Source organism: Malaclemys terrapin, chromosome 6 (assembly GCF_027887155.1).
Source record: "Malaclemys terrapin pileata isolate rMalTer1 chromosome 6, rMalTer1.hap1, whole genome shotgun sequence".
Taxonomy (NCBI): domain Eukaryota; kingdom Metazoa; phylum Chordata; order Testudines; family Emydidae; genus Malaclemys; species Malaclemys terrapin.
In genome coordinates this window covers 15541575-15663470 of record NC_071510.1, presented here as the reverse complement: position 1 = coordinate 15663470, position 121896 = coordinate 15541575, and the positions used below count along the sequence as shown (strand labels likewise).

The 121896-nt window shown below is 42.3% G+C and overlaps 2 protein-coding genes across 2 annotated transcripts; one reads left to right on the top strand and one right to left on the bottom strand.

Moving 5' to 3' along the window:
* The first annotated feature begins 2210 nt into the window (after positions 1 to 2210).
* GNG10 (G protein subunit gamma 10) lies at positions 2211 to 11996 on the top strand. The gene is made up of 3 exons (XM_054032696.1): positions 2211 to 2382; positions 8246 to 8377; positions 11027 to 11996. Exons 1-2 carry the CDS (start codon positions 2302 to 2304, stop codon positions 8369 to 8371), a joined length of 207 nt encoding a protein of 68 aa, XP_053888671.1. The 5' UTR covers positions 2211 to 2301; the 3' UTR covers positions 8372 to 8377; positions 11027 to 11996.
* Positions 11997 to 18396: 6400 nt separating this feature from the next.
* Positions 18397 to 117819, bottom strand: SHOC1 (shortage in chiasmata 1). Its single transcript, XM_054033164.1, has 29 exons — positions 117733 to 117819; positions 106083 to 106273; positions 81640 to 81747; positions 80338 to 80467; positions 79418 to 79512; positions 78123 to 78365; positions 72867 to 73319; positions 69063 to 69188; positions 67372 to 67548; positions 62830 to 62937; positions 59639 to 59826; positions 56450 to 56522; positions 54483 to 54549; positions 53685 to 53869; positions 52162 to 52267; positions 49444 to 49555; positions 48224 to 48345; positions 46644 to 46737; positions 45291 to 45422; positions 42066 to 42215; positions 40873 to 41374; positions 37216 to 38054; positions 32407 to 32637; positions 32099 to 32317; positions 30323 to 30398; positions 24142 to 24516; positions 21468 to 21619; positions 20283 to 20544; positions 18397 to 18770 (listed from the first exon to the last, which is right to left on the bottom strand). Exons 1-29 carry the CDS (start codon positions 117741 to 117743, stop codon positions 18670 to 18672), a joined length of 5628 nt encoding a protein of 1875 aa, XP_053889139.1. The 5' UTR covers positions 117744 to 117819; the 3' UTR covers positions 18397 to 18669.
* Between the last annotated feature and the right edge of the window lie 4077 nt (positions 117820 to 121896).

The following is a 121896-nucleotide window of genomic DNA, read 5'->3' as shown; positions in this document are numbered from 1 at the left end:
GACAGTGTGTGTTGGGGAAGAGTGAGTGTGTCGGCAGCATGCTGTCTCTTTAAGTTCAGACAGAGGCCAGAAGCAACCAGTCCTGAGGCAGGGGACCCCCCGCCCCCATCAGCCATTGCCTCCCTCCCTGGCTCTCCACAGAACAGCAGTCCTTCGCCCCCACAGCAGCAGCCTGCCTGCCTGCTGCTGCGCCGCGTTCCTATTGCCCAGGGGGAGCAGGATTTCAGGTTTATGATTTGCTGTTTTGAGACCACATGCTCAGCTGTCAGAATTTCCTAGAGCTTTGAAAGGGGAGGGGCGCATGCTTGCATAGCTGTATGCAGTGCAGCCAAGTTCAAAGCAGCGAGCAGAGCAGTCACGGTGGACATTGTGGGATACTGGGGGAGGCCAGTTATGGCAACATAGCGAAATGGCAGCGTCTACACTGACACTTTGTCGCTTTAACTTTGCCGCAAAAAGCTCTATGCCTCCCGTCAAGGTGGTTTTATTTTGTCGGCAAAACAATAGAGTTTTGGTGACAAAAGTAGCATTATAGTGCGTACACCTCCTCTGTTTTGTCAGCAAAATTTGCCTTTTGCCAACAAAACAGTGTATTGTAGGCCAGGCTTTAGGCTAGCTGTATACTAGAAACACTACAGCAGCACACCTGCAGCTGTGCCACTGTAGTGTAGACACTCACCATAGCAATAGAAGGGTTTCTTCTGTCCCTGTGGTACATCCACCTCCACGAGAGGTGGTACCTAGTTTGATGGAAGAATTCTTCTATTGCCCTAGTGGTATCTCCACTGCACCAGAGTTTAGTTTGACTTAATTACATTATACAGGGCATGACCTTTCTCTGTGTTGAGCAATGTAGTTAAGCTGGCCTCACTTTCTAGTGTAGACCAGCTGTAAGTCTCTGATCCTGGATTTGGATTTGTGTAGAGAGACCCTTTCACTTGACTTCAATGGGGTTCTGTACAGACACCGGTGTCTATGCATGTAGATCCAGGCCTAAAAATGGGTAGTAGTGTGGAATGGGATGCCTTTCAGGGGTTTGATTTTTCTTCATATATTGGGATAGTTTGCAACTTTTGAGCACTAGTACCTGCAAGAACTTTCAAGTTCTAGCTGCAGGTGACAATTTCTAACTGCTGTGTGGATAGGGTTTTTTATGATGTTTATTAATCTAAGACTTTGCACATTTGGAGTAGGGCCAATATTTATATTTTTGTTTAGCTGTTATCTGGAGAATGTAGCTAATTCTAATGGTCGCAGTACAACTGTTCTACACCAAAGATACATATTTAAGCCCAGATCCTGAAAAGATCCATGTAAGCAAACCTCTGTGAGGTCAATTCTACACAGTCAAAAAAAGTCTAATCCCAAACCCTGAAGCTAACTGAAAGACTCCTATTGACTTTAACCAGCTTTCAATCAATGGCAAAGATTCACATGTATGGCTGGATCCCTTTACAGGCCTAAGGATTGAAGCTGTAAGATCGTCAGGCCAGGGACCCTGTTTTCCTGATTTTATTTTAAACAGTTCCATGAACACCACTGGTGCATAACAAATAAGGAGAATGTTTTTTTACACTCATATTAATGAAAACATCCAAGTGCAACTGCAGCACATGAATGCAAAAGGCATCTTACAACACTGCTAACAAGCCACTGCTACATTGTTCTTCCAATAAACCCATTTAAGGCCGGGCCATTGTCCTCCTGCTTTTGCAGGCAGCTAGAACAAAGAGGAGCCTCCCATTTTGGGGGCATTGGTTAATGAAGGAAGCCTTTTGTTTTCCTTCCTCAAGAGCAGCCAGCATGTAACCATGACCAGGAGTCCGGATCTTTGGAAGACAGGCGGTTCGGCTGCAGCACAGAAAGTGGGCTGCCCAATCCATGCAATATTAGTCTGTATAATAACTTCGCAAGCCGGCTGCCGACACTCGCAAGGGCCCGCAGGTTGATAACGTTACACGGCCCAAAAAACCTTCCCCCTGCGTTTCCGGGGTGCAGTTACAACCCGAACTGCAGGGCGAGCGGGGACGCCCCGGGGCCAGGCGCAGCGCCGCGGGTTGCCACGCATGAGCTGGGGCACGCGTGGCTCCTCAGGATCGGGCCCTCCCTTTGCACCCTCGGCGCTGTGCCACGTCGCGGCTGCTTGGTGGCCTCTAGATGGTGCTCTGGGCAGCGCCTGCTCCTTGGGAGCTAGTGGCGGGGCCGGAGCGGGGCTGCCTCCTCCCCCTCTGAGCTCAGTTCCTGCTGCCCTGCGTCTCTCGGGGCTGCTGGGCTCGCCTGGGTGCCGAGCTCGCCGCCAGCATGTCTTCCAACGCTAGCCTGAGCAGCATGCAGCGGCTGGTGGAGCAGCTGAAGCTGGAGGCGGGGGTGGAGAGGATCAAGGTGAGAGCCCCAGGCAGGACGCTGCTGGCTCGCAAAGGGGGGGATGAGCTCGGCTCGGCTCTGGTGGCCCGCTGCGAAATCGGAGGGGAGTGGCAAGAAAAGTGGGCGAGCAGTGTGGCTCTGGTTGGGGTCAATGGGGGGGGAGGTTGAGTCCCCTTTTCGGAGGGGGGCAGCGCGAGGGTAAAGGCACTTGGCTGGGGGTCCAGCCACCACGCTACTAGCTCCGACCACCCAGTCTAGGGTGACCAGATGTCCCCCCATTAGGAGCTTTGTCTTATATAAGAAACTGTACCCTCCCTCCCCCCAGAAAAAAAAGTGTCCCGGTTTTTCACACTTGCTATCTGGTCACCCTGTGTCAATCTCAGACAGCAGCAGCCCATGCACCCAGAGGCGAGTGACTACTAAATCTGCAGAGATGGGGGTGGGCTGGGGAGAGCCCCTGATGGAAGCAGCTGTGGGGGATCGGAACCCAGGGGTGCTGTTGGTCTAGGCCGATGGTTCTAGGTTCCGTTCTGTAACAGGCTTGTCTGCTTTGGGCAGCACAAACTCAGCAGCTGCTCTGTTCTGCTGACCTGAGCATGTAGGGGAGAGAGATCAGTGCTCCCCAGCCTTGCTGCACTGCACGGATCAGTAGGTTGGGACAGGGCTGGAGTTTTGTGACCAGGCTTTCATTACCTGGCTGGGTCAAAAAAGGGTTTTCTTACAGTGATTGTAGGTTCTACAAGGCTGTCGGGGGGCTGGCTGCTTCTGGGCACAACTTGGTACCCAGGTGAGTGGGCTCATCTGGGGTGCGGGCCTTCTGATCTGGGATCCAGGGAAATACCTGCAGCTGTGGTGGCTTCTGTTTATGTTAGGAGGAGAATGTAGCAAACAGCTGGCATGGAAGTCTCATCAACCCAATGGCTGAGTAGCCCCCCAGGTCTGGGGTGGTTTGTAAGGGGAAAAAGCCATGAGTTGATTGTGTTTTTTTAACATTGGCTTATTTTCTGTTGTTCTATAGGGTTTGGTGTTAAATAAAATGAGCTGCCCCTTCCCGCGCCAGCTCAGTAGGACAGAAGTAGGCAAGGACTTGGCCCAGCCCCAGGCTGGTGGGAAGAGCAAACATGGAGAAGGCTATGGGGAGGAGAGGTGCTTCAGCAGTCTGTGCCGGTTGATGGGGTAGGGAGGGTTAACTTCCTTCAGTTTGAGATATTTTGATAAAGGACTGGGAGAGAGTGACTGAATGATGTACTTGGGGGACAGGTTCTGAGCCTTGGATGCAGCATGTGGGGTGCCTGCCAGTCCAACTCATCAGTGTGGCAGGAGAGCATTTCCCAGGAAAAAAGGCGATAATGAATAATATAGCAGAACCTCATTAATTCTTTTTGCTGATCCACAAACATGATGATCTAGACCCCAAACCTGCTGATCTCACCCACTTCCAATTAGACTTGAATAGAGAGGCTGTAATGAGGCCTGCCAATTCCTAGATGTGTGTATGTTTGTTTTTATCATTATTTCTTTTATAAAATCCTGCCAACAAAAAGCCTCGTTTTATAGCTGGTAATCCATGTTTAGAATTCCATGTTCCACAGTTGCTTTGATAAAGAAACTCTTTCTAGCTATGTGCAAAGTCCAACCCTGTTTCAGGCTGTAAAATAATGAAAGTAAAATTAATTTGCATTTAGTATTTTCCTCCTCTCTCATCACCCCAAGTGTGCACACAGCCTTACTCTGCCCAGTTCATAAAACACAGGCTTATCTTGAAATCAGATTTGAATACAGCTTCAATACTTTAAACTGTGGCCGTTTAGCTAGCTATTTTATAACTAGAAAAATCTAGTCTCTGCTCTTTCTCAATTTGTGCTCATCTGCTTCGCAGGGAAAGTGGCAAGCGCGTAACTCCCTGACCTGTACAATTACATGATGAAAGTAAGAGGATATTTTAACATCAACTCACCCTTCTCTCCAATACATTTACTAATAGAATCAAGAAGGCTCATCAGTAATTAAAACTAAACAATATTAGTTAAAATGACAAAGTACATTTAGGCCTGGTCTACACTGGGGGGGGGAGGGATCGATCTAAGATACGCAACTTCAGCTATGAGAATAAAATTGAATTAAAATTACTTACTTTGCATCCTCGCGGCGCTGGATCGACGGCCGCGGCTCCCCCGTCGATTTTGCTTCCGCCTCTCGCACTGCTGGAGTTCAGCAGTCGACGGGAGAGCGATTGGTGATCGATTTATTGCGTTTATACTACATGCGATAAATCGATCCCCGATCGATCGCTACCTGCTGATCCGGCGGGTAGTGTAGACGTACCCATAGACTGATTCAGTAACAGGGATTATAGTTTATCATTTGTTTGCTTGCATGTTCATTCATTACATTGGGGAGTCTGCAATGAATAGCCTGGTCAATGGTACAAATGTGCACAGTTCTTCTGTATTGTAGCAGTGCGGTATTGTCTATTACAGTTGAGGGTGCCTAATCATTTCCATTCCAATGTTCTGTTGTCAACTCTCGATAACATTCACCTGTCAGGCAGAAATGTCCACTCTTGCTCTTTGTTAGAAGGTGTTTGGTTTGTTTATTGGGGTCTCTGGTTTTATTTGTTGGACTTTAAGAAAAAAAGTCAGATAAAAAAATATCTCTTAGCAAGATAATTTGATCACAGAACAGTAAAATAGGCATAAAAAGAGGAAACACCAAGGAATAGAATAGAATGATGAAACAACATGCAGGTGGATTTTAAAAGATACCGAGGTGGACGCTGTGCGGGGGAAAAGAGAGCTCTCTTTTGGCCGTTCAGAGTATGTGATGAATTATCTGAGGGAAATCCACCCCCACGATTGCACGCTCTGGTAGGGTTTTTGCCCTTCTCTCCAGATGAGTGCCCAGGGAGCAAGACTTTCCCAGAGGAGGAGACTGGTCTGAAAGTGATACCTACTCACAGGGACATGCACAAGGGGGGCTGCTGGGCTGAGCGCAGTTACTGCCATATGCTGAAAGATGATCGATTAGGGAGTGAGAGGGGAAAACGTACATTTGGCTTGCATGGAGAGCGCACAAGCAATGATGACAGATGGCCCTGCTACTGAATGGTACTAACCTGTGCCACATAGACTGCTACTGCACAGCTGCCGCACGCAAGGTGTGCACCTCCTTCAGACATAGTTATCAACAGCAGTAGGATACATATGGCTCCTTGCTCATCGGCTGGCTGCAAAGTTTGCTCGTGTCAGCAAAGCTAGGCAGAAGAGGGCTGCAGAGTGGTGCTGAGCAACGTACAACATGGCATATCCTGGACACACTCTGCTAATTATTCCATAGCAGAGCACTGTGTATGTAGCCCTGCCCTTATCTTCTGCACTTTGGTATTGGCACAGGGCACTTAAATATACCAATTAGCTCTTCGGGTGCATGGTCACACAACAGAAAATGGTCCAGTTTTCAGGTTCCTCAGTAGCGACTGGTGCTGCGGTCCAGAGAATGGCGTGGCTCGGAAATGGTGAGGCCAGTCCCAGAAAGGGACCGAGAAAGAATAAGAAACCCTCCAGGCATTCCAGAAGGGGAGGCTCCATGGTCGGGGAGAATGGCAATCAGTCAGTCTACTTCTGCAGAGTTCCTTCTACCATTGCCTCTTGGGTGAGGCTGCCTCAAGCATCTCTGGTATCAGAGGGGTAGCCGTGTTTGTCTGAATCTGTAAAAAGCAACAGAGGGTCCTGTGGCACCTTTAAGACTAACAGAAGTATTGGGAGCATAAGCTTTCGTGGGTAAGAATCTCACTTCTTCAGATGACTTGCATCTGAAGAAGTGAGGTTCTTACCCACGAAAGCTTATGCTCCCAATACTTCTGTTAGTCTTAAAGGTGCCACAGGATCTTCTGTTCCTCAAGCATCTCTGAGGCTCTGAACACAGCATGGTGGGATGAGATACTCAGAAAAATTAATATTGGGGGGGGGGGGGGTGGCTGGCAGTGAATAGAACAGACCCCAAAAAGGGAACTGAGTAAGGGGGCAGAGAAAAGCCACACCATGTGCTTGGGAATGCTGATGGATCTGACAGTCTGAGAATGGCAGCAAGCTCACTAGGCCCTAGGGATGGATGGTCAGGGCTGTCCTTAGGCATATGTAGCATAGGTGGCTGTGTAGGGCACCTGTGGGGCTTAGTGTTCACCCTCCTGCCTGTTCTGACCCTTCCTGCAGGCACCCACCACAGCTGGCTGCTGCAGCCTGATGAGTCTTCCTCTGGAGGGGATCTAGTCCTTAAAAGTGAAAAAGCCTCCAGCCTGCCAGACCTATTAGCTCAACACTGAAACTGTTAAAGAGCCAATAATGAAACCATTTAACAGGCATTTGCCAACTCCCAGGTATTCCTGTCAGTTTCTGAATTTCTTGTCCAAAACAGTTGTGCATTACTGTAATAAAATTTGCTTTAAAAATACTTCATTAGCGTATAAATATGGAGATATACCTATCTCCTAGAACTGGAAAGGACCCTGAAAGGTCATCAAGCCCCTGCCTTCACTAGCAGGACCAAGTACTGATTTTGTCCCAGGTCCCTAAGTGGCTCTCTCAAGGATTGAACTCACAAACTGTGGGTTTAGCAGCCCAATGCTCAAACCACTGAGCTATCTGTCCCCCCTGTATGTTACTGAAGATTATAAATTCACATCTCTAAAAAATCCTTGCATAGATTTTTAGATGCACAATCTGAGTATTCATCTTTAGCCTTAAATGTTTGGATCTTCAGACATACAGTTTTTTAAATAAATCCTTCAAAAAACCACCCTTATCTAAAATACACATGCGAGCCCAGGCTGACGTCAGGCATGGGGCACCAGTTTAATAATACTGAATAGGGCCCCATAAATCCTAAGGACGGCCCTGTGGATGGTCCATTCATGGCAACGGGGACGTTGGGGTCACTGTCCCAATCCAGCAAGTAAACCCCTACAGTCCCCTCTTCTGGGAGCGCTGGGGCGCTGCACAGGGAGGGAGAGCTATATTTCCTGAGCTCAGAAAAAAGCCTGGTGTGTAGCTTCAGGTGAGGATGTCACACTTGGTGATTGGGGATTCCAGTTAGTGTTCTCCAATAGGGCCCTTTGGCTGACTAAAATCCTACCACGTTGGCAGACAGACACCCCATCCTTAAACGTTTCCTGGATCCACACTGCTGTCTGCATCCTCACCGTCTGATTCCTGAATCTCTCTCTGTCCAGCTCCAAAAGTTGCATATGCTAACCAGCTTGCTGTCTAAGAGAGGAGCATGGATGCTTCGGGCTCCTCAATACCTTCTGTCTCCTGAGCTTGCTTCAGACCTATCCGGCCACTCCACTTCAAGTGCCTATATCTAGATTTAGGAGATTAACTTTAGGCACCCAATCTTGATAATTTTGACCTAAATTAAATTTTTTAAGGGAGGTTCGAATTTTAAGCTCTTCACTCTGCCCTGCTGCTAGCCTATGTCTCGCCTGATTTGTCTTCTGTTATTTAGTGCATAAGCTCTTTGGGATGGGAATGATGTTTTCCATGGTGGGAAGCGCTGTGTACATTGCTATGTGGCTATTTTGTAATAAAGTACTCAAGAAAATTGAATTGCTCTGTGGCACAATGAAACCGAAATCCGTGGCACCAACATCTACATTCCACACGCTGCCGTGGCTGAGAATTGAAAATACTCATTGACGCTACGTCTGTCTTGTCAGAGCTGTGTGCGTTTGAATCTGCGTTATTTCACTTTTCGCTTTGGGAGCTGGCTTGGCTGCTTTCCTACTCTGTGATAATGGCTACTAAAAAGGAGCAACTATCTACTAGACGCCAGGGAATCAACTGATTTCCCCTGTGTATATGAGTGTTTCTTTTTCCTTGTACAGGTCTCTCAGGCAGCTGCAGAACTTCAGCAGTATTGTATGCAGAACGCCTGCAAAGATGCCCTGCTAATAGGAGTTCCTGCTGGGAGCAATCCTTTCCGGGAGCCTAGGTCCTGTGCTTTACTCTGAAGTCAGGTAGGGTAGCGACAGAAGTCGTATATGCTATCTGCTGTAAACCCCAAGCCCTAGAAATGACAAGTTTCCAGTGGGTTCTCTTCCTGTCTCTTACATACATACTAACAATACCTCTTCTGTAGCAAAGTGCTTACTTTTTTTCTACTCTGGCCCTCCAAATGGATTCCTAGTCCCTCTGGTCACTAGAGTTAAAACGTTTTTCTCCCTCCAGACGTCCCTCCTCTCTTCTTTTGCTTGTTGGCGGATACGGTGTCTGTAGCTATTTTTAAAATGAGTCTTCAGCAACAGCAGGATGTTGGGTGCGTAATCAGTTTGATACTCTGCACTTCAGATAAGACCCTTCTTCATTTTGGACTCTAGGAAGGGTTTAGAGATCAAAGGCAACAGGTGTTGATGGCACACTTCCAAGTTAGCTTTTATCTTCTCCCGCTGTAACTGTAGATTGTTTCTACTCAGCCGTGCTCTCAATCCCCATTCCTCCATTGGCGGTGACCAGTGAAAAGGCAGCTACCTCCACTTGAGAGTAGGAAACTGTCCCTCCAGAGGAGCATGGCGTACTACCCAAAATGGCCAGTAAGGGACCCAGTTCCCCTTCCCCCAAAGTTGAGTCATCTCCCTACGCTTGCATCTCCAGATGGCCTTCACATTACATTCACAGTGGTTTAGGAATGAATATTGTCTAGGAAGTGATTTCAGGGGGTGCTTTCTTCCAGCAGATATGGCATTCATGTAAGGTACCATTTTAGAAGATCAGTTATCTGGGGAAAGGAAGGAAATTTAGAGGAAGGATTGACTGTGCAGTAAACTTAATTATACATGGTTGATTCTGTTGACCCAATAATAGATCATCCAGTTTCTAATTAACTTAAGCACGGCATTTAACATGTTCAATGCCATTTGCAGTCTCTTACAATGCATTTCAAACATACCGTTTTTCCTGTTACTTCACACCCTTTAACTCTCTTCAGCTGTTGATGATCGACCTGGAAGTGCATCAGATGGAACTGCATTCTTGATTAGTGTCTTTGTTAACTAACGCAGTCCCAAAAGAGACTGCAGGCAGCTTGAAAGAAACAAATGAGGCTGCAGCATTTTAACTGATTTAAATAACTCTCCGCTTGTTACAACACTTTTTAGCTTGCATGTTATATTGCAGTTCACTTAGGCTGGGCCTACATTAGGCTTTTTCCCACCATTGTTACAGCTGGCGCAGCTCCATGAGAGACGGCAGCAACAGAGGGCCTAGTGTAGACTGGTAACCACTGTCATCGTTGACCTGCTCTGAGCAAGTCTAAACAATGTGGTTCACTCACCAGCAGCCACCTGAACGCTGTCTACACTAGTGTTCCCTGCATTGCCGGCACTGCTGGTAGTAACAGCGGGGAATATTAAGAAAAAAATTTGAGTGTAGACAAATCATTAGGGTCTGGTCCTGCAAAGGCATTCTCACCTATGTGTTTATTCCCATCCGTAGCCATATGGACAGCCCTGGTACTTCAAGGGTGTGAGTAGTTCTTTGCAGGATCAAGCCCCTAGGTCTTGCCTAAAAATCTTACATAGCACAGGCAGCATGTTTAATGTAGCAGCAGCCAATCCTCATAATTCTTTAAAAGAGACAAATAAGGTAATAACTCCTGGTAGGGAGGGTAAATAAATTACCACGACAGGAGGAATGATGAGAGTCCCATTTACTTGCGCTTTGTTAGAAGACACTGTCAACTTGAAATCTATTCCGTTTAATTGGTACTTTTGTCCCTCTGCCAAATTTTGAGGTTTTAAAAATCACATTTTCCTATGTTTTTTTTTAAATGTTTGTTTTCTCTTCTGGAGCTGTGTCAAAGTAAAAGCTCCTGCAGCCAATGGCTCATCGGGCTGACATGGTTTCATAGCCAGTGGTGTAGAAGGGAGTGGTGTGGCCAGCATCCTGTCTGACCATCTTTGGCTACTCTAACCCTATGGATCAGGCACCGTTTTGTAGGTGGGTGAACTGGAGGTGGCCTTTTAGTGTGAGACTGAGCAAGACTCAAACCTGCGACCTTCACCATTCAGCCAACCCACCTCTGGAGCTGTGTGAAAAAGGGGAAATTGACTGGGGGGAAAGGGCAATTGATGGCTCAAAATGCTGTCAAATGCACAAACAGAAAAAATATTTTCTCTCTTTTCTCTGTTACAATAATCTTAGGTGTCCCGGCAAATGTGATATTTAGGATGACGGTGACTCTTCCGTATTCTGTTCCTTTTATGAAGCTGCCATTCTAGTTGTGTATGTGTGTTTCTAGGACTTGACTCCATCTGAGTTAAGAAATAAAGTATCATATGGTTACATTGGCCTGTCAAGATGCAGGATTTTTCTCCTGTTTGAGGAATAAGAGCCGAGTAGATGATTTATTGCAAGCATTCCAGAAGTATTGGGTTTTATGTTTTTCTTCTTTTGCTAATAGACCGATATTTCATAGCACTTTTGCTACTGCTTTATGAGGATAAAATGGTGGGGACAAATTTTACAGTATTCCAGGAAGCTAGCACCCATCAATGGCACGTTTAACCTAACCCACAGTGAAGAGGCTTCTGTGTTACAGCTTGTGAGAAGAATTTATTAAAGAAGAAAGGCGAAGACAGCCTTTAATAAAACTCTTTTTCCTTTTGTAGGGAACGTCGGTGGAGAGTTCTCTTCAAGCACGAAATGAATAACAGCTGCCTTTCCTCCTCAAGAAAACACTATCTCTGTGCCCTACTTTTCCTGTGGCCAAAACAATCTCCTAGATATTTATCAATCTGTTCTGGTGTATCAGTAGTTGACTAGATCTTTTGCTAATACGTGTAAAGTATTTTATATGAGAAAGCACTCTTAATAACTGAGTTAACATTGTTTCCATAGTTACTACACAAGCTTATTTAATGATGAGGTTGTTTACATTTTAGAAAGGAAAAATATTTTAATTTTACCAAATAACGTTTTTCCCCCTTAATAATTGTGATGCCTGGATTAAGGATTTTTCTACACACTTAAATGACTTCTTCCTCTCACCCACACTTGGTATTCACATTTTCTAAACAGACACCCACTAAGTGCATGTTAAAATACACAAGAACCCAGTTTTAGTAAGAGAACAGTGTTGCCAAATGGAAAGGGTTTTTGTTTTGTTTTGTTTTTAAATTTTTAAGACTTGGGAGCTAACTCACACTGCTTTGCAGCTGCCTTTAAATCAGTATGTGATGTCTTTTATAGAAACTGCCTGACAGTATGTAGCACAGACTTGATTCTTACGACACATTCACTACAGAATGTCCAATTTGTTTACTGTCTTTCTTGTTTGTGCTTCTCAAGATATTGCTTGGTTGGAATTTTCTTAACATGTTTAAAATGTGATTCACAATAGTCACAGAACACTAGAAAAACATGAATGCAAAATGAGTTCACACTCAGAATGATCAAGGCTTGAACTACACAACTCATTAAGCCTCTATGAGTGTATAATGTTGTTGGTTGTGTGCCTTTGGTTTTTTACAGAGCACTTTTACAAGACACTGCTTATTTTTTTTAATAGTTTTTCATTTTGTTTACTCTCCAGTGTTTGTATTAATCTTTAGAAGCTTGGAAATAAAATTTCTTTCCCTACTGCCTTTGACTTTTGTTTTATTATAAGGAGGAAGAGACCTGTTTGTTCATATTTAGACATGGGAAGGAGGGCTCATGAATTACGTGGCATTTAGGGCTGCATAGGTTACTGCAGGAATCCAGAAAAGTTTGTCTCCTGTTAATAGAAAAGCAGTAGTTATAGATGTTTAACTTCTTTGTGTGAATAAGGGAAGGCATCATAACCCAACTTATAGGAAGAAATGTGCACGGAGCATTTCATATGAAAGGTGCGTATAATTCCTTAGAGTGAGATTTTCAAAGAGGACTAAGGGATTTGAACTCTCATTTCCAATTAATGTCACTGGGAACTGGGCATCCAAATCTCATAGGCAACTTGGAAAATCTCACCCTGAATCTTTCACAAATACCTTCATTCTGGGGAGGTACGGCAGAGGAGCGTACTAGTTTAGTGCCTATGTATATGCCCTGCCAATGTGAACACCTCCTTCCACAGGAAAGAATTTATGCCCTTCCTCGACATACTTCTTTCCACTCCCAGCCACCGTGCTCCTTTCTGTTCTTATCTATCTTAGGTCACCTGTACATCTCACAGTTATTAGGGTCCGTACCTCACAATGCTGCTGCAATGCAGGGAAATTCTGTGATCCCCATTGTGCAGACGGATATCTGAGGCCCAGAGGGAAAAAGTGACTTGCCCAAATTTAGGGAGCTTGTGACGGAGCAGGGCCATCCTTCCTTATCAGTGCCTCCCCTTTGTACGATACAACTCAATAGCCTGTAGAAAGATAGGAAATTTGCTCGTCCTCAGGTGTATTTCACCTGGGAAGTAAGCAAATTACCAATAACTTGGGTTTATCATTTAACTGTGACCATTCGACTTGGTTGAGGGTTGGTGGGGTTGGCTGCGAGGTGATGGGCTCAGACAAAAAGATGCAGTGTGGTGCCTGGAGGTAGGTGTTTTCTGCACGAGTGGGAGAAAAAATAGGGACAGAGTCATCAAGGATGGAGTTGGACAACATGGGTTGCCCAAAAAAATCACTAGTGAATTCTGTGTTAACATTCTGGGATTTTTTTTTAAATGCATCTCTTTTAGAAGCTAAAAGCATTTAATATTTCTTAATATTAAATGAATGGGGGAAATCTTCTTTTGTGAGTAATATTGCCTCTGTGTGTGCCTTTGTGGGTGGGAGAGAGAGAGAGCCAAAGACAAATAGTTTAACACTGGGTGTTGGGGTTTTTCCTTTTTATTTAAGATGTTGCAGCAGCTAGCTTTGTAATTCCCTTTTTTTCTGGACCAGCATAAAAGGAATACAAACAGCAAGTTACGCCCCCTTTGCACTTAGCCTGCTGAAGGCAGTGTATGCCTGTATCTGTTTTTAAAGTTATCTATTGTAGGTTCTCTGTCAATGTTCTGTACTGTCTAACTTTTCTTGTATGGGGGGGAGGGATAGCTCAGTGGTTTGAGCATTAGCCTGCTAAACCCAGGGTTGTGAGTTCAATCCTTAAGGGGGCCACTTAGGGATTTGGCACAAAATCAGTACTTGGTTCTACTAGTGAAGGCAGGGGGCTAGACTTGATGACCTGGTCCCTTCCAGTTCTAGGAGATAGGATATCTCCATTAATTTTTAATATATTTAATTTATGTTCACATTAAAGTTTGGTATGTGTGAAAGGACAAATACAGGCTAGGGAGTAGAAGCTGTATTTTTTCCCTCCCTGTGGTTATCTACGACAGTTTTTGCAGAGCTGTAGTCTTACACTGAAGCAACAGATTCCTGAGCTTAGCAGTTTGGGGGAGAGTTTTCAAAAACACTACCAAATCCATGATGCAAATAGAAAGAGAGTGGTTTGGTCAAGTGACCACAAAAATGGGCTAGAAATAGCGAATGGACTGCAATGTCTATTTAAATCCACCTCCTATTCTGGGTAAAGTAGGGGGGAGGTGGTTTGTTTGCAGTTCTACAGAAGATAATGATTTTGAATGTTGCATATGAAAGCTCTTTTCTAAACCCTCCTTTCCAGGCAACTTGCATAACAACAATTTCGGATCCTACTGTAAGTTAAAAGCTGCTGGTAGCATTGTCACTGTTGTGGCAGGACTTCTGCAAGGGGAAATCGTTCAGCATATTTACTTCTAGGAATTCTCACTTTAGAGCCAGGATCCCATTTTCCTCTTGAAAACAAAACTGCTGTCTCTGGTGATCTATTTATTTTGCTCAGATACAGAATATGCACTCGGTGAAAGCTTAAGGTCAAGATGATTTTTAACTGCAAGTATAAGCATTCTGCGACATTTGTTCCTCACGCCCAGTTATTACATTAAACTTTAAATGTTTTAGGGTCTGAAAAATTAAATCAAAGCCAGAGGCCACAAAACAAACTGACGTTCTGGAGCTGAAACACATTCCTCTGCAAACCATATATTGCTACACCCGTTCCTGCAGAAGAGAATTACATCCCACAGCTTGATCCATATGTCTCTCCAGTATTATAGCTGTTTTAACCACCAAGTGTTCACAGAGGTCAACTTTTCAGATGAAGAATGGGGGCCAGGTCTCTTCATCGTCTTCTACTGGAGCCAACAATGGCAGCTAGTGCCTCTGCGGGAAACCTCTCTCCTCACCCACAAATGTATTCTGAGGCCAGAAAGGTCTGTATTCTACAAGCTTCCTGTAGAATGCAGGGCAGAGAACTTCCCTCCTGATAATTCCTGTTTGAACTGGAACAGATTTTTTTAGAGAAACAACCAACCAACCTTGATTTAAAAATTGCCAGTGCTGGAGAATCCACCAGGAGGCACTCAAAATATTAGGAGAGTGATACTGGTGGGTGCTGATGGACGAAGGATAACTTTTTTAAGGAAAAAGCTTTCATTGCTGGCAGTTGGTTTACATTTTGATGATTCTTTCTAAATTGAAAACTGGGAGTAGCCTTGACAAGACAAGTAATAAAATGTCTGTTACATTTCACAGCTTAATCACTTGCTTTTTTGTCTATCTTCCTTTCATAATTTCATAATCCACTTAGATTGTAATTCCTTGGGACAGGGACCTCTCTCTTCCTTCTTACTTGTATAGCACTTGAGGGTACATTTGATGTTATAATTTCTTTACTATTTGTTTAGCAGTGACATTAGGCTGAGCGCTAAAGAGTCCTCAAAAATAAAGGCAGTCCTTGTTCCAAAGTGTCTTTAGTGTAGAAGACTGACAAGTGGAAGACCTGGCATAGTGGGACATGCAACAGTAGGAAAAAGGGAAAATTACGTACCTTATAATTCTGCCCTGGATGTCTTGCGGGATTCTGACTCTTGAGTTTCAAGCCTCCAGTGTGACCCTATCCCAGACTTCCGAAGGTAGACTTTTGGAGGATTGTGCCGCCCCATGTTGATAGGTAGAACATTTCAACCTTGCTGCGAAATGACTGAGGGACTAAAAACAAAATAAGATGTACTGGATTAGGGAAAGGTGTCTAATGTTTTACCCACAGGCATCTGTGCTGAGCCAGGTTTGCTTTGACCTCTTCATTAATATCTAGAAAAGGGAGTAAAAATTTAAATATAACTTGTTGGGAATATGAAAATGGGACTTTCTGGAAATACTAGAGGAAACAATAGAATGTGATCTAAAGATATTAGAAACCTGGACAGAAAAAAAATAGAAGAGTACAAAAATGGAGAAACTTGTAAGTTAATATGTTAGGGTAGGGAAGAGAATTTATGGTGGAGAACCTTGGAACACAAGTAATGCAAGAAATAATTTGTGGTACTAATATTAAACAGGCACATGTTCCCTCTCTAAGAATAATCATGGCACTAATATGTTTGCAAACAATCAGTCTGGGCCTGGAAAGCCCCATTTGACTGCAATGGACTTTGGATCAGGCCATCTGCTTGTATATCCCCTTACCTTATCCTTTGGCTGACTTATCTGCTTAGATGATAAGCTCTTTGGGACAGGAACTTGACCCTGTGCAGTGCCTAGCACAATGAGGCCCTGTTCTCAGTTGGTTAACAGGCACGACTGTAATACAAATAATACAAATACATGAATTTGTAATGTGATATGGCAGAAGAATGGCCAGTGCAAATGTGTAGAGGCAGTAACAATAGTGCCCCTTTCTATGGCTCTAGGCCACCGGCACCTGGAATACCGTGTTCATGCTGGGGTGCTTATTAGAGACAAATTGGAGGAAGTTGGGAAAAGAAAGATGCAGGACGTCAGAGTGATCATGACAGCCTACAAATACCTAAAGAGTGCAAACACTAAGGAGATACACTATCCTATATGATGTAAGTGGGCATTGCTAAGAGCAGTGATATGAAATTGAGAAAGGGAGCAGTTAGGCTGAATATGTTTTAGGCAGGGCAGGAAGAAAAGGTGAAAGTCCCATTGCTTGGGCCATTAAAAACTCAACTGAGTTCCCTATTCAATGAGCTCTAGAGTCTGTCTCTTTCCTCCTGTCCTCCCCCACCTCCAAGGAAGCGCAGGTGGTTGTTGCTACTTCTGAGCATCCTTACTACTCACAAAGACCCTGCTCCAGAAAAGGATTTAGGCACGTGCTTAGAGTTACAGGCATGTTTAAGTTGCTTTGCTGGATCAGGACACTGAAGGACTAGAGGAAACTGGTGGAGTGGGTGGAGCAGCGTAGCCTATAGTTTTGTTTGGCTTAAGAAACAGGCTAACTTAAGTAGAAGTTACGTTTTGGGCCCAAGCGTAGAGGAGTCTGGGAAATCGAAGTAGCCAGTGTGAGAAAAGTCAAAGATAAATTGGAGACAGAGTGTTATGGGAAAGTAAGAGTAAGCAAGGACATGAGCCAAGGTTATGGTATTGAGATGTTTTGGATATAACTATTTTGAGCAAGGCTTTAAAAGTGTTTTTGAGAACTAAATGTTTTATTAAAATGCTGTCTATATTGATGGAATGGGAAAGACTTTGGTGCAGATGTTAATTTAAATAATGTGTAATGTAAAAAGCCAATAAGAAATGATGGAAATGTAATTGTGGTAAAGGACAGTTTAATATTAATTAGTATTATGATGGGGTATAAAAAGAATAGTTTGGTTTAAACTGGAGAAAACTTCAGTTAACATCCACAGGGCATAGTTAGATCCCAGCCTGTACTTTACTCTGTTGTCAGCGGACTGATCACCCATTGATACATCATTTCATCATCTAGTGGCAGTTTAATTGCAGTACTGTGTAAGTAGTAATTGTATGCCTGTTTGCTTAACTAATCATAATTTTTAATAAAGTTTGGTTGTCATTTATAGTGTCACCAAGTCATCCTCTACTAAATAAATTTCCTGTGACCAACCTAGCGGCTCGACCCTGAAAACTAAGTTGTGGTTTTATTGCACCCTCATCTTTAACAACTTAATATTAAGTGGGAATATTTCAACCTAAAGGTTACAGCAGCAGCCTGCTGCAGCAATTTTTGTTGCCATCCAATATCTGGGGTAAGCACTGCCAGCAGCAGCCTCCGCTCAACGAGTTGTATAGGCCTTGGACTGGCTGCCTTTGAAGTGATGAGAGGCCTCAGGGGCCTTGTGGGAAATTTCTTTGGCGCGGTGTAGATCATTCCAAACATGGTTGCAGCTTGCTTACTTTTAAAACACAAACGTATGGCCTGATGCTCCATTCCAGTGATTCTGAAACAGAGGCACTAATTGGGAACAAACAGCCATGAGAAGAGCTTCTCCCTTATAATTCCATGGAAAATGTGGGGCTGGGACTCCAGGCTTGTCAACATGAGGAATTTTTTGCACTGCATTGTAGCTACACTGGGGTTAGTTCTCAGGTATGGATGTTCTGCACTGGTGGTAAGGGGGTGGGGGAGGATACTGGTGTTAATTACCTTGGTTTCAAGCCCTGCTTTACACTGATGCAAAAATGCCTAGACAAGCTCACTGGAGGGGTCAAGCAGGAGTGTGACTAGGCTGGAAGGAGGCAGGACCAGGGCATGGTTGGCTTCATCAGCATTCTCCCTGCTCAATTCTGTGAGATAGATGACCTGTCAGCACTCTCTTGCACTGCATCACTCTCCACATGTTGTCTTAAAGAGCCAGGGAAAGTGGGGAGAAGGGGCTGAGGCATTTTACAAAAATTGACTCTTCCCCAATATAGCATGTTTATCAGTCTGACAATTCTGTTCTTTTCTATAGTTTCAACCAATTTGCCTGGTACTGAAGGTAGGCTTATTGGCCCAGAATTGCCAGAATTACCTCTGGATCTTTTTTCCTGCAAGTTCAGAAGCCCAGCACCTTACCCGCACAAGCAAACCCAGATCCCCGCACTGAAATGATCAAGAAAACTCCAAGAGCTTCCAGGCCCTTATTTGCCTTTTTGTGTGTGTAAAGGACAATATGGTTTTTTAAAATTAATTCATGAGATATGGAAACAAATGATAAAAAGGCAGTATGTGAAAGTGGAAATCTTTTTATTTATCTTAATTTACATCTAAGAATAGACATTTTCCCTAGTAATTCTGCAGATTAAGTAACTAACTTGTTTGGTAAAATGTTAAAAAAAAAAAAAAAAACCTTTTAACAAACATGCAAAAAGTTAAACCCAATAACTTCTCAGTATATGAAAATGACCTGAGAATTGGGTCAGAAATAATTATATAATTTAAAATGGTTCCCTTGAAACAATTCACACATTTAAAAAGTGTCTGCAGTAAGACTACATTTAATTCAAAAGAATTTAAGACGAGTTTGCCCATCACTTCTTCCAGGGGCTTTTTCAAATGTTAGTCGCCTTTTTTTGAGCTGTGGTACTTGTGCAAAGCCTAAACCTATGAAAGAAAGTGGGGAAATCAGAAAGGAGTGATTAACTACAAAACAATGCCATAGTTGTGCAGACTTGGCAATGCATTTCTCAGTAGTAATAACAGGCCGTAGCTTTTCAAAGCATGCTACTGTACAAAGAATGACAGGATTGTAACCAGACTGAGATCTGTACAGATTACTATTTTTAGAATAAATTCCATTAATAGAAGTATCTGCACAAACATCTTGTGACTTTAAACTGAGAATTTAATTTACAGAAGCAATCTGTGATATACTTAAGGACTGCAAAACTTTGGCATGCTTTTAATGTTTCTTTCTATTAGATGAGTAATACATGACCTCTCCAATAAATGTGTAATTAGAAATTTTTCATCAGGGACACACTGTAAATGTTCTCAAGTAAGTAAAAAATGTCTACACTTAAAAATTACAAATAATTTAAAAAGCAAAATATTTGAAAATTTGTTCCTTAATCTTGCATAAATCCTTCATACAGGATTCTGTTTGTCCCTAGCAATACATAATATAGAAAAACATAAAACTTAGCTAGGAACTTCATCTGCTACAGAAGAAAAATAACTTGGTGCATTCACCCTAAGTGTTTTTAGATTTAATTAAAACTTTATCTTCCCACACTGATTTTTTAAGGCCTATTTTGACTTTGTAGAAGCTTCTGAAACATGGAAGTTGCATGAAATTTTTCTTTAATGGGGCCATGCTTTGTGAACATGCATGCACAAATGCCTTGTGCATGAGCTAATCTGTTTTATTTCTGCTCCTGAATAATGAATTAAAAATAACTTTTTTTGCAAGAGCCAAGACAAAACCACTGCTCATCTCCTCCTCTTGCTTTAGTAAAGCTTCATCATTTTATGTATGGATTTGTTATGACAGTTCTTGATATTACAGAAACCTGTTCAACTGGAGATCAGTGCTTTTCAGGACAGTGGGATACCTGGCAGCAGGTCATTGGTTCCTACAGAACTGGTTTACTAGAGTTAAAACTTTCTCTTCTGACTAGACAATTTCCTTTACAGTTACCGAAGTACTGCTAACCACCAAGCTGCACCTCAGACTTATCCCAGGGAGAGAGGGGTAGCAGCAGGTTTGTTTACAATTTCCTTATAATCACCTTAATTCCCAAAGGTTGAGAAATAAAAGCAGTGTACCACACTTCAAATAACGTTTCCTCTGTTCACTGCCAGCTTGCCTTAAGCAGCCCATGAAAGTTTTGTGAAATCTGAGTGCTAGTGGTCTTTCAATATTTTGTCAAAAGAAAAAACATGATTTAAAAAAACCAAAAACTATTCCCCATTAGAGTCCAAAATGCACATATTTAAAATGCTAGGAACTCCTGCTTGCATTAAAAATACCAATAATATTTTAGAATTTTCTAAAACTTAACTAATTAAAATCTGTTGATTTGAAAACTATTTTAAAGAAAATCTGTGACCTAGTCTTCCAGATATTCTGATTTTTAGTTTAATTAGAGATTAATGTGTGTGATTTTACCATACCTGTTAAAACATCTTTTTCTGTTAAGTTTGATAATGATGCACTGGGCCTTCTCTTTCCTGAAAACTCTCCAGCTATTTGGTGAAAATTCAAACTACTGTATTCATCTGGATTTGCAACTGAATCACAGAGTCTGAGGTCAGGTGCAAATGAATCCAATGCATGGCTGGATGGATATTCACTCCAAAGTGTCTCCTCAACCTGAGCTTCTGGACAGCTATATGCCAAGCCTCCAAATTCTCCTTGAAAATTCTTAGAGCTTTGCTGGAATGGAAAGTCATTAAAGGTTGCAAAGAAATCTTTTTTAGAGACAAGATACTGTGCATGTTTGGAATCAGAGTTATAATGCAGCCTGAGAGGTGGTCTTTGTACATCAAGTCAATTCTTCTTAATACCTTGATGCAGGGGTTCTCAAACATTTTTTGCCGGGACCCCCTTTGAAAATATTTCAGGCTGTGATGACCCCCTCCAATAAAGTGTTGACCTAACACCCTCCGCCCCAATACCATGCCACACTTACTTCTGCACTGCTGCTGGCAGCGGCGCTGCCTTCAAAGCTGGGCACCTAGACAGGAGCTGCCACTCTCCACTCGCTCAGCTCTGAAGGCAGCACAGAAGTAAGGGTGGCAATACGGTGACCCGCCCCCCCCCCCCCCCCCCCAGTAGGCTTGCAACACCCTTTGGCTCAGGACCTCCAGTTTGAGAAATGCTGCATTAGACAATACTCCCTCCTTCCCACAGAGACTGTATCTACTAGAGAGGCTTATAGTTCTCTATGTATATGCTGTACATCTTTGTGTTCCCTTCATGTATTAAAGTAGAGCCGAGACCCTACTACTGACTATATCAGGAGCAGAATCAGCCCCTTGATCCCTGAGAATTCACTATAACTGAGCACTTGAGGCTTCAAAATATAAAACAAACATATAGTACCTTCTAAAATAGTAAATGAGGATTTAACTGCATCTTTCTGAATGATCAGCTGTATCATTTTCTGAACAGTCATCTTAATTGAGCAATAAAGCTAGGTTTCATTTGCAATTTCACTTAAGTTAATTCAAGTATTATAAGGGAGCTGATTGATTTTGATCTTGTACTTTTTTGAAAATGCATCCTTCTTAATTCTTGTAAATGTCTAATACCTTAAGATTTCTTCAGATTGTTTTTACCAAGGACACTCTCTTTACCTTGAGAGCACGAAGCCCAGCTTTTTCAAACTGCTTTTCTCGGTCCTTGAATTCCTGACAGTTTAAGTCTGCTTCTGAGATCTGATCATACATTTTGGTATCCCTTGTCTTGTCTCGGAGTTTTTCTGGAGGATAATTAGTTTCCAGTCGGCCTGGCCACAAGTAACAGAATATATGATAATAATGTAAGATTTTCAGCTTGTTAAACTCACCCTAAATGCAGCAAAGTCAGTGGAGGAGGAAGTTAATATTTTATTTTAGTTGCTTAGTTAAGAGACAGGAGTGTTACATCTTCTCCAAAGCAAGCTGTTTGGATCATCTCGGTCCAGGCTCCTCCTTTACAGGGTCTTTTGAGGAGGGCAGTGATGACTTTGGGAGGTTGGGATACTCTTTTTTCTTTTGTGCTGTAAGGATTACCTGGCTATTGCCAGTAAGTGGTGAGTTTACTGTTAAATTAGATTTACTTTTAAGATTTCTGTTTTAAAAAATCATCAAGGACACTTGGGGCCTGATACAGAGCTCACTGAAGTCATTGGAAAGGCTTCTGTTGAGGTCAATGATCTTTGGATATGGACACTACAGCAGGGGTTCTCAACCTTTTTCCTTCTGAGGCCCCCCCAACATGCTATAAAAACTCCCTGGCCCACCTGTGCCACAATAACTCTTTTTTTGCATATAAAAGCCAGGGCCGGCGATAGGGGGTAGCAAGCAGGGCAATTGTCTGGGATCCCTGCCACAGGCGCACTGCAAAGCTACATTGCTCAAGCTTCAGCTTCAGCTCTGGGTGGTGGGGCTTCGGCTTTCTGCCCTGGGCCCCAGCGAGTCTAACGCTGGCCCTGCTTGGTGGACCCCCTGAAACCTAATCGCAGCCCCCAAGGGGACCCTGGACCCCTGGTTGAGAACCACTGCACTACAGCACCTTTCTACACTCTTGTACATTTAAATAAAGAACTATCTGTCCAGAACTAGAAATTCTTTAACTGATTCAAATTCGCTAAGGACTTTACAGCTTACATTTACATTTGCTGAATATATTATGCCTGTTAAATCAAGTTCTACCAAAGGAACTAATGAAAAAAGTCAGAAACAGAAGAGACACAGGATGTATCATCTTCATTGTGTATCTATCTTTTATACCCTGGAACCCATTTTAAATAACCATCCAAATGACAAGCCAAATAAAACTGACCTGGAAAACAGGGATATTTCAAAGACAGGAAGTTGCCCATTGAGGTGGTCTTTGGTACTTGTTTTAAATTAATTCTTGAAACTCCAATCAAATCAATTAATTGACTTCAGTAATTTTTGTATTGAAGTCACAGGGCTTGATTCACTCCCACCAGAGCAAGTCTGTCTATGGAACCCTGATAGCAGTGGGTATGCCAGGAGGGGAGTTGCAACAAGCTACATACAAAGTATGCAGGACCAGCTCAGAACGGATATGCACTGATTCCACACATCTTCCAGGGAGCCTCAGCTGTCTGGGCCTTCAGGCTGCCTTTCCTAGTGGAACTCCCAGAGTGAGGGCTGGCAGCACAATCACGTCTGCCTCCAACAACATGGCTAGCCCAGTAGGATAAACTGCAACCCCCTGGAATCTTGCACAGTGAATCAACTGAAGTCAACAGACTAACACACAGTCTTTCAAAGCTTTGCATAGCGCCCATTACCATAGTATCCAAGCACAGGGAGTAATCTGACCCTACTGTATATTCTTCATACATACAAACTGAAATACGAGCTCATCTAAATATGGATCACACACATACATAGAATCATAAGACTGGAAGAGACCTCAAGAGGTTATCTAGTCCAGTCCCCTGCACTCCTGGCAGGACTAGGTATTATCTAGACGATCCCTGACAGGTGTTTGTCTAACCTGCTCTTAAAAATCTCCAGTGATGGAGATTCCACAACGTCCCTAGTCAATTTCTTCCAGTCTTTAACCACCCTGACAGTTAGGAAGTTTTTCCTAATGTCCAACCTAAACCACCCTTGCTGCAATTTAAGCCCATTGCTTCTTGTACTATCCTCAGAGGTTAAGAAGGACAATTTTTCTCTCTCCTCCTTGTAACAACCTTTTATGTACTTGAAAATTGTTATGTCCTCCTCAGTCTTCTCCTTTCCAGACTAAACAAACAGATTAAACAAAGATTGACTAAACTTCACTCTTCCCTCATAGGTCATGTTTTCTAGACCTTTAATAATTTTTGTTGCTCTTCTCTGGACTTTCTCCAATTTGTCCACATCTTTTCTGAAATGTGGTGCCCAGAACTGGACACAATACTCCAGTTGAGGCCTAATCAGCGCAGAGTAGAGCGAAAAATTACTTCTCGTTGTCTTGCTCCAGTTTCAAAAGTTTTACTAAAGTCAAGATATACCTCGTCTACTGCTTCCCCCCTATCCACAGGGCTTGTTACCCTGTCAAAGAAAGCTATCAGGTTGATTTGACATGATTTGTTATTGACAAATCCATACTGACTGTTACTTATCACCTTATTATCTTCTAGATGTTTGTAAACTGATTGATTCATTATTTGCTCCATTATCTTTCTGGGTACAGAAGTTAAGCTGACAGGTCTGTAATTCCCTGGGTTGTCCTTATTTCCCTTTTTATAGATTGGTACTATATTCTCTGCTTCATATTTGTTCTTATAACCTTAACTTCACTGACCCTCTGACTGCGGCAGTTCCTCTTGTTTGGTTCTATTATTCTCTTGCACATAACACAGTAAGTTTTCGATCACAAACACCGCATCAATTATGGCACCAGGAGGACCTTGAATCTCTAATCTTGCTTTTCCACCAATCACTTCTTCCAATATGGATACACCGAAACGCTGCAGATGAGAAAGTTCTGCATGCTCTCTTTTGCTAAGGTTAAAAATGTGATTGTTTTCTATAACTATAAGGTGACTTTCCTGGACTTGCATTATGTCTTCAATCCATATTTTTGCTGCTTCCAGTTTTTCATAGCAGTTGCCAATAAGTTCAATGGCTGGTCCAGTTTTTTTATTCTGTATTTCAGCTTGTCTGTCGGAGCGTGACCCTGTAAGAAGTACAGTTTATACAAGTGCAATCAGTAGACTAAAAAGTTCACAAGTGCGGTGACAAATCTCTATATGCAGCCTTCAGACTCTGCAGCAGAAGGAATCTTACTGCCCTTCTGGTACGTTCAGAATGGGGATATTACGACAGGCACTAAGGGGTAGATTTTTAAAGATACAAATGGCAGTTGGGCATCTAAGTCTCATTAACTTTCAATTCTGCATTTGAAAATCTCCCCGTAAGAGCCTAATTCTCATTGATTTAAGTGGGACCAGGATTTGCCCCTAGTAATAATTAATAAATACAGTTTCAGTCCAGATGTATAAACATCATTCTATTTTGAAGTCAGATTAAATGATAGTTGTTCTTTGATCCATTAAAAAACGTGTTCATTTTCATGTTTCCCCACATTCCTCTAATGGGTGGTTTAAGCAGAAGTTGCTATTTCAGGAGATACTGGAGAAAATAAAATTAAATATTTACACAGACTGAAAATGTTCATGTTGCTTTTAAGTCTCTAGTGAGGACCGTTTTTGTGTTAAGAGAATACACTGTAGTTCTAGGGGGAAATGAAGGAGAGGACACTGTCCTATGTACAAAGAAGCCCTTTTATTAAATCCCTGTTGGTGTTTGGCTCTGGATAAATGAAGTACCTTTTGCATTTTAACTACATCTGTGTTCTCCCTGTTATTTTTTTAAATAGGATGTAAATCAGTGCTAAAATCAATGTGTTTCACTCACACTGGCTTCGGATTAGCTAGCTAGAATATGTTTTAAATGACAACAATCTCAGCTTGATATAAAGAGTCCCCTGATGGAAATGGTAACGGGCTGGAGTGCTGCCCACAATAATTTGAACATAGGAGACACAAGGCAAATACAAGTCCCCTGCCTACAAGGAGAGAAGGAATGTCACCCATGACACCATCCTCACCTTCCTTGAACTGAAATTCTACCCTTTGGCACCAGGGGTCCAATCACATGAAGTACTTTGTGCCATCAACTCCCACTGATTGCAGTTGGTAGCGATGGCCCTAACCAAAGGTTGAACAAAACTGTACTGCTAAATTAAAGTGTAACTAAAGACAGGGCACACTGCCTTCTGCAGGTGCAGGTTTTTACTGTGTTAATTAAATGTATACAACAAGCTCTGGAATGCTGTAGTAGTTAAAATGCACTCAGCCAGGGCCCCCCAAAGTGTTTTTTTTTTTAAAGTCAGGTGCACTAAACTTCTGGGCCTGGTTCTAGGAAAACTGAGAAAAACAACAACAACTTTCATCACCACCAGGCTGAATAGGGACAGCTGTGTTCATGTCCTCTCAGCAGCTGGCCTCTGATAAAGCTATGTATTATAACCTAGCCAGGTTCTCTCAAATCAACTAATGATGACGATTTTCACAGGGACCCCTTTCAGATTCATTAGAAACCACAACACAGGGAACAATTCAGCCCTGGATTATGTCTGCTTCCAACAGCATAACCCAGAGATATGTGCAGTAGGGGACACCTTCCTTCCCTCCTTCCCTCAGAGGTGGGGTGTCACAGGGGGTGAATCAAGCCCCACCATACCTAACAAAGGGTTCTGTTGGTCTTTCTCTTGATTTGAAATGTTTAAAGTTTATTTTTGTTCACTGGATCAGTGACAATTAACTAGGCTGAGGAGAGAACTGGTTAGATAATTTCATGGCCACTAACTAGACTTGTAGCCAGTATACACAAGGGTGATTAAACCTGGTGCTTCAGGGTCAGAAAGGAACTCCTCTTGCCCCAGAAAAGGCACTGCACAATTATTGGCGCCCAGAAGGGTCATCTTCCTCTGAAGCATCAACTACCCAAAGATTGGTAAGGGGAGCAAGGACCTGAGCCTGGTATGACAAATCCTGTTTGCATACGCTGGAAAAAAGGTGCCAAAGCACGACAGTTAGAACCTTCTATGTCAACAATTTATCATGCCCATTAGCTCCTTAAATACGAGGAACTGGGATGAGATGATTGATTAGAGAGAATTATTGATAACTGATAGTTTAGCTTCTTCCAGTCTGTATTCAGTTAAGAAATCCTCCTTTTGAGCTACCAAACCCTAAGATCAGTTCTATTCTCAGCACTCACACATAACTGAGCGGATCAAGAGTGACTACAGGGCTCTGGGAGCACGGGTGAAGGAGTTTGGAGCACAGGTGGTATTCTCTTCAATTCTTCCTGTTAAAGGTAGGGGCCCGGGCAGAGACAGATGCATCATGGAGGTGAATGCCTGGCTGCGAAGATGGTGTTGCCAGGAGGGCTTTGGCTTCCTAGACCACGGGATGCTATTCGAGGAAGGACTGCTAGGCAGAGATGGCGTTCACCTTTCGAGGAGAGGGAAGACCCTATTCGGACACAGACTGGCTAACCTAGTGAGGAGGGCTTTAAACTAGGTTCGACGGGGACAGGTGAGCAAAGCCCACAGGTAAGTGGGGAACATGGAGACCGGGGAAATGAGTCGGAAACAAGAGGGAGTGTGGGCTATATTGGCAGAGAGAAAGGAGAGTCAGGAAAAAACTGGGAGGAAAGATCAAACCAGTATCTTAGATGCCTATATACAAATGCGAGAAGTATGGGGAATAAGCAGGAAGAACTGGAAGTGCTAATAAATAAATACAACTATGACATTGTTGGAATCACTGAAACTTGGTGGGATAATACACATGATTGGAATGTTGGTGTGGATGGGTACAGCTTGCTCAGGAAGGATAGACAGGGGAAAAAGGGAGGAGGTGTTGCCTTATATATTAAAAATGTACACACTTGGACTGAGGTAGAGATGGACATAGGAGACGGAAGTGTTGAGAGTCTCTGGGTTAGGCTTAAAGGGGCAAAAAACAAGGGAGATGTCATGCTAGGCGTCTACTACAGGCCACCTAACCAGGTGGAAGAGGTGGATGAGGCTTTTTTCAAGCAACTAACAAAATCATCCAAAGCCCAAGATTTGGTGGTGATGGGGGACTTCAACTATCCGGATATATGTTGGGAAAATAACACAGCGGGGAACAGACTATCCAACAAATTCTTGGACTGCATTGGAGACAACTTTTTATTTCAGAAGGTTGAAAAAGCTACTAGGGGGGAAGCTGTTCTAGACTTGATTTTAACAAATAGGGAGGAACTCGTTGAGAATGTGAAAGTAGAAGGCAGCCTGGGTGAAAGTGATCATGAAATCATAGAGTTTGCAATTCTAAGGAAGGGTAGAAGGGAGAACAGCAAAATAGAGACAATGGATTTCAGGAAGGCAGATTTTGGGAAGCTCAGAGAGCTGATAGGTAAGGTCCCATGGGAATCAAGACTGAGGGGAAAAACAACTGAGGAGAGTTGGCAGTTTTTCAAAGGGACACTATTAAGGGCCCAAAAGCAAGCTATTCCGCTGGTTAGGAAAGATAGAAAATGTGGCAAAAGACCACCTTGGCTTAACCACGAGATCTTGCACGATCTAAAAAATAAAAAGGAGTCATATAAAAAATGGAAACTAGGACAGATTACAAAGGATGAATATAGGCAAACAACACAGGAATGCAGGGGCAAGATTAGAAAGGCAAAGGCACAAAATGAGCTCAAACTAGCTACGGGAATAAAAGGAAACAAGAAGACTTTTTATCAATACATTAGAAGCAAGAGGAAGACCAAAGACAGGGTAGGCCCACTGCTTAGTGAAGAGGGAGAAACAGTAACAGGAAACTTGGAAATGGCAGAGATGCTTAATGACTTCTTTGTTTCGGTCTTCACCGAGAAGTCTGAAGGAATGCCTAACATAGTGAATGCTAATGGGAAGGGGGTAGGTTTAGCGGATAAAATAAAAAAAGAACAAGTTAAACATCACTTAGAAAAGTTAGATGCCTGCAAGTCACCCGGGCCTGATGAAATGCATCCTAGAATACTCAAGGAGCTAATAGAGGAGGTATCTGAGCCTCTAGCTATTATCTTTGGAAAGTCATGGGAGACGGGAGAGATTCCAGAAGACTGGAAAAGGGCAAATATAGTGCCCATCTATAAAATGGGAAATAAAAACAACCCAGGTAACTACAGACCAGTTAGTTTAACTTCTGTGCCAGGGAAGATAATGGAGCAAGTAATTAAGGAAATCGTCTGCCAACACTTGGAAGGTGGTAAGGTGATAGGGAATAGCCAGCATGGATTTGTGAAGAACAAATCATGTCAAACCAATCTGATAGCTTTCTTTGATAGGATAACGAGCCTTGTGGATAAGGGTGAAGCGGTGGATGTGGTATACCTAGACTTTAGTAAGGCATTTGATACGGTCTCGCATGATATTCTTATCGATAAACTAGGCAAATACAAATTAGATGGGGCTACTATAAGGTGGGTGCATAACTGGCTGGATAATCGTACTCAGAGAGTTGTTATTAATGCTTCCCAATCCTGCTGGAAAGGCGTAACGAGTGGGGTACCGCAGGGGTCTGTTTTGGGACCGGCTCTGTTCAATATCTTCATCAACGACTTAGATATTGGCATAGAAAGTACACTTATTAAGTTTGCGGATGATACCAAACTGGGAGGGATTGCATCTACTTTGGAGGACAGGGTCATAATTCAAAATGATCTGGACAAATTGGAGAAATGGTCTGAGTTAAACAGGATGAAGTTTAACAAAGACAAATGCAAAGTGCTCCACTTAGGAAGGAAAAATCAATTTCACACATACAGAATGGGAAAAGACTGTCTAGGAAGGAGTACGGCAGAAAGGGATCTAGGGGTTATAGTGGACCACAAGCTAAATATGAGTCAACAGTGTGATGCTGTTGCAAAAAAAGCAAACATGATTCTGGGATGCATTAACAGGTGTGTTGTGAGCAAGACACGAGAAGTCATTCTTCCGCTCTACTCTGCTCTGGTTAGGCCTCAGCTGGAGTATTGTGTCCAGTTCTGGGCGCCGCATTTTAAAAAAGATGTGGAGAAACTGGAAAGGGTCCAAAGAAGAGCAACAAGAATGATTAAAGGTCTTGAGAACATGACCTATGAAGGAAGGCTGAAAGAATTGGGTTTGTTTAGTTTGGAAAAGAGAAGACTGAGAGGGGACATGATAGCAGTTTTCAGGTATATAAAAGGGTGTCATAAGGAGGAGGGAGAGAACTTGTTCACCTTAGCCTCTAAGGATAGAACCAGAAACAATGGGTTTAAACTGCAGCAAGGGAGGTCTAGATTGGACATTAGGAAAAAGTTCCTAACTGTCAGGGTGGTTAAACACTGGAACAAATTGCCTAGGGAGGTTGTGGAATCTCCGTCTCTGGAGATATTTAAGAGTAGGTTAGATAAATGTCTATTAGGGATGGTCTAGGCAGTATTTGGTCCTGCCATGCGGGCAGGGGACTGGACTCGATGACCTCTCGAGGTCCCTTCCAGTCCTATAATCTATGAATCTATGAATCTATGAAAACTTCTGATAACATCAGGGTGAATGACATGGGTCTTTCAAGGGGCAAAAGACTGCAAAGTGTCTGAAGAATTGAATAGTTAGCTGAACAGTTACATTTTTGTTTACATGAATGAGAATCTGATAAAAGTCAAAAGCGGTCTATCAGAACACTAAAACAAGTTTTGCAAAACACAACTTTAAAAGGAGGTAACACATTTTCCCCATTATACCCAAACCAGTCTTGTATTTTTCTCCCTCTTATCACCCAGTTTGACATGCAATGAAACTGAATAAAAAATTAAATGAGGAGCTCCTGTGTGATGATTTCACCCCCAGATAGTAGATATTTATTAGGAGAATGTAATTTTCAGAACCTTATTCACCCTTTGTACTTCTTACTTACCCAAATCATCAGTTTTGTGGCATTCCATGTCTTCTATCAGCTTGTTTTTTGCTGACTCAAACTTGGTTTGGAAAGCCTTGAAAAAGAAAGATTTAGTATCAGTTCACAACCAGCTATATATCAAACCACTAACAAATGAACCGCGTTGGTCTCTCCAGATTTCTGTTAGGGAAGCAATTTTAGTCAGTCTTCTTTCACACAGGGCCCGATGCTGGTTTCCTGTGCCAAGCCTGGTTCCAGGGTTTTGTACAGGGACATGGGTGGCCTCCTCTCCAATTCCATTTGCAGGTAGTATGCGGGGAACTCAGGCAGCAGGCTATGGCAGCTATTTCAGCTCATGGGCAGGAGCAGAAGCTGCCCACTGCTCTCTTTTGCTTGTGGTTTGATGCTGGTGGATCCATGCTGTGCATAGATGCACTGACTATCCCCCTACTTAACTCACAGTCACAAAGCTCCTCTCCATAGCCTCATGTGGAAAGCCACTGAGGTGCACTGCTCTGTGCTGTGCAGTAGGTTTGGGCTTCCTGCAGATTGGCATCCCTGAGCAGTGAAAATACAACATTCATGGTTTTTTTAGCCTTGAAGGCCGGTGGTGGGGAGAGGACAGGCTTTGGCACATTAGTGAAACAACTGGCAGTGTGAGCATGTGGTCCAAGGGAACACAGAGACAAATGACAACCAGATATAATTTGTCAGAGTTCTGGCATATGGAAAAATGATAAAAATCATCTTCAGACAATACCAAGCAAAGTACATTGTAAATTAATACTACATTAGAAAATAAAAGATTTTACACTGAACTATACTAACTAAAAAGGTGAAGAAACTGCACAGCAGGTCTACAGCATAGATAAATAAAAGTAAATTAATTAAACTTGGAAATTCTTATTGTAAATACTTCTAAAACTGAGGGGCAACTTCAGAGTTTACATGCAAGGTGCTGTAAGTTACATGTCAATAAGGGGTTTAAGTTGGTTTATTTGAACCTAGGAGTCAAAATTGATGTAACCTACATATCAATGGCATGGAAGAGATGGTGTATGTTACTTTTGCTACAGTATACAGGCTCACTCCTCACCTGCTGAAGTCAGTGGGAGTTTTGGGTTCAATGAGAACAGGATCAAATCTTATATTTTTATAATATATGGATACCTAAACAGCCATATATAAATCACCTGGTCCAAATTCTCTGCTGGCTTAAACTGATACAGTTCCATTGAAATCACCAACAGAGAATTTGACCTCCTGTCTACAGCCTTTTCTAGCATGGAAGGCCAAGCCCTTTGTGACAATACATTGGTACAGGAGAGGACGTGACAGAATTTGCTAAATGTATTTCCTGTGGCATAACTTCAGTGGAAAGTCTGCACTAAGTGGGGAGCAGCACCTTCACTGTATACTCCCTACCAGCCCCAAGACATACACAGGGCCGGCTCCAGGGTTTTGGCCACCCCAACCAGCCAGAAAAAAAAAAAGCCGCGATCGTGATCTGTGGCGGCAATTCGGCGGAAGGTCCTTCGCTCCGAGTGGGAGTGAGGGACCGTCCGCCGAATAGTTGGACCTGCCGCCCCTCTCCGGAGTGGCCACCCCAAGCACCTGCTTGCCAAGCTGGTGCCTAAAGCCGGCTTTGGACACACACTAGAGGCTTGCTATCCATTTTTACAAATGTTATGTCTAGTTTAGTATATGAAGTACTTTAGCTTGTAGCAATACACAGAAACTTTCTTCATGGATATTGTGGGTTCTTCTACTTATAGTTAATGCTAGATATTTTACCTTATAGACATAACTGTCATTTGGATGGATCACAAAATACACATCTGTCTTCTTCCAAGGATGTTCCTTTGCAAAGCTTAAAACTTCATCAATCATAATATCTGCCACTTCATCATTTGGCAAATTTAACACTCCAGTCCCAATTGCAGGGAAGGAAATTGAGGGAAGCTGATACTCCTGAATCTTAAGCAAACATCTTGACATTACCGTTTTTAGTCCCTGCAGAAAAAAAAAGGAGAGTTTTTAGACCTCACTTTACTTTTTGACCTGAAAAAGAGAAGTGAAAATCCACTGTAGCTGAACGTCACCTTGCGCGAATCACTGCTGCTTTGTGAGGACCATACTACGTGGAGCACAGACTTGCAGGCAAGATTGTATCCTTTTGTCAATATGAATTTCTCACAATATGGAGGAAGTTTTTGTAACTCAAACAGAAATTCCTTCTGAAGAGATAGGCCTGCTTTTTCCAGAATTGCTCTTGAAAGGTTTCCTCTTGAGAGATCATCATTCATGACCACAGAATTAACAATGACTGCAGTCTGGAAGAAAAGAACACAAGCTCTCAGTATATTTTATTTCAGCTAAATGCATATTTTACCTGCACTGCAGTCAGATCCCCACTTCAAATGTACCTGTGCAGCTGGTGAAGTTTTTCCTTATTAAAAACACCACCCCACCCTGACACTTCCCCTTTTTAAGGTACATCTTCACTGCATGCTTCTTTCGGCAGTGGGTAGAACACATACCAGCATTACCCTCCTTCCCTCCCCCCCGCCCATAACTAGCAGTGTAGCTGGTGAGGCATGTAGAGTACAAAACATAGTTGAAGGGTGTGGATATGTACACAAGTACATCCCTTACACGCTTTCTACTCACCCAAGCTATGCCTCCCCATCTACACTGGTATTTTTAGCTGCTGAAGCTTTTCCCCTCTGTCTCCGCCTGCCAGAGCCTTTCGTTGACAGGAGTAGCTACACACCGCAGCAAGCGGTGGATACAACAGGCTTTTCGGTGTGGTGCACGGCTATACGTAGCCTACATGCCACTGACAATGGTGCGTAGTGTAGATGTAGCCTTAGAGTAGTAAGCGCTGCCAGTCACACTAATAGTCCTCACCATCTTGTGTACTCAGGAGGAATTGCAAAATTATGGCTGCCTTCTGTGCAGGAGCACTATGGGAGGATGGAAATCCATGAGCTTTCTCCTTCTGCCCATCACGTACTCCCTAGGGCTGCTGTAATTTGGAACTGAATTTGTGAAATGCAAAACTTTTGCTTATGGTATTTTTTTGACCACAGAAATAATGAGTCGAACTTTAGCTTGATTGTTTAAGAGTAATTAAAAATACAAGACTCTGAGCTATACCCATTCAGTTCCTCAGAAGGAATATAACTTTTTATAGTCAGTTGACAGAATTTCTCCCCCATCAACCGAAGGTCATAATTGCTGCCCTTTATTTCCACATCTATAAAAACAAACTTCGTAAGGAGTCAAGATGTTTCTTTAACACACCAAGTATGGAACATTCTGTAAAATACAGGATTTGTTAGAAACAGACTATCATTAAAGCTGTGATGCAGCTTCCAATCTATTCACCCTTTCTGGTTTGCCCATAACTAGGTTGCCATGTTTTACCAGATTTTCCAGTTATAATAAGTGAAATAAGTCTATTTAAATCACATGCTGGTGTTTGTCTAACTTGCTCTTAAAAATCTCCAATGATGGAGATTCCACCACTTCCCTAGGCAATGTATTCCAGTGCTTAACCACTCTGACAGTTAGGAAGTTTTTCCTAATGCCCAACCTAAACCCCCTTTGCTGCAATTTAAGTCCATTGCTTCTTGTCCTACTCTCAAAGGTTAAGAAGAACAATTCTTCTCCCTCCTCCTTGTAACAACCTTTTATGTACTTGAAAACTGTTATGTCCCCTCTCAGTCTTCTCTTTTCCAGACTAAACAAACCCAATTTTTGCAATCTTCCCTCACAGGTCATGTTTTCTAGACCTTTAATCATTTTTGTTACTCTTCTCTGGACTTTCTCCAATTTGTCCACATCTTTCCAGAAATGTGGTGTACAGAACAGGACATAGTGTTCCAGTTGAGGCCTAATCAGTGCAGAGTAGAACAGAATAATTACTTCTCGTGTCTTGCTTACAACACTCCTGCCTGATGTGATAGGAGCTAGGAGAGTAAACTTCTAGGGGATACATGAAAAAAAGTTAACTATTAAAATATTACATTAAAAAAGTAAATGTTAATGCCCTGGTTCTAATGGGGGACTTCAATCACCCTGACCTCTGCTGGGAGAGCAATACAGCGGTGCACAGACAATCCAGGAAGTTTTTGGAGAGTGTTGGGGACAACTTCCTGGTACAACTACTGGAGGAATCAACCAGGGGCCATTCTCCTCTTGACCTGCTGCTTACAAACAGGGAAGAATTGGTAGGGGAAGTAGAAGTGGGTGGCAACCTGGGCAGCAGTGACCATGAGATGGTTGAGTTCAGGATCCTCACAAAAGGAAGAAAGGAGAGTAGCTAATATGAGGGGGAAAGGAGTCCAGGAAAGCTGGCTGTATTTTAAAGAAGCCTTATTGAGGGCACAGGAACAAACCATCCCGATGTGCAGAAAGAATAGCAAATATGGCAGGTAACCAGCTTGGCTTAACAATGAAATCTTCGGTGAGCTTAAACACAAAAAGGAAGCTTACAAAAAGTGGAAACTTGGTCAGATGACTAGGGAGGAGTATAAAAATATTGCTTGAGCATGCATGTGTGTAATCAGGAAGGCCAAAACACAACTGGAGTTGCAGCTAGCAAAGTTGGTAACCAGAAGGGTTTCTACAGGTATGTTGGCAACAAGAAAAAGGTCAGGGAAAGTGTGTGACCCTTAATGAATGGGGGAGGCAACCTAGTGACAGATGACGTGGAAAAAGCTGAAGTACTCAAAGTACAAAACTTTTTTTGCCTCGGTCTTCACAGACAAGGTGAGCTCCTGGGCAACACAGTATGGGGAGGAGGTGAGCAGCCCTCAGCGGTGAAAGAACAGGTTAAGGACTATTTAGAAAAACTGAACATGCACAAGTCCATGGGTCCAGATCTAATGCATCCGAGGGTGCTGAGGGAATTGGCTGATGTGATTGCAGAGCTATTGGCCATTATCTTTGAAAACTCGTGGCGATTGGGGGAGGTCCTGGACGATTGGAAAAAGGCAAATACACCTCTACCCCAATATAACGCAACCTGATATAACACGAATTTGGATAGAACACGGTAAAGCAGTGCTCGGGGGGAGGGGGAGGAGGGGCTGCGCTTGCCGTCGGATCAAAGCAAGTTCGATATAACGCGGTTTCACCTATAATGTGGTAAGATTTTTCGGCTCCTGAGGACAGCATTATATCGGGGTAGAGGTATATAGTGCCCATCTTTAAAAAAGGGAAGAAGGAGTATCCGGGGAACTACAGAACAGTTAGCGTCACCTCAGTCCCTGGAAAAATCAAGGAGCAGGTCCTCAAGGAAACCATTTTGAAGCACTTGGAGGATAGGAAGGTGATCAGGAACAGTTAACATGGATTCACCAAGGGCAAGTCATGCCTGACCAACCTGATTGCCTTCTATGATGAGATAACTGGCTCTGTGGATATGGAGAAAGCAGTGGACGTGATATATCTTGATTTTAGAAAGCTTTTGATACGGTCTCCCACAGTATTCTTGCCAGCAAGTTAAAAAAGTATGGCTTGGATTAATGGACTAAAGGTGGATAGAAAGCTGGCTAGATTGTCAGGCTCAACGGGTAGTGTTCAATGGCTTAATGTCTAGTTGGCAGCCGGTATCAAGCGGAGTGCCCAATGGGTCCATCCTGGGGCCGGTTTTGTTCAACATCTTTTTTAATGATCTGTATGATGGGATAGATTGCATCCTCAGCAAGTTCGCGGATGACACTAAGCTTGGGGGAGAGGTAGATATGCTGGAGGGTAAGGATAGGGTCCAGAGTGACCTAGACAAGTTGGAGGATTGAACCAAAAGAAATCTGATGAGGTTCAACAAGGACAAGTGCAGAGTCCTGCACTTAGGATGGAAGAATCCCATGCACTGCTACAGGCTGGGGACCGACTGGCTAAGCAGCAGTTTTGCAGAAAAGGGCCTAGGGATTACAGTGGATGAGAAGCTGCATATGAGTCAGCAGTGTGCCCTTGTTGCAAAGAAGGCTAACGGCATATTGGGCTGCATTAGTAGGAGCATTGCCAGCAGATTGAGGGAAGTGATTATTCCCCTCTATTCGGCACTGGTGAGGCCACATCTGGAGTATTGCATCAGTTTTATACCCCCCACTACAGAAAGGATGTGGACAAATTGGAGAGAATCCAGTGTAGGGCAATAAAAATGATTAGGGGGCTGGGGGACATGACTTACAAGGAGAGTCTGAGGGAACTGGGCTTGTTTAGTCTTCAGAAGAGAAGAGTGAGGGAGGATTTGATAGCAGTTTTCAACTACCTGAAGGGGGGTTCCAAAGAGGATGGAGCTCAGCTGTTCTCAGTGGTGGCAGATGACAGAACAAGGAGCAATGGTCTCAAGTTGCAATGGGGGAGGTCTAGGTTGGATATTAGGAAACACTATTTCACTAGGAGGGTGGTGAAGCACTGGAATAGGTTACCTAGGGAGGTGGTGGAATCTCCATCCTTAAAAACCTCTAAGGCTCGGCTTGACAAAGCCCTGGCTGGGATGATTTAGTTGTGTTGGTCCTCCTTTGAGCAGGGGGTTGGACTAGATGACCCCTTGAGGTCTCTTCCAACCCCAATCTTCTATGATTCTATGATAACTTTATTCTACTGACGGTCCTGACTCTATCTGTTGTTTTCTCCTATTCTCTCATAACAGGGCTCACTCACACTTTTCATAACTCAATAGTCATATTATAAGAAGATACTTGTGTATATAATGTATTGGTCCACTGATTCTAATGTTGGGTAACTAAAGGCAAGAGGACAAGATGCACATTTACTGGATCAATACAACATGCCTTCTAATCTCTTCGTGTCTAATCCTGCAAGGTGCTGGGATGCAAGTCCATGCTCAGCACTTCACAAGATCAGGGCCTTCGTGCTCCATCATGAAGACTTACTTGCTGATCTTCAATGTGTCCTCTTATGATGTGTAGGCAAAGACCATTGATTGTGATGGAATCTGGAAGCCGGTTTGCTGAAGCTGGTGGAGTCTCCTGAAGTGAGTTGATGTCACTCCTGCCCAGCAACTCTTCACAGGCCTTTTTCATTGCTGCAACTGTGGGCTCAGTAATGTTCACCAAGTGGATTTCTTTGAACCAGCCAAATAATGGAGCTAGCTCAACAAAATTCTTTATAGTCCGTACGATCACATGAGCACATAAATCTAGTGGGAAGCCAAAAATTCCTGAGCTCACTGCAGGGATTGCAACAGACTTTATATTATTCTCCGGAGCATTAACATATTTCAGGACATTTATAATAGCTGTCTCAAGCATGTGACAACATCTCTCACTTTCATTTGCAGACCATCTTGGACCTACTGTGTGGATAACTTTCTTACAAGAAAGCCTGCCTCCACCTGTCACTACTATTTGGCCAGTGGTGAGTGTTCCATGGCGATCAATATAACGTTTACTCTCTTGCTTAATTTCTGGCCCACCAGCTTTCACCAGGGCAAGAGCAAGGCCTCCAATATGGTCCAGATGTTCATTGGCTGCATTCACCAAAGCATCAGCATTATGTCTTGTCATATCATCCACCCAAACAGATATCTCAATTCCTTCCTTCAGGCTTTTCTTGTATACTTCAAGGGGACATCTTATACTCTTAAGGAGAGACATGCAACCAAACTTCTTTTCAATTAGGTCACGTAGACAGCTCTCTCTTCTCGTAAGGATTTCATAAACATCCTTACTGATGGGAATTGTTAAGCTCTCCTCTGTATCCTTGCTGGACACTAGATAATAAAACAATTTGAAGAGAAATGCAGTAATCCAATGTAAAAAACATTTTTAATGCAGACCATATTTTAAAGCTTTCAATCATTTTTAAAACTGAGTGGGATGATAAAGGAAAATTACTTACTGATCATTCCTTTTGTCATAGTCTTCTCTCCTCCTATTCTACCTTAGAGACATAGCAAAGACAGCCAGTTTTTGGGTCCCTTTACCAGTAAAGCAAGAAGGCAAAGGCCTTACAAGTCAGAGTTTCCTTGTAGAAGCCCCAATCTGGCCCCATTCTTGCCCATGTCAGCTGCCATGACTAACTCTCCTCTTATCCAGCCAGGCCTTTGTCTCCTAAATCAATGTGCAGCCTATGAGGACTCTGTTGTATGGATCAGTTTACACATACACCTTCACCTTTGTTCCAATCAGATGCCATTCCCTGACTTCCCAGGAAGAACTCTTCTTCCTTCCTCTGTCCATTTGGACTTCCTGTCTGGACTGTGGGTCATCCCACATCCCATCCTTCCAGGTCTTTTCTCTTTCCCTCCCTCCTTCCAGTCCAATCCACATCACCACTGATGTGAATTTCAGAGGCGTGGGAGCCCATTTTGATTTTGAGGAACAGAAAAGGCTCAGCATCAATATTCTGGAGCTGCCAGATATCCACCTCATCCAACAAACCTGTGAACACTTGGTTTTCCAGTCCCATGTCCTCACCCAATAAGCTCACTCTTTAGTTCTGCAGCTTCTCAGAGGCCCTTTCTTTTTGCCCACAGCAGAGAGTCCACAATCTCCCTACAAGTTTTAACTTTAAGTAGCGCTGTAGGAGAAGAAAATGGGCCACCATCTCGTTTCACATAAGCCACCAAACAGCTGTCAGATCAACAATTTTTTTTAATCACAGCCCACTGGGAGTAAATCTCAACTAGCAACACAGAACTGCAAAGGTCTTTATACCATTATGAATCTCCTGAGTTATATAATCCTCTGTATTGGTAGATTTCTATAGAACTACATACAGGAGATCTCTTTTTAACTTGTTTGTGACAGTGTAAATCAGGGGTCGGCAACCTAAGGCACACGTGCCAAACACAGCACACGAGCTGATTTTGAGTGGCACGCAGCTCCCCTGAGGCGGTCCCGGTCCCCAGCCCCCCCCCCCCCCCCCCCCCCCCCGCCACCGCTCTCCCCTGCGGGGGCAGGAGGCAGAAGCTTGGTTCTGCAGCAGCCAAGCTTCCCCCCTCCCCCAATTCTTCCCCCAGTGTGATGCTTTCCGGCCCCTCCTCCTCTCCTTCCCTGGCCAATCAGCTGATGGCCCTAGCGAGGGGGAGGGGGAAGAGCGGCAGCGTCCACACAGCTCCGTAGAGGAGGCAGAGAGAGGTAGGGACGGAGCCTGGGGGAAGGGGGTGGAACAGAGCATATCCCTTCCAGCCCCCTGCCCTGAGCCGCTCAGGGCAGGGGGCTGGGAGCACCCCCACGAGCCGAGCACCCCAGCCTTCTGCCCTGCACCCCCACAGCCCCATCCCTCTGCCCTGAACCCCCCCAACCAACACACACCCAGCCTTCTGCCCTGCACCCCCCACACCCCCAGCCGTCTGCCCTGAACCCCCCACACCCCAACACACACACAGCCTTCTGCCCTGCACCCCCACACCCTCCATCCCTCTGCCCTGCATCCCCACAGCCCCACCCCTCTGCCCTGAACCCCCCCACACACTCAGCCTTCTGCCCTGCACCTCCCATACCCCCAGCCATCTGCCCTGCACCCCCACACCCACCCAGCCCTCTGCCCTGCACCCCCCCAGCCCTCTGCCCTGAACTCCCCACATCCCAACACACACCCAGCCTTCTACCCTGCACCCACACACAGCCCCATCCCTCTGTCCTGAACCCCCCCACACACTCAGCCTTCTGCCCTGCACCCCCCCCATTCCCCCAGCCCTCTGCCCCGAACCCCCCACATCCCAACACACACCCAGGCTTCTGCCCTGCAGCCCCACTGCCCTGATCTCTGAACCCCCCCCGCCACACCCCAGCCTTCTGCCCTGAACCCCCTCCCCCAGCCCTCTGCCCTGACCCCTGAAACACCCCCCCCAGCCCTCTACCCTGACCCCTGAAACACCGCCCCCCCCACCAGGTCTGGGGTCCCGGCCGCAGGCCCTGATCAGACCGCTGCTGGCCTAGGTGGACAGAACCTCAGGCTAGCAGCCTGCTGAGCAGGCTGGTGGGGTAAGATTAGCATTTTAATTTAATTTTAAATGACGCTTCTTAAACATTTTGAAAACCTTGTTTACTTTACATACAATAGTTTAGTTATATAATATAGACTTATAGAAAGAGACCTTCTAAAAACGTTAAAATGTATTACCGGCACGCGAAACCTTAAATTAGGGTGAATAAATGAAAACTTGGCACACCACTTCTGAAAGGTTGCCGACCTCTGGTGTAAATCCTTACAATTTGCACGAGTTTACCATACTTTTTAGCTGAGCGACTGTATCTATTTCTCCCCTCAGTTGTAGTCTAAAAATAGACTGTTCGGCACCTCATTGTTACTAAGGTGTACAGAATTTAAGCTGTTTTTCATCCAAGCACTTTTTCTTTACCATACCTGTACTGTACTTTTACAAGTGTGGGGAAATCATGTAAAACTAATTAAACATAAAATTGACATCCTCGTCTAGGTCATACATTTTGGTTTGCTTTCAACTAAACCATGTGCATGCTTTCAAGTATACTTATTTCAGCTGCAGTGAAATTTCAGTTCAAAGAAGAAGGGAATACATTAATAAATTCTAATCTGCTCTATAACGTGAAAAGAAAGCTTACCTGAATCGTAATACTCCTTAGGGGTTTCTGGTGGTGAGATTCTGGCTTCATAATTCACATGGCTTGATTCCAAAGAAAATACATCTGACTCACTCTGTTTTAAGAACGAAGAACTATCTGCACTCTCGGTTCCCACATTTTTCATAAAAGGAAGGTACTGCTGACCATTTATATCATGGTCTGTCTCATCAAAGCAACTGACCTGTCCACAATAAGACAGCGAAGATGTTAACATGCTCTGCCTCTCACTTGATCTCGAAGGAGAACAAGACTCATTTTTGTAATAATCTAAGGACTGACTTCTGCTGTTCTGTATGTTATCAAGCAATTCTGAATAATGATAATCTCCTTGAATATTAGAGAGCAAAGACTTGGAAAACGAAGCCTGAGGAAAGGTCATGTTGAAGCAGCTCCATTGTTCTTGGGGTGATACAGTTTTCTTGGGTAATTTTGGAGGAATGGAAGAACTTAGGTTATACAAAGAAGTGATGTCACAAAAATGCTGAAATGAAAGAAACAGACTTAAGGAATGTTTATGGTACAATTCAACACTATAAAATCCAAATATGAAAAAAAGTTAAAGTAGTTTTCAAGATCCCAAGACATAGATACATTTTTCTGTCTGCCAAAAAGAAAAAGTTACCCTTGCTGACATTTCTCTGGTGGCCTTCCTGCACTAATGGGGGCATGGAGCATTTAATGCTGTGAGAAGATTCAATGGAGAGGGGAGAACCCAGATGAAAAGAAGAAAATTTAAAAGGAAAAAGGTGAGGAAACATTTCATTGTAAAAAGCCCCAAAATTAAGATTAACATTAAAGTAAACAAAGGCTCTAGGTAATAAAAGACACCTGGTTCTGAACACGCCAGAGAGAAAGTTGATGGCTGGGGTATACACTGCCCCTCTTTAGTAACAGTTTTAGAAGCCTCCAACACTGATATAAAGGGGACTCAACTCAACGGTTAAGTATTAATATATATGCCAATTCAGATATGAATAAAAAATACTCTAAAACAATTAGGACTAATGCAGCTGGCAAGCAATGAAAAAATATAACAACTTAGTTATCTGATTAGTTTTTAAAATTATATTAGGAAATATAAACATATAACCTGAGAAAGCATTCTGTAAAGCCTTATTTATTACACAGACAGCTGGACTGCTAGTAAAATATATAAATTCACTATGCCCAACCTTTAGAACTTTTTCTGGAACCTCAGGCAGGAGTTCCTGAAGTTGGTCAAAAGTTGCCAACAACAGCCACTTCAGTGAAGACCCCTTCTTTAACAGGAGCTGAGCTACTAGAGGGTTTATACATGGAAAAGTAAGCAAGCACTTCTCTGCCTGGGGGAAAAAAAAAGTCACTGTCAGCTTCCGAAATGATCCATTTGGGACATTCAGCTTGCTCTGTTATTAGAAGGTAAAGAGAATACCATCTTTATATAATCTCTGGGCACAGAATCTGTCACAGAACCACAATTCCTAGCAGGTAGGCCTTGTATACACCACCTAAACATCTATAAATAGAATATCTTTCTAGAGGGGTGTAGTGAAGCGGACTGGCCCCCGACAGCCCCTGAGGGAGAGGAGCCTGAATTGGCGCCCAAGTGGGCGGAGCCACCGCCACCTGTTCCCGCCCCCCGGAAGTCAAGGGGCGGGACAGGAAGTATAAGAGCCAGGCCCCAGCTCTCAGTTGGACCCCAGCAGCCGGAGAGGCCAGACGTGCCGGTGCGAGCTCCGGCTAGACCAAGGCTTCCCAGAGCCAGGTACCCGGACACGGACGGACCGAGCTGCCCCAGAGCCAGATACCCGGACACCGACCGACCGGACCTCCCCAGAGCCAGGTATCCCGACGCGGATTGGCCAAGCCTTCCCCAAGCAAGGTACCCCGAAGTAGCCTGGCCGCACTTGCCCCGAGCACGGTACCCCGAGGAGGGGCCCGACCGCTCCCCTTACCGGAGACCAGAGGAGCAACCCGACCCAGACGACCCTCTGCGAACTGAGGAACCCATGGTGTGGGACCCCGCTGCCGAGCCCAGCGGGGAGCAGGTGGAAATGGAAAGCAGCCCGGGGGTAGCTGACCCCAGTCTAGCTACAACAGAGAGCGAACCAATGTTGGTGTGTTGCGGTCAGGACCCCACCAACACAGCGGCAGACTGACTGCCGCTCTTAGGGCCCCGGGCTGGGACACAGTGGAGTGGGTGGGCCTGTGTCCCCCCTGCCACCCCACTTAACGGGTGGCAGCCTCCCCCTCCAGCCAGCGTTCTGGCACCGCAACTGAGCTATTGTTTGCTGCCCTGAACTATTGCTTGTTGCTCCACCCTGACTGAGGGTCTGGGGCGTCCTGAGTTTGTCCGTGCTCAGCTCCTGATACCCCCGACCTGAGCCCACCCTCCTGAACTATTATTTGTTGCCCCGCCCTGACTGAGGGCCTGGGCCTGCTAACTCTGTTTGGGCTCAGCCTGCAGGAAGGTCCTGAGCCCCTGAACTATTATTTGTTGCCCCGCCCTGACTGAGGGCCTGGGCCTGCTAACTCTGTTTGGGCTCAGCCTGCAGGAAGGTCCTGAGCCCCTGAACTATTATTTGTTGCCCCGCCCTGACTGAGGGCCTGGGCCTGCTAACTCTGTTTGGGCTCAGCCTGCAGGAAGGTCCTGAGCCCTGAACTATTATTTGTTGCCCTGCCCTGACCGAGGGCCAGGGCCTACTAACTCTGTTTGGGCTCGGCCTGCAGGAAGGCCTTGAGCCCCTGAACTATTATTTGTTGCCCCGCCCTGACTGAGGGCCTGGGCCTACTAACTCTGTTTGGGCTCAGCCTGCCGGAAGGTCCTGAGCCCCTGAACTATCATTTGTTGCCCCGCCCTGACTGAGGGCCTGGGCCTACTAACTCTGTTTGGGCTCAGCCTACAGGAAGGTCCTGAGCCCCTGAACTATTATTTGTTGCCCTGCCCTGACCGAGGGCCTGGGCCGACTGACTTTGTGAGGGCTCAGCCTCCAGGACGGTTCTGGGCCCCCCGGGATCCTTGTGGGCCGCCCTCCCTGAGCCAGCGGGTGGACGGTGTAGTGAGGCGGACTGGCTCCCGATAGCCCCTGAGAGGGCCCAACCCCCGCACCGGACCTTTACAAGGGGGAACAAATTATGTACAACTGTATGGTAAGAAAAGTGTATAGGAAGATGAAAGTAACTGCTCTATACCTAAGGTTGACAAAAATGATCCATTTAATCTGGATTTTCAACACACAACCCAAACTTTTCTAAAAAACTTACTTTGGACCTAAAAAGTCACATGTTTACTCTCAGGTTAGAATAGATTCCCCCTCCCCCCACCCCAAGTTCAAGGGAAACTGCCCAAGCTGTGTGTTGTACTCTACATAAGGCCCTTTGTTTTCAGGTTTTATTTGTCTTAAAAATTTCTGGGAATTTAGGGGGAAGCGAGGTATACACGGTACTCATGGGAGGCAGCAGTTGGGAGGTCTGGGCTGCCAGGATCCAGCTGCCTGCCCATCTCGCTCCCCAACTCAGCAGAAGTAGATGGGCCGCGCTGAAGGGCTGGAGTCAGGAGGCGGCTCTGCCCGGCAGGGAAAGCAGATGGGGACTATCACCCAGCTCCCCTGCCCATCATGCCCCCACTACACACTACCTGGCAAGGAGCCACCTGATAGGGGAGCCTCCCTCGGCTGCAGGGGCTCAGCTCCCTTCCCGTCTTGTCATCTCACTTCCCCATGCAGACAGGCTCATCCAGCATGTAAATATCTATACATCAATTATCCAGTGAGTAAATAAACAAACGTTTACTATCTTGGGCTCAATACTGCAAGCACGTAACTAGTCCCATTGACTTTAATGGGATAAACTACATACTTACAGTTAAGCATGTGCTTAACTGCTATGTTGGCTTGGAATCAGTGTTCAGAACCCTGCAGGATTCGGCCATTGTTCTGTAATCTGTCCCAGTTTATTTAGCTTTTAGAATTTGGTGCACAGGATTATAGTGTCACAATAAACAGGATAGGGTGACCAGACAGCAAATGTGAAAAATTGGGACGGGGGTGGAGGGGGGGGGTGTAATAGGAGCCTATATAAGAAAAAGACCCAAAAATTGGGACTGTCCTTATAAAATCAGGACATCTGGTCACCCTAAAACAGGACGAGTCTTTTCCAGCCGAGATATTCAGATTGATTTGCTCCCTGGGATATTCTACTGCCTCTTAACACTGAGGATGAATCCCTCTTCCAGCACAGCTGCCCCTGAAAGCACTGGGGAATGAAAATTGCAACTAAGGCCCATTGTGATTCAGGCCCATTGTGTTTATATTTAACAACAAAACAATAGAAAACTGGAATAATGAAAACAACCTAGCATTTTAAATATCTTACAAACAGTAAGAGAATTGCTACACTTAGCACAAAGACAAACAAACCTCAGATGGCAAGATAGAAAGCCAGGATCTGTCCAACCATTCACAAGGATTTGTTTTAGAAGACATCAAAATGTTGTCAGCAATCTGACGAATTAACAATGCTGTCTCTTCAACCCCTGGCACAAGAGCTACCTAAAATAATTTAAAATACGTTAGCTCAAAGGTTATACTTAAGAGTAAAAGGTTGTATTCACAATGGTCTGCAGCAGGCAAGAAACTAGAAAACTTAAAGATGGTCCTGAAACCAAAGACCTATAGTCATTAAAATTGTTCTATGCAAGTGATATGGAGGGCTGTAGCCTCCATCTTCAGCACCCACACACTGCCTCTGGATTACTCAAACTCTATGTTGGTAAAATTAATTCCCCTACAACACCTTTTAGATATGATCAAGTATGTAGCTATAACAATACTCCCTTTCAAAAAAGGTAATTCTTGTAAGCCTAAATTTGATACGTTATAGTAAAGGTGTAATACGTTCCAGGAATTCAGGATATTTAGCATTTTGAATGCCTAAGTAATTTTCTAGTGAATTACTGAACACACATATTGAACTGTACAAGGATTGACTTTCAGATATGTCATTTCCCCACAGCTAATTTGACTAGGATAACTTTGCAGGAGATTTTAATGTATATGTGACAGTAAATCACCTTATCTTTGCCATTTATTTTATGCATTTGTATCAGCTAGTCACACATACCAACTTGATGAATCACAAAAACTTTCCCCTCTTTTTTTAATTTCTACTACTCCAAATATCGGTAAAATTTTTATAGAAAAAACATTTTTATAAACTTTCTTCTTAGTACACAATGGATAAAATTTCTTTTTAGTACACTTAGTACACCCCTCTGCCCCAATTATAACGTTTGCTGGTGAAATGACACCAGTAGAGAAAGCTTTTCCTCTTTTAAAACAATAGATTTGTCTCTTAAGAATCTTACAAATCACCTTCTTTAGTATCTTTTTACAAATAGTGACATTAACTTTGACTTGTGAGTCAAAATGCAGAAGCCACACCACACTACAAAAAAGGATAATACAGCTGGGTTCACATACACAATAATGGATTGATAAAATTATGATATTTTCTCAGTATTATGACCTCTAGTGGTAAAACACAGCTATTTCTGATTCTTAGTCTGAGCCCTATTCAATGTCCATTGAAGTCAATCCGAGCCTCATTCAATGGCAATGATCAGGCCCCTACATCTCATTTTAATCAGGTATTTAAATTTAAACTATTTCATACATTTGATTTTGTGTACATGCTTTGTCAAATGTTTTGGTAATGGCACGGAGGTGGTTTTATGATACTGAAGGTAAAAGAAATTTTACTACAGAAATTACCTTCACTTCAAAGTCTTCTGATTTCTGTGAAAATGGAACCAAAGCAGCATAAATTAAGGATAGATGATGCAGAGTCTTGCCCGTGAGGCTGTATCTGAAACAGAGTTACATTATACAAGGGGCAGCTTTAGCTTGGGTTCAATTACGCCTACAGAAATCATGAAACTAATGGTGCCGAAGCTGAGTGGCACTGTGACCCTGTGTGCCAGGTCATAACACCTGGAGTGGGGCGCCAGGCCCAGGCCCAGACCCACAGGACTGGAGCTGTTGCTGTGGGGTGAGTGAGGGCCAGGCTTGCTCGCCAGGCCATCGCCCCTACCTCTAGGGTTCTCACCTCTACACCGGGTTGAGATTAGAGTGATGGTGTTGCTTTGGGTATTTATTGGATTATTATCCAATATTATGCTTCCTAATTTTGTTCTTACCAGTAGAGTATTGTTGAAATAGCATGCTCTATCATTTCTATATTATCTTTGTATTTATTTTTTGTTTTGTTTCATACTGCAATTACACTAGAGTTAATGAATCGGGAGGTTGCATCCGCCCCTGCATTATACATTAGAGATATTTGATAGCTGCATATAATATTTTCAAAACAACAGACAAAGTCTTCTGTAACTATGTAGTTTACCTACCAGAATTCTGAATATTAACTAAAGCTCTGTGAACATTAATTAACAAATAGCTCTGCAAGGAGCAACCGGAATGCAGCTGAATCACTCAACAGGAGAGGCTGCATTGTGAGGGAGAAAAATGATGTCAGTCTTCAGTGCACAGTCAGTGCTATGAGCAACAGCACTGGAAGGGAACCCAGTTAATAAGGGAGAAAGAGCGCAAAGAAAAAATAGCCAGTGCAGGGAGAATTTACTGCTTACCATTAGTTTACAGGAGAAGGCTTATGGGAAGAAAATGGTAGTTACATGAGACAGCAGAATCAGAGATTCAGGTACTACTTATGAACGAGGCAGAGCTTCTGGAGCAAAAGCAGAAGGGTCGCTGGCAATGATTGACAGATTTGGAGAATACATGCATAGCTGCCAGGCAGGATATAATACTGATGCCGTGATTAACCGACATGCACTTGTAGGACATTAGTTTATTTTAGTCCATTACAATGCACGGTTCCAATGGTTATTGTTGTCAAGCCAGTATTGTCTCCAGATACGTTGATTTTTATTTTAATATCAAAGGATGTCTGATCTAAGTCTTAACTGCTTAGAAAAGTAAATTTATTTTTAAAACTGAATGGTTCATCTCTTGAACATGACCAAAAATAATTTAAAAACTCAAAATACCCTGTTTTGACCCATTAGGGTACCAAGAAATTAATTGCCATGTAAATCAGTTTACTGAGTCCCAAGATAAAAGTGTGGCAACACAGAAATGGAGTGAAAAGTCCAATGCAAATTGGAAACACAGTGGAAGTTGAATATGTAGCTATTTATATTGTTGTAAAAGAAGTGCATGACTTGCAATTAAATTTAAACATTTTGTTAAGTTACTTTGTTCTAGTAAATGATTTCGCATAGTGACAACTCTGCTTTATAACACCGTGCTAGCAGAATGAATGTTTAACTTACTCTGAATTCAGTCTCTCTCTGGAATACAAAATCATCCAACAGCAACTGTATTGGAGTGATAGTGCCATCAGTCTTAATATGATATTATCAGAGGATGTCTCATAATTCAGTTCTTCCAAAGTCTACCGCAAAATTAGCACAAAAAGGGTAAAAAAAGTGAATATATTTACAAGGCTGCTGTAAGATTTAAAATGTGCATCACTGTAATGTAAACTTTACAGTTGAGAAGGAGCCTTATTAAGTGGATAAAGCTCACTGGACTGGAAGCCAGGAGACCTAGATTCAATTCTGACTTTTATTCTGTGTGAACTTTGGCAAGTCATTTGACCGCACCATGCCTCAGTTTCCCCTTTTATAAAATGAGGATATTTATGTACTGCACAGGTTTGTTCTTAGGCTTATTGAGAATTATAAAAGTGCAAATTATTATTATTAATCTTTACCTTAATCAACCTATATGTATTACACTATGGATGTATTGGATTTATAAAGTACAACGTGGCTAAATACTACGCTGTAGGAGGGCATAGACGTGTTCTGTTTTCAATAATTTTTCACTTGACCAGAGCTCAGAGTATTAATATGTGAATTTATACTCAATTTATCTTGCAATATCAGTTTTTCTAGCTGTCATACATTGAATAGATGAATAAACGTAAGGAATTTTAATAACAAAGTTTATACGATCATGTTCAGTTGTTCAAACCTTAGTGTAGGGCAAATTCTTCTCTACCTTAGCATGTATATCTTGTTGACATGAAAGGAATTAACATAGATATCAATGAGAGGATACAGTCATCTATAACTTGAATTGTTTACAAAATATTTTCAATTATACAACCCCTTTTTCAAGTGTGGGGTCTTTAATAATAAATATTCAATATTATCAAAATCACTTCAGGGATTTTAGAACAGAACTGACGACAGGGATAATGCAGGTCAGCTTTGCAGCTATTCTGTTATCAAGCATAAGTGTAGAAAGAAGATACAATACAAGATCAATCAGTAAATGCCTCAATGACATAAACAGAATTTTGGATTCATTCAACTCTGGAATAACTTCTGGGATGAGAAGCTATTAGGATCTGAAATGGTCATCCTAAGGAGGGGGTTAAGAGGAACAACAAAAATGGCTAGACGGCTGGAGAGACTGGTTTATAAGGAAAAATTAAGAGATGTAACTGAGTGCGGAATTTGACCATGTTGGTCTAATTTTGTACCTCAATAATTATGGCAGTGCGTTCATCTATTGTTATCACGATATATCGATCTGTACCTCCAAAAAGCTGTAATGATTCACTGCAACTTCTCTCAACAAAAGTAATATTGTACCTATAGAATTCACAAACTGTCAGTAAATTTCATTTAAGTGAAATGATGAAATCTTCCTAAAAGGAGAGGAATGGTGTTGTGAAGTCCTTTTATTTAACTCTTCAACTCCAATTATATGGATTTTTAATTTCTTGATCTTGTGAACCCCCAACTATACTTCAATTAAGACATATATTCAAAGGTCAAAAATCAATATAGTTAGACTTCAATATTTCAATATTTATTCTGTTAGGTTTAATTCCACATACATTTAATATTACCTTGATGTACTGCCACAGTCTGCACACAAGGTTGCAGTTCCATGAAGCAACATTATGTAATGCAGAGATTGATATTTATAAGTCAGCAAAACATTTTGATGTTGAAATTTGCAGTGTAGCAAAGTCAACCCTTTTAACTTCTTGTTGAGAAGCTATAGCTGTATTACATTGCTTCTGACAACTAAAAAAGATTTTAGCAACATGCTACCCTGATTATTAGCCATTCCTTCCTCATTTAGGGCCATATCCCTCTTCTCTATCACTGTGCAGCACAGAGAGACTGAAAGGAGTGAAATTCCCCTCTAATGGCCCTCAAATTGCCAGAGTGAGGGAAGTGAACCAAAATAGCATCCCCACTCCTTGTGTTAGTGAAAGACCCTTTGAATGAACACCACATGCTCAGGGCTCTGAGGGAGTCACAGTTGATTAGAGGGGGAGCCACTCTATGGGGCATCATCCTCAGCAAACACAAGGGAGCTAAAACTGACTCTGCCAGCATTAAGTCACACAAGAAACGTGCACCTTTTCTGATATCCAGTGGAAAAAACTTGTGTGTCCAGATATTCTGTGTGTGACTGGTGAGACTGCTGTGAAATTCCAGAATTCTTTGCTGATCCCTTTGATGGTCCCACAATTCCAGGGAAATTTAGGTAAAAAGCACTGGTTGGGTCTCTGGCTACTCTGCCACAGTCAGGCTGAGCACAGTCAGAGCTCAGGGCTAAGAAGAACTCATTAAGTATATTATTAAATTTTTAAATACTGAAATTAAAAATGTTGGTTTTGGACTGTTAAATTGTTATTAAGAACAAGCTGGAAACTGTTTTGCCATTCTTCTTCATTGTGCCTCACGGTTAGTATCAAACCTGGCAATGCTTTTCAGCAAGATGGCCACCACTAGCACTAGGCTTAAAAGGGCAAATTGTAATTAAACTCTTCACAGAAACACACTTCACAATTTTTTTCCATAATGAAAAGTGCAAAGTGCTGTTTACTCTGTGAACTTTTAGATTGTTGGGGAAAATAAAATGGATATTGTTTCTGTTAAGGAGAATAACAACACACCTGTGCCGTGCACTATTTTCAAACCTTCAGAATTTTGTTATTGTTATAAAGGTATGTCAACAAATTGAAGGTGCTAGTACTCATTCAGGATTGTGTAAATACCAAGGTGAGTCACAGGGTTTAAGAACATAAGAATATAAGAACGGCCATCCTGGGTCAGACCAAAGGTCCATCTAGCCCAGTATCCTGTCTTCCGACAGTGGTCAATGCCAGAGGGAATGACCAGGTAATCATCAAGTGATCCATTCCCAGTCACCCATTCCCAGCTTCTGGCAAACAGAGGCTAGGGATGCCATCCCTGCCCATCCTGGCTAATAGCCATTGATGGACCTACCCTCCATGAATTTATCTAGTTCTTTTTTGAGTTTAAAGTAGAAGGGACCACCAGATGACACAGTCTGACCTCCGGTTTATCACAGGCCACTAACACCCTCCCTCCCCCAGTAATCACCCACCAAAACAACAACCAGAATTAGACCAAATTATAACAGCCCTCAGGAGACTAAACTCTTTGCATGCCACAGGGAGAGAATACAAAGTTTGAACATCCAAAACAGTTTTTGACTTTGCTAACTTTTAAAATAGCATTAGAAAAATTGGTAGCATCAGAAAAATGGGACATTTTTGTCTTCTAATATTTAGGGAGTCCTGGTAATTACAAAAAAAACCCAAGCAAAATACTTTTATGAAAACTTTTTAAAACAAAATTACTCCTAGGTAGCACCCAAGCATGACATATTTAAGCTCAAAGGTGATTTTCGGAGAAAGTTGTAGGATTGAAATAAGAAGTTGGAATAAAAGCACAATTTCACCATTAACATCTCTAATATTAATATCAGTAGGCCAAATTCTGCTCTGATTCACACCCATATAACACCAGTGACTTCAATGAGCCATGAATGTGATTGCCAGATTTGTCTTGTAGTCTTCACTATAATGCTAACGCTGTAATTGCTAAGTGGAGTGATAGCCTTATCAACCAACAAGGTGATAAGTGCATTGGAAAAACCTAAAATAAATAGAATTGATTAAATTAAGGGGCCTCATTTCAGAAAAATTCTAGGGGAAGAAAAGTTGTGTCAGCATATAGAAGATTATATGTGATTATATTATATTCTGAAAAGTCAGTGGGGAGGGCCAAAGGGGAGCATATAGACCTATGAAAAATCAGGAGGCAAACACCAGTCTGGTGGAAGGGCAACTGCCCACATTGCCCCTTAGCAAATGAGGCCCCTACTTAAATTGACAGATAGATGCATCAGTAATCAAGTCAATTTCACTTACTTGGATTCTAGAAGTTGAAGGATTTCTGGTGCGTTAAGAAGTCCTTCAGATGTCAGAAACACATACGGAATCTGCACCTCCAGAGGGAAGCAGCCAAAATTTTCACCTGAAACATTTTCAGATTTAAAGATAAATAATATAACAGCTTCACAAAACAGGGAATATAAGAGGTGATGGTTTTAGGTATTCAAATAGACATATCTTTTTGAAAATGTAGACTATATACACCCCCATTCAAAATATTTCTGTTGAATTTTCTTCTTGTGCAAGTAATTTGAGATGCTAGAAGGCCCTTCCTAGTTTTGTCCAGCACTGAAGCAAGCCTCCCTCTGCATGAAGAACACTGGATAGCGCCTCTATCAATGCTGAACTACCAAGTAGTCAAAGAGGTTCTCTCGGGGTTCAGTGCGATTCACTGCTAATCTTTTCCAGGATTGGGCTCAAGTCCAAAACTTCTTCCTATCTTACTCCTATTATGTACATAATTCAAGAGATGATCTAGGTCAGGATGCTTAGCTTTAGCCATTATGATTATTCTCTCTCTCTTTCATGGGCACATACCTGTAAACATTTTAGAGCAGGGGTGGGCAAACTACAGCGTGCGGGCCACATCCAGCCCGCAGGACTGTCTTGCCCTACCCCTGAGCTCCTGGCCCGGTAGGCTAGCCCCCGGCCTCTCCCACACTGTTCCCCCCCAGCCTCAGCTCGCTTGCTCTGCCGCCAGCACAATGCTCTGGGCGGTGGGGCCGTGAACTCCTGGGGCAGCGCAGCTGCAGAGCCCATCCTGACCCGGTGCTCTGTGCTGCGTGGTGGCGGCGGCGGCGGCGTGGCCCGGCTCCAGCTGGGCAGCATGGCTGTAGTGCTACCAGCCACCGGTGCTCCAGACAGCATGGTAAGGGGGCAGGGAGCAGGGGGGGTTGGATAGAGGGCAGGGGAGTTCGGGGTGGTGGTCAGGGGGTGGGGTGTGGATAGGGGTCAGGGCAGTCGGGGGGGGAAAACAGGGGGTTGAATGGGGGCAGGGGTCCCCGAGGGTAGTCAGGAAGGAGGGGAGGGGTTGGATGGGATGGCAGGGGGCAGTCAGAGGCAGGGGTTCCGGGGGCAGTCAGGGGACAGGGAGAAGGGGTGGTTGGATGGGGCAGGGGGGTCATCAGGAATGAGAGGAGGGGTTGGATGGGGCGGCGGGAGTCCGGAGGCAGTCAGGGGATAGGGAATGGGGGTGTGTGGATGGGGCAGGGGTCCTAGAGGGCCCGTCAGGGAACGGGGGGGTGGATGGGGCAGGGGTCCTAGAGGGCCCGTCAGGGAACGGGGGGGTGGATGGGGCAGGAGTCCCGGGGCGGGGGAAGTGGCGGGGCAGATAGGAGGTGAGGGCAGGGCCACGACCCCCTCCCCTAACCGGCCCTCCATACAATTTACGAAACCCGATGTGGCCAAAAAGTTTGCCCACCCCTGTTTTAGAGAATACAAATCCCTTTTTCAGGTGCAAGACCAACCTTTCATTTGAATTCTAGGAGGCATTTACTTACCCACTACAAGTGTTTCTGGAAGAGTGGTTTTAAAAGTTATGTAAGTAATATTCAAATTTTTGCACAGCTCATTCCAGCAGGAGTTCTCTGTATAATCATACTCCACCACTAATGAGAAAAGAGTCCATGGAAAGTCAGCTCCAATGTGCTGATTATGTACAATAACACAGGAACATCTACTCAAACTGAAAGAGAAATATCCAGAAAATTATCTTTTAGCGAGATTACTCCCAGTACAAAATAAAAACTTGTAAACTTGTATTCACTTGAATAGAAAGTGTCAGTTGTTTTAGGATAATTAAAAAACTGATTTTATCCTTTCTGTATCAGAAATTTTTAATTATTTTTATTAAATACTTCACCACCTCCAGTAATCTGCATTAGGTCTTCATATTTCCTGCTATCACCTTTCATTTCAGACATGAGCTAACAAGTTAGGAGAGTCTCTACAACCCCAGCTGGAAAGGATGGGGGGGTCTTGTAAATTAGCTTTTAATGTTGCATCATCAGTACTATGACAATGCCCATCTATATCTCCTTTTTTCCCTGGGGATTCTTCACATCAGTGATTGGAGTAGGACTACTCAGAGTTACTACTTAACTACTATACTTAATTGATGATTTGGATCGGTCCAGAATGTTCATCACCTTGCAAAATGAAGCACATAGGCCCAAATCATGAAATACTTACCCAAGCCTTTGGCAAAACTCACTTTGAAAGTAACAGGAGTGTCTCTGAAGTTAATTTTGAGTAAAGATTGTAAGATTTGGGCCACAAAAATTATGAATTATACTCACCTGCTTATGACATGGTGCTCTAACAAAACTCCTCTTTTCTCAGGATTCAAAACCATGGCTTTTAAACCTGTTTAAAAAGAATTAAACATCAATTAAAGAGACTGGACCAGATCTTCTGCAGGTGTAAATTGACATATAGTGATAAACAGCAAACATGGGCTGAATCAGGAAATTATAACCTCAGGGGTACAGCCCCGGATGACAGTGCTGTACCTGAGGCAGTCATCAGTAATCTCGCATTTCACTAGGCTGACAAGCTGTGACCCTGCCCATACTGAAAGACTTGTATATTTAGGCCCAGGATGGGGTAAATTCTGGAGTCCTGTTGGTAAGTCAAGAGCAGAAATGTTGCTTAGCTAAGTAATGTTGCTAATTAACTTAAAATGAGCGAGGAACAACTACTGGGAAAACAGTGGGTTTTTTTCCCCCTGGCATTTTTTTATTTTATATATGACAGAAAATATGACAGAAAGAGATGTAGCTAACAAGTTGCAGAGGATGGAGAACAATATGTATTTTGTATAATATAAATGTCCTCAGAAGGTTGATGAGACAATCAGATTGATCTATGTTTCTAAGCCATTTAATAAATAGATATAAAAGAGTGAATATTTATCATTATTTATAGTGTTGCAAATACACCCACCATTTATAAAACACTTTAGACACAGGGTCCTTGGTCCTAAAGAGTATGCAATTTAATCTTAATACAAAACACAAAAGAATAATTCAACACAAGGTGGCGCAGATATGCTGTTGGTGAGGCGATCAACCAAGAAAGACATCAAGTGAAAACAGGGATTTGAAGGAAGAGAGGGGTGTGCTTGACAGGCTGTTCTGATCATAAAAAGTATCAGGAATGAAGACGTGGAGACAGGAGTGGCAGGAGACAATGGGAGCAAAAAGGGGACTTTGTACAGAAGTGCGGAAAGAGGGGCAGTATAAGATGAGATGCTATGATAATTTGGAAATCTGTGTGTACAAACATGAATTCTGGCTGACAGTATGAAGTGTTACTATGAAAACTGCGTTTCTGTAGATATCTTTACCAAGTAGCAAACTCCAGTTTGAAGGTGCAGCCTTTTGCTTTCTCCATTGTCTGTTTGCTTCCATGTTGGGCTAAAATTCTAAAGGTTTGGGGCAAAAGATTAACAAAGGAGAGTTGTTGATGTTACATGGAATAGGAATAATATCAAAAGAGAATAGCTCTAACAAGAGACTGGCTTCCAACCAGGTGAACTGGTTTAGCAGGGGAGAGGTTGCCTGTGCAATTAATTTACCTGGAACAAGTCTATGATCACCTGTTGAAGTTGGCAAGATATAGGTCATCTGATAAAGGGGCTACAAGTTGTAAAAAGGGAGGTACTGATCTGTCTAGGTTTTTAGCCACTTTTCCCCAGCTCAAGAGGAGAGAGAAGCAGCTCAACATGTAAGGGCCTGAATGAGGCAGGAGCGCCTACCTGATTTGTGAGCCCACCTGGTTGCCCAAGGGATGGGTGAGCTAGTAAAGGGTATTGTGTAAGACTCTGGGCAAAGTTTCTGTGTGTGTTACCTCAGGCCTCCTGAGAGAGTTAAACGGTAAACCAGAAGGCTACACCTTGGGGTGGGATTCTGGAAGAGGGTGTGTTTCAGCTGAACTCAGCACTGAGCTTGGGGACTAGGCAGCTGGGTAGCAGGTTCCATTTCTCAGGAGAGGACGGTAGACAAAGGGTCTGTGCCTTGAAATAAGCCTAGGGACCCCAAACATTGGGGCAGTGGCTGGACTCCATTCAGGCTCTGGGAGGCTTAAAAGACTCAGAGACCTAACAGCTGGGTCCCTTCACAGCAATCTAGTGAGTGACCTTGAGGGAGAACTTGAGTGGGATCTGTGAGAGATGCACACAAAGATATAAGCAAGCGGAGTGGAGCACAGTCTTGATGTTACCCTTCTCATCTTCTAAAGATTTGCACAAAAGAGCAGCATTTACCTTCTACTGCACTAAGGGTTTTAGTGATGGCAGCTTTTTCATGCTCAGAGTCCATTCTTGTTATGATTAGTACCTGATGTAAGACAAGTAAAAGAAATTAACATTTTAATTTTTTTTTCTATCTACACAACTTTTCCTGGAACAATACATGAAATATAGTATTAATTTTTTGCTGTCTGCTGAATCTATGTTTCCTAAAGGATAATTGTGTGCTTACTACTAAAAGATATTAGAAGAGCATTACTATGAAAGGAGATGCGGTATCAGGAATAAAGATAGTCTAGAAAAATATCTCACACCTGAGTATTAACACACAGAAAGAAAAACTATTTAAAGGCAGTACTTAAACCGCTGTCACAGAACTGAAATCCTACTGCAGCACCAGGTAGACCATCATGGGGAGGAGATTTTCAGGCCAATCCCATACTCCATTCACAGGTAAAACTCACATTGAAGATATTTGGAGTTTTGCTTACAACGGTGTGCTGGAGGGGCCTTTTAGGGGCTCCTGGGAGCTCCTTGTTAAAATTATGGGAAACTAAAAAGCAGTTTGGAAAGATTTCCATGACCATAATGGAACTCACTAAATAACTTATGTGTGAGGCTTATTAAACACTGCTGATGACCAAAGTCTTTTACTTTCAAATGGATCAGATTGCACCCAAGGGCAGGCATTTTTAAAAGATTCTCTCATTAGAGGAGATATTCAACCTTGTCTCCCAACCCAACTGAACCAAAGTGAACCATGTGCTATACTATCAATATGCTCAGTATAATTTTCAGGAATAAACTAAAAAGACTTGACAATGATCTACACAGGATTATCCTAGTAGATTCGTGCCATTTTACAGGCACTGTCTGGGTACACTTTATGGACCTGATGTTTAAGAGGTCGTCAACTGCCTCCATTTTTGTGGGCCCAATTCTGCACCCAAAATTAAATGTGGGAGCAAGTGGTAGTATTTACATGTCCAACTTCATGATTTATGGGTCCAACGAGGTAGTTGCATGTGTAAATGTTATCATTGTGCTAAATGCTGTCATAGCAGAAATAGTTTCTGAATATTTGTCCCTTTGGCTAACATTTTAAAAAACAGATGTTTGAAGTTAGGTGCTTAAAATAGTGGCCTGGTTTCCAAACTCCACACAGCTTCAACTGACTGTAAAGGGAGCATCTAGATGTTCAAGACTGTTGTCGCAGGTTACTTAAATCTGCATTTAGAGGACTAAATAAATGGCCTAATTCTCAAAAGCTGAGCACCCAATAGTTCCCATTAAAGTCAAGGGGCCTAACTCTGGGCACACATTTTATCTGTTTTCTTCCTAGTTTTCCAATGTTGTCTCACTCATTACTACATCAAGTGCTGACCTACATGTTGTACTAATATACTGCTGTTCCTGTGTAATCGTGGATGCAAATGATGATGGAATAAGAATGGTAAAGTTCATAAGGTTTTTTTTCTATGAGATCCATCATGTTCCATTTGTAACTTTTTGCTTATAAAGGAAATTTCTCATTATATCTTGCATCAATAGCAATTCACTAATATGATATAAAGGTATAACCAGATTATCATGCTTCACATCATATTAGCCAATGCTAATATAATGCAACAGTAAATGGCTTATGCAATAGAACTTTCACATCTTATTAATACAGGAATACTCCTTCTGTCTGGTCTGGCTCACTCTAAAAACTGCCTCTGAATGTAACTGAATGTAGTCTTTACAAGTTTAAGTTCCACTCAAAATATTCTAAAATATTTTTTCATTATCTTTTTTTTTTTTGCCTTACTCACTTTTATTATGTATTATGTTGCTTATGCGTTATGTAAATAAAATCATCTTGTGATAAACCTGGTTTTTGCTTCTGGTTTTTTGTGGGGGATTTAAACACAGGAATGATATCTCCAAAAATATCCGTACTGCCAGGAGAACACATTTTGGATATTTATGTCCAATTCCTCTGTTTACGCCCCACAAACCTATCCCGCAGTGATCCCCAGCTGTTTTATGGCCATTTGCAACTGGTGTAAATTAGAGTAGCCTGAAGGCTGCTCTCACTTATGTCAGGCGATTGGCCTACTCCACAGGTGGCCAAGGAGCAGAGGAATGCAATGGTGGTCTAAAACCAATGTTGTACTTCAACCCACACCCTTGTGTGTTCGTCAGCCAGAGATTGGGATTGGAACTTTAGTGGCTAAAGTCATACTGTAATTTTCAACAAATGATGCAAGATAGCAAAGGAACAATGTGTGCTTAATTCAAGAGCAAAACCATTTGGGTTCATATGGGGTCCTTGTTTCCTATTTGTGCAAATGCTGTTTCAATACAATTGGCTGACTAATTGTATGTCCATATTTAATTGATGTATCTGTACACAGGTAGATATGCAGAGTGAGCAGCACCTTGGCTCTGCCCACCACCGCCTTAAAGGTACCTGCCAGCACAGCTGAGTTGGCATAGGAGAAATCTGTGCCTCGTAACAAGCTTGTGTAGAATACTTCACCCTTGGAGTAAGTGGGGAGCCAGCAGAGCTCCCTGGGCTATTCCTGAGGTGGTGTAGCTTCACGCCACCCTTTACTCATAAGTATTCTCAAGTGGACAGTCAAATATAGAATTTCCTGTCATAGAATCTCAGGGTTGGAAGGGACCTCAGGAGATCATCTAGCCCAACCCCTCAGGGCCGCCCAGAGCAGGGGGGGGTCAAGTGGGGCAATTTGCCCCAAGCCCCACAGAGGCCCTGCGAGCATCCCTTTCCTGGCTAGAGGCGCCTTTTTACTGGTGGCAGTCCAGGTCTTCAGCGGCATTTTGGCAGCGGGGGGCCCTTTAGTGCTGCTGAAGATGCGGAGCGACTGAAGGGCCCGCCGCTGCAGACTCAGAGCGCCACCCGGTGAGTATGTCCACTCCTCCGCTTTGCCCTACGCTCCCTGAATCCTCTGGGCGGCCCTGCAACCCCCTGCTCAAAGCAGGACCAATCCCCAATTAAATCATCCAACAGATTTTTGCCCCATATCCCTAAATGGCCCCCTCAAGGATTGAACTCACAACCCTGCGTTTAACAGGCCACTGCTCAAACCACTGAGCTATCCCTCTGTCATAAGCCAGCTCTTATTTAAGTAAGGTAGTTTTATAATTATTGCTCTAAAGTAGTTTTTATTGTTTAAAGAACTTGTTTAAATTGTTAACCTTATGATTCTCTTCATCTGTATTACTCTGCACCCACTTGAACATCTGACACCGAAGCTGTGTTATTTTGGGACTGATTTCATTCTTTTTCTGCCTGCTATACTGTACAATCTCCAGCTGCCTCCAAATATTATTCAAACAAGAACCTAAGATGCTTGTATAGATATCCTTTGCCTTGGACAAATACCCTGTTTAAAAACCAAAGCAAGGAATAATTACTTAAATTTGACATTCCAAAAACTCAGCATTGGCAAAAAGAGAGAGAAAATTGTCAAGATTTCTATTTGATCTGCACATACATTTTAGTTTCATATAAAGGCAACTCGCAAAGGAAAGCTGAAAATTTAGCCAAAGACAGAAATATGTGCAGAATGCTCCCACTAACCAGACTTTGGAACCAGTTGTCATATAAATAAATCTAAAATCGGAAGTAGCATTCTGGAACTTGAGATACCAGAAAATTGAGCTGTTACACTAAGCCAGCCGAGAAGCTTCCAGCTAAATCAGGCTTTTTCTTATATGCCACATTTTCCAAAGTTTAATCTTTTAATTATTTTTTAAAAAGTGGCTTACAAGATAAATGTGACGTATCAGAGTCCCTACTAGTTGGCTCATATTATTTCAAATATTTCTGCTACCTGTAACATCCCTGTGTGATACATACTGTGAATCAACAGTGAACCTAAAGCAGGCCAAGAAATTGAGAGATATAAATAAAATATGTATGGATATATGACTAGTTTCCACTTACTTATGTGCTGAATGCTACCACAGCCTGACTGGTGGGGACATACAGTATTTCTGTGCTTGGCTCAATTTTCAAATTTCTTTTGCAGTTCACCTTTAAATATGCTGACACCTCACAGAACTCTTAGAAAAACATTATGAGTAGAGATAGTTCTGTTTACATATTATTCTGCATTCCTCTTCCCCATCATTTATTATTAGAGGCATTTCAATGAAGACACAATCGTTTTAAGAGTTAATCTGCTCCTGCTGTTATGCTCCACATGAAGTCATAACTTTGTAGAGTGTAAATTTTTCATAATAGAGATCATATATGCTCTAAATTCTGATAAACCTATGTGTGAAATTACAATAGGTAGATGTGGAAATGAATGTGTGACAAACAGGGAATTATGACTTCAGGTGTGAGATTAGGAGCAGATGAACTGTTATCCTCATCCTTATCTGCATATTACTAAAAATGGAATAATCTCTGAGTTTAAGGGCTACAGTTCAGCCTTTAGTCTTTGATGTAGCTTTACACAGGAGCCAAATGTGTTAAATAATATTTCACATTTGTGCTTGAACCTGTCTCACTCTTCATATCTGCAACTCAAAGGAGTAGATGGGAAACTAATTTCTTAGGTATAAATTATTCCAAATGAACAGCATAATAAACAATGCACAAAGTCTCAGAAAGTTGACTGCCTATATGTCCTTCTCAGGGCTGATACTACCATTAAGGCAAACTAGGCGGCCTAGGGCGCCAAGATTTGGGGGTGCCAAAAAGCGGTGCCCCCAATTTTTTTTACAGCGTTCCTATGTCCCCTCCCCGAGCGTGCAGTCACCGCTACACTTCTCCGGCCTCCCAGGCTTGCAGTGCCAATCAGCTGTTTGGAGCCGCAAGCCTGGGAGGGGAGGAGAATTAGAGGGGGGGGGGCGGTGTACTCGGGGAGGAGGCGAAGCAGAGGTGAGCTGGGGCGGGGAGCTGCCGCACGGCTCCCTGGGCCAGGGGGGTGGGGAGCAGCCACGGGGGAGCCTCAGGGTGGGGGGCGGAGCTGCCACAGTGCTCCCCACCCCAGCTCACCTCTGCTACGCCCCCTCCCCGAGCACGCCGTCGCTGCTCTACTTCTCCCGCCTCCCAGGCTTGCGGCGCCAATCAGCTGTTTGGAGGGAGGGAGGGAGGGAGCTGCTGCGGCGGGAGGTGCCTCAGGGCGAGGTGGGGGGCGGGGAGCTGCCGCAGGGCGGGGGGGGCGCAAGGTGGAAGTTTCACCTAGGGCGCGAAACTTCCTTGCACCAGCCCTGGTCCTTCTTATATGTTTGCCAGCTAACTCAAAGGTTCACATGCAAAATCCAGACATGATGTAAGTGGGTGCAACTCCCATGGAAGTTTCTTGGCCAAACTGTGCAGTGCCATAAATGGTGATATGAACTATGTGTCAGGTATTAATGGTAAAGAAATACGATTTGCGTTGAATTGGCATTTAATGAGTAAAGGGTTGCCAACTTTCTAATCACGCAAACCTAAACACCCTTGCCCTGTCCCTTCTCTGAGGTCATGCCCCCACTCACTCAATCTCCCCTCCCTCTTTTGCTCGCTCTCCCCCACCCTCACTCACTTTCACCAGGCTGGGGCAGTGGGTTGGGGTGTGGGAGGGGGTGAAGGCTCCAGCTGGGGATGCGGGCTCCGGGGCGGGACCAGAAATGAGGGGTTCAGAGTGTGGGAAGGGGCTCTGGGCTGGGGCTAAGGGGTTTGGAGTGCAGGAGGGGGCTCAGGGCTGGGACAAGGGGTGGGGTGCGGGAGGGGATGAGGGGTGCGAGCTCTGAGGGGGAGTTTGGGTGTGGGAGGGGACTTAGGGCTGAGGGGTGCTGGCTCCAGCCAGGTGGCACTTACCTCAGGAAGCTCCTGGAAGTGGCTGGCATGTCCGGCTCGTAGGCTCAGGGGCAACTAGGTGGCTCTGCACACTGCCCCTGCCTGTGGGCACCGCCCCCGCAGTTCCCATTGGCTGCGATTCCCAGCCAATGGGAGCTGTGGAGTCAGCACTCGGGGCAGGGTGCAGGGGCAGTGTGCGGAGACTGGAACTGGACATGCCAGCCACTTCCAGGAGCCACGCAGAGCCAGGGCAGGTAGGGAGCCGGTCTTAGCCCCACTGCATTGCCAACCGGACTTTTGGACTATTAAAATCTCCCTGATTGCTTTTAATAGTCACCAGGAGATTGAGGCTGATTCCGGTAGACTCCCAGCCAATCTGGGAGGGTTGGCAACCCTAAATATGAACGTAGAAATATGCAGGCAGACGGGGGCAACTCTCAGAAGCTGTAAGTTAAGGCTTGATAAGTGTTTAGTTACATCACAATCAAAAATTACAAAATATGAGCGAGGGTTGCAGAATTTCATGGTATATTAATTTCATCCAGTGGCAATGACAATAAAGAGAGAAAACATTTTTATTGTTAAAACTAACCTAATGCTGTGTCCAAGGTACACATTAATAGGAGGTCTCGAACTGTTACCAACAGATGCACCAGAGCAGCATGTTTGAACAACAGAATCTCTTTCTCACTATTTTTACCTATACAAAGGAAAAAAAGTTTTTTTTTAAATAATTTTTTTATATATATATATATATAGTTTGTATAGAAACCTCAGGAGCTATACTGCATACACGAAGTCATATAAAAGGTCCTGGCATCTCAGAACATTAGTCTCCCACAATGAAATATTGATATAAATATAAACACTCATTGCTGTGGATCTCAGCAAGGCAAACACTGACTGTACATGAAGGAAAGCAGAAATTTTGCCTACCTGTTTATTTTATTTCTTTGAGCTCCTCTATACTAGTCTAAGTTATTTGGGTGATGTATCCTCTCATACAGCAGATGGAGACAGATTACTAAATCTTTTGATGACATCACGCTTCTCTATAGAAAGGTCTAACCATCTTTCTGCAATTGACTATTTCAAAGCAGTTCCCAAGAAATCAAACTGACTCCATCCTTTGATAATCAGTAAATAACTTTAATACAGTGATAACTCGAACTTGAATTTTCCAAAGAAACTTTGCATTAAACTTTGAACTGGGGTACTCTATTATTTTTTTGTCAAGGTCCAAATTTCTTGGTCAAGGTATAGTCAAGCTCCAGACTTCAGAAAAAAAAAAAGATAATAAGTAAATAAAAAGATTTCAGGGTTTGTTTAAAAGCAACTGGTGGCCTGGATTTGTCCTGAGGTCTGCCTATTGACTACCCTTGCCTTGAACCATAAAAAAGACATTGTTTTTCACGGGAGATTCTCTGGGCTAGTATATAATACCTTAAAGGAAGAAAATTAACAAAGAGGAAAAATGTCTTATTTAGTCTTCTGTACTATGCTGGCTACTTGAAACCTCCCAAAGCAGCTCACATAAAGCTACAGGAGGGATGAGGATTTGACAGTCACCTACCACACTCTCCTGTCAAAGACTGCCTCTATGGAAGCCTGCACATCTATCCTATAATGCTTGGCAAAGGTGTAAACTGGTGCCCAGGTGTCTGTCTGCCTTACAAATCTCTATTAAAAAAACAGATTCCTCACTTTCTGTCCATATCAATGGTACTAAGTGTGCTTTAAATGTTTCTGGTAACATCTTCCCTATAATGAAGTAAGTTTTCCTGCTTAGGTTTCAGAGTCGCAGCCGTGTTAGTCTGTATCCGCAAAAAGAACAGGAGTACTTGTGGCACCAGATGAAGTGGGCTGTAGCCCACGAAAGCTTATGCTCAAATAAATTTGTTAGTCTCTAAGGTGCCACAAGTACTCCTGTTCTTTATTCCTGCTTAGTACCTTAGTCCACTTTGAGGCGGTAGCTTTGGAGTCTGATTGTTTTTTAATTTGGACCTTGGTTCAAAATAAATAGCCTCTGTGATCCATTGACCTCTGCGAGCTGCTCTATGTAAATTTGCAGGGACCTTTGAATGTCCTGGTAATGAAGTCTTCCTTTCTTCAGATACTTTGGATTAGGTAAGATTGTGAATAAGGTAAATCTGCTATGAAGAAAAAATGCCTGAGGAATTTTAGGCTTGAATTTAGGCAGAGTTCTTGTGAAAAATCAATTACAGCTCTTTTCAAGAGAGCAGTTGCAGCTTTCCCACTATTCTAGCCAAACATACTGCTGTAAGTGCCCATTGCACTGTCTGGGCCCAGTCATGACTGTTGTTTTTCAGCCTTCCCCTCATGACAGGTTCTGGGCCTTGGCTCTCTCAGCATCAGGCTCTCTTCTTAAAACTCAAAAGGGCACTCTGCCACTTATTGCCTCTTCAGTGTGGGCAAGACGAGCTATCTCAGGGACCAGTCTTGGGGCAGACTCTCGTTCTTTGGCGCAGACAGGGACTGCTGAATCTTCTCCAACTCTTCCCGAAAGAATAGCCTGTCTTTAAAGGGAAGGACCGGCAGCCTGGCCCTGAAGGATTGTTCCACTGCCCACTATTTTAGTCAGAGGAACCTCTTTACTGACACAGATAAGGCCATGGTTCTAGCTGTCATGTGGATTGTAGCATATCATTACAAACCAGTGACAGACCAGAGCCCATAAGTGGGAGCACCATGGTTAGGTTGGACCATAGTATCAGATTTCCTGGGTCCTGCTAAATTTCTGAAATCATCTGTCTTTCATAATATATAAACACCTTTGAATTAATCTTGAATTAAATTGAAGACTCTTAAGCAGGGGTGGCCAACCTGTGGCTCCGGAACCACATGCAGTTCTTCAGAAGTTAATATGCGGCTCCAGGGAGAGGGCGGTTAGGGGACAAGGAGCAGGGGGGTTGGATGGGTCGGGGGTTCTGAGGGAGGTGGGAAGTGGGAGGGGTCAGATGGGGGCAGGGGCCAGGCTGTTTGGGGAGGCACAGCCTTCCCTACCCAGCCCTCCATACAGTTTCGGAACCCTGATGTGGCCCTCAGGCCAAAAAGTTTTCCCACCTCTGCTCTAAGTTGATGGGGGAAAGTTCTCCCATTGGCTTCGTTACTCTACCTCTGCCAGAAGAGGTAGCTATGTTGGCGGGAGAAGCTCTCACACTGACATAGCGCTGTCTACACAGGGGGTTAAGGTAGGTATAACTATATCGCTCAGGGGTGTGGATTTTTTACCTCCGAAGTAAGTGTGTAGTGTATACCTATTGGTCTATAAAGATGAGGGGAGGGGGCTGAACTTCAAGTGATAAACAATTGAATCAACTGAGGGCAAGTATACACTTAAAGTGCTGCATTGGTGCAACTGCACCAATGCAGCTGTGCCACTGTAGCGCTTTAATGAAGATGCTCTAAGCCGACAGGAGACAGCTCTCCCGTCGGCCTAATTAATCCCAAGAGGTGGTAGCTATGTTGGTGGAAGAAGCTCTCCCGCTGACATAGCGCTGTGCACACAGTGGGTTAGGTCAGCATAACTACGTTGTTCAGGGTTGTGGATTTTTCACACCCCTGAGCGATGTAGTTATATCAATATAGGTCTGTAATATAGACCAGATTGTATAGAATATTACTGTATTATAACAGGCTATTGCATGAGATCTTTTATTAATATAATTGTGAATTGTATGTATTAACACCTTATAAGGATTATGAATACTTATTAATATTACGCTTTACAGTCTGTGACCCAAATAAGCATTCATAATTCCTTATGTAGTGTTAAGACATACAACTGAATTTCTTATTTCTCTGATATGTCCAGGAGAGGGCTGGACATTGCAGAACACAAGGTCTTGGGAAAATTCGGGACTGGGAGTGTGTTGGGGCCACCTTGCTCGTTGTAATCAAGGCTGTGGAAGGCAGAGTGGGGCTGTAAGGCTGAAGACTAGGGTTACCATACGTCCTCTTTTTCCCGGACATGTCCGGCTTTTCGGCACTCAAACCCCCATCCGGGGGGAATTGCCAAAAAGCCGAACATGTCCGGGAAAATGGCGGCTCTGCTCCTCCCCTGACTCTTTGGCTCTGTTTAAGAGCTGAGCTGCCCGAGCGCTATGGGCTTCAGGCAGCCCCCATGCCTCCGGACCCTGCACCGCCGGAGCCCGGGAGGGGAAGTGCCCAGCTGGGGGCGCAGGGTCCGGAGGCAAGGGGGCTGCCCGAAGCCCAAGCGCTACCGGCTTCACGGTTTGCCGGCAGCCTCCAGACCCTGCGCCCCCAGCTGGGCGCTTCCCCTCCCGGGCTCCAGCTGCGCTGGGGAAGTGCTGGCTGGGGGCGCAGGGTCTGGAGGCTGCCCGGCAAACCGTGAAGCCGGTAGCGCTCGGGCAGCCCTTTCCGCGTGGCTGGGAGTGGGAGGGAGCGGAGTTAGGGCGGGGAAGGGGCGGAGTTGGGGCGGGGCTGGGGGGTGGGAAAATGGGCGGGGCCAGGGCCCGTGGAGGGTCCTCTTTTTTTATTTATTAGATATGGTAACCCTACTGTAGACTGACTGCTGGCATCAGAGTTTCTGAACCAGCATTGGCTGTATAGCACACAGACACTCAGGCTGTGACCTGCATGTTTGTTGCTGACTGAGTGTCCCAGGCTGGGAGCTACAGTAGCAAAGTATTGTGAGGCACTCAGGGTTACAGGGTTAAGAGGTGACCACCCCTTCCTGGACTGGAGTATACCCTGAACTCCATGACAGGTATATGACAAAAACAGCCACTGACCACAAAGAAAAGGACAACAAAAACATACTGGTGTTTTTCTCTGTAAATAACACATGTGGGAGTGTCATTTAAACATTGCCTACAATGTATGATTAATCATGACCAACATTTCTGAAGCATGTGAAATTTAGATTTGAATACTTTTTAGTATTCTGATATTCAAGTTATTAAAAATAACACGCCTAACTAGGACGGTATTAATGGAGACCTTTTGGAAACAAAAAAAACAGGTCTGTTACCATCAGCCCTTAAGATGGGAAACGCTTGAAAGTTTGTCAATAATTTGCCAGACTTATTGAACCACACGTTACAAATGAAATAAAATCAATTTTATAGATGAAAAATACAATGTGTTTTACCTTGTTTAAAAATATCACAGATCACTTTCTCCTGCTGTTTTAAGAAAAATCTAGTGTGATCAAATTTAACCGTGGCAAAGCTCCAATTCACTGCAGCAAGTATGCCAAGATTCATCAACTCTTTTAGAACAGGAGTGGCTGTTGCTTCTAACAGATGGTATGCCTGGCACTGGCTTTCTGGTTAATACAAACACACACAAGATAACACGATTTGGTTAAATATGCCACTGTTGGATAAAAGTCCTGAAGTGTGTTGCAAAATAAAAAAGCATTCTTTTCTTCAAGAGATCTGCAACACGAACTTCATTCTCTTCATGTTAGTAATTCTTAATAACTGCTGGATGGCTGTTTTGTAACCCCTTCTAAGGGCAGGCCTACACTTAAAAACTCTCGACCGATGCAGCTGTAGCACTTTAATGAAGATGCTCTAAGCCGACAGGACACCGCTCTCCCATCGGTGTAATTAATCCACCTCCCCGAGAGGCAGTAGCTATGTCTGACGGGAGAAGCTCTGTCTACACTGGAGGTTAGGTTGGTATAACTATGTTGCTCAGGAGTTTAGACCAGACCTAAGGCTCTATCTACACGTAAAAGTCAAGTCAACATAGCTATGTTGGTGTAAAAAATCCACTCCTTGACCAACGTAGCTATATCAACCCCACTGCCAGTGTAGATGCGGCTGTATTGACAAAAGAACACTTCAGTCAATGTAGATACCATCATTTGGGGAGGTGGTATTGCGATATGAATAGAAAAAACCCTTTTGTTGGTGTAGGCTGTATCTACATTACATGTCTGTGGTGGCATAGCTGTGCCAGCACATGTAGACATACCTTCAGATATAACTGAGTTTTCATGACGTCCAAGTAGGTGACAGCAACACAGTAGTCTGAAGAACTCAAATATACTGCTGCTATTTAATTAACTGGAAGGCACGACCTATTTCTCGAGTCGATGGGATACCTAAATCTCTTGAATATCAATTTTTTCTTTTATGTGCTTAACATTACAGTTGAGTTAATCACATCATCAAGGTTAAAACTCTATTATCCCCTATGTTCAAGGGTTCATCATTTCATTTTTAAAATATCTCAAGCTGACAGGTAAGGTTGCCAGACTGGGCTGCATTTCAGTTGCTGGTCTCACTACATTTGGTCATTTATGCCCTCATAATTATTAACTAATTACTTAATATTTGTAAAGTACTTTGAAGATGTGGAGCACTATGTAAGTTCTCATTCTCATCATCTCCAGTTCTGCATTCTTTGTCAGGATAGCTCATATACTATATTGTTTTTGCTACTCAGTGTAATTTCATTCGTTCATTTATTGATGAATCATTTTCTTTTTAAAGTGCTTAATATTTCCAGTAAGGAATCATAAGATATTGTTAATATTTCACTCCTGTTAAATATTTGTGTTTGTCTTTAAGTTCTCAATATTGGATATAGCTTATATCTGACTGAGAAACTCTTAATTCTTTCACATGATGCTACCATGGTGAAATATAGGGATTGTTATACGACAGTCTGCATGGGCATAAGGGTTCCCATATTGAATTTTTGCAGGATAAGAGCCGTAGAGAGCAGAGAATAAAATGGATATTGGTTTTGTATGGATGGCTATTATTTAGTGTAAAATTGCAATATTACAAAAAAAATAAACAGACCATTCAAAGCAAAATTCTATACCTGATGCTTGAATTTCGACTGAGATGCTGCCTTGATTCTCCTGTTCTGTTTTCTCTGTCAATGTAGCCTTACAAACAGCAGGACTGTCTTGTTTAAGAACTTCTGGACACACTTTAATTTCCAGTGCTAAAACATTGGACATAGATTATATAAAATTATCACAAGACAAGTCCACGGAATAAGTAAATTTTCTAACACGTTCCTCCACTCGCTAATTAAACATTTCAAAATTCAGGAGGCTCCTGTGCCACAGAAAAATAATTGTATATTTTACTTTGGAAAAAGAAAGTGAAAATATTTTATTTTTTCTTTATTTCCTCCAAGTTCCCACACTTCCTCGCTGCAGTCACATGATACATTGGTCAGATTATGTTTGCCAAAAAGTGGGTGCTGTCAGGTCTGAATGGAATCAGCCACCTCTGAGATGGAGATCCGTATCCTGGCAAAGTTGAGAAACTGCTGGGAGCTGCTTCTATAGCCCTATTGTTTGTATAAAGGGAGATTCCTACATGAGCATTAAGGCAGGGAAACTGCTGAGTGGAAGAGCATCTGAGAGCAGGAATTCAATTGGACTAAGAAAGAGAAACTGCTCAGGGAAAGAGGGTGGAGGCTGATGGGGTCACCAGTGAGCTGGAGAGATCAGGAACACTGGAAATAGGGTAAGTAAAAGAAGGGCTGGAAACAGTTTACTTAAGAGGTCGTTCTCACTCCCTTCATCTTTACTTGTAGCTGCACCTCAGCATCTATCCCTTCTGTGTTTTTTTTTCTCCTTCTCCAATACAAATAAGAAGTCACAAGCTATCCTAAGAGTGCCCCAGCATCTCGGTTCTCCTCATCCTGGCAGATTCCCTCCAGCAGCTGCTGATCACATTTGGAGCTAGCAGCCCCCACTTCTTGGCAAAGTGGCTTGATCCCTATGTCATACGGCTGCAGCTGTGAAAATGAGGTACTTGGGCGAAATAAAGAGGGAAAAGTAAAAAACTTTCCATCCCCCAAAGTTAAAAGCCAAAGTTTGTATTTTACTGTCCAGGAGCCTACTGAATTTGAAGTTTATTAAGGTTCAAAATTATGCTAACCAATTACTTTTACTAGTTGTCTCCTAAATACTAATTGGGTTAAATAGTACATATAACTGGTGTCTATAAAAATAACCCACAGCAGCACTGTAATTTATTGGGAGACAATAGGCCTTCAGCTAAAATTGGAACCATACTTTAGAAGGAATTGACATAAAATCTACATATGTTTGGATAGGTTAAGCATTTATCAATCATTGTCTACAGCCAAGCTCTAAGGCCTGGTCTACACTGGGGTGTGGGGGGGTGTCGATGTAAGATACACAACTTCAACTACGGGAATAGCACAGCTGAAGTCGACATCCCTTATTTTGACTTACCTCCCGTCCTCATGGTGTGGGATCAACGGCTGCGGCTCCCCCGTCGACTCCGCTACAGCCGCTTGCCCTGGTGGAGTTCCAGAGTCGACGGGAGCGCGTTTGGGGATCGATATATCGCGTCTAGACGAGACGCGATATATCGATCCCCGATAGATCGATCGCTACCCGCCGATCCGGCGGGTAGTCCGGACATATCCTAAGATACAACCGCATTTGCTTCGATCCCTCAGGCAGAGACAAACACCTACAGAATCTCTATTAAGTGTTCTTAAAACTGCAGTACCCACCTGGTGAAGTGAAGAAACAGATTGACAGAGCCAGAAGGGTACCGAGAAGTCACCTATTACAAGACAGGCCCAACAAAGAAAGTAACAGAGTGCCACTAGCCGTCACCTACAGCCCCCAACTAAAACCTCTCCAGCGCATCATCAAGGATCTATAACCTATCCTGAAGGATGATCCCTCACTCTCACAGACCTTGGGAGACAGACCAGTCCTCGCTTACAGACAGCCCCCCAACCTGAAGCAAATACTTACCAGCAACTACACACCACACAACAAAAACACCAACCCAGGAACGAAACTCTGCTATAAACCCTGGTACCAACTCTGTCCACATATCTATTCAAGGGACACCATCATAGGACCTAACCACATCAGCCACACCATCAGAAGCTCGTTCACATGCACATCTACCAATGTGATATATGCCATCATGTGCCAGCAATGCCCCTCTGCCATGTACATTGACCAAACTGGACAGTCTCTACGCAAAAGAATAAATGGACACAAATCTGACATCAGGAATCATAACATTCAAAAACCCATAGGAGAACACTTCAATCTCTCTGGTCACTCAATAACAAACCTCAAAGTGGCAATTCTTCAACAAAAAAACTTCAAAAACAGACTCCAACGTGAAGCTGCAGAACTGGAATTAATTTGCAAACTAGATACCATCAGATTAGGCCTGAATAAAGACTGGGAGTGGTTGGATCATTACAAAACCTAAACTTAATTTCCCCCAATACTAATTTCTTCCTATTGTTACTCACACTGTCAACTAACTGTTTGTAATGTGCCACTCTCTTACCACTTCAAAAGTTATTTTTCCTCCCTTGATATCCTACTGATAATTGATTTATCTCGTTAGACTGACCTAACACTTGGTAAAGCACCCCCATTGTTTCATGTATTTATACCTGCTCCTGTATTTTTTACTTCATACCTCTGATGAAGTGGGTTCTAGCCCACGAAAGCTTATGCCCAAATAAATTTGTTAGTCTCTAAGGTGCCACAAGGACTCCTCATTTTTTTTGTATACATTTACTTGTTTACACTATATTTAACTATGCCTCTATCCATAGTACTACTCAGAGATGCACTTCTAGTTAGAGTTCACTAGATGGTAACATAAGACCTTAGTTCACATGTCTTGAGTTTGTACTTTTAGAACTGGGGTTATCAATTTCTCAAGATCTGCAGGTGTATCAACATAAAACAATAATAATAAAATTTAAAAAATAAAACCATTTAAAATGTCTTGCAAATAATTGTTATTTTGAAATTATGTCAGGATACAATTAAAATCCATATTAATCTGTTACATAGCACCACTTCATGCTATTATAATTAGTGCTGCAACAGTGTCTACATTACAGACTTATTTTCCAAGGGTATATATAACTCATGCATAATCTGTGTTGAAGCTCTGCTAACCAGGGTCTGGGTCCTGCAGCATTTTATTTTTTACCGTGATTCTACTCTGAAAAGTGACTGAGCTAACACTTCATTGTCTCACAATGATTTCTGTAGCAAAGAGGGTTTTATAAGTAATTTTTTTTCTAAGTGCCAGTCCTGCATACTCAATCTGTAAGCTAAGTTTTCTTCTCACACATCATCAACAGTGATAACAGATCTTCAAACCATATTCTGTCTTCACAGACAACTGTTCAGCCTCATTGCATCACTGAGTTTGCACAGGTGTAACTAATTGGAATGGTTCTGCTGGGATAAGAAGAAACAGACTGTAGTTCCCTCTTAACTGTGCTAGCTCTGCAGGACTAACAAGAGTAGTAAGCAATAGAAACTTACTTTTGTCACAAAAATCAGCAGACTAGACTCAGAACATGCCAGGGGAGCAGACAGTCTGAGTCAGAGGGTACCATGTTTACATTTTCCTTTCAGAGTGGAACCAAACTTTAATGCACACTGTCTAACAAAACAACTAAAAAGAAAAATAGAAAGTAAATACCCTGGATGAAATACTGGATCCACTCAAGTCAATGGGACCAGGATTTCACCCCATGTAATTAATTCTATTGACTTGAATGGAGTTATACTTGATTTACAGCAGTGTAAGAGAGCAGAATTAGACCTAAAATTACAGGACAGAATGGTTCACCTACCATCTTTCTGCCTATCCACATTATTTTTTTCCTCATTTTGGATGAACACGTGTTTAGACCTTAGCATGATAAAACTGCTCAGAAGGTCAGAATCATCATCACATTGCCTAGACTGTTCGAATGATGGAGTCTTCTGGCTTTTTGTTGAGCTGTTTGGTTCAAAAGATACTTCTTTACAGTTAAGTGAGTCAGACAAATCTTTGTTTTTCTTTTCTTGATATAAGAAATTCATTGGTCCTTCTGTCTCACTGTGCTGTTTTTCCTGTCTTGTTAGCCATTCAACAGATGTATTTGTATCATGTATGTTAACATGAGGTGCAGCTCTCAAATGTAATGGAGAGAATGGGCTCTTCTTTTCAGGTGAGAAATGAGAATTTGTTGTTTTGTCCCAGTGATGTGCACTGACAGAAAGCAGTCCTTGGTTAGTAAGGGAACACTTCTCTTCAAGCCACTCTGAAAGATAAAATTAGTTTTCTCCATTGCAATTTTGATTACTCCTAGTAGAATCTACTGCTCTGGATAGAATATATAACCCAAGAATGTTCTTGTCCAATCCAATTGATTAGAACTCTGCAGAGTTCTTTTTTGATTTTTTTTTCCTTTCTTCCTTAGGGTGTTAGACTCCACGGCTGGCATGTTTGAACTGATATGTTATTCCCAGGTAAGAAATTCCAAAGTTCAGAAAACAGAAAGCTCCAAAGACATTATATCAACTCTGAAGTGAAGCTATACACAATTAACTTATAGATGGTGATAGATTTAATGCAACCTAGCATGATAGTTCTATCACCAATACAGTTTGCCGTAGCGTCACTGACATTTTGAGCACGTGTTTCCCTTTCCCTTTCAACCTTGCATGAAAGAATGTAAAAGACGAGCCTGTGACAAGCTCAGAAATTAATAAAACACTAAATAAGCACAAGGTGAGTCTGCCCAGAGCAGTGGCTCCATATTAGAAGAAATCAAAGTTAAAGGTAAGAAAACGCTTACTTTTTACCTATGTTGGATCCACTGCTCTGGACAAAAATCATAACTCACGGAAAGCAAGCAGGGACCATAATCTTCTTCACCAAGTAAGGAAGGTAATAAAATAGCAAACAAATGAAAAATTGGTCACTACAACAAAAGATCAGAGGTACCTGTGGATAAAGAATAAGGACTGAGGGTGGGGTCCACAAAGTTACTTAGAAATCCAAGTCCCATTTTTAGGCACCACTGCAAAACTCCCACTAGGCTGCCACCTAACCCTGTAGGCACCTAAACTCACAAGGCGCTTCTGGCCATGCACACTACAGCCTCACTCTCTTCGGTGCCCAGGTGCCTATCTCCTGTCTAAGCCACAGAGCAATTAACAAACCGGGAAAAAATAGATGTTTGGCTAGTCATGTGCAGAGTCCTGATCCAGACGGTGGCTTCTTAGCACGCATATCAGATTGGGCCCATCAGGCAAGTTCACACAAAACAGCTGGGGGTGTGGGAAGAGGATCTCCCTTATAATCTCACCCATGAAGAGGGAACCTTCTAGGTTCATTCCCACCTTCTTCCTGAGGGGGCAAAGGGATTTGAACAGGAGTCTTCCACCTCTCAGGTGATTGCCCTAGCAAGTAGACTATGGAATATTCTGATGTGAGGCTCCTTCAGTCTCTCCTTTTGAAGTTGTTCCACTTTAATTAAACAATGGAATACTTAAATATTATTTGGCTAGAGAAAGAGTTACTGACTCTATAGCCTAGTGGTTAGGACAATCACCTGAGAGGTAGCAGAAGGCAGGGGGACTTAAATTGGGGGTGTTCCACATCCTATCCACTTGGCTAAAGATTGTAAGGGAGGTCCTGCTCCTCCTCTTCTATTTTATTTCAGGTCCTGCAAGCATCTTAGGTGGCGGAATGCCTATTTTCTGCCAGTTCGTGGCTTGCTAGCACAGTTACGTGCCTCCATGCAGCCTGGATTTAAGAGCCTATCTCTGAGAGAGGGGCAGGGCTTAGCGCATACCTCTCTGCCCAGTGTCTCCATTGGCTAGCTTAGGTGGCTCCCTGCCTTGTATGCTGGCTTAGTAGACTGCAGTCTTGGTGCCTCTCTCCCCAAATCATTGTATAGGGACTGTAGGCACCTAACTCAGGCTTTAGGGATTGTGGTGTTCCTGTGATTTTTCTAGGATCATGCTCCACAAAAGTGTCTAGGTTCCTAACTTCCATTGATATGATGTTAGAATTAGAACTATGCTCTATTAGGGGACTTTCCCTCTCACTTATGTTCTCTTCTCCTCACTTTCTTCTGTTACTGATCCTTTACTAGTAGGATTACTGCAAAAAGGATGGACTAGAGACATCTGCAGGCTGATGGTATGAACTGCTAGACCACTTTGTTGCACTATTTATGGGCCTACCAGCAGTCTTCCTCGAAAGGAGGCACACTGGGCAAGGTTGAACTTCTGTGCACACAGAAGGACCCTGGCGGAGAGAACCAGGCTTAACTATTCAGGTTTGAGTGAGAGGGAACAACTGATGGATTGATGAGGGAAATGGTGCTCAACCTGGGTCCCCAATCCTGCAGTCTGCCTGAGCAGACTGGTAGTAGAGTTGGGCTTGCAAAGAGTGTTAAACCTCTTTCCTGGGTACTGGGAACCAAAGAAGCTAGAAACTGTGGCTGTTGGAGAGGATCCAGAAAACCATTTCCTGGTCTTGTAAAGAGGATGAGGAAAATTGTGAAATGGGATCAGCAATGATGATGAGGGTCCCTTGGGGCTACAGGGCCATAGAAACCAGTTACTGTGACTCATGACCCCTTCTTAACCTCTACTACTGACTCTATTTCCATGCTAGAAGACTCCACAAGGTGCAAGCAGTCTGGTTACGCCTTGCTAAAAGATCTGCTGCTCTGGATTAATAAGGACCCAGATCACTGCTGCTGTCAATGGGTGGAAGGAGCGGGCTCTTCCAAGTCCAACTGTAAGCTGCTCTCACCAATCAATGTTGGCAAGAAGGTGCGCTGAGCAAGAGGAATCCCTTCCCAAGAGTTCTTCCTTCATGAATGAATGATTTAGTAGGAAGGAGAAGGGGCAGTTCAAACTTGAATATATTCTCCAAAAAGAGCTCCAGCTGGTGGGAGCAGACAGCGAGGTGGGTGTTACTAAGCTGCTGCTTCACATGATGCTAGACAGAGGAAGCCAGTGGAAGTAGTTCTTTAGTCTACCCAAAGCTGCTGTTGTAACAGGAGCATTCAGTAAAACTGCTGCTAAAGGAATCCTCAGCAAGCTCCACACTCCATATAAGAGAAGTTTTGCTGCAAGATGTTGGCCATTTCAAGAAGCCAAACAGAGACTAAAGAACCCAGGCTTATAGAAAGCGCAGAAAAGGAACTGCTGCTGTTCAGGCAGAGGTACAGAAATACTGGGGATAACACGATTAGTTCAGCACACACAAACTAGGGGAGCTATCAACCTAAGGGTAAAAAATTCCAGTGAGATTCCTGGACCCCCCCACCACATTTCCTATCAACTGGCTTGGGCAACAATACCCATAAGCTATGACTTTTATACAAAACAGCGAGTGCTGTGTAGGAGAACACAAGAATGATCTAGAATGGATTCTATTGTACCTATTACATGTTCTATTTGAAGGGACATTGTAAAGTTATGAGTGCATGAGAAATAATATACTGTACTACCTGTTCAGTACAAATATATGACAGCTTCATACTAAAAATCCCCATAATGATAAACTGTGTGTGAAATAGCAAGGAATTTGACTATGAATGTGGGTAACTCAGGGCCAGTGCTACCATTAAGGCAAACTAGGCGGTTGCCTAGGGCAGCAAGATTTGGGGGTGCCAAAAAGCAGTGCCCCCAATTTTTTTTTACAGCGTTCCTGGCCTGGGCTGCCGGCAGCGCACTGACACGTGCGGCTCAGACTCCCTCTCCCAGCACAGCGGCCGCTCCATGCAATTATTGTCATTGCTGGCGGGGGCGGCGTGCTAGGTGAGGGGGCGTAGCAGAGGTGAGCTGTGGTGGGGAGCCCTGTGGCGGCTCCCCCCACCACCCTGCGGCACCCCCCCTCCCACAGCAGCTCTCCACCCCCCCCAGCCCGGGGAGCCATGCGGCAGCTCCCCACCCCACTCATCTCTGTTACGCCCCCTCCCCGAGCACACGGTCGCCGCTACACTTTTCCCGCCTCCTAGGCTTGCGGCGCCAATCAGCAGTTTGGCGCCGCAAGCCTGGGAGAGGAGGAGAATTAGAGCGGGGGCGGCGTGCTCGGGAGGAGGCGGAGCAGAGGTGAGCTGGGGTGGGGAGCTGCTGCTGCGGGGGGGGCGCCTCAGGGCGGGGGGGGAGCTGCTGCTGCGGGGGGGGGCGCCTCAGGGAGGGGGGGTGGGGAGCGCCGCAGGGCTGGGGGGGGGGGCGCAAGGTGGAAGTTTCGCCTAGGGTGCGAAACTTCCTTGCACCGGCCCTGGGGTAACTGTGCTTATTACAAGCATCTGTAATATGAGAAAATAAAAAGGATGTGATTTGATGCATTTTAGAGCTGCAATTTCCCAAAATCATAACCCTTTGTATTACTTCTATATATTCATGTTAACAATACTGTAGCTAAATGCACTGCAATATGTTCTGTCTCTACAGAGCTGCCACACTTAGGTGGTAGTATTTTTCCATGTGAGTTGCACGCAAATAGCCTTGCAACTCTGCATAGTGAATGAATCCCTGCATAATATTGTATACTGATGAATCTTCACTATAATAGAAGCTGAGTTAACTACAACAGGTCCTGTGCCACTGGCCTATCCTAGAAGAAGCTGGAACAATATAAGAGTCTGCTACATCAACATATTCACTATTATGGTGATATTAATTACTATTATTAATTAATAATACTTTGAAATTATTATATCCCTTTCAAAAGTTCTCCTGCCAGGTATTTTATTAGAAACATTAAGGGCCTGATGTGGCTAATTTGTACTTGCAACTACCATAATTTGCATATGCAATCATGGTAATCACAAATTAAGTATGCAAGTGCACACTTACTTTTATCCACGCAACTGACAATCTTAGCTTTTTGTAAATCAGACTTTAGAGTAATAGTGGAGGCTAATTTATGCTTTTCTGAGTTCTTTTCTTTTTGAGAATGAGAATTTTTCTGATTCCTTTCTTAGTTGGTGCTATGCTACTATCCGTCACTGAACTGCATGACTGATCCTCTGTTAAAGATCTCCTTGCCATTCTTGTCATTGAACTTTTCTATCAAAAACAAATATACTTACTTTCTAACTGAAATTGTGTAATTTGTGAGAATACTTCCACTTTAGTAGTAAACATGCTGTTTGCACTACCCAAATCAGTGCTTAGTTGCTCCAAAGAATCTGGTAATACCAGATTTAGTCCTGAATGAATCCACCAGTCTGATTTCAATGGGCTAAACACTGGAGCTTCCACATGGACAGACAACATCTTTTTCAGTTCTGTAACTGAATGATGTTGAAATGTAGGTTCAACGGTCTGATTCTCTAAAAAAACAAGATAAAAACTAGTATAAAGTATTAATGGACTAGAAACTTGAGAAAAGAACACTTTTGACAGCAAAATTACAAAAAATATTCATGACTTAGACTATGTATATCCCTTGGTATATCTTTCCATTACTAATTCAGTATCATCACTTGCCTGAAGAGCAAAGAAAGAAACATTTACATAGCTTAGTAAGATGTACATTTTTTCACCTTGTTTTTTGTGTTCAATTCCCCAGCTGTAATTCTATCTCTAGTCTGTTGATATAAACCTGCATTACAAATGATCCGAGATTTATTCATTATCTATGAGTTTACCTTCTATGCTTACAAGCATCTATTATAATCATTATTTGAAAACTCTAAATAGTAAATAGACTATTTTACAAATGAGGATGTAACTCACTTATCTCATGGAAGTCTTTTGGTGTTATTTCTTAACACTAACCATCGGGGTCAGAAATAATTTATGACTTAGTTGGTTTTGGTTCCATATTCCACTTTCTAATGTGTGCGTTTGGCATTGGAAACTTAGCTCTCCGTGAATATGATTCCACTAAGGAATTTATTAGTATGGATTTTTAAAAATTATTTGAAGATAAGAACATACTCTATAATAAAAATTGATATTTCAACAGAGCACGTTATAAGTTAGGTTTTTGTTAGTGAGTTTTAGAAATTACTATACCCATTAAAATAATTATCAGGAGGTGAACTGAAGATTTTCAAACTAGGGGAAAGCTGTCATTTTATACAAACTAGCACTGTGGAAAGACAAACTAGTTAACTGCCTTACAAGAAGATTGATATAAAGGAAAAAAAATCAAACATCCCACCTTAGATGCAATGGGATACATTTTTAGTGTGCAAACAGGAGCTGTATTCACACATTCCTTGCATTCTACATTCATTTTATAAACTTTGAAAATGTATCCTCAAATATCTGCATATATTTCTTCAAGCACTTCCCAGATTAATTTCTATGTTGTTGTAATATTTCACATACAACTCTTCTATATCAATTCAGTATATCAGAATTCATACTTCCTTACCTTCAAGCAAAAGAGAGTTCACAGCATTTTGGTATTTTTCTGACTGCCACACCAGGCACTCTAAATACTCCTTAGTTGACTCTGTAAGCAGAATACTAAAACAAAGAAACAAAAAAGGAGACACGTGGTAAGAAGCTTAAATCATAGCTTGAGATTTTCAAATCAACTTTCTTCTGGTAATACATTTAGAGAAAGTAATTTTGCAAAAGTATTTACTTTCTCTCCAATCTTCTACTTTCTCTTATTGATTCATTTGGGGAAATCTTTCCTCCACATCTGTGGGTGCAGTGGGCTCTCTGGCTGCAGGACCAATGTGGTTCCACTCCCCAAAGAGGGGAAAAGATGAGGGGTATATATACCCCTTGAATGGGCTGGAGGCAAGCAAGGGGAAGCTAGTGTGGATCACGGTGGTAGGGAGGGAGACTGAGGTCCCCTGTCAAGAGGATGCTTTAGTCCTTCCATGTCTGTGGAGGGAAAATATTAAGACTGTGAAGGCTACTCTAGCAAATAGCATAGAGAAGCCGCCATGGAACAGCCCTGCTGGTACTTCTGTCACCACATGGATATCCCCAGCACTCGGCCAAGGTACTCACTGGGTGCTTCTCTGCTGAGGACTTTGGAGGATTCACTGCCACGGAGGTATGAGTCCTCACCTTCCCCAAGGATATTAAACCTCCTTACAGGAGAACAGCCTTAAAGCAACTCTCTTGGTCTTTTCAAGCTCCATGCACTGAGACCATGCACAGGGTGTATTCCCTGGAATAATGTTTCTCTCCAAGGCAAAGTGCACAATGGATGAAACCATCGGCAATGAACATCTCACAGAATGAGGCCATAAATTAACAGAATCCAATTAAGCTAGTTTTGCACTAATTTGGAGGAGGTTGTACCAGTTGTATTCTCATAAAACTTTTTCTTACCTGTTACCAACAGGAGAAATAGGTTCTGCCTGAAGTCCTGCATGAAGTGAATTCACGTGTGATCTTTGTGGTCTGCATGGCGGAGTTAGTGGTATTTCTACTTCATATTGAGGATATAAAGCGTAACTAACTGGGAATTGCAGAAAAATTACACCACATTTCACAAATATAAGTGAAAGAAATGTAAATATTTATGTATAACTGACACCAGTTACATTTTGTGTTTCAAATTTATTATGAAGATTTTATGTTTTATCACTTGAGCAATAAAGACCAAATTGTGGTACTTTAATATCTAGACAACAGAGATAATAGTAATGCATAAATCACACTTTTTTACTGCTTTTCCTATGTGATTCTGGGAATCTCTGCACACCTAGCCAACCATTCAGAATTTAAAATCACCAGTTATTATTTTGGGGCATTTTTAAAAATTAAATGTTGATCAGCTGTGGCCCAGTTATGTAGCTCTTACTTAGATGGAATGGCTCTTTCAAATTATATTTGTGATGGTTCTAATATCACTCACATTGACAGTGAAACCTGCAAGTCTGAAGGTTTCACTGTCAATGTGAGTGATATTAGAACCATCACAAATATAATATAAGTTGCAAGTCTGCAACTCAGATACCTCAAACTCTGAGGGAGTCAATTATTTTTTCATATGCAAATAAAATTCAGTGCTACTTACAGCCCTAGTCTTGTAAATGCTTGTCACAGAAGACTCCCACTGAAATCAATTCAATTTCAATTGATGTTCCATATGCAGAGCACTTGCAAGATCAGATCCTATATTTTTAACCAGCTATGCAAACAAGATTGGGGAATCAAAGCAATCTCTTGTAGGTCACATTTATTGCTCTACTTTTGCCAGTAAAATGAATTTCAGACGTGCTTATTGATTTTTCTAGCTTGCAAGGAACTTGTTTCTTTGGTTGTTTTTTTTCCTTTATTTTTTTCACTGTAATTTTTTTACTAAACTAAAAGCTAGTTACAAACAAAGCTAGCAAATGCAAAAGGTAAGAATGTTGCCTGCAGTTCTGTCTTGCAGTCACAGGTGGTAAAAACCTGAAGAACAACTGGCCTCACTCTGCCTTTTATGTACTCAGGAGGGGTGAGAAGCTAGGGTGCGAGCTCACTCTGGGCACAAGTGCAGCCCACCTGACACCTCTGGCCACAGAGTCTGATCTCAAATGCACAGGACATGTGTGCATCAAATAATGGAATACATATGGAATACATAATCAAAGAATCATAGTTCTTAAAAACCACCACTGGATTTGCTTATAGAGCACTTCCTACCTGCCTCACTGCATTCCAGTGGATTTCTGCTTTGATTGAAACAAACCTCTTCCATTGTGGGACAGTATTTTGAAATCTCTATTTCATTTGTAATATTTGCAGTAAGATCTGAAAAGAGATAAAAAGGTGCCACAAATGATAACCATTTATTTCCTCAAAGCTGTTTCTTGAACAATGTTTTCTTTGTTTCTGTTTTCATTGATCCCCCATTATCATTTTGAATTTATCAATGCAAAGTACTGCAGTTACCATCAGTTACCAGGCAAACAGCAGAAGGTGTTCATAAGACCATAGCAATCGCCCTATGTGACCAGGTCAGTGGTCCATCTAGTCCCATATCCTGTCTTCACAGTGATTAGTACCAGCTGCTTCAGAGGAAGATGCAAGAAACCCTGTATTAGCTAGATGTGAAATAACCTGTCCTTAGGGAAAGTTTCCTCCTAACTTATGGAACACCACTCCCATGGGTGGCTTGTCAGCAGCTGGGATCAAACAGATGGCCTCTGGATCTAAAAGCATGAGCCTATACTGCCCGAGCTAAAAAACAAACAAACCTTTTTTAATTCTCTCATTTGCCAAAATAAATTAAAGTGTAATTTTTTTCTGGCCAAGTTGAGACCACAACCACAGTTTCCATGACTGTACAGGTAAGTTACTGCCACAAGCACTGATTTAAAAACTGAGCAGTGTCACTGAAGGTGTAACACTAATCCTGAAAAGCCAGAGGGTTTCTGATGCTTCCAAAACTCTTTTTTTAATATTTACTATTATGACTTTGAATATTCTTGTTATCCATATAAATATCTAATCCTTTTTGGAAACTTGCTAAGATCTTGGCCTAAATTATACCCCTTGACAATAAGTATCACAGGTTAACTGTATTTTGTGTGAAAAATTATTCCTTTTATCAGCTTTGTATGCCACTTTTCAATTTCACTGAATGTCCATTTGTTCTTTTATTTAGAGATAAAAGCTAATGCTTTAAAATGCCGATCCAAATTCTAGACAGATGTTGTTGATTCCTGGTAAAGGGCTTCTTTGAGAGAGAGAGAGAGAGAGAGAGAGAGAGAGAGAGAGAGTTCCTCCCCTGTCCTGTCCTAGCTTCCCAGGGCTGAAAATAGCTGTACTGATCTACCAAATCAGAGCAGATACATACCACCCCATCCAGGGATGTACGAAAGGCTGCTCTGCTCTGAGGAGGAAGGCTATAAGATGTGCAGTGGGAATCCTGGGAAATAGCAGGTTCACGAAAGAGTTTACTTGGTCTGTGTTTAAATTGATAATCATGTTATTCAGTTCATGGTAAACATTTGATAGACATATGGAAAGAATATTGGTCTATGGCAGGGTTGTAATGTTTTTATCTGAGCCACTAGAAGACTCAGAAATACAAACTGCAGAAGGGTATTTTACTAATTTTTGTGTTTTGCTTAGATGTGTTCTATGACGCTAATCTCAGGCCTTCCATAACGTTTTGAAGGAGAACCCTAATATGCATACTAAGTAATAACAATACTTAGCACTCATCAAGTGTACAAGAATCGAGATTACATTTTAACACGCGTTGACAAAAGTTTGCTATATATATTTGTACTGTGAAAGTGCTGCCATCACTATTTATTATTTTGTTCCTCTGGTCTAATGCTTTAGATATTGGTTCTTCTTTTACTTGCTTGTACGTACAATTGTGTAAATTACAATTAGTTTACAAATATAGAAAATCAAATGTTTATAGTAATAAAATAGTTTATTTGTGTTTGGTAGATTATACAATGCACTATTACATACAGAAAATTGCATTAAAAGCACGTGGTTTAGGTTGCAAAGTCAAGGACTGAAAAGTTAGGAAATTCCAGATTTATGGTTGCTCGTACAACTATAATTCTATCTCTTTGTGAATCGATCCTTTACACTGAATAAGGCAGTGATTCCATGGGGAAAAAACAGCATGAGATTATGTAATTTGACAGTACTATAATACATACACAAAATTAAATTGCACAGGTAACCTTAATTTTGGTATTTCCTAACTTTCAAGATCTTGACTTTGCAACCTAAATAACTTTCTTTAAATGTCATATTTATACTAGTTTTTAAATTCATGCAGTTCTTTTTCATTTTTGTGGGTTACTTCTTAGAGGGTTTTTTTAAAGGAAAAAGATGAAAAAAGAATTCTATGATGTACAAATGCAACATCCCCATATCACGAGCAGGGTTTGACTCCGGGACTTTCAGCACTGTAACACAGGCTACCACCACTGGAGCTAAAGGACTAAGGCCTAACCAGGTTAGTTGGCAGCAGGAGAAAGCTGTTAGCCAAGAAAGTGATGGACCACTGGGTTCTGAGGGTAATAGTAGGGGGAACCCAGCTAGCACTCTCTCTCCATGGTGTTAGATTAGGGACATCTGGTCCCATATGGTATTCCTGGAAGGTGGGGAGGAAATGGATCATTGGTCAAGTGCCGGGGGTTGCTCTGAGAGAAGCTGGCCTAGCTCTCTTTCCCGCCAATCAAGACGTGGTGGGTTTCTGCCCCACGCGGCACATAGAGCACTAGGGTCATGGGCCAGGTCCAGAGGGATATGGAACCAAGCCCATTTCTTACTTCCACTCAATTGCTACAGTTGTCTTGGTATTCACAATACAGTATCATCTGCCATTGCTACTTTGGCAGCCTATAGAATATTTGTAAAAAGCAACAGAGGGTCCTGTGGCACCTTTAAGACTAACAGAAGTGTTGGGAGCATAAGCTTTCGTGGGTAAGACATGCATCTGAAGAAGTGAGGTTCTTACCCACGAAAGCTTATGCTCCCAACACTTCTGTTAGTCTGAAAGGTGCCACAGGACCCTCTGTTGCTTTTTACAGATTCAGACTAACACGCCTACCCCTCTGATAGTATAGAATATTTGTATTTTGAGTTATTATTTGGCAGGCTGCCAACATTTTCCTGAGGAACAAAAGAGAACAAAGTAAGTATTTTTAAAAGTTTAATAGAAAAATGCAAATGGAGTTTCATGGGATAAAGAAAAAGCACTTCAGCAGGAGAATAACTCTCAGGCTATCAATATCAAAGGTCTGCTGCTAACAGTGGAGGTGGGAGAACTTCTCAAAGAAAAGGTGATAAGAATATTTTGAAATAGAGATGGTAGTCAAAGTAAATACAGAGGCTGTTACCAGCTCCCCCTATAATGTTGTGGACAACTTATATGGAGTGACTGTGCTGCACGAATTATTGTAAACTACTCTGGGATGTCTAAAAAATTCATCTTAGCTTAGCTAACCTATTCCGTTATTATCATTAGAAACACTCTTCCACCTCAATAACAATATCTGCTTCTGAAATAACATGGGCTTGAATTGAGGTGTACAGTATGTAAGAGATCACTTCCTTTTGGCTGCTTACAGGAAACTTTAATACTTTGACATTTGACATGCCAAACCTGTTCCACAATTTCATACACAGAATGGGCCTTATTCTCATCTGATTTATACTAGTCTGAATCAGTAGTAATTCAAGTGAAGATAATGGAGTTAAAAAGATAATGGTGTGAAGTCTGTGCAAATGAGAGGAGAATTGGGCCCAATATATCAAGCAAACAATTCTCACCTTTGATTTTATTTTCACTCCTACTTTCATCTTTTATAATTTCTGGTGCTAATTTTAACAACTCTTTCAGTTCCAAGCACGATGGAATCTCAACTTTCTGTCTGAAGTCTGTTGTCTTGTTGGATTCTAACTCAACAGGCAGCATTAATGACTGAAAAAATAATAAACACAGTAACACTGGGACAGATAAGGTTTAAATTTGTGATTTTTTGCTTTTACTATTTAATTTAGACTTTTATTTTTAAATAGTTTGTAGAAATATAGACCAAGAATGGCTTAAGAGTAGAAAGAGGGTTGAATTCATGGGGAAAAAGAAATCAGATTAAAATAAATGACTTTTATACACAGAAAAAAATTTCCAAGTCAAGTGTAGTACTGGTGTAAAAATAACTGGAAGAACTGATTAGTGCTACAGGCAGTGCTGACATGATGCCTGCTCTTGTCGGTATGGTATCAGAGAAGGACTATACCCTCACTTTCCCTTTGCACTCTGGTGTGGCTGTGCTGAAGAAGCACCAGATATAAATACTTGAATTAGGTTTAATTAGTCCTGCTACTCAGCATGCTCCCTGAGTACTTCCTTCATTCCTTCAGTGATACATCTACTCTGCCCTCCCCAGTGCCATTCTGCCTCTGTAGAGACATAATGTGCCTCGAACTGTAAGAAATATTATTTTTAAAGTGTTGCAAAACTGAGCATAATAGTAAAAAAGGCACTTTCCTGAACCTTACCTTCCCCCTCCACACACCCTCCCAAGACATACACACAAAGGCTAGATCCTTCTCCACTTGATTTCCACTTTTGATCTGATGTCACCAATCTAGCATGTGCTGGTGCATCTGATCATAGCAGAAATAGACACCCCAAGTGGGGCTTCCTATCACAGGCCTCCAAAAAAACAAAACAAAAAAACCTGGTTTAAACTAATACTCTTTTTTTTTAAATGTTGGCTAATGGAGGCATTTGGCACAGTTTGCAAAAATTAAGGGAATTCTGTTAAAGTGACTTACAAGTCACTTTTAAGTCAGAATACAGGTACATATATTGATAAGTGTATTAAGCAGCAGTCACTAAAATCACTGGGATGAAACTTATTTATAATACCTCCTCATCCTTTAAAGACATTCGACAAAAAATTTCCTTAACTACATGTAGTTCTTTTTCATTTTCATGAGTCTCTGCGTTGCTTTGGAAAGTCAAGCATTCCCTATTAAAAGATCAGCAAAATAGCACAAGTTTCAGAGTGGTAGCCATGTTAGTCTGTATCAGCAAAAAGAACAGGAGTACTTGTGGCACCTTAGAGACTAACAAATTTATTAGAGCATAAGCTTTCGTGGGCTAAAACCCACTTCATCGGATGTATTCATTCATCCTACTGTATTTTCCACTGCATGCATCCGATGAAGTGGGTTTTAGCCCACGAAAGCTTATGCTCAAATAAATTTGTTAGTCTCTAAAATAGCACAAGTGACTTCTCTTTAGTTTGTTGGTTTATATTCATGATGCAAAGTTTTAATAGTAACCTTGATGACAATACATGTCAGAAAAATGATTAAAAAAACCCTACAATTTTCTAGGAAAACAATTCTAAGGCATGCTGTAATAATTTGAACATTAAACTGACATGACGCCTGTTCATCATACTATCCAAGAATTGTTAATTTATGTACAGAGGAGAAAAATTTAATATTGTAGAATTAAACATTGTCACAACACTCAAACTCCCCAGTCTTTTTAAATTGCTTTACATTGCAGGATTGTAGAATCTTATTTTCTTACCAAAATAAGTTTTTCTAATGTATGAAGAGCTTTTATGATTTAGTACAACTCAAAATTTCTTGAATCCTTCAGTTTTTATAAACTTTTACTTTTCTTTCTGTGAATCACTGTGTATTTATTAATGCAATGAAATAAGTCAGAGTATGTTTAATATTAAATAAAATTAAAATGTAAAAATGTTCTTCAAAGGCAAACTGATAGGCTTTTTAAATACAAAAGAAATAAAAAGGAAGAACTAGACTAACACTTGCTCTGTGAAGGAGTGCAGGAAGCTGGAGAGAGTGCATAGAGTCACTTCCCAGTGCCTTCTCCCCCATGTCTTTAAAGGCTTTATCACTGTGAAATGCACCATTGTTCAGGGAGTATACTTCCTCACCAACAGTGGGGCACCACTACCTCCCAGAAATAATAATTTTGATTTAAGAGTATAAATCACTAAAGCCCAAATCCTGAGATTTTATTTAGTTTTAATTTCAGTGGACGTTTGCCTGAGTAAAGGATGGCTCTCCTTTGTGGATACTTCTCCCCAACTGTTCCACGGAGGAAGCATCGTTCCCCAGATGGAGCAAGCTGCTAGGATTGTATGGATCAGCAGGAGGCCAGTGCCATCCACGTGAAGGCTCCATGCCTCCATACCAGCTCTTGGCCTCCGGTTGCCCTCCTCCTTTGCTTTCTACATTTTTGGCAGCATATTTCCAGTGGAGACAGTTGAGAAAGAAACTGACCTCTCACACAATCTGAGTGTCACGTCTAGGAGCTCAGCCAGGGACAGGGGCGGCTCTAGCTTTTTTGCCGCCCCAAGCATGGCAGTCAGGCAGCCTTCAGCAGCATGCCTACGGGCAGTCCGCCGGTCCCGCGGATTTGGTGGCATGGCTGCGAGAGGTCCGCCGGTCCTGCAGATTCAGCGTACCCACCGCCGAATTGCCGCCGAAGCCACGGGACCGGTGGACCTCCCGCAGGCATGCCGCCGAAGGCAGCCTGACTGCTGCCCTCGGAGCAAGCGGCTGCCAAACGACGTTAGAAGGGAGCATTACGCAACTTTAAACGAGCATGTTCCCTAATTGATCAGCAACGTAACAATGGAACAACTGGGACGTCTTTAAGTGAGGAGTTACTGTATTCGTCTAAGAAGCTGGGAATGGGCGACGGGATGGATCACTTGATGATTACATGTTCTGTTCATCCCCTTTGGCCACTGTTGGATGACAGGATACTGGGCTAGATGGACTTTTGGTCTGACCCAGTATAGCCATTCTTATCTTCCTGAACTGTTCATCAGAATAATGACTTAATTTTCCAAACACCCTGTCAGATAAGGGAATATTATTATCCCCATTTTACAAATGGGGAATTGAGGCATCGACGGCCAATGGGAATGCATGCCTAGGTGCTTTTGAAAATCCCACTAAGTACCTGTCTGCCTCTTTAGGCACATAAATATGCTTAAAAATCTGGCCCAAAGAGGTTTAAAGTCAAAAGAATCTACTACATTTGGATGCCCAATCTGAGATGCCTAGGATGTGACTTTTCAGATTACTTAGCATTATATAGCATTTTATATGCTCAAAGCACAGTTCCCATTGACTTCAGTTCCAGCCGTAAACGCTCAGCACGTCTATAGATCAGACCCCTAGGTCTCAAGCTGAGCACACAGAAAATGAGGAACACACAACTAGTGACTATTTCTGAAAAGTCTGGTTTAAGAGACTTGCCTAGCATTACATAGGAACTCTTTGGCAGAGACTGGGATAGAATCAAGATCTCTAGGGCAGCATTCAACTGACTTAACCACAAGACCATCCTTTTCCCTCTTGCAATCTCCTGCCTCATTCACTACACACCTTCCAACTTCTGCAACAAATGAGGCAGGGTTCCTGCAGACAACATTCTCCTTCGTTACACAACCCTGATTTATTGCCAGAGCAGGTCCATCATGTGCACTGAGGCAGGGGTCCTACAGAAAAAGATTGTACGATATTGCATCTGCAAAGGGGGGTTGAATTACAGTTGAACAAGCTACCTTAATTCTGGTATTTCCTAACCTTTGAGTGCTTGCCTTTGCAATCCTACTAATGATTTTATTGTAGTTTTTTGAGTGTGTAATTTGATTGCTTTACAAAAAAAAATCTAACTGAAAAAAATGGAAATTCCATCATGTGATATCATATTGACACCCATGTTTCATCAGCAGGGTTGGAGCCTTTAGATCCACTCCTCAGACCTCTTCCATATCAGCATGATTAAGCTGCAAAGCTCTACTTAGCATGTGTGAACAGAGATTTTTCAAAGGGTTATAACTCAGCCAAATTTGTGCAGATATTCATGGGGATGACAAAAGACACATCCCTGGCACAAAGGCAATCCCCCTGCCAAATTTCATATCCCTGAATTTTTCAACATGAACAAAAGAAAAAAACAAAAACATTTTTCACTAGACTTGTTCTCGGAAACAGGTGAACCATTCTGGCTGAAACATTTGCAAAAATAAACAGCCCAAGGCAGAAACTTGGTATGGAATGTTTCAGCCCAAATGGTTAAAGTCTGACAAAGATGCAAGCAACTGAAAACAAGGTCTTATAATGAAGAGTATTGGAAAACCTTAATAATAGGCCTATAATATTTTCTTAATCATGGAGTATTTTAATTATTTGTTCAGTGCTTTGTCTCAGGAAAGTTGAGTATTTCATAAATAAAATTATTATTTAAAAAGGTCAAAACATTAAACAAGCTAATGAACAATTTCAGATAATTTGGTGAGCAAATGAAGAGTATTTAATAGTCAACTGGATAAGTTTTGCATACTGTCCTACTTTTCTTTTTTAATTTGTTTAAGTTAAACATCAAGTTAAGATCTTGATTCTGCAATTAACTTTATGCAGACACAAATCCAAATCCTGCCCATTTAACTCAGTGGGAGTTTTGACTGATTAAGGAGGAGTGGGTTCTTTTAAAGCTGAACATTATTTCAGCACTACAAGCTGTATTTAAAAAAAACCCCACAGAAACAATCAGACATGTAGGGCCCTAAAAATCATATCACCTCTCTTATTCTATTTTCTTTAACGATGTATTTAACCTCCATCCTATACATTCTTCTTTCCATTACAAAGAGATTAAGTTTTTTAAACCAATTACATATCTTATTTCATTGCAATTATAAAGAAATCACAGCTGAACAAAATCCATAATGAAATAATATGAGTTAAGATGTTAAAGTGGCAATATTAATCACACTTATGATCCACATACATACAAGAGGAGGAGGTTTTATGTTCAAAAGTATATAACAACTTTGCAAGTACCTGAAAAGGTTCTCTTCAGTCAAAATCTGTCCTTTAGAATTTAAGAGGGGATCCTTCACTAAGAAAATTTTTAGTCTAGCCAAGAGGGTATGCAGAGTAGGTAGTCGTTTACGATATTCTTCCAAATTATCAACAAAAACAAGTTCATCTGCAATATATAAATCTTGAACAAGATAAGAAAAATAATACAATAGCAAGAAATTTAAAAGGGATAAGAAAAATCTAAACAGTTAAAATTGTGTAAAAGGACAGCTAAGTATTTGTATTTTTAAAATTTATTTTAAATGCTCACTGTTTGTAAAGCTCGTTTAGAATCTTAAAGCAACCTTATTTATGTTTCATTTGGTAAGCACTGATTTCCCAGCCCCCTGGCTTATTTTTAAAAAAGCATATAATAAACAAGATTTCTTTCTATTCACTTCCTAATTTGTGTACTAGCATCTGTCAGACAAACCTTACAAATGGGGTTTTGTTGGATAATTTACACATATAAATGAGACCAGTGTCTGGGTACTGTATTCCCTTTGCTGGGAATGAAGTACTCTTATGTTCTTCATCTCTACAGCATAATGTTTATATATAGATACAACATAAAATGTACCCCTCCCACTCATAAAATTTGGCAACAGCAGTGGATTTATTTAAAAATCAAGAAAACATTTAAAATGCTGAAGTACAGAACATCAGACTATAGCCATTTTAAGATACTTCAAATTATGGGCCTTAGTTATTGGATAAGGTCCCTATTCATTCATACTTTTGCACTTTTTATCCTGAGCAGTTAGCCAATATACAGCACTATGGCCTAGTCTACACTACGACTTTAATTCGGATTTAGCAGCGTTAAATCGAATTAACCCTGCACCCGTCCACACAACGAAGCCATTTAATTCGAAATAAAGGGCTCTTTAAATCGATTTCTGTACTCCACCCCGACGAGCGGAGTAGCGCCAAAATCGATTTTATCATTTCGAATTAAGGTTAATGTGGCCGCAATTCGATGGTATTGGCTTCCGAGAGCTATCCCACAGTGCACCATTGTGACCACTCTGGACAGCAATATGAACTCGGATGCACTGGCCAGGTAGACAGGAAAAGCCCCGCGAACATTTGAATTTCATTTCCTGTTTGCCCAGCGTGGAGAGCACAGGTGACCACAGATAGCTCATCAGCACAGGTAACCATGCAGGCCGATAATCAAAAAAGAGCACCAGCATGGACCGTACGGGAGGTACTGGATCTGATCGCTATATGGGGAGAGGATTCAGTGCTAGCAGAACTTCGTTCAAAAAGAGGAAATGCAAAAACTTTTGAAAAAATCTCCAAGGGCATGATGGAGAGAGGCCACAATAGGGACTCAGATCAGTGCCGCGTGAAAGTCAAGTAGCTCAGACAAGCCTATCAAAAAACAAAGGAGGCAAACGGTCGCTCCGGGTCAGAGCCACGGACATGCCGCTTCTACGATGAGCTGCATGCAGTTCTAGGGGGGACCGCCACCACTACCCCACCTCTGACCGTGGATTCTGAGGCGGGGATAATCTCATCAGCTACACCTGAGGATTCTGCGGACGGGGAAGAGGAGGAGGAGGAGGACGAGCTTGCAGAGAGCACCCAGCACTCCGTTCTCCCCAACAGCCAAGATCTTTTTCTCAGCCTGACTGAAGTACCCTCCCAACCCAGTATCCAAGACCACGACCCCATGGAAGGGACCTCAGGTGAGTTTACCTTTTAAAATATAAAACTTGTTTTAAAAGCAAGGGTTTTTTATGATTACTTTGCCCTGAGGACTTGGGATGCATTTGCAGCCAGTACAGCTACTGGAAAAGTCTGTTAACGTGTCTGGGGATGGAGCAGAAATCCTCCAGGGACATCTCCATGAAGCTCTCCTGGAGGTACTCCAAAAGCCTTGCCACAAGGTTTCTGGGCAGTGCAGCCTTATTCCGTCCTCCATGGTAGGACACTTGACCGCGCCATGCTTGCAGCAAGTAATCTGGTATCATTGCATGACAAAGCCTGGCAGCGCATGGTCCCGGTGTTTGCTGGCATTCAAGCAACATCCGTTCTTTATCTTGCTGTGTAATCCTCAGGAGAGTGATATCGCTCATGGTAACCTGGTTGAAATACAGGAATTTAATTAAGGGGACAGAGGTGGCAGTTCCTACTGGGCTGTTTGCTGTGGCTGAAAAGAAATCCTTCCCTGCAGTTAGCCAAGCGCGGGGGGGAGGTGGGAATTGGCCCAGAGCTTTTCGCGTTTGGCTAGCAGGGATCTTCCCTGATACCAGCCACGCGGTGGGGGGAGGGGTAAAGCAATCATCCAGAGAATTGGATGGGGGGTGGTGGTTAGTTTGTTTTCTGCTGCTGAATGTTAACAGGAAAACTGGAGCACTCAACGGGCTTTGCTTGGTATGTGGGAAAGGAGGGCGCAGAAGCCGAAAGACAATGGCTTACCATGGCCGCATGCAAGCCGAATTCTGTTGCCCGGACCTGCGTCTGTGATCTCTAGCAGCAAAGCCACAGGCACTCAATATTAAGAGGCAAAATGCAACCTTGCACAGAAATCACATGTGCTATGTAATGTGAATAATGTTGGTCACCGTGAAAGAGTATAAGCATTGTTCTGTAAAATGTATCTTTTTAAAAACTTCTCTCCATTTTTCCATCCCTCCAGCAGCTGCAAATTCTTCAAGCCTCCCTCCTCCATCCCGAAGGCTATCTCAGATAAGGCATCGGAAAAAGAAGACGCGAGACGAGATGTTCGCAGAAATCATGGAATCCACCTGCAGTGACAGAGCTCATCTGAATGAGTGGAAGGACACGGTTTCAAAGTATAGGAAAGAAGCCAGTGAACATGAGGACAGGAGGGACCAACGTGAGGACAGGAGGGATGCTCGAGATGAGAGGTGGAGGCAAGAAGATCAGAGGAGGCAGGATGCAATGCTGGGGCTGCTGCGTGAGCAAACAGACATGCTCCGGCGTCTGGTGGAGCTTCAGGAACGGTAGCAGGATAACAGAGTGCCGCTACAGCCCCTGTATAACCCCCCTCCCCATGTTCCATAGCCTCCTCACCCAGACGTGTAAGAACGCGGGTGGGGGGGGAGGCTCCGTACACCTTCCCATTCCACCCCAGTGGACAGCCCAAGCAAAAGGCTGTCAATTTTTTAACCTTTTTTTAGTGGCCTTTTCCTTCCCACCTATCCTCCTCCCAAACCCCACCCGGGTTCCCTCCCTCTTTTTATAATCTATTAATAAAGAATAAATTATTTTTAAACGATAGTGACTTTATTTGGTTTGAAAGCAAGCTGGGGGAAGAGGGAGGGTGGGTTCCTTACAGAGAATGAGTCAATAAAGGGGGCGGGTTTTCATGAAGGAGAAACAAACAGATATTTCACACTGTAGCCTGGCCAGTCATGAAACTGGTTTTCAAAGCTTCTCTGATGCACAGCGCTTCCTGGTGTGCTCTTTTAATCGCCCTGGTGTCTGGCTGCGCGTAATCAGCAGCCAGGCGATTTGCCTCAGCCTCCCACCCCGCCATAAAGGTCTTGCCCTTACTTTCACAGAGATTGTGGCGCACACAGCAAGCAGAAATAACAATGGGGAGATTGGTTTGGCTGAGGTCTGAGCGAGTCAGTAACGATCGCCAGCGACCTTTTAAATGGCCAAATGCACATTCTACCACCATTCTGCACTTGCTCAGCCTGTAGTTGAACAGCTCCTGACTCCTGTCCAGGCTGCCTGTGTATGGCTTCATGAGCCATGGCATTAAGGGGTAGGCTGGGTCCCCAAGAATAACTATTGGCATTTCAACATCCCCAACAGTTATTTTCTGGTCCGGAAAGTAAGTCCCTTGCTGCAGCCCTTTAAACAGAGTAATGTTCCTGAAGACGCGGGTGTCATGAACCCTTCCCGGCCAGCCCACGTTGATGTTGATGAAACGTCCCTTGCGATCCACAAGTGCTTGCAGCACCATTGAAAAGTACCCCTTGCGGTTTATGTACTGGGTATCCTGGTGCTCCAGTGCCAAGATAGGGATATGGGTTCCATCTATCGCCCCACCACAGTTAGGGAATCCCATTGCAGCAAAGCCATCCACTATGACGTGCACATTTCCCAGAGTCACTACCTTTCGTAGCAGCACCTGAGTGATTGCTTTGGCTACTTGCATCACAGCAGCCCCCACAGTAGATTTGCCCACTCCAAATTGATTCCCGACTGACCGGTAGCTGTCTGGCGTTGCAAGCTTCCACAGGGCTATCGCCACTCGCTTCTCAACTGTGAGGGCTGCTCTCATCTTGGTATTCTGGCGTTTCAGGGCAGGGGACAGCAAGTCACAAAGTTCCATGAAAGTGCCCTTACGCATGCAAAAGTTCCGCAGCCACTGGGAATCATCCCACACCTGCAACACTATGCAGTCCCACCAGTCTGTGCTTGTTTCCCTTGCCCAGAATCGGCGTTCCATGGATAGAACCTGCCCCATTAACAACATGATCTCCAAAGCACCGGGGCCCGTGGTTTGACAGAATTCTGTGTCCGTGTCCATGTCCTCATCACGCTTGTCGCTGCGCTGCCGCCGCCGCTGCTGCCTCCTCGCCTCGTTTTTCTGGTCCTGGTTCAGCATAAACTCCACGAGAACGCGCAAGGTGTTTACAATGTTCATGACTGCTGTCTTGAGCTGAGCGGGCTCCATGCTTGCCGTGGTATGGAGTCTGCAGTGTTTACCCAGGAAAAAAGGCGCGAAATGGTTGTCTGCCGTCCGTTGCTTTTATGCAGGGAGGGAGGGAGGGGTGAGGCTGTACCCAGAACCATCTGCGACAATGTTTTTTGTCCCATCAGGCACTGGGATCTCAACCCAGAATTCCAATGGGCGGGGGAGACTGCGGGAACTATGGGATAGCTACCCACAGTGCAACGCTCCAGAAATCGACGTTAGCCCCGGAACATGGACGCACACCGCCGAATTAATGTGCTTAGTGTGGCCGCATACATTCGACTTTATACAATCTGTTTCCCAAATTGGAATTATATAAATTCGGATTAATCCCGTAGTGTAGACATACCCTATGAGTTGTTTCTGGTAGGAGGAGAAAATGGTGATGAAGTCAGGTATTTCTTTGATGCAATCCTGTTTATTTACAAATAATGCACACAAAGTCCAGGCTGTATCCCTGACCACAGTATGAATCAAACAACTGGAGGCAATTTCCTTGCTTAGAATTCTAAGTCTCTTTCCAGCCAGCATGCTGTCCAGAAAGCTCTCTCTCTTTCTCTCAGCTCTCTCTCTGTGTTGTGTCCAGCCTTGGCTGTCTGCCTCTTTCTGACTGCTTCAACTCACACAGGGTTTGTGTACACTGCAATAAAACAACTGCAGCCGGGCTGTGGGGCTATAAAACTTCACTGTAGACGTCTGGGCTCTGGCTGGAGCCCAGACTCTGAGATCCCATGATGGAGGAGGGACCCAGAGCCTGGGCCCAACCCAAGTATCTACACTGCAATTTTATAGCCCCACAGCTCAAACCCCACGAGCCTCAGTCAGCTGACTTGGGCCAGCCATGGTGTTTTATTGTAGTGTAGACATACCCACAGAGACACACATAACTGCAATCAAATCAGTCCCCAGTCCCTGTCTTTGCATTCTGTCTAGTCTTTGGGCAGTGGCTTCCATTGTTTCATCCATTACTAAACAAAGGGGCACTTCTGGTAATTTGTTTCCTCATAGCCTGAATGGAAGGAAGGAGGCCAGCATGTCCAACAGTTTGAGTGAGGTTTGTGATTGCCCACAGATCAAAGACAAGCTTGCTGGGAGGCAGCCAACCAATCTGCAGCATAACAACACTACTTCTAGAAAGATCTGACAAGTTTAGGGCTGCTTTCCACTTGCAGAGAGGCACAAAGTAGCTGGAGTATGGCCCGCAAGGGGAACATTTAACTCCAAATTTAGATCTCTGTGGAACATAAAAAGGAAGCCACTTTCAGTAATTTTAAAGTTCTGAACATTTAAAAATATCTATTTTGCACTTTCACATTAGAACTTTCCTAGACATTCTATTTTTCCTAAGGCCTTTTAAGGACACCCCATTTAGGGATACCATAGAGAGTTGCCAAAACTGTGCAGAGTTTGTAAGCTATACAAAACAAATAATTTCATATAAAGAAATCCACCAATTCAACAAGTAATGCCTTACTAAGAGACACCTCATTGAAAGATGGCTCAGTTAAAAATGGCTATGAAAGCCTCTAGGGCTGCCTACAGTTTACAATATCTCCCAATCATGGAGCTTACAATCTCTGCTGTAAAGCTTGTAAGATCCCCAACAGAATGGCTCTATATTTATTTATTTATTCATTCATTTATCAAACAAAGCAATTAAATGCAAAAAATCCCCCAAACATTAATGCAAATTAAAGCTGAGAAATTAAGCATTCAAAAAGTTAAGTTTGTTCCCCAACAACATTAATTTGACTATACTGCACCAATGCAATATTTTCTATTACACTTTTCCTTGCTTAATATACAAATAGGATATTAATTCAATGGAAAGATCCAGAGAACACCACATACCCTAAAACAAGGCTATGCCAATAAGGCATAATTGAGCCCTCAATTTGCATAGCAATGCTGCATTTATAATCCTGATGTAATTATTCTTCAATGGTCTGTTTTCATGAAATGGTTCTAAAGGGCTTTAAAAGTATGAGAAATGGCTTAGTTTCCAATTAGTCTTAATATTTAAATACTTTAATGCATGTTAATCATTTTAATTAGCATATTTGCTTGTTAGCTTCAATAACCTTGTTATCATTTAACAATTAAGCATGTGCTTAGCTACTTTACTAAACAGGGGTGGATATAAGCACATTTTAAATTGCTTTATTGAGATGGGGCCTTATAGCTGGAGCAACCTGTAGTTAAGAACACATAAGTGTCTGTTAAAAACTCCTATTTGAGCTTACAACTACTCAGTTTTTATCTTGGGAGTTGAAATTTTCAGGCTTTACTCTCTACAAAAGATTAATATTTTGAGGAAGTTTTAGTGAGGTTGTTCATTTGTTTCATACATCTTTGAGTACTAGGAGAGTGGGGGAAAACATACATTTGCCATTTAAAAAAAATATGATTGCAATTAAATTATATTGCATTCCTTGAGACATAGTATAACTAAAAACTGTATCCTAATGCATATGCACAAGAGAATACGGTTAAGGTTACCCATGGAACTTTCAAAAAAATGGCATGAATAATCGTAAAGTGTAACTGTGCATTCTTAATTGTAGTTGAATTATAATTCTGTAATATATCTGCTGTGTTATCGTACACACTTCGGTCTTGATTCAGCATTCCATTCCTATTGATCAAAATACTAAAACGTGTGGGTAAATCCACTGACTTCACTGGGACATAAGCATGGGCTCAAGTGCTTCGCTGATTAGTTATAGATTTAAGCACATATTTAAATTAGGGCTGTCGCTTAATTGCAGTTAACTCACGCGGCTAACCCCAAAAAATTAATCGTGATTAATCGCACTGTTAAACAATAGAATGCCAACTGAAATTTATTAAATATTTTGCATGTTTGTCTATATTTTTAATATATCTATTTCAATTACAACACAGACAACTGTGTTATTTTTGACTACAAATATTTGCACTGTAAACATGATAAACAAAAGAAATAGTATTTTTCAAGTCACCTCCAACAAGTATTGTAGTGCAATCTCTTTCTCATGAAAGTGCAACTTACAAATGTAGGTTTTTTTGTTACATAACTGCACTCAAAAACAAAATGATGCAAAACTTTAGAGCTACAAAGTCCACTCAGTCCTACTTCTTGTTCAGCCAATTGCTAAGAGAAATAAGTGTGTTTACATTTACGGGAGATAATGCTGCCCACTTCTTAATTATGTCACCAGAAAGTGAGAACAAGCATTTGCATGGCACTGTTGTAGCTGGCATTGCAAGATATGTATGTGCCAGATGCACTAAAGATTCATATGCCTCTTCATACTTCGGCCATCGTTTCAGAGGACATGCTTTCATGCTGATGACGCTTGTTAAAAAAATAATCCGTTAATTAAATTTGTGACTGAACTCCTTGGGGGAGAATTGTATGTCTCCTGCTCTTTTTTACCCGCAATCTGCCATATATTTCATGTTACAGCAGTCTCGGATGATGACCCAGGACATGTTTGTTTTAAGAACACTTTCACTGCAAATTTGACAAAATGCAAAGAAGATACCAATGTGAAATTTCTACAGATAGCTACAGCATTCGAACCAAGATTTAAGAATCTGAAGTGCCTTCCAAAATCTGAGAGGGACGAGGTGTGGAGCACGCTTTCAGAAGCCTTAAAAGAGCAAGACTCTGATACGGAAACTACAGAATCCAAACGACCAAAAAAGAAAATCAATCTTCTGCTGGTGGCATCTGACTCATGATGAAAATGAACAGGCGTTGGTCTACACTGCTTTGGATGGTTATCAAGCAGAACCTGTCATCAGCATGTCCCCTGGAATGGTGGTTGAAGTATGAAGGGACATATGAATCTTTAGTGAATCTGGCATGTAAATATCTTGTGACACTAGCTATAACAGTGCCATGCAAATGCGTGTTCTCACTTTCAGGTGATGTAAACAAGAAGCAGGCAGCATAGCTCAGTGGTATGAGCATTGGCCTGCTAAACCCAGGGTTGTGAGCTCAATCCTTGAGGGGGCCACTTAGGGATCTGGGACAAAAATCAGTACTTGGTCCTGCTAGTGAAGGCAGTGAGCTGGACTCAATGACCTTTCAGGGTCCCTTCCAGTTCTATGAGATAGATATATCTCCATATATTATCTTCTGCAAATGTAAACGAACTTGTCTGTCTGAGCAATTGGCTGAACAAGAAATAGGACTGATTGGACTTGTAGGCTCTGAAGTTTTACATTGTTTTATTTTTGAACGCAGGTTATTTTTGTACATAATTCTACATTTGTAAGTTCAACTTTCATGATAAAGAGATAGCACTACAGTACTTGAATTAGGTGTACACTTTGTATTCTGTGTTGTAATTGAAATCAATATATTTGCAAATGTAGAAAATGTCCATAAATATTTAATAAATGGTATTCTATTATTGTTTAACAGTGCAATTAATTGTGCAATTAATATTTTTAATTGCGCGATTAATCACGATTAATTTTTTTAATCACTTAGCAGCTCTAATTTAAATGCTTTGTTGAACTGGAACCTTTATGCTAGTACAATTCTCACTGAACTGGACACACCTGGAGTGGGTACAAAACAATTTATAGTCATCCCAACGTGACCTCTTGCTGAGAACAGACATTATAAACACAACAGAATGGCTATTAACATTTTAAACTAACAGGACCAGATTCTAATCTCACACAGAGATAAATTGGAAAAAATTCCACTGAAATCATTGGCTTTCTACATGTAAAGATGATATGTGAGCTCTGGTTTACACTACAAACTTATGTCGGAATAACTCGTCGTTCAGGGATGTGGAAAATCACAGTTATACTGACCTAACTCCCAGTGTAGACAGTGCTATGTTGATGGGTGGACTTCTCCCCTCAATATAGCTACCGCCTCTCGGGGAGGTGCATTATCTATGCCAATGGGAGAAGCTCACCCATCGACATAGGTAGCATTTTCATTAAGTGCTGCAGTGGTGCAGCAACTATAGACAAGTCCTGAATCGAGCCAATTCTGTGATGCTAAAATGGAATACCGGCCCCAAATTTGGTTTTCAGCACTTCCACTCACCCTCCAGTTATGCCAACAGAATTGTTCATCTTTTAATGAGTCACAGGACTTCCAAAGTTTTACTTTGTTTATATTTATTCATTGTTACAGAATGAACAATGCTTTGAGCAGGGGATTGAACTAGATGACCTCCTGAGACCCTTTCCAACCCTGATATTCTATGAATAATAATTCAGAAGTCAATGTGCATACATTTTTAAAATATTTGAGTAATTTGCTATGCCATGCTTTATATTCTTCACGTTGAAAAAGTTTGTTTTAAACAAGTATCTTCAAAACGTGCCCATTGCTACATTTTTATACTTGTAAAAATAAAAAATGATTAATAAAAAACGTTGTGAAATGAACTGTAGTATTAGAATCAGAAGGATAACCATAATAAATATTTAACATGCACAAACAGGCCTGGAAGGAATATTGCATTAATAATATAAGTTCTTGAGGAATAAATCTTGGCCTTACTCTGTTTGAATTACAAATTCAAATAGGCCATTCAGAATTCCATCTCAGGTTCTCATTAATTTGACACTATGCATCTTTTAAAACCAAGATTATGATAACTATGTCATTAGAAGCATAATATTAATTCCTAATTACTTCTACTTATCAGTAATTTTCTTTTTTTTTTGGCTCTCTCTATACAGATCTAAAGCCTCAGAGAATGCAAGCTGGTATTGCACTGCCCACTGAGCACTGTGCACTACTTCCCAACATTAGCAGTCTCTCTAGTAAGCCACTGATGAATTAGTTTGCATGCCTTTCAAATATTTCAGAAGGGTACAGGAAGGTAGTTTATTAAAATGAGTCAGAAAAGAAGTTTTCCTTAATAATTAAATTGTTTTCTTTTTAAGTTTCTTTCTTTAACAGCAATAATTGAGCAATGTGTTTTGCTATAGGACATAATCATGTCTTAATTACTTTGTATACATTAATCAATGTTGAACTGTTAATTCAGTATAAGATTCAACAACATACAGAATAATTTACAATTCTCTCTCATATCAAAATACAATTTAATCTCTTTGGCTTGTCAATTCATTTTTGTATAAGTATAGTTATAAATTATTATTTTTAATTTGCAGTTAAATATAATTAAACATTTTTATTGTCCACATTTCATACTCTTTCTTTTTCAGAGACAGTTATCTATGGAAATCTAGCTCTATTAAAGTTGTTTAAAGTGTCAAAGTAACAACTAGGTAATGTAAAACTTGTAAAGTTATTGACCAAACTACAGAGCAAGTAGTTAGCCTCTCTTTGAACTCCTATAATGTGTATAATATATACAAATATTCACAAGTAAATTAGACCTTGAACAGAAATAAATATCCTTGACAAAGTTTTCTGAGGTATGTAACATAACTCTAGGCATCTGATTTTTTGTGTGTGCACTTTTTTTAAAGTGCTTTTAATGTTATCAGGTGAATTAAGATTAGTGTACTTTCAACTATTAACCACAATATGCCTCCATTATTGATAGGAATGGTATCTTTACTAGTAAACATTATCTGGATATCTTGTACAATGCTGTACCGAGAGCCACCCGGGTCCTCTACGTGGCTCTGGGACATAACTCCATTTAAGTGATCGGATTGTTTCACTTTCCCAAAGTGGTAAACTTCTAGCAACTGCTTTGGATGGTGTTCATATGCAAAAAACTGTGATGCAATCTGGAGCAATAAGTATAATGTGAATCATAATTTCAGATTACTTAATGAAGACCTTATACATAATATTTGGGGTATTTTGGCACATTGTACTGTACAAGTTGAGGCCTCATCAGGGCCGGTGCAAGAATATTTTGCGCACTAGACCAAACTTCCACCTTGCGCCCCCCCCCCCGATGTCCAGCCCCCACCTTCCTACGGCCAAGTTCCCCCCAGGGGCCCAGATGTTCACAAAGAACAGGGGCCATGGGGGGGGGGCTGCAAAGAGGGGGGTTGTATGGGGGTCTTCCGGGGGTGAAGGTGGCAGAGAGGGGGGTGCATGGGATTGTTGCAGGGGGTGGAGGTGGCCAAGAGGTGGAGGGGGCAGGGGTGTAGTGGCAGGGAAGAGATTGCACAGAGGCAAAAGGGGCTCAGTGCAAGGGGGTGAAGGTGGCAGGGAGGAGTTTGCACAAGGAAGGAGTGGGCAGCCTTGTGCTCCACTGTTTAAAAAAAAAAAAATGTTTGGGGCACTGCTTTTTGGCGCCCCCAACCACTTGGCACCCTAGGCGGCCGCCTAGTCCGCCTAGTGGTTGCACCGGCCCTGGGCCTCACTGATCTGAAAACTTATGAGAAGACACAGTATTATCAGGGAAGGAATTGCACTGTGTGAACCACCTTTCTCCCAATAGGAAAGCAGAAAAATAAACTGCTTGCTCCTTCTCTTTCTTTAGGGAGAAAATGTGGAAGGGGGGGGTGGAAGGGGAGGAGGAAGAATCCCCTTTGTCTTGGACTCCAAAAGAACCTAAGTAGTTTGAAGGGGCCCTAACAAGACCTATCAATTGCCATTCCTTTTTCCACAATGTGCAACTGGGCCAGTCAGCCTTCAGATTTATCTTGATATGCATCTGGTAGACAGGCTCTGCTTCTCCAGAAATAAGGGATTCTCGTGGTTTTATTGTTCATATTTGTGCTCTTTGTTCCTCTTTGGCAGTTTTATATATGCCACCATTTCACAGCTGTTGCTTACACTGAAATGTGGAGATGTTCCTGGGAATTTTGTGACTCAGGGCTGCTGTGGCATTGCTGACTGCTATGGTGCAGGCACTATGAGAGAATTAAGTAAGTTAGTCCCAATTATTTCAGGAAGAAAATTAAAGTATTTAGGGATGCCATATTTCTGTCTGGATATCTGTGTGCACAATACCAACGAGAATTGAACTGCAGACATTGGGAGGCAGCTGCCTGAACAGAACATTAGAGGGATTCAAAATTGAGGGCCTCATTCTCCGTTCAGTTACACCAGTTTTACATTGCTGAAACACTATTGGCTTTGATGGAGTTACACTTGTGTAAAACTGGTGAAGTGAGTGGAGAATCAAGCCCTGGATTTTTAGAAATTAAAATAATTAGAGAATTACCAGTTGAGATGTCTTTAACAGTAAGCTCCCTAATAGACAAGACCTAGAAATGATATCAAGGAGGTTTTTCTGTTTATGAATTCCCATTAGCACATGTACTGGACTATGTGGAGAGAAAGTTCCTTTAAGTAAATTTTCAACAGTAGGTCTTCCAAATAATGCAGATTTAAATGCTCTCTTTCTTCATATAAGCTAACAAGACCTCATCAATTTGGACAACACTGTAGCAAAAGTGAATATGCCAAATGACATGGACATGAATAGATACAGTTTTCCCTTTAACTGCAAGCTATGGGAACAATTTGACATAGCTTGGAAAGGAAATGTAGTATTCTTGATCTGTTGAGACATTTCTTAAATAAGAAAAGGAATATATTCTGTACATAATCTTGTTTATATTATATAAACTCAAAAAGGTCTGAAACCACCTATCATTGTAGGCACTACATGAATAAAATACCTGGATGATGTTTTGAGTGTCATACTGGAATTATGATCCTATGTCTGAATAAATTTCTCTTTATTTTTAATATACATTCCCTGGCATGGAAGATAGGGGGAAAAAAAAAAGAGAAAAATCTTTGTTTTTTCTGTCAGATACCACTTTTTTGTATAACACTTAGAATGCTATGGTCTGATACAGCAGGAGAAAGGGAAATGTTTAATGGCAAGTTTTCTTTATCTGTTGCTTAAGTTGTTGAAGGAGGAAATGTGTTGTCCTCGGTTCTGCAGTGTTAGAAAAACACATACTGACTCCAGGACATCAAAATGCCTGAAGAATTGGATTGCTGGACTGAGAACCCATCTATTCCTGATGAAAAAGCTGGACTGAGAAGGCAGGTTGTTCCATTTGAAATCAACCCTTAAGAGCTTTTTTCAAGGGATTGTCAGATAACTTAGTCCCACTAAAAAGGGCATGATACTACCGTTATCAAGATATTGTGACAGTTCAGGATCTTATATTTCAGATTTTTGTTGGTGGTGGTCTCTTTGGCTACAAGTAATAATGGCCTGCATAGTATCAGTCAAAGTTATGTTGTCTGAATCCAATTTGGCCATGGAATCAAGAAATTTTTTTTGATGTTTTTTGTTTTTATTGAAGGAATGCAATAGTTAGGCAGTGGGAAAAGGTCACCATTTCTACTGCTAGTCACTACTGACCCAGTCAACGACCACCTTGAAGGGACAGAAGAATGTCTTCTGCCAACGCAGAAGTTACTTGTGGCAGACTAGAACAGCCGGGCAGCTGTGTGAGAAGCTTCTCTTGCTCTAAAACGAACTGCCCAGTTTGTAAAGAGCCTAGCAGAATGAGTTCCTGTATTAATGGAGTGATCATATTCTGGAAACACATCATACTCCTTAGTTTGATGTGTGCATACGCAGTATTATATTAGTATGCAGATAATATTTTAATACTGCATTTGAGTGCTCTATAAATATGTTTTAAATGACTGGTTGGCCTAAATTGTTTATTTTTTAAAAAGTCACTTTAATGCAGATAATAAGGTGACAGCCTGGAGCCCCAAATCAGCAAAGCACTGAATTACATGAGTAATTTTGACCACATGAGTAGTCCCACTAAACTCAAAAGGGCTACTCATGTGTTTAAATGCTTTGCTGGACTGGGGCCATAATAGCAGTCTTCTTTTTATTCAAGAGCACTGCAACACAGTGTATCAACCTAGGGTTGCCAGTTTTGGTTCGATGTATTCCTGGAGGTTTCATCATAAGACATAAAGATTAATCTTTAATTAAAAATTAATCTTTAATTCCTGGAGGCTCCAAGACAATCTTGGAGGGTTGGCAACCCCGACCAGCAAGGTGAGGATTAAGGAGCTTCTCTGGATACAGGTAGCTACCCCCCTGTGCCTCTGCTGGGCATGCTCCCAATGGCCGGAGCATTCAAAAGAGAGCAGCGCAACTCAGTTTGGGCTGACTGTGGAGGACAGCAGTGGGGTGCAGCAGCCTACCACCAGGAAGCAATCAGGACTCCAAGCTACTGGGATCGAGCTTCATAGCCAAGCCACTGGAAGCCTGTTGACTGTGGTAGCTGAAGGTGAGGACTCACCATTGCCACCAGAGGAGATTCAGGACATGGATCAGAGCTGAATACAGTAGGGACATCGGAGGGACTGGAACAGGGGGTAGGAAGTGACCCAGGGAGCGCACTTATGGGTATCAGGCCCTAGTCCATATACAAGGACTACTGCTTCGAAGGGCCCTGGATCAGAACCTGGTGGGGTAGTGTGGGCCCGGGTTTCCTATCCCCTCCCCCCCACACACTCTCCCACCAGAGGGTGACACTACCCGAAATTATAGCCACTAGGCAAGACAACCTTTGGACCTAAACTGTGGTCCTAAACTGTAACTTCCAGGGAACTCGCCCCTTGGAATCTTGTTGCGACGTGTTACACTTTGGAATATTGCCATTAGGCAGTACTGCTATCCCAGAGCACACCATCAACCCCCCAACAAGCAAGTACAACATAGATAATGTCAGTGCATGCTTCCTGATTCCAACACGAGTCTGCCCTGATTTGGGGACCACCACTTAAGATTGTAAGGTAGTTTGTTATCCATCGGCCATTCAGTTCTTGAATTGCTGAAGCTGCCAATTAATGTGAACTTTATAGTGGTTTCTGTTAAGTGGATACCAGTTCACTAAGTATTGAGCTGGGAATGTGACTACCAACTCCTTTCATACAAGTCAACAAACAGTGGCATTATCTTTCAGTCACGGCATACGATTGTTCTAATCCTGCAAGCATATTGGAGTGAAATTTGAGTGAAAGGGACCCATGTGAAAGGTTAAGCAAATGAACGTGTTTGCAGAATCAGGGCCTTGATCTGTTTTCAGACCAGTGTCCTACAGATGAAAAACTATGAATGAATCACTATAAGGGAAATTAGTAAACTTGATTAGTTACCTTGATCTTGTGCTTTAAGTACTGGGACGTAGTCAGGCTTAACACAAATAACTTGGGTGAATTCTTCTTTGTAGTCATTCTTCATAAGTAAATTGGCTTCTTCTGTGTCAGTCTGTGAGTAGGGATTTGAACTTGGAACAACTTCTATTAGTTCATTATTAATATGGAATTCCATGCATGAAATTGGTTTCCTAAAATCCAGAAAGTGAGTTTTTTCAATGCATTCTGATGCTTACGCAGCTCTTTGCAAGAACACTCTATGTAATATAAAGTTATGGCATACTGTTGTGATTCCTCAATCTATTAAACCCCATTATAAAATAACTTATGTTTTTATAACAATATCTCTTTCAACAATGAAAATGATTGTCTGACAAAGATTGGCAATGACACAGTGGACTTATATTATGATTAGACACAATCTAATTATGCCTGGTCTGTGACCAAAAATATATATAGGAAGGCTAAATTCAGATTTGATTACTGTGTCCAGTTCTGAGTCCATGTTTTAAGAATGATGTGGACAAACTGGAGGGATTCCATAGGACAGCAACAAAAATGATAAGATTAGAAAACCTGACTTGTGAAATTAAACTAATGGGGCATGTGTAGTCTTGAAAAAAGCAGACTGAGGGGGGACCTGATAACAGTCTTCCAATACGTTAAGGGCTGTTATAAAGAGGACAGTGATCAATTGTTCTCCATGTCGACTGAAGGTAGAACAAGGAATAATCAGCTTAGTTGACAGCAAGGGAGATCTAGATTAGATATTAGAAAAATCTTTCTGACTATAAAGGTCGTTAAATACTGGAATAGTTTACCAAGGAAGGTTGTGGAAATCCCATCACTTGAGATTTTAAGAACAGGTTAAATGAATACCCATTAGGGATAGTCTAGGTTTACTTGGCCCTGCCTCAGTGAAGGCGATGACCTCTTGAGGTCCCTTCCAGTCCTATATTTTCTATGATTCCATACATCGGTGCTTTGAACTGAGTTACATCTACCTGTACTTACAACAGGTCTGAATTTGATTCAAGAATGGAAGTGTTCACATGAGACCTCATTATCACTGAATTTCAGTGTGTGGTACCTCAGATTTAGCTAGAAATATAAGAAAGAAGCGAGAAAGACGACATCTTTACTATATACTTTTATATCTTTCAATTTTCTATACTAGAGAAAATAACATATTACTAACACACTACCAGGCAATTTGTTGTCCCAAGTAAGGACAATGCAATGATGCTAGGGCCAAGTTCAAACATAATGTAAACAGGTGTGTGGCGGGGCCAGGCTACCCCGCCTTAACCCGGAAGGAGTTAAGCCCCAGGGACTGGCAGCGGAAGTCCCACCTCCCTGGGCGGACTGGGCATGCTCCAAGTGCTATAGGAGTATAAAGGGAGGGAGACCAGCTCATTCTGGGTGGGAGCCTGTAGGAGAAGGACCTGCCGGGGAAGCGCCTGTGGCGGACCAGCCACAGCCGTTGGCTGCACCAGGAAGAGACGCCGTCCACGGCCCGCCGGCACCCCGGCGGTTGGAGGAGACCCAGGGGACAACCGAATCCGCCGAGTATCAAGGACCCGACGACTCCTGGGAGACCCCAACGGAGAGCCTGGTAGGAAGGGACCCCAGGAGGGTGACAGAGTGGTACCTTTCCCCCCTGGGGAAACTCAGCGTGTTTTGGTCGGAACCCCGCACTGAGTTGGTGGAAAAGCACTACGCTACTGTTAGGGCCCTGGGTCGGGGCCTCCCTACTGGGGCTGTCGCACCCCAATGACAGACTGTGGCTGCTAGGCCATGCTACCCCCCAACCCGAGGGTTGCTTCCGGGACTCTGGCCGATAGGCCCTACTGCTCTGTAGCCGAGGGCTGTGTTACAGACTCCTACCATCAGACTGCGTCTCCTTGAGGAAAAGGGGACATCATAGACTCTGGCCGCTAGGCCATACTGCCCTGGACTTATGGGCTATTTGACGGACGGTGGCGGATAGTCCACGCCGCTCGCAACCTTAGGGGCGTGAACTGTCACACTGTGCAACACCGTGGACCTCATCACAGTTGCACCAAGTGCTCAATTTCACCCTAAATTTACATGCAAATATGATTAGGGGCTTTTGCCGAGATTAAATTCTATATGAAACAAATTGGAAATCTTGAATTATATTCAAAATAGTCTGCCAAAGGAAAAAAAAAAATCAAAGCTCCATTCCATGGAGTTTATCAAATGTGCACAGCCCTGATCAAAGTACATCTCAGCAGAAACCACTATTAAAATAGAATTAGGAGAGAAAAATGCATCAGATCTATTTCTTTTTAATTATAAATTTTAACAAAGCTTTATTTCTGTGTAATACTGTAAAAGAAAGCAATAAATAGGATCATTTGGAGTGAGAAAGGACATACCTGTAAACCCCATTGAAATATATTGGGCTAGAACACCACTTCGGGTTTGAACCCTCAAGATGCTGTGCACTCTAGTCTTAAACTAGCAAAGCACATGTTGAACTGTAAGCATGTAAGTAAGCCCAATGTAGTCAATAGGACTACTCACGTATTTACTGTTCAGCATATGCTTACGTACTTTCTGGATTGAGGCTAGCATGCTCAGCGCCTTATAGAACTGAGCCTTCAGTAAGGCCAGATTGGAAAACTGGTAAATATTTTGCCTTTAAAAATAGCCTGTTCTATGTAGGTAACCTTTATCATTTATTACTGTAGTTCGTGCTTTGAAGATAAAAAGCACTATATAAACTACTATTATTATTTATGAATGTATTTAGTTCCTTATGATATGGAAAATTTTCCCAAAGGACCTAAGAGACTTAGGATCCTAAGTCCCATTGTAAAAAGTGAGTTAGGCTTTTAGGAGCCTAAATCTCATTGGACGTCAATGGGATTTAGGCATCAGTCACTCAGATATTTTTGAAAATTTTACCCAAAAAAGAATTTTAAATTAGTCACAAATGAAAAATATTTACTCAAGTGTTTTGTTCTCATTTGTTGATACTTCGAAATCCATTCCAGCATGTCTTTACTAATCATTAATTACAAGTTTCCCAAATAGTATCAGCAGTATCCATAATACGTTTTAGTTCATTGCAGCACTTAAATATGGTGCCTTTGAAATTCCTAAGATAGACAAGTATCTTAACAATTTAATACTTTACTATTGCAAGCAACAGTCCAATTTAACTTACACTATTGCAACCTCTCCTCTGGAATTAGTAATTTAAGATCTGTTTATTTTAAATTAAAAAGAATTCACCTTAAGGAAAGCAGACAGGTTACAGTTCTCAATAATATCTACACATTACACACAAACTTTGTTTAAAAAACATTACAGTGGCAAAATCAAGCATTCTAAAGTTAGGAAATGCCAGAATTAAGGTTGCCCGCACAACTTGAATTCATGCCCACTATGTGTACATTATGATACAGTTTTTAATTACATGATCACAAGCTATTTTTTCCCCACAGTACTGCTGTCTCATACAGTGCACAGGACGGACGGGGCTCAATTCATGAAAAGCTATTTAATATTTTGTTTTATCCTCATTGTTCAATGGGCAGCCTGAAGCCTTATATACTGTACACTGTTCAAATCCTGCTCTGAATACAGAATTATTCATTTCCTCTTGGGTTCTTCTATGGTGCTCATCGCTATAGTATCCGAGTGCTTCACAAACTTTAGTTAATTTACCTTCACAACATCCCTGTGAGGTGAGGGAGTGGTATTTCACCCTTTTACAGAGGGGGAGCTAAGACACAGAAAGATTAAGGTAAAAAGTTTATAATAATTTTGAATGCACAATTTGAGATACTTAGAACATGATTTTTCAGCATACTTAGCATTACATAGCACTTTATATATTCAAAGCACATTTCCTCTGCACTTCACTTGCAACTGTAAGCCTGCAAATCAGACTAAGGGTCTCAAGTTGGGCACCCAGAAAACAAGGAACAGAATTGTTAACTACCTATGAAAAATTTGGTTTAAGTGACTTGCCTAGCATCAAACAGGAACTCTGTGGCACAGGCAGAAATAGAATCCATTTCCTCAGGAGAGCATTCAACTACCTTAACCATGACACTGTCCTTTCTCTTCCTGAAATCCCATTCCTCATTCACTCAAACCTTCCAACTTCGGCAACAAATTAGGCAAGGGTCATATAGACAACGTCCTCCTTCACTACATAATCCTGATTCCTTCCCAGAATAGATCCATCCTGTGCTCTCAATGGGGTAGGGGTTCTGAGCAAAAATAGTATGGGATTATGTAATTAAAGCCAGTACATATACACAAGGGGGCTAAATTAAGGTTGTATAGGCAACCTTAAAACTGGTATTTCCTAACTTTTGCGTGCTTGACTTTGCAAACTTAATAATGTTTAAATATAGGTTGTGTGTGTAATTTCCAAGGATTTTTTAAAAATCAAACTGAAAAGACAGAAATTCCATCATGTGGCACCCTACTGACACCCTTGCGGGTCATCAGCAGGGTTGGAACTTTTAGATCCACTGCACAGACCACTGCCACTTGAACTAATAAAGTAACTGATAGCATTAGTGAGTTGCCATCCTTCTGTAGACCAGCACTATAGGATGAAGAGACACAGAGTTTGACAGTGGGGTTCGAAGATATTTACTGGCAACAAAGGAATGGTGAGAAAAAGAAATCTTGAGTTCCATTCCAGGCTCTGGAGGGGACTGCTCTCTTGTGGACACAGACCTTCTGCCTGTTTTCCCCAAGCTTGTCTCAGTCTGCCCCACTGAACTCTGTCCCTGTCAAAGTAGACTCTTCTCCACCCTTGGTTCCTCCTCCCAGTCCCATTCTCCTTGCTGATCCAGTCCCAGTCTCTACTTCTCAGGCTTCATGTCCCAATCCCCTAGCCTAGTCAGTCCTAGTTTCCTCCTCCAGACTTTCCATCCAAGTCCCAGTCTATCCCCACAAATTCTCAGTCCCAGTTCCTTGCAAGCCAGCCCCATTTCTTCTCTCGTCTGATCTGTTACGTCCCTCCCCTCACCAGTTCTCAATCTAGTCTCTCTCTCTAGGCCACTTATCCAATATCACTCGCTATCCCCTCCCCTCCCTGGCTCCTTGTCCCAGTTTCTTTACCCAGCCAGTCCCTCTTCTATTCCCACATTCTGGTTCCTCATAAGATCTGTCTCTTCTGCCCACCACGATTTGCCAGTCCTAGTCTCCTTGTCCAGCCAATCCCAGTCTTCCCCCTCTTGACACAATCTACACATTTCCCTCCCCTCCCAGTCCACCTCTTGTCCCCCCTGCATTTGCATTAAGTATCTTCCTCTTGCCCACTGTTCACACGAGAGAGAGAGAGAGAGACACTCCCTGCTCTGTTCTGGTGCCCAACCACTCCTTGGCCCAGAGCAGGTGAGAGCAGCAATTACAGAGAGTGTCTATCTTCACAGTGCTGGGCTGTAGCATGCTCAGTCATTCTGTGAGAATGGTGCATGTGATTCAGGCCATGTCTACACTACCACTTACGTTGGCAAAACTTACATCACTTAGGGCTGTGAAAAAACCTCCAAACCCCTGAGTGACATAAGTTTTGCCACATAAGTGGTAGTATGCACAGCTCTATGCTGGGGGGGGGGGGGGGGAGGACTGACATAGCTACCACTGCTCGTGGAGGTGGTTTCATTATGTCAACAGGAGAGCTCTCTCCCATCGGCATAGAGCAGCTACACAAGTGATCTTACAACAGCATAGCTGCATCAGTACAACTGTGCCGCTGTAAACTAGCTAGTGTAGACATGGCCTTAGTCACAAATAGGAGCTGTGAGGGACTGGAACATGCTCACTGAGGATGTACTCTTCAGAGATTAGCTACTAAATTAAAAGAAGTCTCAGATTATTGAACACATGCAAACAGATTTTTCAAATGCTTATTGCTTTTCCAAATTTAAGCAGATATTCCTGGAAACAGTAAAAGGCATATCCCCCCATATGCCAAAGCACTATAGCTTCTCAAAGAAAAGGTCACCTGAATGTTTTTAACATTGCAAAAGAACTTATTTTTCCAACCTTGTCCTCAGAAATGGCTGAACCATTTCAACTGAAACTTTATAAAAAGACATCCAGGAAGGAAAATTTCAAATCCAGTGGCCAAAGTTTGGCAAAGTTATAGGCAACTGATATCAGGGTCTTATAATGGAAACCTTATGGGCAACCTTAATAATAGGCAGTGACCCAACTATAAGTAAAGATGCTGAATATCTAGTCACTGTTCTCTAGGTTAGAGTGGGTGGAAACATATCAGCATATACTGCGGTATACTTTGACAATTTACTGTTCCAAACTATGATTAAAAAAACCAAGTACAACAGTCCAGTAAAATAAGCATATTGTTGCTTAAATCCCTGAGCCATACTTCTTTACTGTTAGCCTAGCCCAGAATCAAACAATATTCCAGGAGCAGGTCTACCACTTATTTTACATAAAGACATCAGAACATTTTGAGTATTAGCTTCCATCCCATTCCTTACTAATCCTAATCTTTGCTTCCTGCAGCACACTGAACACAGATTTTCACTGAGCTGATGCCCAAGTAGCTACAAGTAAGAACCCCAGTAATGTGAAAGGGTAATTTCAATTATTCCTTATAATGTGCATTATTTGCATTTGTCAACATTAAATTGTATCTGACATTGTGCTGCCCATTCATCTAGCTTTCCTGAAGTCCCTGGAATTTCCTCACAGTATTCTTTAGTTTTCACAATCTGAAATAATTTGATGTTATCTGCCAGTTTACTCACCTCATTATTCACTGATGTCTCCACATAGTTAGTAAACATACTAAATAACCAATTCTAGGACAGCCGTTAGATACTCAATGTTAACCTTTGCCATATTGAAAATTCACATGTATTCCTGGTCCTTGTCTTCTGTCTATTAGCCAGTTTCTAGTCCACGACAGCACTTTACCTCTCATACCATGACTACTTAGTTTCCTAAATAGCCTCTTGTGGGGGATGTTCGGTGTTACTGCTGCATGTAATATTTTGCTCTGTACAGGGTGCTATCTTAAAATACCAAAATGATTTAGGTCACCATTGTTTGTTACTTACACTAAACAACTCTGCAAAGCACATAAATCACAAGTTGATCCTCTGTTCTTAATTATAACTCATCATTGTGATACCAATTAATCTTTCCAGTGGTATCTAGGCCAAATCAAGATTTATTAAAAATTAGAAATGAAACTGTCAAACACTTCAAATTTGAAGACTAATACAGCCACCGATTTCCTCAGCTTTATCAGGGCTGCATAAATTAATGCAAAAGTATAAACAGTTGCTGTACATAATATTTTTGGTGAAAAGTAAAGGCCATTTGGTCTTAAGGCTTCTCCCTACTTAGTATTTAATTTCCCCTGACACGGCTTCTAATTGATTCTTAAATCACTCACTGCTGTTACCTCAACTGCCCTGCCTTTGTATAAAAGGTGCTTTGAGAGTTTATTTTCTGATTATTTCTTTTTCAATTTGTGTTTATTGGTCTGTACAATGGTTTGGCTGGTAGCAGCACATGTTACCAAGTGAGGGGCATGGGGTCACTAAAACCTCATAAGAATTATCACTCACTGTGAAGTAGAGATGATCAATAGATTATAGCTGATTCTCTTGTCTTGGTAAGAGGCATATTTTCTTTCCCGTAAATGGGATATCAATAAATTCATTCCTTAATTTATGTTTCCATCTAGCTCACTTTTGAGCAGACATGAACCACCTATCAAATTGCAGAAGTTTAGGCAGGAATACAGTTATCCTCAATCAACTTGAGGATTCTGAGAATGCCATAGCAATAAACAGCTGATAATACATATGGATGTTTCCTCATTCTAGGATCTTACAAATTTTTTTACTGTTTGGTTATAATTAAGAAGGCTTCAAGGGGTGTATCTGAATCACTGAATCATAGAATAGGACTGGAAGGGACCTCAAGAGGGATAGCTCAGTGGTTTGAGCATTGGCCTGCTAAGCCCTCAGGGTTGTAAGTTCAATCCTTGAGGGGGCCATTTAGGGAACTGGGGTAAAAGTGTGTCTGGGGATTGGTCCTGCTTTGACCAGGGGGTTGGACTAGATGATCTCCTGAGGTCCTTTCCAACCCTAATAGTCTATGAAATCTAGTCCAGTCCTCTGCACACTTGGCAGGACTAAATATTATCTAGACCATCCCTGACAGGAGTTGTCTAACCTGCTCTTAAAAATCTCCAATGACAGAGATTTCACAACCTCCCTAGGCAATTTATTCAGTACTTAACCACCCTGACAGTTAGGAATTATATTCCTAATGCCCAACCTAAACTGCCATGGCTGCAATTTAAGCCCATTGCTTCTTGTCTTACCCTCAGAGGTTAAAGAGAACAATTTTTCTCCCTCCTCCTTGTAACTGTTATCATGTCCCCCCTCAATCTTTTCTTCTCCAGACTAAACAAACCCAATTTTAAAAATCTTTCCTTATAGGTCATATTTTCGAGACCTTTAATCATTTTTGTTGCTCTTCTCTGGACATTCTCCAATTTGTCCACATCTTTCCTGAAATTTTGTGCCCAGAACTGGACACAATACTTCAGTTGAGGCCTAATCAGTGCGGAGTAGAGCAGAAAAATTACTTCTCATGTCTTGCTTACAATACTCCTGCTAATACATCCCAGAAGGATGTTTGGTTTTGGGCTTTTTTTTTTTTTTTTTTGCAACAATGTTACACTATTCACTCATATTTGGCTTATGACCCACTATGACCCCCAGATTCCTTTCTGTGGTACTCCTTCCTATACAGTCATTTCCCATTTTGTATGTGTGCAACTGTTCCTTCTTAAGTGGAGTAATTTGCATTTGTTCTTATTGAATTTCATCCTATTATCTTCAGACTATTTCTCCAGTTTGTCATAATACAGTTACCTACAGTTGTCCAAGGTAACTGTATTATGATTTAGAAACTGAATTAACATATGCAACCAGATCTTCAAAACATGCCTGTTTTCTCCAAAGCACTTTAGTTGAATGTACCCTACAGAGCAGCGTACATTCTTTTATTCCACCTCTATTCATACAGTAGGTGAGTCAATAAACCTTTTTAAAGTACTGTCAGACACTGCTACAAATGCACTAAGTGGAAATTATAAATATAATGTTGCTAAAAGCAATACCAAGTCCTTATTAAATAATAAACATACTAACTAACTAAAAAAAAATATATGTGCAAAGTATCAATTGAAAACAACATTCTGGCTAAATAATTATATACCAGCTCTGAAGTCATCACTTAGGAAAATTCCCAGTGACTTAATTTAAAGTAAATTCAAGTTTACATCTGCTCCTATGTTCCCCTACCAATTTTACAAGCACATTTTCCTATGTTTTTTAATTGTTTTCCTCTCTCCTGTTACTGTGCAAAAGACCCCACACAATGAACAAAGTACTGTCAATTGATTAACTAGCTATACAGAGGAAACAGGGAAGCTGACTATATATGAAGTGTACTCAAGTACCCAAAGTAAACAAACTGAAAAACTGAGATATACTTTTCCCTCCCTCTAATTCTTTAATTACAGTAATCTTAAACATTACTCATAACAATATTCAGTAACTCTTAATCAGGCAGAACTGTGATTTTAAGTTTGCCAGGACCCTTTGTTATAAGTGGTACAGGTAGAGGCACCTAAAGTTAAGGTTGCTTGACACATCCCATTATATGACCCTATTATCAGTTGCTTATAGCTTTGCCAAACTTAAACCATTTTACATTGGCGTAACTCCACTGGCTTCAATGGAGTCATTTCAAATTTACAATGCTGTGAGAGCAGAACGAGGCACTATTTATCTGTTTATTACAAAACATACTTTCCCTTTCAAATCCTATGCAAACTAAAAAGGCCACGTTACCAAAAAAGGAACTCTTTTTTCAAAGAACATGTTTTTCATATCTGATTTGCTATGCCAGACATTTTTATTGCTATTTCTTGACTAGTAGAATAATTTTTGTACATATCTCTAAAATGCAAGTTGAGCTCCACCACCACCCCCTGACATATTTTTAAAGATTTACAAAAAGCCTTTTTCTGAATAGGCTCATTCCAGTTTTCTGAGCTGTAACTGACTCTTAAAAAAAAAAAACCACACAACCCCACAAATCCTGACTCTTTCCTTTTATGGTCATGAACAGATTTCAAGGGCTTAGCTGAATGGCAGGAGGTATACTTTAGATCTCATTAGTCCATTATTTTTTCAAGTTAAGTAGGAAGCAGAAAATGCTCCATGTAAATACAGTGCAAGGTTTACCAAAAGTCTCAGGTAAATAAAAGTAAACTGCAAGATGTTAGTTAAGCCACAGATACTCTGTACTATTAACAAATCCTTTCTATACTCTTATTATAATTATTAATTTACGATTCAGGCATTATTCAGATGAGCATCAAGAAAATTAATTTTGATTGTAAATAAAGGGTACAGACTTCTCCAGGAAATCCTCTACATATAAACTTTGCTTCCATTGATCCAGGACTGAAATATCCATCATTTTTTGTGTGGAAACAACTGAAACTAGAACAGAGAAACAAATACAAATAGTTCAGAGAAAAGTCATGTTAAAATTAGTTTAATTTTTACAAGTAAGCCAAGCCCCTTCAAAGCCCAGCAATATTTAGCTAGTAGGCAATGAAGAAGCAATGCTCTCAGGCCATGTCTATACTACACAGCTAACTTGTCACTGCTGTGATCGACGCAGCAGCATCGATTTAGCGGGCCTAGTGAAGACATGCTAAGTCAATGGGAGAGCACTCTCCTGTCAATATCTGTAATCCACCTCAATGAGAGACAGAAGCTATGTCGCTAGCAGAGTGTCTCCCGTCAACATAGCACAGCATGGACACCGCTGTAAGTCAATCTAAGATACTTCGACTTAGTTACGTTACTTATGTAACTTAACTAGCATAACTTAGATCAACTTACAGCGTTAGTGTAGACCAGGCCTCAGTCTCCCTTGAAGAACTGTAAGAGGAAGTTAACTTGAAATAAATATGAAATTATAAACACTTTCATATTATCTACCTCTGTGCTTGGAACAGTCTCCTTCTTTGTGTGCACCAAACCTCTGTACCACCCTTCAAATCTCTCCACAAAACTTTTTCTTCACTTTATCTTCTATCACTACTTCTATCACTACTCTCCTTTTCAGAAATGTCTGTGTCCCACTTGTACCTGATCCTTATCGGTTATGCTGTATCTGCCACACACACCCCTCTACCTCGATATAACGCTGTCCTTGGGAGCCAAAAAATCTTACTGCGTTATAGGTGAAACTGCGTTATATCGAACTTGCTTTGATCCACAGTGTGCAGCCCCCCTCCCCTGAGCACTGCTTTACCGCGTTTTTTTATTTATATATATATACACACACACACACACATAAATACACATATACACCCCCCCCCACACACACACTTAATAAGAAATGTCTATTTACTTGTTACTTCAGCAGTGTATGCATATTATCTTCACAGCTGGTGTGAGTTAGCATACTGGAAGTAATTGTTGCAACCAGGATCGTCAGTTCTTGTATCCCAGCTACCAGTTTTTCACTAGGTTCAAAATGAATCTGAATAGAAAATTAAAAATAAATAGAACACCTCTTTTCCATGGCCTCCTGTACTTATCATCAGCAAAGACTCCAGTATGATGGTAATTCTCATCTTGATGTAAACAGGGAGGAACACGAAATGATAACCGATCAATAGAAAACTTCTGCCTTGCCACATTCTGCACAAGAAAAATAGTAATATAATTATCAGCTAGATTGTTCCACCTTTACTCCTGCTGAATAGTACCTTCCTTCTCAAACAATCCTATTGATTTTAATGAGCTATTCAAGGATTAAGGTGATACTTACTGTGAGTAATAGTGGAGCAATCTGGCCCTGTCAAGGCTGCTTCCCCACTTTGAACTTTAGGGTACAAATGTGGGGGCCTGCATGAAAACTTCTAAGCTTAACTACCAGCTTAGATCTGGTCCGCTGCCACCATCCCAAAGCTAGTTCCCTTCCCTGGGTAGCCTTGAGAGACCTTCACCAATTCCCTGCTGAATACAGATCCAAACCCCTTGGATCTTAAAACAAGGAGAAATTAACCATCCCCCCTCCTTCCTCCTACCAACTCCTGGTGGATCAAGATCCAACCCCCTTGGATCTAAAAACAAGGAAAAAATCAATCAGGTTTTTAAAAAGAAGGCTTTTAATTAAAGAAAAAAGGTAAAAATCATCTCTGTAAAATCATTATGGAAAATAACTTTACAGGGTAATCAAACTTAAAGAGCTCAGAGGACCCCCCTCTAACCTTAGGTTCATAGTACAGCAAACAGAGATAAACACTTTAGTAAAAGGTACATTTACAAGTTGAGAAAACAAAGTAAAACTAACACGCCTTGCCTGGCTGTTTACTTACAAGTTTGAAATATGAGACACTTGTTCAGAAAGATTTGGAGCACCTGGATTGATGTCTGGTCCCTCTCAGTCCCAAGAGCGAACAACTTCCCAAACAAAGAGCACAAACAAAAGCCTTCCCCCCCCCCCAGATTTGAAAGTATCTTGTCCCCTTATTGGTCCTTTGGGTCAGGTGTCAGCCAGGTTACCTTAGCTTCTTAACCCTTTACAGGTAAAAGGATTTTGGAGTCTCTGGCCAGGAGGGATTTTATAATACTGTACACAGGAGAGCTGTTACCCTTCTCTTTATAGTTATGACAGGCCCTAACAGAGGATCTTAATTTTACTGAGCCAGATTTTTAGCTCTTGATCTCCACTTGCGCACATGTAAAACTGCACTTATACTTAGGTGCACCTGCACTTTTGCATGTGCAATTGCCCATGAGTATACCAACACTTGTATATACCCACTGAACAATCTAACATGCACATCTGGAAGCTGGGTAGAGGCCATTGAAAATGAATCCTATTGTGTCTGTTGAAAATGCTTAGTTATTCACAAATGCCAGCACGAGGTCACAAAAATTCCCCAACAAATCCTATTATTTTCATCCAAAATAACAAAGTAAAACAGAGTAAGCATTTATATAAATTTTATTTATATAGACACAATTTAAAGTATTTTGTAGACCTGCTACTAATTCTACTTAAAATCCTCTGAAAAAATTCTAATACTTAATGGTCAGCCTGGCATCCTCAGTAACTCTTTATTTAGCACCAGATTCAATAAAGTATCTTCACAAACACTGTGCCACAGAAGCCCAAAAAGGAAAGCACAAACTTAAGGGGGGCAGGAAAGGAAGATATGGGGAGTGTGGTGGGGACAGGGAGAATAGGAAGAAAGGGATTCTACAATAGGAGCTTGGAGTGATGAGCAGGTGAATCACTGATAATTTGGGAGGCAGGGGGACACTGGAGACATCCAGGGTTCTGAGGGTAAGAGAGTGGTATGAGAGAGAAAGAAGCTCTGCACCGAAACAGGGAAGAATGCCAAGGAGGAGTCTAGAGATCCATATGTTTCTACATCTGTGTCCTCTACCCCACTAGAAATGTCTCGCCAAGCTTTTAGAAATGTCCCCCAACTTCAGGGTAGGCCCTCAGCCTCTTTGCTATGACACCTGATCTGATGGTCCAGCTGTGGTTCGTAAAGCCAGAACTCTCTGCTGACGAATCTGAGGTAGTCTGCTAACTGGGGTCCTGCAGAGAAACAGAGGTGGTAGCTGCCCCCCTAATAGTCCTTCAGAAAGAGACCAGCTCTCCCATGAAGCCTGTCAGGAAGCAAAAAAAATATTCCAATATATACAAACAAATTTATTTAAAAAGGCACTGGCAGAAGTTGGTGAATATGATACTGATAAGCTATACAACCTCTTGTCCGGGTCAAAGTTCTATTTTTTGTCAGCCCCAAGAGCAGAAGACAAGAACTGGAAATTGAACCTGGGTCTGCAGCATGCTAGTGCAGACAGACTATTAACCACTAGCCCATACTAAGCAATTCATATTTAAGCCCATTGTTAAAACCACTACATTCACTGTAAAAGAAAATATGGTTAATGAAGTTCATGGCAGAAATCAAAGAAACAAGTACAATATGACAATACACGTTTGTCTTTCTGACAATTTGTGTCATCTTATGGTATAATTCCCCAAATGCTTTGCAAAGATCACCTACTTAGGTAAGCTACCAGATGGTAATTAAGTAGGAATTATTAGGAAAATAAATACTGGTAATAAATGGACAGATCAGCAAATAATGGTAAGAACGGGAGTGAAGTTTTATTGAGAATTATATTAGTTTAATACCCTAAATAGAATTACATTTGTTGGAAGGAAGGTTGGAAACTGGAACAAATATAAATTGGGCCTATGCTTATGAAAAGTGTCTATATTATAAAACTTTTTAATGAAATACTGCTATTGAGTGTATTGTTTAAGATTAATTACTTGACTTTAGTAACTTCAATCGCGTATAACTCTTATTGCAGGAATGCTGGTAGTAATGTATATGTACACTATTTAATGAGATAGTACTTAATAAATTTACATGTATTGTTTACTAATAACCTAACCACAACTTCTCAGTAAGGGTCACTTTTGATTGAAAAACACAATGTGAAGTTTATCGTCTCAGTGCAGTCCATTATCTATTATAATTTAAAGGGGGATTTGGAGACGCTAGTTTGCAATCACTAACACAGCACTAACACAGGTGGGCAAACTATGGGTCGGATGTGGCCCGTCAGCCGTTTTAATCCCGCCCTCAAACTCCCTCTGGGGAGCGGGGTCTGGGGCTTGCCCCGCTCCAGCTGGGGAGCAGGGTTGCGGGCTGCTCCACGCAGCTCCCAGAAGCAGCGGCATGTTCCCCCTCTGGCTCCTATGCATAGGGGCAGCCAGGGGGCTCTGCTCCACATGCTACCCCCACCCCAAGTGCCGCCCTTGCAGCTCCTATTGGCCGGGAACCATGGCCAATGGGAGCTTCAGGGGTGGTGTCTGTGGATGGGGTAGCGTACTGAGTTGTCTGGCCGCACCTCGGAGTAGGAGCCTGAGGGGGGACATGCTGCTGCTTCCAGGAGCCACTGAGGTAAGCGCCACCTGGAGCCTGCACCCCTGAGTCACCCCCCTGTGCCCCAACCCCCTGCCCCAGCCCTGATCCCCCTCTTGCTCTCCAAACCCCTTGATCCCAGCCTGGAGCACCCTCCTACACCCCAAATCCCTCATCCCCACCCCCACTCCAGAGCCCCGCGCCTCCAGCTGGAGCCCTCACACCCCCCCCACCCTGCTCCAGCTCCCTCCTGCACCCTGAACTCCTCATTTCTGGTCCCACCCCAGAACCCGCACCTCCCACCCCAATTTTGTGCGCATTCATGGTTCGCCATACAATTTCTATACCCAGATGTGGCCCTCGGGTCAAAAAGTTTGCCCACCCCTGCACTAACACTAATGTGGGGAATCTGGCTAATATACAAAGCTTTAGTGTTCTGAACACCCAGCCTTCTCCAATAACTCAGCCAAACTAGACAGGTTGAGAAATAATAGTAGGGAGTGAAAGGAACAAGAAATAAGTAAATTAAGAATATAACCCTCACTGAAATTGAACTACTGGAGGGTATAGGAATCAGAGAATGCTCAGCAAGAACTGGTCGCTCTTGAGATCTGTATGCTTTTGGCAACAGTGTTTGATTCAATAGTGTATTAGATCAAGAGATCCTGGAAGATCAGTTTAAGTCTATGTGCATCAGACTGTCAGGATGATGGAAATGAGGAGCAGCAATGGAACAAGGAATGGAACTTCAATTTTGAAGCAGCACATCACTGT

What these genes read in the sequence shown, in the direction of transcription:
- SHOC1 (XM_054033164.1), bottom strand. An exon ending in TGTGGATAGGCAGAAAGATG is followed by an intron (nt 69,189 to 72,866) that starts GTAGGTGAACCA and finishes CCAATGTTTTAG; the next exon opens with CACTGGAAATTAAAGTGTGT. An exon ending in CAGATGAAGAGAATCATAAG is followed by an intron (nt 56,523 to 59,638) that starts GTTAACAATTTA and finishes GTCTTACATCAG; the next exon opens with GTACTAATCATAACAAGAAT.
- GNG10 (XM_054032696.1), top strand. Translation starts at nt 2,302, where the DNA reads ATGTCTTCCAACGCTAGCCTGAGCAGCATGCAGCGGCTGGTGGAGCAG. An exon ending in CGGGGGTGGAGAGGATCAAG is followed by an intron (nt 2,383 to 8,245) that starts GTGAGAGCCCCA and finishes TTCCTTGTACAG; the next exon opens with GTCTCTCAGGCAGCTGCAGA.